Genomic DNA, 142,623 nt, shown 5'->3' with positions numbered 1-142,623 from the left:
TAGCGGTACCTGTTTATCTACTTGCACTTTGACGTGCTTTCAAACTGCTAGGTTGGCAGGAGCTGGACCAAGCAACGGGAGCTCACCCCATCGTGGGGATTCGAACCGCCGACCTTCTGATTGGCAAGCCCTAGGCTCTGTAGTTTAACTCACAGCGCCACTTGTGTCCCCTGCGCCACCCGCGTCCCCTTGACAATGTCAAGTGCCAGGGTTCATATCAGTGTCCAAATTCCCAGAAGGTAAAGCAAGCCTTCCCAGGGTATATCCCCACTGAACATAGAAGACACATTTATTTTAGATAGCAAGACAGGGGGCAGGGGGGTATGGATTCCAAAAGTGATAATCACACCCAGGGATGGTCTTTGGTAGTATGGCACCCTAAACAAGAACAACATTTAGCAAAACAACAAGAAGCCACCAAATATTTCTTATTTTCACAATAATTCATTTTGGCCTCTAGAGGTCTCTGTGAGATCTTGTGGAGCTCTCAAATGTGAATGAGGACGTGCATTGTTGACACTAACCATGTCTGCCGATGTTTAACATCTTCTCCTCGGTGAAAAGCATATGCATCGAGCATTCCTGCACTCCGCCTGCTCTTGGAAACCATGCAATGATCTAAAGGGCCCATCAACTTCTTCACATCTACCCTAGTCCATTGCCATGTGCCTGAAGAAGGCACTCCTGATTGCATATTCCCAGGCATCATTTCTGGATCATGTGGCCCACCCACTTCAGTTGAGTGCTGTAGTGATAGCTTGCTGATACCAGCAGTCCTTAAAGCTCTAGGCTTCCAGGGCCTGTGGTACCGGTTGGATGGGAGCTGTGTTATCAGGTGTGGCTCTGATATCTTTTTGCTGCTGTTGTGGGTGAACTGAGGTGTGTCTCTTTTATCAGCTTCATGGAGAGCAGCTTAATCAGCTGTCAATGGAGCGTGGAAAAACTATTATGGAGGTCTCTGGGCGGTTCACAGAATAAAATCAAAATATAAAACCACAAAATGCACAATCAATATAAAAACAACAAACCAATAACCCCCCCCCCCAAAGCCCACATTTTAAAAGGGAATAGGATGTCAATCAAATTAACCAAAGGCCTGGATAGAAAGGAACGTTTTTGCCTGGAGCCTAAAGGTATATAATGAAGGTGCCAGGCGCTTGCGAGAGCTTTCCACAGATGGGGAGCCACTGCAGAGAAGGAAGAAGCCATTCTTTCTTTTTTTCAAATAATTTTTATTCATTTTTCAATATTCACAGAAATAAAATCACAAAAGACATAAAACAAAAATAAAACATAAAAAAGAAAAACATAGCGGTTCTTACATATTTTTACTTAACATTGTTGACTTCCTCAATTCCCCCCCCCCCAAAAAAAACTGGGTCCATTTTAGAATCTCAATTAAGCAATTTTCATTTTATATCTTAAATCGTTCTAACACATTTTATCATTATCATCAACTATTCTGTTCTATAAAACATCCACTATCCTCCACCAATAATTAATCAATTACTCCAAATCGAAAATTATTTCCCCATCCTCTATCTTTTATTTCTCCCCTTAGCCTAAAATGTATTACCAAAAACTTTCCATGATTATAAAATTAATTTTTTTCTAACATAATAACATTTAATCACTTAAAACTAAGTCAGCCCCTCTTCCTCTGGATTAAGGGTCTCCCAGATTTTTCAGTGAGTTCCATAGGTCATTCCAGTTTTGGACCATCTATAAAGCAATCAAAAAGTAACATCCATTTTTACTCCTCACCCCACTCCCACTCCCACCCTGTCCCTTCCTATCCACCCTTCTTCCTTGGTGATGGATGACCAAGGAAGACCCTGCTGCCTCCCCAATTCTTTAAATGTTACAAAACACCACCCAACTGCTTTTCCACTTTTTAGCCCTTTCACAATTTTCCTTTCCCTTAAACTCTGGCCCCAGTATGGATTCCACCCTCCCTCTCTCACTGGGATGGCATTATTCAGAGAAGGCCCATTCTTGTGTTGCCACCCTCCGGATCTCTCGAGGAGAAGGCACAAGGAGAAGGGCCTCAGAAGATGATCTCAGTGTCCCGGTGGGTTCATATGGAAAGAGGTGGTCCTTCGGGGCCGTCTTAAGCTTATCTGGCACTCTGGTGCAGGGATCCCTCGGGTGCCCCCCACCCCCATGTTTCCCTCTCGGCAGCAGCAGCTGCAGGGCGTCTCCTCCGGAAGGATGGAGACTCCCTTTTCCAGAGTTGTTGAGAGGCAGCTCACCTTGTACTGCCAGTGGGCGGCCTGCAGGAGCTGCCGGGCTTGGTCAACGGCACAGTCGGTGGCCACCGCGAACTGGCTGATCAGCAGCTGCTGCTTCAGCTCCTCCGAGGCACCGCTCCCCCCCCATGACGTCATGCCATGCCTTCTGCTTCTAGCCCACCGTGGGCAGGACCAGCTACGGCGACACCAGACTCGCACTCCGCCGGGGAGGACCAAGAGCAGCGAGCCACCGGAGTGGGGCGGCCTGACAGGTGGGGATGCTGCCAGCTGTCCTCCACCTCCGCCTCCGCCTGCTTGGTCGAAGCGGCTGTGTGGTGCTGCCGTCCAGGGAGCCCTGGCTGCCATGCCGACAGGAGGCTCGTGGCCGGCTTCCCCGCAATGGCGCCCACAGCCCAAGAAGAGGCGGGTGAGGGCGGCTCCTCCAGCAGGGAGGAGGCTCCGGGCATGGCACGGCATGGCGGAAGCGCCCTCCAGAACTTTGCGCCGTGGCACCTTTCACCAGTAGCCTCTATGGCTAAGACGCCCCTGTGGTCCTTGAGGTATTGCAGTCCTGAGCTGTTTAAGGCTTTAAAGGTCAAAACCAGAATTTTGAAATGGGCCTGGAAACTGATTGGTAGCCAGGGCATTTGGACCAGGATCAGTGTAATATGCTCAAACCATCTTGCTCTGGTGAGCAACCTTGCTGCTGAATTCTGCACTAGTGAAGTTTCCGAACCATCTTCCGAGGCAGCCCTATGTATAACATAATGCAGTAATCTAACCTTGAAGTTATCAGAGCATACACAACAATAGTTAGGCTATCTCTGACCAGAGAGGGGCATAGCTGGGTCACCAGCCGAAGCTGATGGAAGGCACTCCGGGCCACTGAGGCCACCTGAGCCTCGAGCGGCAGCAAAGGATCCAGGAGTGCCCTCAAGCTATGAACCTGCTCCTTCAGGTGAAGTGTAACCCCATCAAGAGCAGGCGATCTCCCACCCATCTGGTCTAGGAACCACCCACTAACAGTGTCTCAGTCTTATCAGAATTCAGTTTCAGTTTGTTGGCTCTCATTCAGCCCACCCTGTTCACCCACCCAGGTTTCAGCCTCTTCATCCACAATCAGATCATGGATGAGGGAGATTATATTCTGGGCCGACCTGGCATTCAACAGCAGCTGCCACAAACCTAAGGGCTGGCTGATATGACAACCACAATTCCCCAGGTTGGAGGAGAGGCTGGCATATGGCACAGTCACTAACTGCCTGTGCTGTGTACCTCTCTTCCCACACCATACTTACCCCTACCCCTACCCTTTAAAGCTGCCTTTGAAGATGTCAACGCCTTGATGATATGTGGGGCTGGCGAAATTGGCAACTCAGATGAATGGTTGGTGGAGGGAATGATAACACCTACAAGGCTTGTTTCATCACAAGTTATAACAGAATTCTTCATGATTTGGCTTGTGAAAATCCCATGGGGGTTACTTTTCATGGGAAGAGATCCATGGATTCTGATGTTGCAAGAATAATTTTCACACCCATGGGAATCTGAATCCACTGTTCTGAGCTTCTTGGAAATATCATATTGCATCTAAGTTAAGCTCAGAGTAGACCTACGGAAATGAATGGATCTAAGTCAGGCATTTCCATTAACCTCAATGGATTTACTCTGAATATGACTAATTCTGGCTACGACCAATGTTCCCCTTGACACAGTTTAACTTAATCTGGCTAGCAAACGAGTCTGCGTCCCCGGTTCTCTCTCACACAAAAACTTCAAGAGGAATGGAATATGTAAGTTTCCAGTTTCATGGTTCAGAAATATAAAGATTTAGCACTGGTTTCAAAACTAATTACTGCATGGGAAGCAGGGAGATGTAGGAACAGGAATCTGTGGATTCAATGGGGAAGCCCCATGGACCAGATCCACTTTACAGTTTGGAGGTTGTGTGGCGATACCCAGATCCCTCCAGGAGTAAATAAAGACACAGGACACGTTGAATAAGGTTAATGGGCATAAAAGGCCACAACTTTATTGATCATGGATGTAGAGAGGTATTGGCTTAGGCATTGGATCTAACTGACTATATCCGACACCTGCCCGTTGTGCTGGCACTCTGTGAAGAGTTAACCACCGTTGGGTGAGCCCTGCGATGCAGATCAACTAGGAACTCACCCTGGGGCCACTGATAGGGGGCGTGCCTTGGGCCCTCACCTACCACGACTTCGGACATGGCCACACCCCCGGACTCCTTATGGGAGTACCCTTCAGCATTTTGGGGAAGGTGATGGCAGCAACCTCCCCCCTCCACCTGTAACCTTTCAAAGATAATCCAATGCCTAACTGCCAGAACCAAAGTTGTGACAAGTTGCTACGAGGTAGGCGAACACCACCAGGCCAGAGCCAATTTGCCAAGTGGGAAAATTCCTACCAGGCTCCTCAACGGCGACCAACCAAGGTCCATAGCAATGTCAAAAAGAGAGAAAAAGGGAGGGTGGGCGGAAAAACCAAAGCGGCTGGGGGCAGGATACCAAGAGACTGAGCCCCAGCCGCACACTCACTTAAGTTGGTGAGCCACGCCCACCCCCCCGGACATCCGGATTAGACACGCCGGGGAGCGCCGCGCCTAGGGCACAGCCAATGGCTGAAGGGGATGGCAGCCATACCCTCAGCATGTGAAGGGCTCGTGGGTGCCCGCAACCTCCCCTCCTGCTATGCCGGAAGGGACTTTCCCCAACCTTGCTTTAGGCCGACTGTGTAACCCAGATTCTTTCTGTGTTTACTTAAATCTTCCCTTTATGAGATGAAACTGGAGTCAATCATGAGCATCATGTTCCCTTCTAACGTTCCTGCATTATTAATATACAGTGAGGAAGGGATAGTTGCATCATCAAAACTCAGGCTTATTAATCACCATGAGACAGTAAATAGTAGATTGAAGAAGTTTACAGAGTTTATGCCCACCAACACTGCTGTCTCCAAGATTGTTAGGGGTCCCTGGAAAGGTGACTTTAGTGAGCTCCTCTTCCCCCCTTTGGCAATTCTTAACTGCCTTCCCTATTCCTTGCTACTGTTGCTGCTGTCCATTTGTTCACTCCTGCTAAGAAGGGACAGCTCTAGATGACTGGTTTATTGAGCATTCATCCCGATTTGCTTGCACAAATCTTAGATACAGGTTAGCCTGATTTGTTTTTGGAATTGTTCTATGACAATGATCACTGTCCTCCTTCATTCTTTCTCATTTGCTTGTGGGATGGTTCCTGTTAATCATTCATTCTTCCTACACTTTTCAATGTATTTCCGCATTACATTTTGCTAACCACAAAAAAATGTGTTTCTTGTGCTTTTGCAACAGAGTGCTTTAATCCACATTGTGCAAATCTAAATTCCTGCTATGCGCACTTTACTCCCTCCCACAAAACAGTGATGGTCTGGAGGCACCCTAAAATCCACACCATAGCCCAGGGACTGAGCAGAAGTCCTTCTCCTTGCTTCCCTGGCTGTTTGCTAACTCAAAGACTATAAGCAGGCAGCTACAGCAAGGAGCAGGTGCATTGGTGACAGGACTCAGGTGTGTGCAATTTGTAACTGCCTTCCCTATTCCTTGCCACTATTGCTGCTGCAATAAGTTACACGCATACCTTAAATTTGGTTTCCTTGGAAAGAAAGCAGAGGAGACCCAAACCCCATTTGATTCAACCAAAATCTCATTACAGCTTGCACAATGAAAGGTTTTAGGCCAATGGAGAACACATGTTTTGCATGCAAACAGTCCATAGCTGTCAAGTTCTCCCTTTTTTTTAAGGGAAATTCCCTTATGCTGAATAGGCTTCCTCGTGAGAAAATGGAAAATTTGACAGCTGTGAAACAGTCACAGGTTCAATCCTCCATAACTCCCAATAGGACTGGAGGTAAAATTCCCAACTAAAATTGTGTGTGTGTGTGTGTTAGCACAGAGCAGCAGAAAAATAGCCTCAAATTAAAAATAAATAAATACAAAAGTGATAAACCAACAAATCAACACAAAGGCCTGGTGAAATAAAGTGATCTTTACAGAGCATTGGAATGCCTGAGGTGCATTTCTTTTAAGGACAGGTGTAGGGAATATATGCCCCTCCAGATGTTGTTGGACTATAACTCCCATCAGCCCCAATCAGCATGGTCGATGGTCAAGGCTAATGCGACTTGTAGTCCAAAAATGTATGGAGGGCCAAAGCTTTCCCACTGGTGTAGGACATAGGAGTCTCAGGAAAGGGGGCATTCTACTCCCTAGGCCCCACTTCAAGAAGGCCCTATCCTTTGTCTCTGGGCAGTTCATGCAGCAGTAGAAGGTGGTTCTTAATTTGCTAGTAGGTGCAGCCTCTCATATATTTAAAAAGTGTTTACTAGTGCTGCAAACATGCTCTAATGAAGTGCTATCAACAATATAATCTAAAGTGAACAATAAAATTGCCTCCTTTTTGCACATTTGCATCTGGTCAATAAACAATGAAACTTTGGGTGAGAGAAACTAAATAGCACCAGAGCATGAAAAAGTACAACTTGCAGCGTTCTCCACTGAGGTTTCCGGTGCCCTTCCTGTGTCAATTGCAACACCCTCCCGACTTCAATTTGCTTTAAATTTGAAATGGCTCATTAGCCTTCCAGTTTTACCTCTTTCTCCTCCTTGCCCTGTGGCTGGATAGAGAGAGGCCTCATCACCCACATACCTGCCGGGCCCCATATTAAGCAGAAATTAATTTCCTTGCAGGCGTCTCATGGACGCCCTTCACTCCTGTGTCACTCGTAACTTGGCAGGTGCTAATGAAAATTATCTTGATGACATCCGTGTAACGCTAGAGTGTTAGGGAGGGTTATTATCTCTGAGACACACTAACAAGAGGCCAATTGCACAAACGCATTACTGAGGGCAGGGAAGGTTCCTGCAAGGTCACTCGGTCCATCTTTCATAGCTGTATCAGGGTTAGTGCAGGGTGAGACACTTTGTGATTACATCTTTGGGGGGCAGTTTTATTGGGTGAGGGCTAACTGTAATAAGTGGGGTGCAAATGACCCCCAGTTTATCAAGTGAAAACAAAATGTATAAATATAACAGGGGGTGCTATTGAGCTTCTCCTGGATAAGACTTGGAAAGGAATGGAAACTAAGAGCTACAAGACCCAAAATGTTTTTTCTCCTCTATGTCTTCAAGGCATTTTCTGGCCTTGGGCAAAGGCCTCCCTCTTCTGCACACAGAAGCTTGCTCAAGACAGGGCACCATATTCCACCACTGCACCTGAGACAGCAGGCCAGTTTAGGTAGAGGCCAGGATAGGACAAGCTATGTGACATCCATAGATCTGTCTGTTATAGATATTTTAGGGAGACTAGAGCAACTGACTTCCCCACAGTTAGCTCTCTCACCACCCTGGAGTAGCTAGCAGCTGAAGTGGCACTACAGAGGCTGGCATGAATGGTTAAAACAAAACATTTATTTAACAAACAGCAAAAGAACTGACTTCTTCATAGAAGTTATCAGAGGCACACACAGACTTCACTTCTGACAGGAATAACCGACAACAACTGACCCATAGTCACATGACCCCCCCCCTCTCTCTTAAGGTGGAATGGAACATTACAACACTGTCATACAACTGAAGGAATGGCCAGGGGGCTTAGAAGAAAAAGGCAAGGGGTTGTCACTGCTGCCTCCCAGAATCTACTGCCTTAGGTGGTTGCATCACTATGCCGAATGGTATGGCTGGACCTGCTGACAGGTAAAAATTAAGATGCTGCAAAGACACACGCAGAAAGGATATGTCTAAGACAGGCATCCCCAAACTGCGGCTCTCCAGATGTTTTGGCCTACAACTCCCATGATCCCTAGCTAAGAGGACCAGTGGTCAGGGATGATGGGAATTGTAGTCCAAAACATCTGGAGGCTGAAGTTTGGGGATGCCTGGTCTAAGAGGTGAAGGAAGTCAGTCCTCCATGGAATATTAGCTGTACCAACCATACCCTCAGTTTTTGCCCTGACAACATTTATCCCAACCAGCCAAAAATTTTCAAGGGTATTATTATTATTTATGAATCATCTCTCTCTCTGTGTGTGTGTGATGAGGTAGAGCTGATGAGTGTGGCCTGGAGGGAGGGGTGTAGCTGCAGAGGGGTTGTGGCTGGGGGAGAGCTCCAAGATGGAGGGTAAGGGCTCATACCAGTGAAAGGTGATGGTGTTGGAGTGTGAAGTCAGCCAGCAAACCTAATGGTCATGGGTGGTGGGAGCTGGAGCACATTATTACAGGTGATGCCTGTGTAGTAAAATTCAGAGTGGGAAAGGCAATGGCTATTTCCTTGAATTAATTGTTTCTAATAGCACAGTTCGTTCCTTGGGGTTCCAACTTCTGGAACTTTAGCTAAGCTTTGATTGCAATGTCCCATTGCAAAATCCCTTCCCTGTGGCATTTGCTGCCTCCTCTTTCTCTCCCTTTTGCGATGTATCTTTCCACCTTCCCCGCACAGCCCTCTACAATCAGTTTTAATTAATGATAATTAAACATGACATGACAGTGGGTGCCATTTAAGGATCAGGAGGTGCTCTGGCGACAATAAGCTTAGCTGTGTCGGTACATTTCAACACAGTGACATTCGGGAAAGGGTCACTGCTACTGCACTAAGACAGGGGAATTCTTCCTCATACTCTTTTCTGTTGTAACCCAGAGATTGCAGGATGGTAAAAAAGTTTCATCAGAAGGACTAATATGAGAAGAAAATGGAGGAGGATGGAGGCTCGATGATGGCTCCTCCAAATACTCTGATGTCAAATCCTATGGCCATAGAAGGCAATCAGTCACAATTCTCTTGGCCTTTAAGCATTCAGTTTGGGAGCCAGACAGTGGCTCAGTTTGTCCAGTGACCTCCAGTTCAGTTCCTGATTCCTGCTTTAAATTCCCCTTGTAGAAAACTGGCAAGGAGATGTAGCTCTGGAGCAGAGCACATCTTTTCCATGCAAAAGGTCCCAGGTTCAACCTCAAGCAAGCATCTCCAGGAAGTGTTGGGAGCAACCCAGATAGTGAGTCAGCCAGTATAGATAGAGCTGATCTAAATGGACCTACAGTATGGTGTGACAAGGTATGTGACAACTTCCCATTCCACTTGGAGTCCTGCCTCTTCTAATTAATTTACTAAGTCTACATGAAACTTCTTTTCTTATCTAAACATATGAAGTAGTGTCATACTGAATCAGACCATTGAGCAATCTAGCCTGCTTTTGACAATTCTGACTGCAGCCACTCTCTGGTGTGCTACACAGAAGTTTTCAACATCCCTTACTCCCTGATCTTTTAATGAGCGTGAAAGAGGAGAGTGCAAAATATGGTCTAAAGCTCAACATAAAAAAAACCCTAAGATTCTGGGCACCACAGTTCAAGAAGGATACTGACAAGCTGGAACGTGTCCAGAGGAGGGCAACCAAAATGGTCAAAGGCCTGGAAACAATGCCTTATGAGGAACGGCTTAGGGAGCTGGGTATGTTTAGCCTGGAGAAGAGAAGGTTAAGGGGTGATATGATAGCCATGTTCAAATATATAAAAGGATGTCATATAGAGGAGTGAGAAAGGTTGTTTTCTGCTGCTCCAGAGAAGTGGACACGGAGCAATGGATTCAAACTACAAGAAAGAAGATTCCACCTAAACATTAGGAAGAACTTCCTGACAGTAAGAGCTGTTCGACAGTGGAATTTGCTGCCAAGAAGTGTGGTGGAGTCTCGATCTTTGGGGGTCTTTAAGCAGAGGCTTGACAGCCATATGTCAAGAATGCTTTGATGGTGTTTCCTGCTTGGCAGGGGGTTGGACTGGATGACCCTTGTGGTATCTTCCAACTCTATGATTCTAAGATCATGGGCACTGGTGCCATCACCTCCTGGCAAATAGAAGGGGAAGAAATGGAGGCAATGAGAGATTTTACTTTCTTGGGTTCCATGATCACTGCAGATGGTGGCAGCAGTCACAAAATTAAAAGACGCCTGCTTCTGGGAAGAAAAGCTGGAGGAGACTCTTGAGAGTCCCATGGACTGCTAGAAGATCAAACCTATTCATCCTGAAGGAAATCAGCCCTGAGTGCTCACTGGAAGGACAGATTGTGAAGCTGAGGCTCCAATACTTTGGCCACCTCATGAGAAGAGAAGACTCCCTGGAAAAGACCCTGATGTTGAGAAAGATGGTGGGCACAAGGAGAAGGGGACAACAGAGGACGAGATGGTTCGATAGTGTTCTCGAAGCGACCAACATGAGTCTGACCAAACTGCGGGAGGCAATGGAAGACAGGAGTGCCTGGCATGTTCTGGTCCCATGGGGTCATGAAGAGTCGGATACGACTGAACGACTAAACGACTAAACAACAACAAAACAACAACAACTCCCTGATAATTCAAACTGCAGATATTGGGATTGAAACTAACTAAGACTGTTGGCGCTCGTGTTCCTTCACCTCCCAAGATGGGTATATATGAAGGAAGGCCATTGATGGGTTAATATATGTAGATATGAAGCTTAGATACTGTATGTCATCACTTTAATTATTTATCTGCATCCTGAATTATTATTGAGCTTCTTCTTCTTTGCATATATGCACCCTCCTAGATTTCACAGATGAAAAAGACAGACATCTTTGTTTAATTGTAACATCCTTATCTCAAACCAAGGATCAAACCAAAGATTGGCCAATTGGGGCGGAGAGATCTTCCTAAGAATGTCCCATGGGAACAACATGGCAGAGCATCATTCCCATAGGGTTTCCCATCTCAAATTTCAAAGAGACCGTTGTCAGACCTGCTAAGTGTAGCAATGTCACTTCTTGAAGCAGTGCCAAATCTCTCTCTCTCTCTCTCTCTCTCTCTCTCTCTCTCTCTCTCTCTCTCTCTCTCTCTCTCTCTCTCTCTCTCTCTCTCTCTCTCTCTCTCTCTCTCACACACACACACACACACACACACACGGTATACCCAATGATTAGTCATCTGATTTTCAAAGTAAGCCCACAATTCACAGGTGCTTTGAATTTGTCTATCCATCAGTAGAAGTCACAAATATCCCCCTACTTCCTCTTTCACAGGGGCGGGGAGTATTTGGCCACAGCTTCAGTTCATGATGTATTCATTTATTTCATTTATTTCCTGTCTCCAGTAATTCTGTAGTGATTCTGTAGATGCCTGGGACTTTTTGCATGAAAAACAAGTGCTCTGCTAATAAGGTACAGTGTTTCCCTTCTTTATGATATCTGTACCACAGTTTTTTGCAGGATTAAAATTGGACACAAAGGCTGCATTCACACTGTATTTTATTCCATTTGGCCGACATTCTCATACTAATTTCTACATTATATTTGACTTGGTTTTTCCTGGAAGCAAATAACACAGAAATGATCAGCAACCTTGCATTGTATCCCACTGTATTTCTGGAAGTGGGCTTGACTTCATGTCATTGCATGAAGAGCAGTGCACTCTAGAGGAGAGCCCCAAAATATCAGAAGCCCCATCCCACAATAACTCAGATCAAACTTTTCAGTGTAACTGTACCTGTTATATGGAAGAGTAGCCCAGCTGAGATACAATAGGTGCCTGATATTTGTACTTTCCTAAAACAATTGAAGACATTTTTGGTTAGACAAGTTTCTTCAACAGGATGAAAATGTCTCTGACTTAGGTTCAAAAACAATACAAAATAAACACCTATTTTAAATTGTTGTCCTTGTAGTGTTTTTAAAGCTATTTTTCCCCTCCTCCTCCTCCTCCTCCTCCTCCTCCTCCTCCTCCTCCTCCTCCTCCTTCTTCTGCTTCTTCCTCCTCTTTTCTTTTCTTTTCTTTTTCATTTTCTTTAAATGTTATTTTGCCCAGGACAACCCAAAGCAACTTTTTGTGTGTGCTGCTGGTGTTTATTTTATTTCATTTTATTATTATTTTCATATTATACCAATCACCAACAACCCAGACATACAACAGTGAAACCCCACAGGCTGCCGATACATCGGATGTACATTCACAGTAGGCTAAAACATATTTAAATCATTCATAAGTACAATTCTTTATATATTCACATTCTGCAAGGTTTATTTAGCTTTTAACATTTTAATTACCCCAGTTGTTCAAACTTACCCAAATAATTCAATAACTTCTCTAGCCAGGCCTCCTCTTTCTCACTGATCTTAAATCCTTTCATTCTGCGTATCTTCACCATTAAATATTCTAAAATTATTATATTATTCATTTTTTCCCTCCATTGGTTCACCTCTAACTTTTCTGCATTTTTCACTTACCGGTACTTGCTAAAACCTGTCTGGCTGCAATTACCATCAAATTTACCCATTTACATTCCTCTTTTGTTTTTAATCTGGTGTTACCCAGACTAATTAGACCTATTAATTGTGGGAATGTTCAGGAATGTGGATGAGGAGATATTGTTTAATATGTCCTATCCCCGCTTGCGCTAGCAAGCACAAAACTTTAGCAGAGTAAAACATTCCCCTTTTGCAAAATACACAGCAGAAGAACGTTTGCGCAGGCTTGATTTAAGCCACTAAAATAAAGTGTATTTTCCTGGTATTTCCCCTTTTTCCCTCTTAAAAGAAAAGACACAACACAATGCTCTTAAAAGTATAAAAGATGTTTACTTACAAGCATCTCGAGGTACAGCACACTCAAGAGGTAGACTTGCTTAGTTAAAAGGTAATATATACATTGTGAAGTTCACTTATAAGAAGTGAGACTCCATCTCATCTCTCTCTCTAGGCTGGAGGCCTTGAGGGAGAGACTCACTAAGATGTGTGTAGTCCAAGAGGTCTGGTCCAAGAGAGGGAAAATGGCTGTTTCCTTCAGGATTTATCTGCCACTTCCTCAACTCATTTGCATGTGAAGGAAGAGGAAACTACGCTTAGTCATATCCTCCTCCTCAGTCCTCCAAGTGGACTATCTAGGGATTGTTGTGACTTGACTGCACTTAACCCTTTGCATCCCACAAACCCCTTCTCAGGCAATTCACAACATACACAAAAACATACATAAATAACTTTAATCAACCACCCAAGAGTCCCAGCTTGCCACGAAGATCCTGGAACTTCTCTCTTGGCAGGGGCTTTGTTAGGACATCTGCAGTCATCTGGTCAGTGTTGCAGTAACACATTTCAACAAGTCCATCCTCGATCACCTGGCGTATGTAGTGGTACCTGACCCCAATGTGTTTGGTGCGTGCAAGGAACTTTTCACTTTGTGTCAGCTTCATACTGCTCTGATTGTCCTCCATCAAGCTGACAGGTCCCGTTCTTGGCACGCCAAAGTCCTTCAGGAGCTGATCCAGCCAGGGGATCTCTCTGCAAGCTTCCGAAGCCGCAATGTACTCAGATTCTGTGGACGATAAAGCTACACATTTCTGTTTATAGCTGCCCCATGCAATAGCTCCGTCCCCATACATAAAAACATAGCCACTTGTGGATTTATAATCCTTATTGTCCCCAGCCCAATCCGCATCAGTGTACCCAAGCAGTTTAGGGTCTCTGACAGCTGGCAGTTTTAATTTACAGTCCATGGTTCCCTTTAGATAACGAACAACCCTCTTAACTCCAGCCCAATCATGCTCAGTGGGACAACTTACTTTCCTACTTAGGATCCCCACTGCACTTGCCAGGTCAGGTCTGCATGTGGTAACCAAATACAAAAGTTTGCCGACCGCTGACCTGTATTGCGTGTTGTTTGGCAGCAACTTCGAACCTTGTTGATTCTTCAAGAAGTCTGTGGCCATCGGTGTCGCAACTGGGTGTGCGTCCTGCATCTGCATGCTTTCAATCAGTTCAGTTATCTTTTGCCTTTGGCTGAGTAAGAACGATCCATCCTCTTCTCTCTCAACTTGAATTCCCAAGTAGTATTTCACTTTTCCAAGTTCCTTGACCTCTACTTCCCTGTTGAGGTGTTTGACTATGTCTTTATAGTCTTTCTCATTTGACGTAGAAATTAAAAGGTCGTCAACAAAGGCTAAAATGTACGAAAACTGTCCATTCCTTTGTTTGGTGTACAAGCACTTATCAGCAGTCCCTTGCTTGTACCCAAGCTGCACCAGCATCTCATGGAGTTTCTGGTTCCAAGCCCTCGCTGCTTGCTTCAAACCATAAAGTCCTTTCTGCAGCTTGCACACTAGATGTGCCTCATTTGGTTTAATGAAACCTTTGGGCTGCTTCATATAAATCTGCTCAGAAATTTCGCCGTGAAGAAAGGCTGTCGCAATGTCAATATGGTAAACTGACATTTGCTTAGATGCTGCAATACTTAAAAGTAGTCTGACACTGCTGTATCGAACTGTCGGTGCAAACACTTGATCGTAATCCTCTCCATACTTCTGGGAAAAACCTTGTGCCACAAGCCTAGCTTTGTAGCGTTGCACCTCCCCTTCTGAACCCTTTTTAACCTTGAACACCCATTTACTTCCAATTGCTTCCTTACCAGGAGGTAGTTCTGTGAGTGTCCAGGTCCTGTTCCGATGAAGTGCATCTATCTCCTCCTGAGCAGCTTTCCTCCAGAGACTGGCTTCATCTGGTGGCATCCTCTCTATCTCTTCCCATTTGGAAGGTTCCTGTGGAGACGCCGACCTTGTAAGGTAGGACAGCCGTAATGGTGGAACACCTCTGTTGGTTCTGGATGAGCGTCTGACCTCTGGTCTTTCGACCGCATCAGCTTCCTCATCCTCCTCCAGCAGTGGCATATCCCCATACAGCTGCTCGTCATCATCTTCGTCTCTGGTGCTGCCAGGGGCCTGGACCTCCACGTCTTCTCGGGTGTCACCTATAGGGGGTGCTACGACACTAGAAGTTGGATTAGTACTTTGTATTGGTTCAAAAGGAAAAATCACAAATTCCTCATCCTGTGGCTCCTTGGAACAATCAATGGCAGTGTCCTTTGTATCAACTTTGCCTTGCTCATCGAAGTAAATTACATGCTGCGAACTTGTCTTGCCAGTTTGCGGATCCAAGACTCTATATCCTTTTCCTCCAGAAGCGTACCCAACTAGGATCCCTGCCTTCGCTCTGGAATCAAGTTTGTGTCTGTGCTCCTTGGGCACATGATAGTAGCACAAACTTCCAAATACACGTATATGTGACAAATTTGGGGCTTTTCCATGCCAAAGTTCAAATGGTGTGCGCTCTGCGCCTTTTGTGGGCAGTCTGTTCTGAAGATAGACTGAGCAACGAGCCGCTTCACCCCACAGCCTGTGTGACAAGTTAGCTTCCTTTAGCATGCACCTTGTCATTTCCAAAATGGATCTAAATTTCCTCTCTGCAATTGAGTTTTGTTGGGGTGTGTAGGCAACTGTGGTCACGTGTGATATGCCTTCTCTAGCCATGACGGCCTGCATCTCATGTGAACAAAATTCCCCACCATTATCGGACATTAAAATGGAAGGGGCTCGCTGGAACTTGTTCTTGACCATGTTAAGATAGTCCCTGAACAATTCCACTGTCTCACTCTTCTCCTTGATAAAGTAGGCTACGCAGAATCTCGAGAAATCGTCCAAAAATATCAAAATATATTTATTACCTCCTAGAGAAGACACATTCATTGGTCCACATAGATCTGTATGGACAATGTCCAATACTTTAGTGCTTCTCTTCTCTGCACAACGTGGGAAAGAAGGTTTAGTTGCTTTCTCACTAACACAAGTTATACATTTTGATGTTGGTGTATTTGTGTTGCTTTGCTTTACCTGCAGACCTCTCACAAGATCACCTTTCTGTAGTTCCAGAATAACGTTGGTGTCTCTGTGTCCAAGTCTCTTGTGCCAGAGTTCCAGACTTCCTTCGTCCTTTTGACTTGGTTGCGCCACCTTTGCAGACTGGTTCTGCTGGTTCTCTGAAACATTAAGCTCATATACACCATCCTTTAGTGTGCCTTGAACATAAACTTCATCATGCTTAGTCACAATACATTGTCCTTTTTCAAATGTAATTTTAAAACCTTTCCTGTCCAAACTGGACACGCTGAGTAAGTTGCAATTAAGCTTTGGACAATCTCAGAAAAATTCTTAAAATGCTCTGTAAACTCTTCTCTAGAATTCATCTTCAACTTGAGTAACTTATCCAACAAGTATCTATAGGAACTCTCTGTAGATTGTGCATAAATGCGTTCAATGTCCTCTAGGATCTTAGATGCATCATCTTCAAAATTTATCATTGATAGATGCTCATTCCTCAAACTGCTCAAAATTATGTGCTTGGCTTCATCATTTTTAATACTCCAAGCTTCTATCTTAGCTAAAGCTTCTGCATCGGTTCCTGTAGGCTTTTCTTCCTTAATGGCCTGCAGAACACGCCTAGCAGCAAGATAAACTAAAACGCGCTGCTTCCACTGCACAAAATTATTGTCATCCAGCAGCATAAAACTTGGTCTTGCCTCACTATCAAAACTGCAGCTTGCCATCTTAAAACTTCAAAAATTTCCAAAATTCAAAAATCTTTCAAAAATCAAATTCAAAATCTCAAAAATATCTTCACTACCTCTGAGCTTTCTCAGTGCTGTAAACTCTGAGGGAGGGGAGGGGTAGTTAATCCCCCAAGCACACTGCAGAACAAAGAGACCATGTGCTCAACCAGGAAATCCTAACTGGAAAAATCCTACAGAGTTCAAAATCACAATCCAAATCAATCCTTCAAAAATACACAAAATACGCAACTCTGGGCCCATAACCCTATGTGGGAATGTTCAGGAATGTGGATGAGGAGATATTGTTTAATATGTCCTATCCCCGCTTGCGCTAGCAAGCACAAAACTTTAGCAGAGTAAAACATTCCCCTTTTGCAAAATACACAGCAGAAGAACGTTTGCGCAGGCTTGATTTAAGCCACTAAAATAAAGTGTATTTTCCTGGTATTTCCCCTTTTTCCCTCTTAAAAGAAAAGACACAACACAATGCTCTTAAAAGTATAAAAGATGTTTACTTACAAGCATCTCGAGGTACAGCACACTCAAGAGGTAGACTTGCTTAGTTAAAAGGTAATATATACATTGTGAAGTTCACTTATAAGAAGTGAGACTCCATCTCATCTCTCTCTCTAGGCTGGAGGCCTTGAGGGAGAGACTCACTAAGATGTGTGTAGTCCAAGAGGTCTGGTCCAAGAGAGGGAAAATGGCTGTTTCCTTCAGGATTTATCTGCCACTTCCTCAACTCATTTGCATGTGAAGGAAGAGGAAACTACGCTTAGTCATATCCTCCTCCTCAGTCCTCCAAGTGGACTATCTAGGGATTGTTGTGACTTGACTGCACTTAACCCTTTGCATCCCACATTAATTTAGATATTTCCACTTTCCTTCCCACATTTTTCGATATTTCTATACCTATCTGTTTCCAAAAATTATTAACTAATGTGAGGGTGATCTGGCTGCGACATCTGTCACCCCATTGATAGCCAGTGTTGATTCGGCTGATCTGGTTGGCTAGGTGGGTTTTCCCTCCCTCCCTCACCGCTCCATGTGCATCCCTCCCGAAGCTGCACGCTCGGTGGAAGAGGACGACCATCCCAGATAGAAGGAGTGTACCATTCTTCGGACAAGGGTATACGATAGATGTGCTCCCCTGCTAGAACCTCCAAACAAGCCCAAAGCAACTTTTATGTAAATCTTCTTGAGACTCATGTGGAAGCTGATTCATACATTAATAAATTAATAAACACAAACACGTATTTTCTTGATCATATGGGCAGGGAACCTCATTGAGACTGGAACCCAGCTCAGTTATTTTTACCTCTCAAGGTTCACCTCCAAGTTTTTCAGATTGCTTTCTGGGAAATGATTATGCTTCTAGGATTCTTGCATGCCTGAACAAGAGAATCTCATGTCACCATGTGTATGTCCTTATTCCGTCCCTAGGATGATCTCATTGACACTGGCGCTCATTAATATATTGATATATTGGCAGACAGAATGGAGGATAATGTTTCATGAGGCCTCCTTTCTCATAATACAACAATGGCACACCCGCCCACATTTCTCCAATGAATATAGGGATGTATTATTATTATTATTATTATTATTATTATTATTATTATTATATCTATTATTATTATTATTATTATTATTATTATTATTATTATTATTATTATTTTATTACCCCACCCATCATACTGGGTTTCCCAAGTCACTCTGGGCAGATTCCAACGTATATAAAAGATATAATAAAGCATTAAACATTAAAAAGTCTCCCTATACAGGGCAGCCTTCAGATTTCTTCTAAAGCAGTGTTTCCCAACCTTGTGCCTCCAGATGTTTTGGGACTACAACTCCCATCATCCCTAGCTAGCAAGACCAGTGGTCAGGAATGATGGGAATTGTAGTCCGAAAACAGCTGGAGGCACAAGGTTGGGAAACACTGTTCTAAAGGTTATATAGTTTGGGGGTCAAATAACTCCATACCCTACAACATTTCACTGATGAAAATAGGGATGTCCTAAGGAAAAGCAACCAGGATGGCTTCTGTAAATCTGGGACTCTCCTTGGAAAATATGAACACTTGGAGGGTCTGCAATAGCTTAATTCAACATAGTAGCTTATTTTTTTTCAAAAAATCCACCTTACTAGTGGGACACAGTTGAGAATCAATGGATCACGACATTGGGCTCAGGTGTGAAGCTTGCAAGACCTCATATCCAAGCTGCCTCAAAGCTCAAGTTTTGAATTAATTCCTAATTAGTGCCTTTAACAACTGCTTTGTCAGCAGACAAAGTAGGGAGATGCCTAGATTAGAATTTACAAAGTGCTACACATGACTTCAGCCTGCTGCTCAGCCTTAAATTGCTTCACAATGCAGTGTTTTTATCTTATTTGATTTTAATTATTAGTATTTTGTTTTGCTTCTGGCATAGATTAGATTTAGAAATGCCATCCAAATGAGTCCAAATATTTTAGCATTTTAATGACTGCACTGCTTTTCTTGGCCAACAAGAGTGCTATGTGAATTGGCAGGCACTGCACGGTTTGTTTCCATGCCACAGCAAATGGAAACTAATGGTGCAGCGTTAGCCAATCCAACTGATGAGATGCAACAAATAAAGAACTCACTAGCAGGTATTTCACAGAAGGGGAACATTGTAAGCAAGGGGGCACAACATTCAGAAGGCTGAACTTTCAACTGGCTGTATTCAAGGCAGTGGCGGAGCTTCATGCTCTGGTACCGGGGGGTGGAGAGCAGGCGGGGGTGGGGCTGGAGTGCGTCCTGGCCGCGGGAGGGCAGCCGCAATGGCACACTGCTGCTGGAGTGGGTGGGCTCCCCGCACACTCCTCTTCCTCTGCCAGTGATTCAAGGTTAACTGAGAACACATAGTGTATTTCAGGCATCCCCAAACTGCGGCCCTCCAGATGTTTTGGCCTACAACTCCCATGATCCCTAGCTAACAGGACCAGTGGTCAGGGATGATGGGAATTGTAGTCCAAAACATCTGGAGGGCCGAAGTTTGGGGATGCCTGGTGTATTTGAATGAGGGGTGGGAGAGAAAATTGATTCAGTTTGCATTTAAAGGTAGAAACAATGCTAAGCTGGTTAGAGCATGGTGCTGAAAACACCAAGGTTGCAGGTCCAATCCCTGTTGGGCACAGCTGCTTGGACTAGATAATCCCCTGGGTCTCTACCCACTCTAGGATTCTATGATTCCATGATTGCTTACACAATTCACACTTCCCTGAATTTTGCATTGACGTTCTCTAGTATACAGTGGTACCTTGGTTTAAAAACACAATTGGTTCTGGAAGTCTGTACTTAATCTGAAGCGTACTTAACCTGAAGCGTGGAGTACTTAAACTGAAAATACTCAAACCGAGGCGTACTTAAACCGAGGTATGACTGTAGTAATAAAGTTTTGTACGGCATGTTATTTTCCTCAATGTGTGCATTTTTATGCCCACTTCACTTTAGTATATGAAGTACGAAATCAGGACGAATGGAAAAAATGTGCCAAGGGGGAAGGCACTTTTGGCAAATCCTCAGCACGATCAACTCCTGCCGGGAAACCTATGCCCCCACTGTGGAAGGACGCGTGCCCCAGCCTTGCCTCCACATGGACCACGCAGCTCCCCCACTCGCTGGGGTGCCCCTGAGAGACTTCCGGAACCAATTACACCCATGCTTCGGGTTAAGTACGCTTCAGGTTGAGTACTCCGCAGACCCGTCTGGAACGGATTAATCCACTTTCCATTACTTTCTATGGGAAAGTTCGCTTCAGGTTAAGTACGCTTCAGGTTAAGTACTCCGCAGCCGTCTGGAACGGATTAATCCACTTTCCATTACTTTCAATGGGAAAGTTCGCTTCAGGTTAAGTACGCTTCAGGTTAAGTACTCCGCAGCCGTCTGGAACAGATTAATCCACTTTCCATTACTTTCAATGGGAAAGTTCACTTCAGTTTATGAACACTTCAGTTTATGAACAGACTTCCAGAACCAATTGTGTTCATAAACCGAGGTACCACTGTATCTGACTTTTAGAATACATATGAAGGCAACCCTGTTTAGGGATATTTTATTGTTTTTTTATTCTGTTGGGAGCTGCCTAGAGTGGCTGGGGAAACCCAGCCAGATGGGTGGGGTATAAATATATTATTATTATTATTATTATTATTATTATTATTATTATTATTACTAACAGTCGTGCACATGCTAATGATGTGGGGGTGAATTAGGTCCTTGAATAATCCATTTTGTGCCCTTACATGGCAAATGGAGGTGGTTTACCTATTAGCTGCATTATTGTTTTGTGGTGATTAAAGAGTTGCACCTATGGATTTAAAATAAAGGGCTCCATTGTTCAGAACTGTGCACAAACAAGCCACTGAGCTTACAAGAATAACAAAAAAAGGAGGTAAGGAATGACACCAGGTATCGTGGGGGCTGGCAGTGGCAAGGAAGGAATGGAAGAGAAAGAATTCTTAGTGTGGATTCCTGTGGCCTTTACCTTGCACACTGGGAACTCAAGAGGAGACCAAACCCTTGGTGAATCATGGAGGTGGCAAGCAGGGCCAAATCGTGTCTTAGTATAATTGAAATGAAGTCACTGGTGTTGCCCAAGCATGTTTATTTAACCCTGAATGTCTCATCATCCCAAGCAAAGCAAGACCAAGCATTGTTTGTTCTCACATAAACAGGAAGTGGTTGCAAATGTACTATACCATATGACACGGATGGGGAAACCTATAGCCCTCTAGATGTTGTGGATTCCAGCTTTCTTCATCCCTAACAGGGGATGGTAAGTGCTGGAGTTCAACAACATCTGGAGGGCTACTGGAACATAGGAAGCTGTCTTGGACCAAGTCATACCATTCGTCCATCCAGCTCAGTATTGTCTACACTGACTGGCAGTGGGTTTTTCCAGGGTTTCAATTGCTTCCAATCCCTGTATTTGCTCTACGGCAAATGCAAATTTGAGAATCTGTTTTTACAGAGATAATGAATAGTTTCTCTTCACAGTTACACAACTAGAATTGTCTTTTTTAATGTTACAGTGGTACCTCGAGTTACAAACGCCTCAGGTTACAAACATTTCAGGTTGCAAACTCCGCTAACCTGGAAGAGTTACCTCGAGTTGAGAACTTTGCCCCAGGATGAGAATGGAAATCGTGTGCAGCAACAGCAAGAAGCCCCAATAGTGAAAGCACGCCTCTAGTTAAGAACAATTTCAGGTTAAGAACGGACATCCAGAATGAATTAAGTTGGTAACTAGAGGTACCACTGCATATAATCTGGCTTTATTTAGGCTGATAATTCTTTTTGGCCTACAGCGTCCAGGTCATGTGGCCAGCATGACAAAGCCGCTTCTGACGAACCAGAGCAGCACACAGAAATGCTGTTTACCTTCCCGCTGTAGCGGTACCTATTTCTCTACTTGCACTTTGATGTGCTTTCAAACTGCTAGGTTGACAGAAACTGGGACCGAGCAACGGGAGCTCACCCTGTCGCGGGGATTCGAACCACCGACCATCTGATCGGCAAGCCCTAGGCTCAGTGGTTTAACCCACAGCGCCACCCGCGCCCCTTACAGAACCACAATTCACAGTGTTCCCAAGGAAGAGGGAATGGCTTTAAACCAATTTGAGTACAGTATATAATGTGGATCTAGCTTAGCGGTGCCAGCTTCTTTGGTACAAATCAAGTCCAAACCATGGGCTAGTGACCTTCTAGTGCATATTACTGAACATTTGCTGTCCACCACTCCTATTCTTGCCTTGATGTGGCTTTCTCTCTATTCTCCCGAGTAGGCAGCAGGGGAGCAGTGCAAAAGCAGATCAGAATGCAGCCAATAAACTACAGTGGTACCTCAGGTTACAAACACCTCGGGTTACAAACACTTTGGGTTACAGACTCCGCTAACCCGGAAGTAGTACCTCGGTTTAAGAACTTTACCTCATGATGAGAACAGAAATCGCATGGCAGTGGCATGGCGGTAGTGGGGGGCCCCATTAGCTAAAGTGGTACCTCAGGTTAAGAACGGTTTCAGGTTAAGAATGGACCTCCGGCACAAATTAAGTGCGTAACCAGAGGTACCACTGTATACCATAACTAGTCCTGTGTTCCATTCTTCTGCCCAGAAGTACCACAAAATCTCGTTGCATATGCCATAGTTAACCTGTTATGGAACAAGGCAGCTGTAGACTATGTAGTACTACAGATGTCTTGGACTGCAACTCCCATCATCCCTGGCCATTGGTCTTGCTGGTCAGGGATGATGGGTGTTGTAGACCATCTGTAAGGCACCATGTTGACCATCCGTAGTATATGGTAGCAAATGGGACATACAGCCTAGTTAGATAACCTCTGCAGTTTCTTCAGCCTCTTTGCTACTGCGGTAATTTCAGTATGTACATGAAAAACAAGGAGTGATAGATACATTAGCATGTGTTAATATTATGCCTCAAGCACTAACCAGTTGTGAAGTAACACCTTCAGTGAGTCATTTCAAAGCAAAAAACAGTCAGCATATACTAGCACAAATAAATAGAACAATCTTAGGCCAGGGTTTCATAATACCCAATATCTGTATTTTTGTTTACTAGCAATGATGATCTGTTTCAGTAGCAAAAAGACTGTGTAGAAGGAATGATGTTCAAGACCAGACCTTGGCTATCATTAGGGCAATTTTCTTGCAGTTCTTTGTAGTTTCGTCTGTATACAGCAGGCGTGGGAAAACGTTGGCCCTCAAAGTTGGGGAGTGGGTGTTGTCAGACACCAACGCCCATCTGTCCAAGCAGAATGGCCAGTAGTCAGGGAGTGTGGGAGTTAGCAGGGGGCTGGGTCCCCTTGATGTTTATCTGGGCATCATGTGTGACGTCACAACAACATGCATGACGCCCAGACGCAACGCTGTTGAGCAAGCCAGCAACACAGTGGCTCCTCCTCCTGCTGCCACAGAGGGAAAGCAGCCCACAGCTCATGGTGGCGGCAGGAGGCAGAGGAGCTGCAGGTCATGGAAGATGAGTTGCTGCACAACTCCTGAAAGTTGTGCGTAACATCAGGCTCCCCCAGTCGCTTTCCTGAGTTGGCATACCTGATGGTACAGCAAATGGTTTTGTGTGAAAAAGATTCCAGGTTCAGTCCCTGACATCTCAAAGTAGGGCTGGGGATTGCAGCAGATTCCGAGGCTCCTTCCTCCTGGGGCCGTGTTCAGAAAGTGGTGGTGGGGGACGAGTGTTCAGACCCCGGGGCTCTCACTTGTGGGGTGCCTCAGGATTCTGTCCTCTCCCCCGTGCTTTTTAACATCTACATGCAACCACTGGGAGAGATCATCAGGGGATTTCGGCTGGGTGTTCATCAGTATGCGGATGATACCCAGCTCTACCTCTCTTTCAAATCAGAACCAGTGAAGGCGGTGAAAGTCCTGTGCCTGGAGGCGGTTGGAGGATGGATGGTGGCTAACAGATTGAGGTTGAATCCTGACAAGACAGAAGTACTGTTTGTGGGGGACAGGAGGCGGGCAGGTGTGGAGGACTACCTGGTCCTGAATGGGGTAACTGTGCCCCTGAAGGACCAGGTGCGCAGCCTGGGAGTCATTTTGGATTCACAGCTGTCCATGGAAGCACAGGTCAATTCTGTGTCCAGGGCAGCTGTCTATCAGCTCCATCTGGTATGCAGGCTGAGACCCTACCTGCCTGCAGACTGTCTCACCAGAGTGGTGCATGCTCTAGTTATCTCTTGCTTAGACTACTGCAATGCGCTCTACGTGAGGCTACCTTTGAAGGTGACTGGGAGTGGCTGTCGAGACCACATAACACCCGTCTTGAAAGACCTACATTGGATCCCAGTACGTTTCTGAGCACAATTCAAAGTGTTGGTGTTGACCTTTAAAGCCCTAAATGGCCTCAGCCCAGTATACCTGAAGGAGTGTCTCCAGCCCCATTGTTCGGCCCGACACTGAGGGCCAGCTCTGAGGGCCTTCTGGCGGTTCCCTTGTTGCGAGAAGCCAAGTTACAGGGAACCAGGCAGAGGGCCTTCTCAATAGTGGCGCCCGTCCTGTGGAACGCCCTCCCATCAGATGTCAAAGAGAAAAACAACTACCAGATTTTTAGAAGACATCTGAAGGCAGCCCTGTTTAGGAAGGCTTTTAATGTTTAATAGATTGTATTCTATTTTTCTGTTGGAAGCCACCCAGAGTGGCTGGGGAAACCCAGCCAGATGGGCAGGGTATAAATAATAATTTCCTACTCATACAGTGATACCTCGGGTTAAGAACTTAATTCATTCTGGAGGTCTGTTCTTAACCTGAGGTAGCACTTTAGCCAATGGGCCCTCCCGCTGCCGCCGACGTGCCGCTGCGGCATGATTTCTGTTCTCATCTTGAAGCAAAGTTCTTAACCCGAGGTACTATTTATGGGTTAGCTGAGTCTGTAACCTGAAGCGCCTGCAACCTGAAGCATCTGTAACCCGAGGAACCACTGTATTGAAATATTGCCCCTCAGTGAAGCCAAACTTAGATTCACAAAATGTTTAGGGGTATGCGTACCCCTGCGTCCCCCCAGAAAAAAAAGCACTGACACTACAACTCCCATCATCCATAGCTAGTAGGATTAGCGGTCAGAGATGACGGGAACTGTAGTGCAAAAATAGCTGGAGACCCAAGTTGGGGAAACCCTGGTCTACACTGAGACCTTCTGCATACAATCTACTACTACGGAGCTGCTGTCTTTCCTCATAAACAAAATAGGGACAAAATAGAAAATACCAGGAAACAGATTGCAAAGAGGGAAAGGTGGAGCACACAGGAAGGTAATGGGATGAGGAATATATCTTGCCCCATAGTTCAACACCTCTTCATGGGTGGTCCGAAACAGTAATAGATTATAGAATGTTTTTGTTTGGTCACAGCCAACACCTTCTCATACAAAGACTTTTTTTTAACTACTTGCTTTTTTCTTTTTAAGGGAAAGCCAGGGGCCTAATAAGATTCCTTAGTAAGACACATTTCCTTCACCTCTCCCACTCAAAGGTAGGAGACAAAGTAGGTAGGACAAAGCCATTAAAAATTGGATTTTTGAGAATTTGCATTTGGGATTCCAGCCCCACCTCCGAATTCAATATTTGCTGCAGTGCAGTGTGTGGTCCATGTCAATAAGTCAGAAATTCTGTGGCATGTGTCTGTGTTTGTATGTGTGCAGGATATATAAAGGTACATCAAGGGATCAGTGCAGAACACCCAGAACACAAGAATATTTATTCTTCCATTACTCAACCACTTTTTCAGCTAGGAAATATCTCTGATGTATTAGGGCTAGGGGAGTAAAGCAGAGACCATGTTGTGTATTTGGTCAGGTGAGCAATAACATCTATGCAGATGTTTAATAAAGGGGTTCCTAGAAAGTCCAACAAGCTTCCACTTGAGGAGTCTCTAATTAAATAGGGAGTGAGTGCCTCATTATTGGAAAGCAGGAGGAGTGATGCTAAGTGGGGCCAAACCAGTAACAGGAAAACTGTTGTTGTTTTTAATCTGTCCCCTTAAGACCTGCTCTCCCCCTACAGTTGGGTATTGAATTCTGGAGCTTTACGAAACTCCAGAAGGTAAATGGGAAGAATTTAATGGGAAGAAGCAGACGATTCAGAATATTCCCTTGGATGGGGAAAAAGTAATGTCTCCATGAAAGATCAGAAACATCAGTTTTAAGTAGTATACTTATGTACAGTATAACCTCTGCAGTGACAATGCATTTTGATGTCTATTCAGTGCCTTGGAGTCTTAGGCCTATTAGGCAGCCTGGAACACGCAATTTACCAAGGGACATTAATAAAATGCCAAATAAGGTACTCAAATCAGATTCCCCACACCCCATTTTAGTAATATGCCTTTTGGTCTGGTAGAAGAAGCTATCATATTTCAAAAGGTATTTATTAAGCGTTTTACGTGTACAGCCACTCCTTGATGTCATTTACAGCAATTAAATTGTTGTCCTTGTTGGAAGGAACATTTGGGGATATTGCAGTTATCTTTCTGAATACCTGAAAACTGCAGGAGGGGGAGAGTCTTGGCCACTATGAGAACAAGATATTGGATCTGACAGGCCATTGGCCTGATCCAGTAAGCCTGATCTTATATTTATCTCTTAGTGAATTCAGCTTCTAGGTTCTTTGCCTTTTGAGAAACTGTACATAAGTATACTACTTAAAACTCCAACCTCTTTTTATGTTAACATCACTTTTTGAGAGTGACATTGCTTTAAGGACATAGTAGTGATAAAAAAAGGGGATGTGGGTGGCACTGTGGGTTAAACACTGAGCCTAGGGCTTGCCAATCAGAAGGTCGGCAGTTTGAATCCCCACGACAGGGTGAGCTCTCGTTGCTCGGTCCCAGCTCCTGCCAATCTAGCAGTTCGAAAGCACCTCAAAGTGCAAGTAGATAAATAGGTACCACTCCAGCAGGAAGGTTAACGCCGTTTCCATGCGCTGCTCTAGTTCACCAGATGTGGCTTAGTCATGCTGGCCACATGACCTGGAAACTGTATGCCGGCTCCCTCGGCCAATAACGCGAGATGAGTGCCGCAACCCCAGAGTCGGTCATGACTGGACCTAATGGTCAGGGGTCCCTTTACCTTTACCTTTAGGGATAAAAAGAGGCGAGCGTTGATCGAGGAAGCAAGCCAGAAGTAAGGTCTCTGGCTCGTGCCTTGGTTTAAATACTCCCCCCACAACCGTCGGATTGGCTGGCTAGAACTTTGATGTGGCTGGGACCTCCAGTGCTGCTTACTGCTATGGTGCCCGCCATAGTGCCTCGCTGGAAGTCCCCAGGCATAAATCTGGGGACATTAATTAAAATCTGGGGACATTCCGGGGACAGATTTTGTCTGGGGACAGATTGGTGAATCTGGGGACTGTCCCCAGGAACTGAGGACATCTGGTAACCCTATCCTACAACCCCACCCTTTCTCACTTGCTGCTCCTTAGGCGTTGAGCTATTTTCCGGAAAACCTATATGATGCAAACTCCTGCACTTCCTTCATATCTCTCCTCAAAGATCTCCGACCTTGTATGTAAAACTTTTAGCATAACTTCTCAGTTCCCATAACCTCAAAATTTCCATAAATGGTGGGAAGAATATACTCTAAGTATGTGCAATTGAAATAACTGCATACTTTCCCACATTTTTACCCCATCTCCATTTCCATCCTCTTCCTCTATTCCTCCCCTGTAAGCTCCTCAGAGGCAGGGACATGTTCTCTTATATTTTGTAAAGCACCATCCACACCAATGGTGTCATCAATATTATCCTTCTGCAACCTTATCAGGAGCATCACAGTGCTGCCACATTTACTGAAATATTGCACTTCAGTGCTACTGTTCACAAGTTGTTGTTTCCTGGAGCTCAGATTTCAGGATAGGTTACCTGGGGTGTCACCACTCCCAAAGTGCTAAACAAATAATGGAAGCTGGTATGGAGCTGAGGGTGGATGAGCATGGAGAAAAGACGGCTGGGCATGGTAGGTTCAGGTGTGGTCTCTCAGTCGCATTTACTTCTTCCTGGCAACCTCAGCAATTGGCCTCAGCAGGATGGATGCTAGAAATGAAGGCAAAGACGTGTGCCAAGATCTGCTGAACTTGTTGGTCAACATTCTCGACCAGGACACAACCTACCTGCCACAGACAGCTATATAAGTGAGGTGATTCTCGTCGCTGATGACTGGATATCTTTCAGTGGCTTCCTATCACTTATGTGTCCACTTTCTGGAAAGCTACAGATTCTTCCTGATTGGCTCTTTGGTTATTGGCACTAGCAAAACCCACCATGTTGGAGTGGCAGGTGATCAAAAGACAAGGCCTTGTGGCGACCAGGGAAGCTCGTCTACTCATGCTTCTGTTAGCACTGATGGGTAAGAAAAACCACCATATTTTTACCTACCTCCAACAGCTAAACCAATTGGACTAAACAACAACCAAAAACAACAGTGGGTTTTAGAATCTTAGAAGGATGAGAAGAATCCTTGGTTTTGCTCCTAGCTCTAGGACAGAAGTGGTATTGCTTTGGTAGTGCAATGGGAAAGTGCTAGTGGCTATGGACACAGATCTAGAAGAATGAAGTCCAAGAAGGATGTCAGCAATACCCCACTTCCCAATATCTGAATTAAAGTTTGTCAGCATTGTTTTGTTCTGTTATTCTCTAATAACCTTATAACAGATTCATTTACTGCCTTGTATTAACAGCCTTTTAGATATGCATGCAGGACTATCCCAGGTGGCGCTGTGGTTAAACCACTGAGCCTAGGGCTTGCTGATCAGAAGGTCAGCGGTTCGAATCCCTGTGACGGAGTGAGCTCCCGTTGCTCGGTCCCAGCTCCTGCCAACCTAGCAGTTCGAAAGCACGTCAAAGTGCAAGTAGATAAATAGGAACCGCTACAGTGGGAAGGTAAACGGCATTTCCATGTGCTGCTCTGGTTTGCCAGAAGCGGCTTTGTCATGCTGGCCACATGACCTGGAAGCTATACGCCGGCTCCCTCAGCCAATAATGCGAGATGAGCGCGCAACCCCAGAGTCGGTCACGACTGGACCTAATGGTCAGGGGTCCCTTTACCTTTACCTTTAGATATGCATGCAGAGGTAGAAAGAGGTGCCCATAGCTCAGTGGTATGTTTGCCATATTAAAGGTACCCAGTTTCAATCCATGGCACATCCTGTTAAATGTTCTCAGGTAGCAGGGACAGGAACAAACCAACAGACACAGAAAGTTACCACATATCACATCAGACTACTTGTCCATCTAGCTCAATATTGTCTACTCTGACTAGCAGCAGCTCTCTAGGGTCATAAGCAGAGGTCTTTCCTATCACCCTCTACCTGATCTTTTTAAACTAGAGGTGACAGGTATTAAACTTGGGACCCTCTGCTTGCAAACCATGTCCTCTGTCATTGAGTTGTGGTCTGCCACTGAACTGTGATTGCAAAGACCACTGCCAATCAGAAAACCATGGGCTACATGGATCAATGGACTGACTCAGCTAAAGCTTTGTCCCCTCATATGTATTAGCCTATATCTGGACTACTTTCCCCTTTAGGCATTCATTCCTTATTGCAGCCGGCACAATTGTGAAGCTGCTCCAGCAGCAGTAAGTGCAATGGTGCTGTGGCAGCGGTGAGGGCAGAGTCCCAGTGGGGCAATGGCAGAGGCAAGGAGGGGATGGGGCAGATCTGTGCACCTGAGGAAAATTGTTCCACCTTACCTCAGTGATACCTGCACTGAAGAAGTGGCATGGGGAAGTCTGAGGCTTTCTTCAAAGGATTACAGAAAGCCATAGCTCAGTGGCAGAGCAAAGCTTTGCCTGCAGAAGCGCAAACCCCCCCCCCCCAGTTCCTTCCCTGGCATCTCCAGTTAAAAGAATCAGGTAGCAGAGGATGAGACAGACTTTTACTTAAGATGCTGATGCTGGAAAGTAATTCTAGAGTAGGGGAAGATGGACCTGCTTTCTGACTCAATATAAGGGTAGGTCTAAATGTTGTCTTGGGATGTGTAGAGTTCTCACATGTCTTTGCTCATTTGCAATGTGTAGCACCTGTAAGGAGCATGTTGAAGCTCCTGTTTCTTAACTACTGGACCACATTTCAGGCCCATCTAATCCAGCATGCTGTTCTCACAGTGGCTAACTGCAAGCTTGCAAGGAGGACTTGAGTACAACAGCATCTCCTGTGGTTTTCTAGCAACTGGCATCCAAAAGCATTACTGCCTCTGTCAGTTGAGACACAGCAAAGCCACCAGGAATCCCATTATAGTTTGGAGTGCTTTCCTACACATTTGGGAAGTGTACAACAGTTAAGTTCACATGGACCATGGTTTGGGAAGGAAGCTATTGGTCTGGTGCAGCAACAGCATCCTCTAGAGTCCATCTAGCCCTCTTTTTTGATAGTCTCCCCCCCTTCTTCTCTTCAACCACCACAGAGGAGGCAGAGTTCCCATTTTAGTTAAGGATGAACACTATGGGAAAAAAAAGAATTCAATGGCATTGCAGAGATGTGTGTAAACTGCTTCTCCTGCTGAATGCTTTTAGGGACCTTAGAAACATAGAATGCTGGCAACTTACTTGTAAATTCCTAGACACAGTACTCCAGATGTGGTCTGACCAAGGTAGAACAGAGCAGTACTATGACTTCCCTTGATTGGGATCCTATACTTCTCTTGATGCAGCCTAGAATAGCATTAACTATTTTAGGTTCTGCATCATACTGTTAACTCATGTTAAGCTTGTGGTTTACTTCGACCCCTAGATCTTTCTCCTATAAATGAGCACGTGCAAATCTGTGTTTACAGCAATGCCCCTGTTATAGGATCTACCATCTAACTCCTACCAACCTGTTATTCCCATGCTCCAGCCAGCTGTATTGCTGCACCTATTTTTTTAATCAAACACTCACAAACATATGCAAATACAAAGATGCCTTAAGCAGAACACTTTTTTTTTCTATAGAGCAATGTGAAAATTTTATGTAGGCTTAATCAATGAATTCATTCATTGACTATAGACCACACAATTAATCACCCAATGTTTCTGTAATGAGTTAGCAGCCTTCACCAATGCATCTGGGACACTTATGTAAAGCGAATCACTGATGATATTGAGAGAACGTGCCAGAGGTTTAGCTGCCAGCCCAGATTTACCGCAGAATTTCCATGAAATTCCTCTGCTCAGGACTTGGAAACAGAACTGGAATTCTTCCAGCAGGTCTTGCATACACTAGGTTTACTATATTAAAAACACATCCCTTTGAAGACAATACTATACAAATAGTGTCACCAGCACATGAGTACTGTGGCAAAGCACAAGCTTTTCAAGCAAAACGTACTAAATTCAATCCCTGCCTTTCTTCTTCTTCTTCTTCTTCTTCTTCTTCTTCTTCTTCTTCTTCTTCTTCTTCTTCTTCTTCTTCTTCTTCTTCTGTTTTTGGCATGCTGCCAAACAACATAGAATAATAGAATTGTAGAGTTGGAAGGGACCTGATGGAAATCTAGTCCAACCTCCTGCAATGAAGGAGGAATCCTGAGCACAGCCGTCCCTGGGTGGGCACTGACTCATTGCACCCATCATTATTCAACTAGTTTTCCAAAATAATGTACTCAAGGAAACACTTCTACCACCACCACCACCCCCAAAAAAATCTGACTTTTGTGAACAATCCAGAATGGATCCTGAATATTTTCATTAGTTGGGAATGTCTACAAGTATCATTCTGGTTTCTTTGTGGAGGGTAGGGGTTGATGGGCATGGTTTTGGAGATGCCACTTCCCTCCCTTTGGGTGTGAACTGTCAATCTGAGAGCTTAGTTCAGAGGACGGACATGCCAGACAAAGTACTGCCCATGACAGCAATCATTAGCTGCAGACAAAGTCTCACCACATTCACCAGGTTCACCATAGCCCAGGCAGACACATAGCTCCTCTTCTAATCTCCTATATCCCACGAGGTTACAATTATTGATTACTAGGCATAAAATTCAAAAAAAAAATAGAATAAAAACACAAAGGGTTATTTACACCTGTGCACATACTCATACAGGTAATCCCAATATTTACTGGCTGGAGGAACATGGAGATACCAAGAGGTATGACTACGACCACTGAATTTTTCTCAGTTTGGGCAGAACCTCCCAAGGATAACCCAGAACTCATAACAGTGACATGTGACCAAAAGGGCAGACAATCAGCTACAAGTTCATTATTTAAAATGTCTGATCAAACAGCAACTATACTCCTATAAATGTTAAGTGCAGAAACGCCCGAGAAAAGGCCGAGAAAAATCCCAGTCTGGAATCCTCGAAAGTTTCTGCCAGTCTGTGTAAAGAGTGATGAATGAGCTAGATCAGGCATCCCCAAACTTCGGTCCTCCAGATGTTTTGGACTACAGTTCCCATCTTCCCCGACCACTGGTCCTGTTAGCTAGGGATCATGGGAGTTGTAGGCCAAAACATCTGGAGGGCCGCAGTTTTGGGGTGCCTGAGCTAGATGGTTCAGTGGCCTGACTCAGTCAGTACAAGGCAATTTCCTTTGTGGGTATGTCTCGATTGTTTGTAACAGCCTTTACCCCAACTGTAATATATAATCCAGTGTGGGGGTTCTGAATGTTCCCCGTGAACATTGTATACAAATTTCAACCAGCTGTGTCTTGAAATCCACATTACCTCATCGTTAGAAATCTCAACCAGATGGCTCCAATTTTGAAATCACAGCAAAGAGAATTTGTCTTTCTGCCTGAGGGAAGAGTTATGCCAAGCATTTATTAGTTTGCTTTTACTCCAGTTCTCCACAAACCTCTCACAAATCCTACCAACATCTATTTTCAGCTGCAAATAAGTTTCCTTTGTGTCTCCATCAGGAGAATATATATATCTCCCAGTAAACCTCCCTACCTCCCTGGATTGTTCTAACATTTGCTTGATGGTCTATTAATTTTACAAGTTCTTGTGTCCCTCATTGGCATCAGATCAGCCAGTGTTCCCTCTAATCGGTTTCTTAACACTCCTCCAGGACATATTTTCAGAAACATTCCTTCTTCCCCTTGCAGACATTAAATCATTCTGCCTCCCTTTATATTTTATTAAGGCTTTGCTTGGCTTTTTTGCTGACTGCCTCCAAGTTCTCTTTTTCCCCCTCCTGCCTCACCCTTTGATCTCTGTTGATTATTCCTGTGTGGTTGTGGTTTTGTAGAGATTCTAATCAGCGCTCTTATAGTTGCCTTACCTGCTTTGTGCTGCCTTATAGCTTAACTGCATCTGGTTGTTATTATAAGTAAAGCACTTAGACATTCTCCTATCCTTTCAACTGTAGAGAAACTTAATTTTTATCCAGTTCCCACTCTTTTTCCATAGTTCTTCTTCAGCTCAACTTTTTTTTCTTTTTGGTCCTCCCACCAACCTTGCAAAATAGATTAAGTTCACAGATATGGAGAGCCCAAGGTTACACTGTGAGCTTCATGCCTGAGCAAAGATATGAGCCTGGATCTGCCTTACATTCTAACCACTATATACCACTGGTTCTCAAGCCTGCTCCCAGCTTTGGGGATAGGTGAAACAATGTTGTGAAACTGGGCCCAGTTGGGTCTAGATGTTTGGTCTGGCCTACACATGCAGCACAACAAGGTGGTAGAACAGATGACACTACTTCACACAGCAGGTGAGGGCTCCATTTTATTTAACACTCCTCCATGTCACAACCCCCCGTAAGTTGAAAATTAATGCACTGAGGGCAAAGATTCTACTGCAGGCATCCCCAAACTTCGGCCCTCCAGATGTTTTGGACTACAATTCCCATCTTCCCCGACCACTGGTCCTGTTAGCTAGGGATCATGGGAGTTGTAGGCCAAAACATCTGGAGGGCCACAGTTTGGGGATGCCTGTTCTACTGTATCTCTCTTCCTGCTGAGCTTGGCTTCATTTTTAACACAGGGAAATATTCAAAAATGTGATTCCCACCCACCTGTAGTCTGAAGTGCTACAGTCCATTCTACCACCTTAGCACTTGACCACTTGATTCCCATCTCATCTGCTGCTTGAGCAGGCCCAGCCATCTCATTCTGTGGCTCATTCTCCTTTACATCACTGCAAATCAGTTTCCATTACCCCTGGAGGTTTTCAAGTCAATGGCTGAATCTTGCAGCATGTGAGGCAATTGGAAAACATCTCTGAACATGCCTGATGTGCCTCTGAATAACTGCAGTATACCCTCCAGATCAAAATAAGGATAAACTTGTTAATAGTGGCTGAGAAAACCCAGCCAGATGAGTGGGGTATAACATTATTATTATTATTATTATTATTATTATTATTATTATTATTATTCCAATTTTCTCATACCAAGTTAGGGGGCATGGGAAATACCATTATATCACATGAAACCATCGCTCAATCTCAGTATTGTCTATGGCAGCAGCATTGCCCTTCTTTTTTTACTGGCAGCCTCATACCCAGCATTGCTTGGTACAGACCCACAACCTAAAGTTTAGTGAGGGTGGGGGAGAAATGAAATCATTATAAATCCATCCATGCTTGGAAGTTCTAAGAAACCCCCCAAAATCACTGCAGTTTTCAGATCAGTGGTTAAAATCAATGCCGTCTTGAAAGGTTCTGAACATTCTTTCATTCAAAATGGTGTCCAGTTGTATCCAAACATGTATGAAAATCTGCTTCTAGATCTCAGGAACCACTATACAAAATTTGCCGGCGACTTATAATGAGCAATCAACTTTCCAAAATATAAAGTAGATTTTAATTTATCCACCATACAGTGGTACCTCGGTTTAAGTACACAATTGGTTCTGTAAGTCTGTACTTAAACTGAAGCGTACTTAACCTGAAGTGAACTTTCCCATTGAAAGTAATGGAAAGTGGATTAATCCATTCCAGACAGGTCTGTGGGGTACTCAACCTGAACCGTACTTAACCCGAAGTATGAGTGTAATTGGTTCTGGAAGTCTGTACTTAACCTGAAGCGTACTTAACCTGAAGCGAACTTTCCCATTGAAAGTAATGGAAAGTGGATTAATCCGTTGCAGACGGGTCCGCAGAGTACTTAAACTGAAAGTACTCAAACCAAAGCGTACTTAAACCGAGGTATGACTGTAATTTCAATTGATTTCATTTCAAACCAGTGCATTTTTGGCCATACCCACATTTCCTCACCCACTTCCGCCTTTGACCCAGTCTCCTGCTGGAATGCTGACCGGAAAGCTGGCTACGTTTGAATCATTAAATGTTCCCCGCTTCAGGTCTACACTGACTTGCAGTAGCTCTCTTAAGTTTTCAGATGAAGTCTTTCCCTCCCTACTTGGAGATCCAACAATGTGAACAAGGCTCTTTTGCCTGCAAAGAAGGCACTCTAATCGACCAGTGACCTATGGTGCCAAGGATCAATGCCAATGCTCTCTCATCCATTATTACACTGTTGCTCAAGTCTCTCTTCTACCTGTTGTATGGTGCATTAATTTATTCTGCAGCTGCTTGAAATCCACTGATTGAAAACCAAGCCATGTTTGTTCCTTGGCTTAATAATACATGGTTATGCTCACCCAATTTTTCTGAGTAGAGAGAAGTTTTGGCCCAGTGCTCCGACTTGGCATAAGGCAGCTCCTAAGGGTGGCTTATCTACCTGAATACGGTACAATTGTGAGACTTAACACGCTCTCTCTGCCTCTGACTTCAGAGCAACTCAAGACCCGAGGGAAAATTTGTGGCTCGGTTTTTGTTGCTTCCCCTCCTTTTTAAAACCAGACTCTGGAGAGACCTGTCAGGAGTAAGCAAGGACCAATGGTATAAAATAGTATGGGAAACAGCTTTATCAGAAAAACTAACCAATAAAGTGAAGCTGACATGGAGACAAATAGAAGAAGAAGACTCCTTCACCCCACTATAGTTCCTCTATATCACATACACACCCCAACAAAACAACAAGAATCCGCCGACAGCATACGAATCAGTCTGACTAACTTGATTCAAAAATACACACACACCATGTTCACGCTCACACACAAAAAACAAATCTCACTACAGCCAACCAAAGACAACCAACCACACCCTAAGCTACTCTAACCTCTCTCACCACCAAGGAAATACAGTGGTACCTCGGGTTACAAACACGATCCGTTCTGGGACGCAGTTCGTAACCCGAAATGGTCATAACCCGAAGGGCCATTTTGTGCATGCGCAAAGCGCAATTTCAGCAATTTTCGTGCTTTGCGCATGCAGAAACTGTGCATGCCGCTTCTGCGCATGCACAGAATGTGTGCGCAGCGAAAATACTTCTGGGTTTGCGGAGTTCGTAACCCGAGGTGTTCATAACCCGAGGTGTTCGTAACCCGAGGTATGACTGTACAACAAGCGAATAGTAAGAGGACCCATACAAGTAATGCTGACACAAAACCCCACACATACACTAAGTAGAAGTAGAAGAACCACCTGACCCCACCCCACTTACCATTCCCCCGCTTTCCTAACCTAACACTGTATGTCACACTAATCTCGCACAAAAAATGAAACTGATCTGTAGAAAACACAACTTGAAAAAAGAGACAACGCCTGTATTTTTGTAAACTAAGAAACCTTTAATAATATATATATATTTTAAAAAAGAAATAAGAAAATACTAACAAGCAGATACCGTCTTAACGATCCTGCACCAGACATGTGTCTGCAAGGAAGGGCCATTAATGGAGATGAAAGAGACATCATAATAGTTTCTTTAGTTGATTTTGATGATGTTATAATTGGGTTTCAGGGTGTTGCCAGGTAGGTGGGGGAAAGTAAATTACGGCTTTGCTAAATTAGTTTTCAAGAGAGAGGTTACTTTGGGAGCACAGGTCCTTGACAGGAACGGAAATTGTGATGCCACAGTACAGAAGGAGAGGTTGGTATGATCAAGATGGACAAGGTAACGTAGATGTCCCAGACAGTGAGGAATTATGAAGCATACCAGTCTATTGTTTCCCAATTGCAACTGGAGACATGGATGTATGTGGGCTGTTGGGATGAAGATATGGGCTAGACTTGCAGTCGGCTTAGCTGCCCCACCTCAAGCCCAGCTAGAGCCAACAATCCACATACAACCACCCTGTTGACCTGCCCCATGATCCTGTATAATTGCTGCCCACCTCCCAGTTAAAGGCCAAACAGAATACATGTCTGTGTGCTGTAATTTCTGAGAAACAAAAGAGAAGGGAACTTCCAGTCCCACCCAGGAGACAGGAATATGTACACAACAGGAGAAACTTTTCATTCGGGATTTCAGCTGAATGAGCTCCTTGTTTTGGTTTGATTCTGGTAGAACCAGTTTTTGTTGATGTCTACCATTTTACTAAGATCATTTAAAAAAGAATTAATCCCATGCTCTAAAATGTTTGCACTCCCTCCCAATTCTGATTCATCTGCAAATTTGATACATTAATACAACCTTCTCATTTGTCAGGACTGATGTCAGGACATCGAGAGATCAAAAACCTACCTAGAGAGCTTTTATTTGGTATATTCACTGGGAAAGGGAATGATGATGTCTACTGATGGTCCATAGAGTTGTACACATTGTTGTGTTGGCGTTGGGATGTCCTGGAGGGAATGTATGTTGTCTTTTTCAAGGATGCTTCCTGTCTCAAGAGCATTGGCTTGGAATAAAGTAGAGCTGCTGTTTGGAGATACAGTGCAACTACGCCAATGAGTCTTAGATCCAGTGAATCTCCTCGATTTTCTTGGCACCTTCTCACTGCTGTCTTGTCATGTTGCAGGTCTGCAAGAAGTTCAGGCTACCAGTGGTGAGTGTACATTTTCGGCATTTCTTTTCCTTCTGTTTCAAATGTATTGATGCATGCCACCCTAATCTCTGAACTGTTTGTGATTCCAGGGGCTGAAGGCTTTTAAGCAGGGATTGTGTTTCCCCTCCAAATTCAGCTTTTTCATTTGAAAATATTTGGCTCAGCAATTACTGTCCCCACTAATTGCCCAGCTGTGCATTGGAGCATACCGGTATATGTGTGGCATGGAATAAGTAATTTAAATATTTTTTTGCATGCCGTGAGCCCAGATTGTTCATCCACAGAGAAGTCTTCTAAGGAGCTGTTTTGTTAGCACTGAGTAATTTTTTCTAGTTTCTGCCTTGGGGCAAGTGAAGCACTGAATACCTTTTGATGCAGAGACTCTGCACGGGTTCCAACTAGAATAAATATGGGAGGCAGGTAAGCCCAGCCCTGCACATGATGCGGTGCATGCACACCATTTGAATGGCAATGTCCATCAACTTTGCATGCGGTACATGCAGTCCATCAACATGATGCGGTGCATGCATACCATTTGAATGGCAATGTCCATCAAATTTGGAGGGCCCAGCCCCTCAAATATTTTATTGGGGTGCTGAAGGGAACTTGGCCCCTAGGAGTTGGCTCCTGTGAGAGACAGAATTCCCAGCCTTCATGAGATTCTGCCCATTGCAGATTGAGATTGAATCCTGACAAGACAGAAGTACTGTTTGTGGGGGACAGGAGGCGGGCAGGTGTGGAGGACTCCCTGGTCCTGAATGGGGTAACTGTGCCCCTGAAAGACCAGGTGCACAGCCTGGGAGTCATTTTGGACTCTCAGCTGTCCATGGAGGCGCAGGTCAATTCTGTGTCCAGGGCAGCTGTCCACCAGCTCTACCTGGTACGCAGGCTGAGACCCTACCTGTCTGCGGACTGCCTCGCCAGGGTGGTGCATGCTCTGGTTATCTCTCGCTTGGATTACTGCAATGCGCTCTATGTGGGGCTACCTTTGAAGGTGACCCTACAATTAATCCAGAATGCGGCAGCTAGACTGGTGACTGGGAGCGGCTGCCAAGACCACATAACACCAGTCTTGAAAGACCTACATTGGCTCCCAGTACGTTTCCAAGCACAATTCAAAGTGTTGGTGCTGACCTTTAAAGCCCTAAATGGCCTCGGTCCAGTATACCTGAAGGAGCATCTCCACCCCCATCGTTCTGCCTGGACACTGAGGTCCAGCGCCGAGGGCCTTCTGGTGGTTCCCTCACTGCAAGAAGCAAAGCTACAGGGAACCAGGAATCTCGGTAGTGGCACCCGCCCTGTGGAACACCCTCCCATCAGAGGTCAGGGAGATGAACTACCTGACATTTAGAAAATACCTAAAGGCAGCCCTGTTTAGGGAAGTTTATAATCTGTGATATTTGATGTATTTTAATGTTTGTTGGAAGCCGCCCAGAGTGGCAGGGGAAGCCCAACCAGATGGGCGGGGTACAAATAATAAATTGTTGTTTTTGTTGTTGTTGTTTTTGTTGTTGCACCTTTATAAGAGCACTGCTGTTGGCTTGCTTTTCTCTCACCAGGGATAATGATGAAGATGGCCATATGATTATGTGAATGTGCTGTTAAGGTTGAGTCAAACCTCTCTCCACTATATTATCAATTAGAATCCATATGATCTCAGTGTCTCCTCCCAGTGCCATCTTAAGCATATCTGGCGCCCTGGTGCCGTTGTGCGAAGATCCCTCCGGTGCCCCCCCGCCCGCTTCCCAGCGTGGCCCGGCGCCCTGGCGCCCTGCACCACCCAGCCTTGCCTCAGGGCCGGCCCTGTCTCCTCCACCCGAATCTCATGGCAGTTTGAATGAATCTTTGTCCTTTCTTGCAGCCTGTGGGCGGCCTCATGTCAGTCTCAACCGGATTGTGAAGGGACAGGACACAGTGCCAGGGGAGTTCCCCTGGCAGATCAGCTTGCAGCTGAACAAAAGGCATGTGTGTGGAGGGTCCCTCATCTCCGACGAGTGGGTGATAACCGCAGCACACTGTTTCTATCAGTGAGTATACAAGGTGGGATGGCAAACCTGGGTTACTGATGCCTTTGGATCCCCCATCCCAGAATACTAGGTCTTGTAGGGTTGCCATATTTCAGGCATCCCCAAACTTCGGCCCTCCAAATGTTTTGGACTACAATACCCATCATCCCTGATCACTGGTCCTGTTAGCTAGGGATCATGGGAGTTGTAGGCCAAAACATCTGGAAGGCCGCAGTTTGGGGATGCATGCCATATTTTAAAAAGTGAAAAATCTGGACACAAACATTTAGCCAATTTCCAACAGGATACTGCTTCTGATCATAGCTGTCAAGTTTTCCCTTTTCTCGTGAGGAAGCCTATTCAGCATAAGGGAATTTCCCTTAAAAAAAAAAGACTTGACAGCTATGCTTCTGACTGCAGTATTCTGGGTATATCTGGGAGATTCCGGATATGTAGCAACCCTAGCTCTGGCCCTTTGGGAAGGAAAGGACAGGCAAAGAAGTTACCACAGCTTGTTCTGGCTTGCTTTTCTCCCACCCCACCCCACCCCACCCCACCCCCACTCAACTATCAAACTCACACTTTCTGAAACAATATGCAAACTGACACAGAGCAATAATTGAAAATGCACACTTATCCAAATTTTGCAGTGCAGTTCTCCAAATAAAATTTGCTCCAAAATCCAGTCCCGAACACCATTCATTCACCTAGCCCCACTCTTTCTGTCATGTTTCCAGGTTCAGGGATCTCTCCCAGTACCAGGTCCTCCTAGGGGCCAACCAGCTATCCAATCCTGGCCCACAGTCATGCTGCTTGGGAGTGAAGAAGGTCATCAGAAATCCAACTTATGCAGGACAGACCAGCAGTGGGGACATCGCTCTTGTGCAGTTGACCAGGAAGGTCCACTATTCGGAATTTATCCTACCCATTTGCCTGCCTGATGCTTCTGTGAAGTTTCCTCCAGGCAAAGTTTGCTGGGTCACCGGCTGGGGAAACCTGCGTCATTCAGGTGTGTGTGTGTGTGTGTGTGTGTGTGTGTGTGTGAGAGAGAGAGAGAGAGAGAGAGAGAGAGAGAGAGAGAGAGAGAGAGAGAGAGAGAAAAGGAGGAGGAGGAGGAGGAGGAGGAGGAGGAGGAGGAGGAGACAGGGGCAGGCACTACTTGTGTGGAGAAAAAAGATATAGTGATAACTTCACAAAAGAAATCAGATCAGGGTACCCATTAAATTTGCTTTATATTAAACTAAATTCTAAAATTAAATATGAAAACCCTATACCCAAATGTGAATTTGTTCATTATGCATAGTTTATTTTCCTTGTCTTATTTGTGAAATAGGGAGAGGAATGTAAGCCCTGTCCCTGACAACTGGAAATCTTACCTACATTTGCTTTTGTGTCGCTTTTCTGGGCACAGGTCTTTCCAGGACCACATGCAAGTGTGTGTTTTGTTTATTTTGTCCCTGGGAAAATGTGTGTTTTACCACTGAATTGAAACAAATGGCAATTGGGTTTTCCATGGATTGCTGTTTGCTCCAATTAAGTGGTAAAACACAGGTTTTTCTTGAGGAAAGTGCTGGGACAATAAAATACCACTCAGACATGGATCTGGAAAGCCCAGACGTGTTCCTAGAAAGCACGGAACAAAGGTAGTTGTGCACGAGCTCTTAATTTAGCTGTACCCTCTCAGCTTTTGAAATTTCAGCTAGCATTGCCCACATGCTTTCAAGCATATATTAGCAAAACATTGGCAAACAGCTGAGATTCCCAGGAAATAGAATTGTGTGGCCAATTCTGCCTCAACCAGTAGTCTTTTTGCTCCCCTGCAGAATTGTGGCTTAGCATGAGGCCCCCTTGTGTCTAAAATGCATCTGCGATGAGTTTGTGAGAGCATGCTGGTTTGCCGTGCCTGCCCCTGATGAAGCTGCGCATATTGCAGCCATGTGGAGAGGGGAAATGCATGCACTGTGCTCCAATCTCAGGAATCCCATTCATGCGGAGGAACCCTATGCACATTGTGGTAATATGTGCACAGAGCCTCTTCACATGGCCAACAGATACATATGTAGCTGATAGGAAATGTTGCCATCATGCATGTCATCATCAGGCATAGGGACAATCCTCAAAAATTTATGCTTTCATTATGTGAAGGGAAGGAATTGTGGAAACACACCTTTGGATGAACGAGTGAGTGGTGGAATGAATTATGGAGCATGGAATTCTGATGAAATGAGCATAGCTGCCAAGTTTTCCCTTTTCTCACGAGGAAGCCTATTCAGCATAAGGGAAAATCCCTTAAAAAAAGGGATAACTTGGCAGCTATGGAAATGAGTGACCAACTAAAATGTTCACAGTAGGAGGGGGAAAGAAAAGAAGGAGTGGCTAAGAGAGCCTGTTTGGTGTAGTGATTTGAGTGTTGTACTAGGGCCTGGGAAATAGGAGTTCAAATCCCCACTCAGCCACGAAGCTTACTGGGTGACAGTGGGCCAATCACTCTCTCCCAGTCGAACCAACTCAGGTTGTTAGTGAGGATAAAATGTGTAAGGGGAGAACCATGTGCACAACACTAGGCTCTTTGGAGGGAGGGAGGATATTAACGTGATAAATAAATAAAGTGAATAGATTGGTAAATATGAGAGATGACGCGACAGAGACGCTCAATGCATCTCCCTCCCCCATAGTGCATTGGGGGGGGAGTGTTTCAGTGGTGTTTGTTGTTGTCATTGCAGTCGACCTTCCATCCCCACAAACCCTGCAGAAGTTGCAGGTGCCCATTATTGACTCCAAGACATGCAGTGCCCTCTACCGCACCAACATAGCTGATGGCCCAATCCCACGGGTGATCAAGGATGATATGATCTGTGCTGGCTTTGCGGAGGGCAGGAAAGATGCATGCAAGGTGAGTGTGTTTATCTGTTGATTGACTTCTAAAAATGTGTAAATACTCCTCCTGGTCCTCTATAATTGCTTGGCAACTTCTGCTGCTAGCACAGGTGGATATTTGGATGTATGTCTTAAGAGAGTTTGAAGGCCAAACTAGATATGACAGGAAGGCGGGATTGCATTTCATGTTTCTTTTCTTTCTTTCTTTTTAAAAAAATCAAATAAAAACTAGACGGGAGGGATCACAGAAGGCAGTGTGATTAGCTCTCCCTTCCCACTGTAGTTTCAATTAAAATTCAATGGTCCCCATAGCTGCTATTAGCTACAAGAATAACTGCAAGAATAGAGATGGTGTTTCAGTTTTGGTTCTGTTAATTTTTCATTTTCCCAACTCAATTCTCTACTCCTTCAGCTTCCAGCATCAGATAGATAGATAAACTTTATTTCGGCCATAGGCCCATATTTAAATACCAACACAGAATAATATACACCATACAGCAGAATAAAATAGGACAAAATAAAATAAATTGAATTAATTCCATTCATTTAAATCCTATCCATATAAATATTATAAATTTCGTTTACAAAGTAGGAACAGCATAACACTTAGTTCATCAGGTCACCACTATAAATCAAACACTTGGACGGAATATCAATAATCATAAAGTAACCCATTTTTCCTCTTATAGGATAAAACTGCAGTCAAATATCTGGCTATAAGGAGTGATCTGCTCGGATCGTCATCCTGTAGCAGATATGTTAACTGAGATTCCGGAGTCTCAACCAAAGTTTTTGATATTAAGGGGGATAAAAATCTGGTCTGAGGGACCATGTGCAAGGGGCAACAGAATAATATATGATGAAGAGATTCTATAGTTCTGTTGCGTGCCGAGGTACCAAGACTTCCCACCAAATAATTTCACACATCACACAGAAATTAAGTTTTGGTTTTTGGCATTAATTTTGGCCACAACTTTGTTTAAATACAATTGAATGTGAGTGGTTGCTTAGGCATTGGTTCCCATGCCATCTGTACCCTGCCTGGGACAGATCGGACTCCCCAGCGTCCTGGGGATTACAGGATAGGTAAGCACCCTCTGAGAGAGGCTGGGACAGGGCACCACGCCCTATGACCTCTCCCTCAGGTGCTCCCCAAGGCTCATGCGCGGTCCTAGCCCCTTGGGGGGGGTATGGACAAACATGTTGAGCCCCAGGATTCCTTTAACGGAATACCCCTAAAGGCAGCAGCAATTTGAGGGGCAGGCCCAGCCAAATCCTTACCCTCCCCCATCCAATTCGAACCAATGCCTAACCGCCAACCTTACAAGTTGTGACAGTTTGCTATGTAGTAGGCAAAAACCACCTGGCACCAGCCAATCAGCCAGATGGCAAGATTCCTACTAGGCCCCTGAATGCAGACGACCCCGTGAGAGGCACAGCAACGTCAAGCGCAGCAAAAAACCCTAAATATAGGGAGGGGGCGGGAGATCCGTTTGCAAGCACCCAAAAGCAAAAGCGCAACCTGCTTGCACCCTTTTAAAGGCTGCGGCTGTCAATCAAAATTAGCAACATAACATTCTCCCCAGCAACAATCCCTCAGTGGCCATCCAAACTGACCCGCCCCTGCTGACCAGGGAAGGTCTTGTTAACCCTTCCGCAACCCATGCTCTCCTTAAGGGGAGAACCTGCTTTGTCACATAGAACTGAACTCTGACCTTTAGAAAACCCATTTTTCATAACATTGGGAGGAAAGGCATTAAATCTTGCCTTAATAAAGGCAAATCTATGGGCTGCAACTGATATAGATGTCAAATAAGATGGGATCTGCGGAGAGGGCACTGTGCCGAGATTCGACGATGAACAGGTGCTGCTTCCCATTAATTTGTTTTGCTGGAGGTTCTGCATCAGACAAAATGCACACACAAAATGCACCCTGTCCTATTGTTCTCCTTCCTAGGATGAAGTGGTATCAAAGCAGGTCAGGGGTGGGATGTAGAAATGCTTAACACACCCCCACCCCCCACCCACCCCCCGGAAGCATATTTATTTCTTATTATGACATCTCTTCTTATCTTACTCTTTGAAATGCTGATGAAGCCAGCCCAAGGCAAAGCAACTGGTTTGAGCAGTTCACCAGGTTTTGTATTTCAGATTCTAACCTCACAGACAAAGGATCAGAGGCCTGGAAGGGACCCCACAGATATAATTCAGATTGACCCCTCCCTCTCCCCCTCAAAAAAATATAACAGCTGCCATGACACACTAAATTTCATTCACACCAGTGGGCATGGTGTGACACAACAGCAGATGTCAATGGACATGTTGCAATTTTTTGTTTGCCTGTGTGCCTCTGTTCCCCTAAGATTGCCACATGAAAATGGGGGGTGGGGTGGGGTCGGGTGGGGTGGGGTAAATAACTGTATGCTGGAACACTGCCTCAAGTTTCATCGCATGCTCTGAACCACAAAAAACACCAAAAACTCCTGCAGGGAGTAAACAGGGTTTACACAGTTGCAAGCATTTTTGTTCTGGAACCATTTAATATAGGAATAAGTACGGAACTCCCGCGAGCTTTTATGTAATGTGAAAAAGCACATAAAATGCAGCAATCATCGGGTAAGAAAACATTGGGGAGACAAAATAAATTGCTGTCTAAATGCAGCCTTAGTTCATTCTGCGGTGCTCTGGGGCAGCAAAAATTAGAATGGAAATAAACCATAACATTTGTAGTATAAAAAGTTATGGGATTTCAGCTGAAAGGCAAGGGATATGCACTCACTGGAAATGGTAGGTGACTGTTCCAAATCTTCTGCACGCACAAACAATACTGAAAGTAGGAATGTGTGTGACAGCCCCAACAGCATCCTGGGTGCAAATCATCATGAACGTGGATTAAAAAGAACATCTAGGGGGCCCTCAGTGTTCCAAACTGAACTCACCACTTTATATCTCCTAAAATACACCTGCTGTTAAAATTAATAGAGGACCTTGCTGGTGATAGTAACTGTGCCATTCATTGCCCCTATTATTCATTTCTGTTTCTTTGTTTCACAGGGTGATTCTGGGGGTCCCATGGTATGTCCAGTTGGCCAGTCATGGGTCTTGGCTGGCATTGTGAGCTGGGGTGAAGGATGTGCCATTGAGAACCGCCCTGGTGTGTATAGTCGTCTCACGTACTACCAAAAGTGGATCCACAGCCATATCCCAGGCATCCAATTTGTCAAAGACCCAAATAGCCATGGACTACGCGAATGGCGTGACATACATTACTGGAGGTCAGACACCAGTGGGCAAAAGCATCCCGATGTCCACTTACCTTCCCACGCCTCTTCTCTCAGTGCCAACCTTCTGATGTTCTTGCTGTGTCTACTGATTCTCATATAACCAAAAGACAGCGGGGAATACTTTTCCTAACAAGCAAGATTATATAACAGAAGGATGCCAACAGGCTTCTCACTGACCTTTCTGAGGTGTGGTCTTTATTCCCCAGTGAAGCATCGGCATTAGCTTTTACCAAACAAGCTGGCTTTCATTATCTCCTTTTTCAAAGGGGTAGGGTGTGGGGTGTGGGGGGGGGGGGAGATCATTCTTTTTATTTATTGTATGGAATTTTTTTTATTAGAATTACTGCTTTCTCCGATGTGAGAGACATTTCAAGAACTTCTAGGCAATACAAGCAAACCAGTTAAAACAAACGTCTTTCTTCAAATGCAAAGGATGATTGTTAAGATGGGTAGAAATTAGGGCTTTATTTTTTTTATATTTGTGCATGGTCAATGAGGATTTTTGCTGGCAGTTTCTTACTTACCAGTACAAAATGTAGTGGATATTCCCTTAACGTGTCAACTTTCTGTATGTAAGATATGTTTTCATATTCTGGAGTTATCAAAAAGTTTTTATCTGCTTTACACACACACACACACACACACACACACACACACACACACAAAAACTGCATTTCATCCTGGTTTAAAGTTTTCAAATGTGACTGAACAGTGGATTTAAATTCTGGAAATACTGAAGGTTTTCTCTCCATTTTGAACCTGTATTTCAACTGGGCTTATTTGACAAGTCTTAAGCCAGAGGTTGAAAGATTCAGGGTTCTGTGTTTGTTTGTTTGTTTTTTGTTTTTGTTTTTGTGTGTGATGGGTGGAGAATCCTATTTAATTAGTGGAACTTGAATTTTTTGCAATCTTCTTTTCCATGCCACTTTGTGATTTAAATTATTTCTTCAGTAGTATTGAGCTATGTATTTGTATGGGTGTGTGCTGTTTGTCTAGTTCAGTGTGCATAGAAATTTCAGGTGGGGGGGAGGCTAAAATAACCAGGCGCTGTCAGACCCCAGGATTAATCTTTATAAATGTCTCATTTTCTCCCCAATCACTCCACTCCACAATTATGTTATGCTGTGTTGCATGGGCCATATTAGTTGGCTCCTTAATTACATTGAAGGGAATCTCACAATGCATGCTGGAGTCACCGAATGTATAACAAAAAAACCTCTTGATTGGGCTGTGTGACTCTCTATGATACACAGTCAGGGGAAAAGAAAGTGCACCCTCTTTGAATTCTGTGGTTTTACATATGAAGACATAATAACAATCATCTGTTCCTTAGCCGGTCTTAAAATTAGGTAAATACAACTTCAGATGAACATCAACACATGACAAATTACATTGTGCCATGATTTATTTAACAGAGATAAAGCCAAAATGGAAAAGCCGTGTGTGAAAAGTGACATTATCTTAGACTGTTAGATATTGTGTTATTTTTAAGACAATAAACAAATGACCAACTCCAGCAATTTATTTCACTTCAGAAAGTATTAAATCAGTGTGTCCAAAACTTCTGACAACTACCAGTCCGAGCCCTTAACTTTGGAGGCAGTGGATTTTGTTATGTGTACAGATAGTGCTAAGCAGAAAGCCTCCACTTCACAGTTGTTCCCCTAAGCACAAATTCCATAGTGGAAAAAGCACATGGATTCCATTGCCAGAGATTTTGGGTTATTTCCTTGGGTAGCCCAACGGCTCTATTTAGCTGTAAAAAATATTATGCCTTTGAATTGTTACAGGGAGCAGTTAGCATGCATGCTTGTTCAAGAAATAGATGAATTATAAAGTTGGGAACTGGATTTAAATCAACCCTGTTTCTAGGTGAATTAAATTATAATTCAGATGGATGGCATAAGTTGCCTGGATTTAAATGGATCCATCCTAAAAAAGGACACAAAGCCAAGGATTTGTGTAGAAATTGGTCAGCCTGACTAGGGCTGGTGGGAATTGGAGTTTGAGCCCACCAAGATCAAGGAGGAATCTACACACACATAATTTTTTAAAAAAAACCTGTGAAAAATCTTTTTAAAAGTTTTTGAAAAATATATTGAATTTCCCATAGCTTACCATCATCATCTAGTGCCACATTTGTATATTGCACTTTACAACACACTTAAAATGTTTTATTTGCAGCTGTATAGCTGATTCCCTAGAAGACCACAAGCTCTCTGCCCTGCTGTGTGAGTAGCGATTGAATGCTTCAGTCACAACTGCTACAGAGGCAAGGTACACTTAGGGCAGGCATCCCCAAACTCAGCCCTCCAGATGTTTTGGGACTACAACTACCATCATCCCTGACCACTGGCCTGTTAACTAGGGATGATGGGAGTTGTAGTCCCAAAACATCTGGAGGGCCGGGTTTGCCTATGCCTGACTTAGGGGTTGTGTAAGTAAACTGCTAAGAGTTTCCTTTTTTATGGTTACTTGTACTGTGGAAGGAAAGCTAGTCCATCCTAACTATTTATAAGGCATTTGCAATATCCCCTTCCCCTCTAAAGGCAAATCTGGGTCAAAAAGAACCCACTGGTTTGCTAGGAACAGATACCAGAAATCAGGTACTTTTCCTCAGTACAGTGGTACCTCGGTTTACAAACACAATTGGTTCCGGAAGTCTGTTCATAAACTGAAGCGTTCATAAACTGAAGCGAACTTTTTCATTGAAAGTAATGGGAAGTGGATTAATCTGTTCCAGACGGGTCCACGGAGTACTTAACCCGAGGTATGAGTGTAATTGGTTCCAGAAGTCCATACTTAACCTGAAGCGTATTTAACCTGAAGCGAACTTTCCCATTGAAAGTAATGGAAAGTGGATTAATCCTTTCCAGACAGTCCGTGGAATACTTAAACTGAAAATACTCAAACCGAGGCGTACTTAAACCAAGGTATGACTGTAACAATGATGAGGGCTTTGTTACATATGTAATCATAAAACGCTGGGTGTGCCTCAGACTATCAACATCACAACATCTATGGGCTTGTTAATATCTGCTGATTGAATCTTGTTAACTTCAGTGGATTGATCCATGCATGATATGTCTATGTTTCAACATATGTCACTTCACCTTATCTTTTCAATCTCCCCCTTGCAGAAGAGTTTCTCGCCGCCACCGCCCCAATCCATGTGTATATCTTGCACCCAACCTATCTATCAGGCAAAGTTGTTTCTTGCCTATGAAGCCTCATGTCAGAATTACTGTGCTCAGCAGTGCCAAGGGTTTAAACTAGCACTATTACACTCCCACCAGTTGCAAAGGATTGACACTTATTACTTCCACCAAATGTGATACCACCATCAGATACTACCAAATGTGATGTATTACTGTGTGTGATGCTCACAAACATTGCTCCCCTGCTCACAAAGGGGGCTTTCACTGCCTTTCCCAGCATTCCTTCTAATCTGCAACATGACAATACCTTGCCTCATTTCCTATCCCAAAGATCACATTGTGTCCTTTTTCTTTCTCAGCTTCTGAACCCACCTAAGGATAGCAACATCCACCCCTGCCACCAGCCAAGCTTTCCCCCATCCACAACTTGTCCCCCAGAAAGGACAACGCTATATCTCTTCTCCCTCTTCCAAGTTTCTCTTTCTTTCTCACACACGTATGACAGAAAGCCTCCCACAGTGTCAAAGAGGGAGGAGAGCCCATCGGGCCCTGCTTCCCTTCCTATGCTCCTCCTCCATAAAAGGTGACCCATTTGAACTCTGTGGCGGATTCCTGTAAGTGCCAGCTGTCAGGTCCTAGCTCAAACCACATGATTCTTGTGCCTTCTAGTGGCTCAGAATGTCATCACAGCATGATGACAGGCCAGTGTGTGTATACACACACACACACACACACACACACACACACACCTATTACCCCACTCCTTCCATTCTTACATGATTTACTTATTTCTTCAATCTTCCCCGTCCCTTGCCATCATGTATTTAAATTGCCAATCAACAATAAACCTTGGTTCACCCATTAGAAGCAGTGGTATAAAACAGCACAGCCACTATTTTAAAGTGGGAAAAGAAAGTAAGTTGCATTTTATTATTGAATAACAATTAATAAGAACAGGTGGTCTTGCTGGCTTGCATGGTTATTATGCAATTAAACTTGGCTACTGTTACTTCAAATCAGAATGTTTACTAGGTTGTTACTTTACAAAGGCAGCTCTGAGAATTTCAGCTTGTCCCCCTATTTAAACCTATAGGAATGCAGCCTCAACTGTAAAAAATATATATCATTTACTGGTGTAACAATAGCATTTGCAGTAAGAGCAGCCAATTTGTGATAGTTCCATGGCTTTATATATTTACTCTAAGGTGGGATGACAACGATTTAAAGAAACGAATGCCATAAATGAATAGAAAACGTGGGGATCCAAAGGTGGAGACCCATTCATTGGGCCACCTTCCAATCTTTGGCTTCACTTTGAAAGGGGTGCCTTATGAATCCTAATGGAAAACAATGCTTTTGGGCAACAACAAAAAGATTACAGTGAATCTCCTACCAAGAGAAGGCATATGATTTTCCTGGAACATGCAGAGGCTGAGTGTTCACTCTTTTTGCTTCTCTCTCACACTCTTTGTTTTTCCAACTCTCCAGTTCTGTTTGAGAGCTAATTGGAAACAGAGAAAGGGTTTCAACTCCATATGGCCCTCAGCCAACACCCCAATATGGCCTCAGGTGAATTGTTGGTGGGAACAGAAAGGAGGTGGAGGGCAACCCAGGTCCATCTGGCTTTGACATGCATATGAAAAAGGATGCTGGGGACATGCTGGCTGGTTGGGATCCAGTCCTGGGTGAACCTGAAAGACCCAGCCAGCTGCTGCTGAAGACCTATTAAGCAAAAGCCGTATAATTAAAAGCAGAGGAGAAAGTTGCATTCTCTTTGGACAGTGCCAAAAAAAGCTCTGGCTCCAACTCCCAGCTTCCCACCCCATCCCTGTATGAGAGCTAGTATAGATAGGATAGTGTCCTTTTCGAGCTCAGCTTATTGCATGTCGAGGTCACAGGACATCCCCCCAATAATTCACACATCACACAGCAATTTAAATTTAAGGTTTTTGGCATTCTTTTGGGCACAACTTTATTTAAAATACAACCAAATGTGAATGGTTGCTTAGGCATTGGTTCATCCATCTATCCCCCGCCCTGGGACAGATCTGACATCCCTAGCCGTCTAGGGAAGTCAGTAGGTAAACACCCCCTGAGAGAGGATGGAGCCGTGTGTCAGACCGCTATCAATCATTAACTTGCAACATGACTTCCCCCCCAGCAACAAACTGTCCAATCACCATTTTACTAATCTGCCCAGCAACCCCAGGGGATGTCCTGTTAACCCCACCGCAACAAGTGCTCTCAATGAATAGAGAACCCGATTCCCCCCTCATTCATCCCATCACTGCATCCAGTCACCAGATTAGTTGCCCACACAGCATCTCCTGATTCTCATGTTCTGGAGAAATAGATCTCAGTGTCATCAGCATCCTGGTGGCTATTTGCCCCAAACTCCTAAGGACCACTCACAGCAGCTTCATACAGATATTAAATAGCATTGGGGATAAAATAGTGCCCTGCTTAGTGTTGGGTGGGCTTTGGAGTGAGACTTCTTTCACTTGCCTTCTGGACTTCATCTTGCTTTCTTCACAGCCTGGAGACCCCCAAAATAAGAAGAAGCCATTCGGGCTTCCACAATACTGAACTGGGGGCTCAGGAAGCCATTGTGTCAAACCCCCATTCTTGCATTAAGAAGCCTATATACGAAATGTATATAGGACTATATAGGACTATAAAATCTATAGCAACACCAGAAGAAGAATAAATGCAACATGGTTGTGGCCAAGCAGATGGTGTTGAGGAGTGCATCAGCAATAGTGTGCAAAAGGCTCCCTCCCTTAGTCAGGCATCAGTTCTGCTTGGCTCCCTGCCTCTCTCTTTTACCATTGAACATCAAGTTCTTTCAGAGGTCTTTGTTCCCAGGCTCTTTACTTTCTAGCCACTAAAGCTCCCTCACCAAACCCAGGAAAGTTGGCTCCTGTAATTCCGACACTCCATTGGATCCCACAGACCACTGGATCCCACAGGCTGTTGGAGAAGAGTCTTGATCGCCAATAATTCTACTCTCTCCATCCAAAGTTTGAAGTTAGCCCTCCCTTATTGCATGCACACACACACACACACAGCTTCTTGCACGTGCGTGTGAAGGGTGAATAATGAAAACTCGTATGTGCCAAGAGCCCTGGACAGCATCTAAGCTCTTGGCTTGTTTAGTCTCTCTCTCCCGCTCTCCCCCAACTTTCATTTCCTGTCTTTCAGTTATTTTATACACCCCCCTCCACACACACACTCCCAACCCTCCTGGCTTCTTATTCTTGCAGGACTATAAATCCAGGATTTCCATATTGTCTCTGATCCCTGGCCCAGGGGGGTGTTAGTGGGCAGGCATTGGGGGTGGGAGGGGGTAAATAGACAACCTGTTTGCAGCTGCATGCCAGACCTGGCAAGAGGAGAGGAAGGAACTTGGGTGGGAGAAACAGCTTCTAAAGGAGCAGGGAAGAGATCTGCACACCAGACTTATAAATACAGGAACAAGAATTGTAAAGGAAGAGGAACTGTAGGACAACATGAAGGTAATGTAGTAATCTGAGGGGAGAGTGTTTGTTTGTGTGTGGTGGTGGTTGGTGAGGGAATCTGGGTCTAATTTTCTTCACATGGCTTTGCAATATCCCCCCCCCCATTATCAGTGGTTTTTGGCAGTGATCTACACAAGTGTAAGATTTATTTAATTAGTGGGATTCACTGATCAAAGACTTTGCAATGGCTTGAGAGTAATTGTTTTTAAAAGAGGAGACGTCTAACAATGGTTGTTACCCATTGTAGTACCTAGTGGAGCCTCCAGCTTCAGTGATAGTATACCTCTGAAAACCAGATGCTGATGAGGGCTATTGAACTCATGTCTTTCCTGTGTTCACCACTGATTATTCAGGCTAGCTGCAGTGAGAAGCAGAATGCGGGGCTATAGAGACTTTGTGTTTGACCCAGGAGGGCTTTTCTTGCATTCCAAAATCTAGTCATTTGTTCTACAATTGACATCCCCACCCCCTACAAGCCACAGGCATGCTTATTCTACTAGTCATATGTCTAACAATATCTTGTGCCTGCTTTCTAAATTGAGAAATTTCACCGGACTACTAGAGCTTTGATCCGAAACAAGCAAGCAGTCTGTATCCAGAATGTATGGAGTTATGAAGGACTCATCAGTCAATGATGGTGCTGGTGATATGTGACACTAATCACATATCGTAACCGTAGTAGAACTTGGCAAATTAGCAGAAGCACAACTCTTTAATTTGGACTGGAAAAGTAGGGAGACAAGGAGAGCAGGAACAGGTAAGGTTAAATTAATTAAGGAGGGGGAAAAAAGAATGAAAGGTGCGCAAGTGAAAGCAATAGCACCATTAGGAAATTTTAAAATGCAGATTTAATGAGGTCATATCCAGGTAAGTCATACCAAGAGCAGACCGATTGAAATAAATAGACTCAAGTTGCTTAAGTCCCTTGGGTCTGCTCTGAGTATGAATAGCACTGGATATCACCCAAAGTACATCTGGTTGTTTGTACAAACTTTGCAACTTTTGCAGATTGCACAGAGAAAGCCTCCCTCTCCCCCCCCCCCAACTGTGTATGCAGAAGTTGTTATATAGGTAGCGATTGGGAGCAAGAATGGAAGGCAATGATCCCTATTCCTCCCTCCATAAATTCAATGAACGCCTGAAAAAGGAGGATAGTTTAATGCCACTGCGGGTATTCCATTATAATATTTGCCCTACCTTCCAATAAAAGGGGGGGTGGGACTCAAGGGGGTTTGTGAAAGCTTCAGAACAAGCCATAAAACAAAGATTAAGCCAAGCATTTGAAGATTTAAAATGTTATGTCCATTTTAGGTTTCAGTCTGAGGGAAGAGGGAGCTGTTTCAAGCAAGATTGGCATGAATGCTAAACTCAGATTTCTTTGTGGTGCGTTCTCGCTGGATGTCAGGCTGTTGGCCAAAACTTCAGTTCAATTCCAAGTAAAACAAAGTGGTGGCTTTCTCACTCAGATTTCATCGAGGGAAATCTCAGCGAAGAATCCTCAGCATAGGACCAGACTAGCCGACAATCTTTCCCTGAAATGTTGTTAGTAGTAGTTACAAGAGAAATCTGCAACAAAATGTTGCTGTGTGGGGTGTTCCCTGTTCAGGATTCCAGTGACTGTCCCATTCACCTTAAAAAAACTTTTCTGGTCACGCCCCTCACCAGAAGACAGCCGGCATCTTGTAGCCACTGAGAAAGCTCTGTCCTTGCTGGTCTGTTTCTGGATCTTCCTCCCCTGCTTATTTGTTGTGCAATTTGCTAATTTGTTCTGCAATTGTGTTGTGCTGTGTTCTGCAATTTTCAGTGTTCCTCCAAGATGTTTCCATTTTGTGAATGGGTGGTAGACTTTTGGATACTTAAGCAATAACACTCTCAGCTTGGAAATAGAGGATGATTGATCCCGTTTTTATCTTGCCTTTCCTTCAAGGAATACAAAGCAGTCTACACACACACACCCCACAACCACTGTATCCTTACAACATAGGACGTTGCCTTATGCCAAGTCAGATTATTGCTCCAACTACCCTGGAGAGCACCTCTCCACGTTTTCTGTTGTGTCCACAGTATGTACCATGTTTTAAAATACCATGCTCTTTCTTACTGGCTCTCCCAGGCCTCTCTGTTCCAGCCAGGCTTGCTGTTCCTACTCTTCCTTGTTCAGTTGCCCACCTCACAAGGACAGGCCATCAACCCTGAAGGTAAGACTTTGCTATGTGGAGCCTGCCCAAGCCCCTCATGTTTATTCTCTGCCATTCCTATCCCTTCCCATTAGGGCCATATACATAGCTGCCAAGTTTTCCCTTTTCTCGCGAGGAAGCCTATTCAGCATAATGGAAAATCCCTTAAAAAAGGGATAACTTGGCAGCTATGGCCATATAGCTCAGGGACCCTTTGCATGAAAAAGATCCCATCTTCAATCCCTAGCATCTCCTCTGATGGTTGGTTGGTGGAGACTAGCTACCTATCCATCACCTTCTTTGCCAGACCACACTCACATCATTGAGTAGGGGCTGAGCATAAACATTTTGGCATCTGAAATAGACAGCAGTGAAAAGAGAAGCTTATTTTGTGTTTGTGTTCTTTTTGATGTAGAGGGTTGGGTTTCTTTTGCAATGGGGGTCTCTTGGGCACACTGTTGCTTTGGGGGGCATGAATGGTACACCAAAGACTAGCAGAATTCGATAAGACACATAAGAAGCAGCTGCCTTATATTAAGTCAGGCCATTGGTCCATCTAGCTGAGTAGTCTACATGGATTGCATGCCCTCCCAACACAGCGCAGCCCCAATCCAGGACACCATCTTCTGGGTCCAAAATCCTGCACAAGTCATGTGACTGGTGCGAGATCGTAGACCTGGAGAAAATGTTTTTTTCAGGGTGAGGTCTTGGCCCCAAATCACAAGAGAGCAAGGTGCCAATTATGAATGCCATACTCTCACAGGGAAAAAACCCCAGGGTGTCCCAGTTTTTCCAGGGCATGTGGCTGGAAGTGGGTCTTTAGGGTTTCAGGTAAGACTTCCTAAAGATGTGGATTATTGAACTTGAAGCCTTCTGCATGCAAAGCTGATGCCGTTCCACTGAGCTAGAGTCTCCCCCCCCCCAAATGTTGGATGTTTGACTGCTTCCTGGAGCTAATGCAATGCATGACCCAGGTGGCGCTGTGGGTTAAACCACTGAGCCTAGGGCTTGCTGATCAGAAGGTCAGCAGTTCGAATCCCTGTGATGGGGTGAGCTCCCGTTGCTCGGTCCCATCTCCTGCCAACCTAGCAGTTTGAAAGCATGTCAAAATGCAAGTAGATAAATAGGAACCGCTACAGCAGGAAGGTAAACAGTGTTTCTGTGTGCTGCTCTGGTTCACCAGAAGTGGCTTTGTCATGCTGGCCACATGACCTGGAAGCTATACGCCGGCTCCCTCGGCCAATAATGCGAGATGAGCGCGCAACCCCAGAGTCGGTCACGACTGGACCTAATCGTCAGGGGTCCCTTTACTTTTACCTGTAAATAAACAAGCTTTGCAAATCATGGCCTTACAGTCCAGTGAAATCAATAGACTTAGGTGTGTGTTACTCTGAGTAGCTTACAAGTCTCCAGGATTCTTTTCTTTAAAAGAAAACAACACTGTCTCACAATCCCCACTTCAAGGATTGGTGTGAGGTCCCGGGAAGCACAGAAAGTGTTTATTTCCTTCCAAAAGTGTGCTTTAAGCTTATAAACCCTATTCAGCAATTCCACTGTATGTGAGGAGTTAGATGAATGCAGAGGAGCGATGACCCTTCCCAAACATCCCCACATTGAGCACATACATTTAACTTCTGGTTGTTGTTTTTTTTAAAAAAAATATTTTGCCTCCACTGCGGCAGCCCGGCAGCCACAACACTGCGAAGAAAGCCTCCCACTAGACTGTGAAGACGTTTATGACCAAGGCTCTGAGACAGATGGCGTGTACCTTATTTATCCCGCGGGCCCCAATATCCCTGTGCCTGTGTACTGCGACATGACCACCGACGATGGAAAATGGACGGTAACAAGAGCAAAGTGTGGGATGGGAGGGCCATCTCAACCTGGCAGTAGGGATCACAGGGTTGGGGCAGATTGATGGAGGTAGCTCAGCTTTCCCAGGTGTTTCACTGTGAAAAGGCACCACAATGAAACAAAGTTTGTGTGTGATTTTTGGTAAATTATTTCATATCTTTCCTCTTTTTGACCATTGTCCTCTCTCTCTCATTCTCTGTCTGTCTGTCTGTCTGTCTGTCTGTCTGTCTTTCTCATTTGTGAGCATATATTGATGCATAATTGCACTCAAACATTGAAGTGCATAGGTACAATGTTCCCTGTTTTTAGCCTTTGGATTTTTTAAATACCCTAGTTGATATTTTCTTATGTTTCATTTTTGATATTTTCTTGTGTCCCACTGTTTTCATTTTTCCAACAGGAAAGGCAGGCTTTAAGTAAAGTTTAGTTTTAAAAAGACAGGAGGGAGTGAATGTTTATGGGAAGAAGGAATCTTTGTTTTTGAAGGCACACCATCTCCTTCATGTAACCACCACTTTGGGATTCCTGTTTTCCATGGTGATGGGAGGGTGATGGGGGGGGTGAGTGGGTACCAGTTCATTAGAGATTAATGCTGTCATTTACCTGCCTCCACATTTTCCAGGTTTTCCAGAAACGATTCAATGGTTCAATCAGTTTCTTTCGGGGATGGAATGACTATCGCTTTGGCTTTGGCAGAGCAGACAGTGAATACTGGCTGGGTAAATAGAAATGCGTAATGGGAAATACCCTCTTTCTCTCCCCCCTCCTTTTAAACAACAACCACCACCACTACCACCACCACCACCAAACAACCATTGACAACCAAAACCTAATATGAATTCAGTACAAGGAGGTTTTGATGATAAAATCCAAAAGCCAACTGGTCAAAAATGATGAAATAATAATAATAATAATAATAATAATAATAATAATAATAATAATAATTTATTATTTATACCCCACCCATCTGGCTGGGCTTCCCCAGCCACTCTGGGCAGCTTCCAACCGAATATTAAAAACAGTACAGCATAAAACATTAAAAACTTCCCTAAACAGGGCTGCCTTCAGTTGTCTTCTGAAAGTAGGATAGTTACTTATTGCCTTGACATCTTCTGGGAGGGGGTTCCACAGGGTGGGGCCACTACCGAGAAGGCCCTCTGTCTGGTTCCCTGTAACCTCACTTCTCGCAATGAGGGAACCGCCAGAAGGCCCTCGGTGCTGGATCTCAGTGTCCGGGCTGAATGGTGGGGGTGGAGACACTCCTTCAGGTATACAGGACTGAGGCCGTTTGGAATGGATATTAGGCTCATCCACACTTACCATTTGCCCTGCACTTTTTAGGCACAGATCCATTCTTTAAAACGGAGTACTTTTCTTTCCCCATGAAAACCTGCTCTTTTAACACAATTCAAGTTTTCTGTGGGTTGCAGTTTGCTCTGATTTAGTGGTAAAGAGAATGGGGAAGGCATTGGGGCAAACAAAAAACCCCAACAAAACGCTCTTGGACCCTGTGCTTTGAAGTGTGGACCTGTGCTTAGAAACATGGCACAAAAGGGAGTCCGAATGAGCCCAGAGTTACGAAGTTGTCAGCGAGGTATAAAAACTCAGCTTACATTGCACAACAAAGCAAATAAGAGAAAGGGGTTCCTCCCCATTTACAGACAAGGGTCTGCCACCTGTGTGACTGTATTGTCACGTAGTTAATAAAGGGACCCCTGACCATTAGGTCCAGTCGTGACTGACTCTGGGGTTGCTGCGCTCATCTCGCATTATTGGCCAAGGGAGCCGGTGTACAGCTTCCAGGTCATTTGGCCACCATGACAAAGCCGCTTCTGGCAAACCAGAGCAGCACACGGAAATGCCATTTACCTTCCTGCCAGAGCGGTACCTATTTGTCTACTTGCACTTTGAGGTGCTTTTGAACTGCTAGGTTGGCAGGAGCAGGGACCGAGCAACGGGAGCTCACCCCGTCGCGGGGAATCGAACGGCCGACCTTCTGATCGGCAAGCCCTAGGCTCAGTGGTTTAACCCACAACGCCACCCACGTCCCCACATAGTTAATAAATAACCGCTAAAAAGAGGTAGAATCAGAAAGATCAACATCACCTTTAGTTGCATGAAATTACAATTTCTTTGAGATACTGATGAGCATAACTTTCTTCAACCATTTATCTAGGGTATAACGTGAGACCTTTTCCCAGCCCTCTTTTTCTCTTCTCAGCAGGCCATCGGTTTTGTTCCAAGGAGACCTCCTTGTCTTTTCTCTTCATATGCACTTCCCAGCCTACCTCCTTCTCCAGCAAACCCCCCCCCCCCCCAATGGCTCTTGACACAGACATTTTCCTTTGCCAGGACATTCTGGAACACCAAATGTTTGGGTTTCTTCCCTATGCAGCTGAAACATGTTTCTGAGCCCAGACGATTCCAGTGTAAAATGTGAGCATGTTTATAGTGACTCTGAGCCAGGAGATGCAGCCAAGTTCCCCTTCATTTTTCTGCCTGCCCACCACTTTTCTGTCCAAAGACACTGGCTCAGACAATGCTTAGCTCCCAACGAAAAGAGTGGGTGGTTGTGTGGCTGTTTTATGTTCTGTGTGTATACAATTTGAGTTCCTAAATAATACTTCTTATCTGCTCTATGGGCCCCAGGGCTGCAAAATATCCACCTCCTGACCCTGAAGCAGAAGTATGAACTACGTGTGGAGCTGGAGGACTTTGAGAACAGTACGGTCTTTGCCAGATATACAGACTTCTCACTGTCGCCACAAGCTATCAGTGCAGAAGAGGATGGCTACACACTGCATGTGTCTGGCTTTATTGATGGGGGAGCAGGTAAGGGGCTGTGGGTGCCTAGTTACCAGCCATCCCTTTCTACTATTACTCCACCCCCCCCACCCCATACCCAGGATTGGGTTGGGTGCTAGCTCCTAACACTTGGCTCTACCCCCTGAAATAGGTCCTTCAACTACAATAGCAAGGGTGGAGAGCTTCAGGCCCTCAAAAGGTTGTTCAAATTCCATCAGTCTTAGCCAGCATGGACAATAGTCAGGGATATGTGGAGTTGGAGTGCAGCACCGAGGAACATGTGAACCTCCATATGTCGGACTCCTAACTTCAATCTGCCCCAGCCAGTATAGCTGATGGGGGTCCAGGAACTCTTGAAGTCACAGACTCCCTGCTACTGTTGTAGAGAGTCCTGAAGTGACCTCCAATCCCACCCAACACCACATAATCCAGAATTCCTAGTTCTGAGTCACATAAGGACAATACATTGGATCAAACTCCCCTCCTAGGGATTGGTTCTTAACTTTGGGGAAATTTTCTATACATCAGTGTGGTTAAGTATAATTGCCCCGAAACTCAGATCACAAGAAAGTCCACTCATTGGAAAGCATGCCAACGGCCAGTTGTATCAAGCTAGGGCCCCTATCTGGAAGTGAATCTACTCTGAAGTAAGCACACTACTCCAGCTTTTTATTCCAGCAGGTTTCATGGCAGGTAGCTAACCTCAGGTGCTGCAGAGCTACAGCTCCCATCATCCTTGACCACTGGCCTTCACAATGAGCTTGTGGGAGTCTAGCAATATCTGAGGTGCCACAGATTACCCACCCTTGCTTTATGGAATCCACATTTTGGTCACACCATTTTCTTTGTGCTCCCACCAGGTGACTCATTGACCTACCACAATGGCCAGAAGTTCTCCACGTTCGACCGGGACCAAGACCTTTTTGTGCAGAACTGTGCAGCGCTGTCTTCGGGTGCCTGGTGGTTCAAGAGCTGTCATGTTTCCAACCTGAATGGCTTCTACCTTGGCGGGGCCCACCTCTCCTATGCAAGTGGCATTAACTGGGCCCAGTGGAAGGGCTTCTACTATTCCCTCAAGAGAAGCGAGATGAAAATACGTCGTGTCTGAGAGATGAGGTGGCCTCTCCCATTCTTCCTTTCCAGTGGCCTTCCAAAGATGAACCCTATATTGTGGATAAGGTTGTGGAACTGGGATTAAGCAGTTGGGGACTAGGGCTGTGATGGAACTAAAGCTATTGCCAACACAAACAAATTTAACCTTGTCTCAAACTCATGCTGTGCTAAAATCTGTCTTCTAATTGCTTGAAAATTTCTTCCCCAGAGAAATATGCTTGCATTTTTCTGCCTCTTTCTCAGTGCTCTTCAGAAAGTATTTGCAGTTACGGTGAGCTGGGGTTGAGCTTACTTACTTTATAATTCATTGCAAAGGTGACCAGTAGTGGGGTGGGCTTTTTTTGGTTTTAATCAATTTCTCCAGCACTCTGTGGCCCTCTTGCCTGCCTGAGCTTCCTGATCTGAAAAAGCCACATGGGATGAGTTATCTCATGACTTCTTTCCTTGGGCTTCAGTCGAAGTGGAGGAAGCTGAGGAGGTTGGCTACCAACTGCATGAAACTGGTCTGTCTTTTTACCTTGAAATCAAAACGCAATGCCACAACATCCACACATGGATCACTTTAAAAATAAAATAAGATGCTACTTTAAAAACAACAACCGCCAGGCAGCTATCGTAGGCGTGGTAGACAACCTCCACAATTTCTAGTGCTTTCAGGAAACGCCACCCAAGGAAGTCATGAGATGCTCAGGAAGTGCAGACTACAGATTGCAGACCACCAGAGGGATGTTTTGTAGAAAAGGAAGAAATAGGCCACATCAAAAGTCATGAGTTCAACCAAACTCCCACACCACACCAATAAAGATTTCACCCAAAGTCTGATCATTTTCAAATGCAATTTCTTTTTACAAAAAACAATCATTTTTAAAAGAGCACAGCATTGTTTCAAACCTGTTTAACTGCCATGACTACTGAAATATACTCGGAGTCGAGAGTGAATTTCATGCTCTTTATTCAGCTCATATTCATCAAGGAGAAGAAGAGAAGACGAATGGCTCTTTTCCCAAAACCATCTGCTTATATACATTATTTACACAATGGGCCTTGCGTGATTGGCTACTTCAGGGCTACACCTGTGGGCCAATTATATTGTGGATTGACTTCTGCCTGCAGCCTGATTGGCTGCTCCTACAGGCCAATCAGGTAGCAGATTCACTTCTGCCAGCCGCCTGATTGGCTGCTCCCGCAGGCCAATCAGGTTGCGGATTCACTTCCACCTGGAGTTGGATTGGGTAGCTCCCGCTGATTCTGAATCCTATTGTTCTAGGATTCAGCTCAGTACATAACACCCCTCCCCTCTAAGTTCCAGTCCTGCCCGGGAAGTTGCATTCGTAGTCCCCAAGGTCTGCTGGCCGCCTCCGTGTGCGTTGTGGCCTGGGGTGTTCCTTGGTCAGGGGTTCTGGTTCTGGCTCGTGTTCCGAGGCTGCTGGCTGTGCCGGGGCTGTCTGGTCTGGCGCCACTGAACCACTAGGTTGTGACTCTGGTTCCGGTGTCCTTCCAGCCTCGGGGCGCCCCTCTGTGCCTACTGCTTCTGCTTCCCCTGCCCACCCCTCTCGCTCTACAGGCCTCACTGCCCTGCTGTCCCCTTGGGACCCCTCTGTCCCGCTCTCCTCCCGGGTTCCTCCTGGGAATCGTCGCCGTAGCTGGTCGCAGTGGCGGCGCCAACATTGCCCCCCTTCCGTTAGTACCTCGTACGACACGGGACCGGTCACCTTGGTGACTGTGGCGGGTACCCATGCTGGGCCTGCCCCAAAATTCTTTGCATACACTGGGTCCTGGGCCACAAATGTCCGGGGGTTCCTGCCTTTCCCCACCACTACCTCATCCTGAGCTCTGTCGGGGTGAAGTCGGTCCAGTCTAGTTGCAAGGCGCCGGCCCATGAGTAGTTCAGCTGGGCTCCGGCCCGTCGTTGTGCTTGGGGTGCTGTGCTGTGCTAGAAGAAATGCGGCAAGGCGGTATTCCCAGTCCCCTTGTGTTATGCGGCGGAGGCTGTCCTTGGTGGTCCGCACCATGCGCTCCGCTTGGCCATTGGTGGCAGGGTGGAATGGTGCTGAGCGGATGTGGCGGATGGCGTTCTGCGCTGTGAAGGTCTGGAACTCCTCTGACGTGAATGCGGTTCCATTGTCCGAGACGAGGGTGTCAGGGAGCCCGTGGGTTGCAAACAGCTTACGTAGTACCCGGATGGCTGCCGCCGTAGAAGTGGACGGTACCAGTGCGACCTCCAGCCATTTGGTGTAGGAATCCACCACTATGAAGAATGTTTTTTCCCTGGAAGGGGCCAGCGAAGTCCACGTGCAAGCGTGACCATGGATGTCGGGCGGACTCCCAGGGCTGGACTGGGGCCCTTGGGGGATCCGGGCGGGATTCTTGGCAGGTCTGGCAGTGTTGGACCCAGGCCTCTATCTCTCTGTCAATCCCCGGCCACCACACATAACTCCTGGCAAGGGCCTTCATCCTCACTACCCCTGGGTGTGTCTCGTGTAGGGCTGTGAGGACCCTTTTGCGGAGGGGCTGGGGAACAACAACCCTGCTTCCCCATAACAGGCACCCCTTGTGGGCCGACAGTTCATGTTTGCGGTTTGTGTAGCCAGCGAATTCTGGCCCGGGGCTGCTGCTGGGCCATCCTCGCCACACCCAGTCCAGGACCCGGGAGATGACCCTATCTTTTGTGGAATGGTGCGCAACTTCTTGTGCCTGAATGGGTCGGTCGGGAAGCAGCTCCAGGGTCATAACCTCTTGCGCAGGCGCTGGGTCGGGGCCTGTTTCTGGTAGTGGTAGCCTGCTGAGTGCGTCTGCGTGGCCCATCGCCTTCCCAGGGCGGTGGATTAGTGCATACTGGTAGCCGGCAAGGAAAATTGACCACCTGAGGACACGTGGAGACAACACTTGGGGGGTCTGCTTCTCGGGGGCAAACAGGCCAAGCAACGGCTTGTGGTCAGTCACTATGGTAAAGGGCCGCCCGTACAAGAAATCATGGAATTTTTTTACGCCCTTCACGATTGCCAGACCCTCCTTGTCAATCTGTGAGTAGTTTCGTTCGGCTGCAGCAAGCGTCTGGGAGAAGTATGCCACCGGCACCTCTCTTCCATCCGGGAGTTGGTGTCCCAGGACAGCGCCGATGCCATAGGGAGAGGCGTCGCATGCCAGCACCACTGGCAGCCTCTCGTCGAAGTGTGCCAAGACCGAGTTCGAGACGAGCAAGTCCTTGACTGCCTGGAATGCGGCCCTTTGTCGCTGGCCCCACACCCAAGGGGCCCTTTTATCTAGGAGTCTGTGTAGGGGCTCCGCTACCGCTGCCTTATGGGGAAGGAAGGCATGGTAAAAGTTCAATAGTCCCAAGAATGACTGAAGTTCGGGCTTGCTCTTGGGCGCTGGGGCCTCACAAATGGCCCGTACCTTGTCACCGGTTGGATGGACCCCTTCTGCGTCCACCTTAAATCCCAGAAAGTCCACCTGCGGCACTCCCAGTAAACACTTTTCCCGCTTCACCTTGAGGCCCGCCGTCTGGAAACGGTGCAGGACGGAGCGGAGGCGGTCCTCAAATTCCTCTGGTGTGGGCCCGGCGATCAGTACATCATCGAAGAAGGGGGTGACGCCAGGAATCCCTTTAAGGAGAGAGTCCATTAGATTCTGGAATATGCCTGGTGCCACGCTAACGCCAAATTGCAGCCGCTTTACTCTGAATGCCCCTCTGTGCGTCACAATCGTCTGAGCCTCTGCTGTGGCTTCGTCCACAGGCAACTGTTGATACGCTTGGGCCAAGTCCAGTTTGCCAAAGATTTTTGACCCAGCCAGGGTGGCGAGGACATGGCTGACCACTGGCACTGGGTATGCATGGGCCGTGAGAGCCTTGTTTATGGTGCATTTGTAGTCTGCACAGATGCGGACCGAACCGTTAGGCTTGACGGGTGTGACAATTGGAGTTTCCCAGGGGGCGTTGGGCACCGGCTCCAGCACTCCTTGCTCCACGAGCCGGTCCAATTCCTCGTCTATGCGGGGTTTCAGGGCGAACGGGACCCGGCGGGCCTTGTGCCTGATGGGTCGTACAGCGGGGTCTAGCTGTAGGGCAATGGGGGGTCCTGTATATCGTCCCAATGCCCCATCGAAAACCCCTGGAAACTCTTTGCATATGGCGTCCACGTCCACTTGTAAGCTAGTGCGGTTCACCCCGGTAACGGCTAGCCCCAGAGGTCCAAACCATGCCAGTCCCAGTAAGCTAACGTAGGGGCCCTTAACTACCAGCAAGTCCAATTGTTGCTTTCGCCCTCGATATTGCACCCTGAAGGTCCCCACCCCCATTGTAGGGACCTTACGTTTCTGGAAGTCCCGGAGGGTGAATGGGGCCGGCCTTAGTTTGGGACCCCCATTAGGGCACAGTTCCCTTAATGTTCGGGCCGAGATTATGGATAGAGTTGAACCCGTGTCCAGCTCCATGCGGCATGGGGCTCCCTCTATCTGTACCTCTATATAAATTTTCTCTGTGCTGGGATGGGGCAACTGGAATACCTGGTAGTCCGTGATCTCCGTCGAGTTGCCTTGGTGCATGGTGCCGTGTGACCTGGGGCTCCTGGGTCGGTCATCTGATGCTTGTCGACGGGTGAGTCGAGCCCGACACACCCGGGCGATGTGTCCCAATTTTCTGCACTGCCTGCACTCTGCGTTGCGGAAACGACAGGTCCTCCTCTCGTGGTTCTCCCCGCAGCTTGCACAGTTCCCTCCTTCTCGTCGAGGCTGCTGTGGTGTGTGTGCTGCTTGAGTGCGCCGCTGTACTCGGTGTACTTCCTCCCTGTCAGATTCGGATTCGTCGGTGAGGTCTTCGTGGTAGACCCTCGGTTGGGATGGCGGGGCCGGTCGTGCCTCTTGCGTTGACCTCTCGGCGGCTTCGGTTGCCAGGGCTTCCTCCAGAGCAATCTGGAACGTGAGGTCTTTTTTGGCGTAGAGGCGTCGTTGCAACATCTCGTCCCTCAGGCCACCGACGAGGCGGTCACGAAGCATGTTCTCCAACTCTGAGAAGTTGCATAACCGGGCGGCTTGGCGGAGGGAGGTCACAAACCCAGTTATGGTTTCCCCCGGGGCTTGCCGCTTTGCGTAGAAGGCATTTCGGCAAGCTACCACCGAGGGCTGTGGTGAAAAGTGCTCCTTCAGCCGTTCCATTATTGTTTTGTAAGAGACGGTAGCGACATCTCTAGGTGCAAGGAGAGCCCGGGCGATTTCAAACGTCTCCTCTCCACAGACGCTGAAGAATGTCGCCCTCTTCATGGCATCGTTGGTGACTTCTTTCGCTTGCAGGAGGAAGTTGAAACGGGCGGCGTACCCTTCCCAGTCTCCTGATGCTGGTTTGAATGGCAAGAAGCTGCTGTCGGTTGCCATTCTGGGTTCCTTGGGTCCTGGAGCTGAAGCCTGGATGCACGGTGCGATGCAGCGGTGCAGCAGGTGGCGGTGCTGCGGTGCAGTGCGTGGTGGCGGTCAGCTCAGCAGGATCCCACCTTCGTCGCCAGTGAAATATACTCGGAGTCGAGAGTGAATTTCATGCTCTTTATTCAGCTCATATTCATCAAGGAGAAGAAGAGAAGACGAATGGCTCTTTTCCCAAAACCATCTGCTTATATACATTATTTACACAATGGGCCTTGCGTGATTGGCTACTTCAGGGCTACACCTGTGGGCCAATTATATTGTGGATTGACTTCTGCCTGCAGCCTGATTGGCTGCTCCTACAGGCCAATCAGGTTGCGGATTCACTTCCACCTGGAGTTGGATTGGGTAGCTCCCGCTGATTCTGAATCCTATTGTTCTAGGATTCAGCTCAGTACATAACAACTACAAAGCAGTGCTTTTTATCCAGTGCTCTGGATAATCCCTTAAGGAAGGTTTTCTAATACTCTCAGAAAATGATTCTCAGAGACATACCTAAATCTGCTAAGGGGAAGAGACGATCTTCATTTTGTTTTGAGGCCAGGATTGAGAGTCTGCAGCACAGATGACTGGATTAGCATTGAAACCGAGAGTGATAAAATGATGGGAAGAGGGGAAGAACACAGACAAAAGCAGCCAACCAGTTTCCAAAGTTTAAGAATAATTATAATCCTTTGTACCCCTTTGGTTTTTACTTTGAAATAAAGCCACATTCTCTGAAACTGAGACAGTGATACAATTGTAATGTGTGTGGGGGGGGGGCGGGGGGGTTAAGGCTAGGAGTGAAAAATCTGTAGCCTTCCAGATGTCACCCCTGATTGTTGGCCATACTGATGGGAGTTAGTACAGCAACATCTGGAGACTGACAGGTCCCCCTCCCTCAGTTTAGGTACCATAATTTGTTATTTCTTTACTGGTCAACCTCACTGCGCCGAGAAAAAGAGCATTAGTTCTTTAAAATGTGTGCTTCTTTTGACATCTGGCTGGCCTTAGTAACCATCCAAACTGCAAAGCAAACTTAGAAGATGGAAAGGAAGACTAAACACTGCTTTCCCCAGCCTTCTCGTGTCCTGCCAATAGGCTTGTTTTGACTCCAGGCTGTTCACATCTGGATTTTGTCCCCTGTAATTAAGGCAAAAGTCACCTGAGGCTACAGCAATGTGATGGCTGAGAAGCAGGATATATGGTGTCCTTTTTGTGTTCTCATAAAACTGGTTGTATTTTGAGTGTTTGCGGGGGGGGGGGAGATGGGAGGGGGAGAAAACAGTGGTGGAAAGACCTACCACACAGGTTTGGATCCTGAGCTGCAGCCTGAGCAAGAAGGGGGCGGAAAAACCACACACACAGACACAACCAATCCAGGTGAAATAAATAAATGTATTTCCTGAAACAAAAGCCAAGAGAGGCTGGGTGGGCAGGGGCAAGTCATAAGCAGCCCCTGAAGCCAAGGCACTTGGATATAATACAGAGGAATATAGAGTATTTCTGACAATGAATTAGCTTGGCCTCCTAAAATGTGTTGCGTCAGAACCTCAAGTTTCTGGGCACTTCCACTATGGAGAACCAGTGGGAAGGTTTCCCTGAGGATAATGAGAGAGGCTTTGTTCCCATGAGCCAGTGCAAATTTCACAGCAGCCTTTGCTGTTCAATAGAATCGGGAACTGCATCCCTCACTCACCTGACATTGCATACCTGAGAGACTGAATCAGCAGGGTGCTGAAACCAATTAAACCCCCATGAACATGGTAACAGCTGAAAGGTTTTGACCTCCTGAAATGAATTGCAGGGAGAGGAGGAGAGGGTGCAGCTGAACTACATGAAGAAGAAAATAACTTCTCTCCATCCCCTGATTTCACACTAGAGCAGGCATCCCCAAATTGCAGCCCTCCAGATGTTTTGGCCTACAACTCCCATCAGGCCCGGCTCTAGGGGTAGTCTCGGTGGCGTGGGGCGCCAGGGTGCCGGGCTGGTAGGAGGGCGCTGCGCCCACCCACCAGGGCAGGGGTGCCGGAGCGATCTCTGCACCAGGGTGCCAGGGCTCCCGGCCGGCTTGAGACGGCCCTGACTCCCATGATCCCTAGCTAACAGGACCAGTAGTTGGGGAAGATGGGGATTGTAGGCCAAAACATCTGGAGGGCCGAAGTTTGGGGATGCCTGCACTAGAGGCTAAAGTGAGGGGTCACTTTTCAACATGTACCTCTTTAAAGAGGTGACAATAATGTTTCTCCCAGGATGCTCTTCTAGGATCACTAGGCTGCTCCCTAGCTTGTGCTGCTGGTGCTACAGGTAGGCCAAGGAAAAAATAGGAAGGGCCCGATTTCCCTGCCCCCTCCGCTCTGTTTATTATCTCAGCATAGGTGTTGGGGGCAATAATAACCTGCAAAAGGGTCCATGATACTCCAGAGACCCCCTGTTCTACCACTAGAGAGAAGGCAATCACCCCAGCATCAGAAGGCCGCATTACTAGGCCTCAAGTCATCACTAGGGTGTCACCTCTCCATGTTGATGAACACTAGGGGCATGCTATTTTCTATCCCTTAACCAGCCACGAGAGGGAGAGGGAGAACAATTCTTAATTGTGGAATACAAGACAGTGCGCAAGATCCACCCCCCCCCCAATCCACACCCTTGGAGATATGCCTGAATGAGAAAAGGAGAGGTGTGCAGGCTACAGTGATCTGCCACTTGTTTTCAGCGGAAGCTGTAGATCATAGGACTGCCTCTTTGTCAACCCTAAGGTGAGTTCCGTTGACCAATGAGGCACCTTTCGTCTGAGAGGCTGGTCTCCTCTTCACCTTCAGGGTCGTCTTCAGTCACATTCCTGGCCTCCTGGGTCCTTCTCTCCCCGATGCTGCTCCCTACACCAGCCCCCACCCCACCCCCAATGACCGCGAAGGTGCCTGCGCCAGCCATGGTCCCAATGGCAAACGTAGCGGCAGTGCCAGTGCTCAGCACAATGGCTTCTGCGGCCACCACGGCAGCTGCCACCCCGGCCCCAATGGCTCCACCAGCTAACCCAACAGCACCCATGCCAATTGCCACCCCAGCTTTGAGGGCATGGGACTTGTAGCGGCGGTGGTAGCGCTCTGTAAAAATTTGAGCTTCGTGCTTTAGGTGGTTCTCCAGTGACAAGATGGACTCTGTCCGGCCCGGCTCATCACCCTGCAGAGACTCCTTACACTGACACATTAATTCAGACTGCTTGTCCAGAAGGCGCCGCGTCATGGACTTGGGAGTCACTTGCAGGCCAGCAATCATGGGACGGGAGAGCTCGTCCTGAGTGGAAGAAGGAAAAGTTGTGTCAGGGTTACAGAACTGGGTAGGAGGGAAGGGAAACAGAAAGGAGACGCCAGTTCATTACCCAAGACAATCCCACTTCATAGTAATACAATTGTATTTTTCCTGCCCTTTCTCCAAGAGGACCATATGGCACGCGTGGGGGCCAAATGCACCTCTCCAGGCCTTTCTATCTGGCCCTTGGGGACTCTCCCCAAGCATAGCTAGATCCCTTCTTTGCTAGTCACAGGCCTCACCACTCCTACTTCAAGCCCTTCTTGCGAGTTTGTTGTTGTTGTTTTGTCTCGCTGTAATGTGTCCATGAATTCTGGCAATGCCTGGTGTTTGCCTGGATATCAGATAGATAGAGATGCGTGAGTGTGTGCAGAAACTAGCCTACTAGTAAAGTCACTCCTGGAGTTTCACATCCTATCCAAATTGTCTAAAAATTCAAATGTTTCCAGACATTTCTCTCAAATGGATCCTGCAGACGACACCATCTGTTATCCCTAAAGTGCAACCAGCAGTGGTTCAGTATTATAAATGTGTTCTGCCACCAGCACCCTGCATGGCCCATTTATTTCCTTTTCCCAAATCCAACCCTCAGAAATTCCTCAAAATTTTCTTTGCCAACATTTTTCTTAACCCACAGCCACACCTGTTGATTGGGTTCTGCTCATACCTGGTTTCTGATGAACTTTTCAAACTCCTGCTTCAGGCGTTCCTGGATGTCCAGATTGTGTAAGGTGATAGCCATCTGGGGAGAAAAGAAATGAATGGAAGATGCTCATTTCTCAGTTGAGTCCCCTCAAACCCCATTGCCAGAAGAGGCGAAGGAGCCAAAGGAAGATAAGTGTTCATTCATGTATCAATCCTGCTTGTGCCAGCCATCTTCTTCAGTTTGCATATGACATCGTCCTTGTGGTGACAGGCTGGAATAGAGGAAGCTGCCTTACACCAAGCTAAACCATTGGTTCCTGTGGCTCAGTTGTTGTACACACTGACAGGGAGTGGCTTTCCAGGGTTCCAGGCAGTAATCTCTCCCAGCCTTACCTGGAGCTGTCAGGGATTGAACCCTGAACTTTCTGCATGCGTGATGAACTGAGTTACAGCCCTTCCCCACTGATAACACAGCTGGTTCCTAGCATCAACAGAAGCTGTCATCCCTCCCCCCATCTCTCAATCCCATCTCTAGAAGGTTTTTATTTCATTTATCATACTTACACCCCACCATCTTTCCAGGACTGTGATGGACATCAGTGGTCTGCTATCCAAGCACTAACCAAACCCAGAGCTGCTTAGCTTCAGCAAGGTTATAGTATTATTTGCCAGTGAGATATACCCTGGCTGATGGATGCGGTGTCCAAAAATGCAGCTTCTTCTTAAATAGATCAAACAGGTAAGCCAAATGACAAGCAATATGGGGGCCTGGTCAAGGAAACAGAAGCAGGGCTGATAATGAGCATCAGATGATGAGGGTGAAGTTTGATACCTGAGTGACTGAAGAGAAGCCAAACTTATACTTCTTCATCAGAGAGGAGAAATTCTGAAAAGGAGAGAGAAGAAAAGGAGTGGCATCTGAGGATGGGGTTCACAACTGCCTCCCCACACCAAAAGGCAGTCACATATTGTCAGAAGCCACAGTGTTGCAGTTAAATACATTCACATTCACAGTACATCACATTTGTTTTCCCACACTGGGAGCATGTGCATTCATTTGCTTTTTTACAAACGATGTTTTGACTTTTGGCCTTAATAAGGCAACCTTATTAATTAACAGTTAATTAATACAACTAGGATAATAAAAATTATCAAGATTTCAATGGGATTTAGAAAAAACAAACGTAAGAAGCAGAACTAATGACAGGCACAAGAGAAATGGAGTTCAAGCCAGGGCAACTGACAAATCCCAAAAAGGGGAAGAAAAGAGAAAAACAGAAGACAAATCTTGACTTTGGCAGCATAGCCTAAGTTCCACTGCTGAAGAGTTGCAGCTCAGCCTGTGTGCTAGGATAAACTGCACCCACACTAACATTTGGACATGCTGAAGGGAGTCAACGGCACCACTGAGTTGCAGCGGTGTGCCTGACGGAGAGGCCTCATATCTCAAACTTTCTCCTAGTTAGCAAGAGCAACACTGGCTACGCTAGACCTGAAGTAGGAATGGAAATGAGTTGGTCCCTTTCCAAAAATACATAGGAAGCTGTTTATACTGAGTCAGGCCATTGGGTCCATCTAGCTCAGTACTATGCTGGCCAGCAGTAGTTCTCCAGGCAGGAACCTTTCCTACTTAGAGATCAAACCTAGGACCTTCTGCGTGAAAAGGTGTTGCTCTAACACTGAGCTATGGATGCTCCTAATGAACGCAGGATGCAGCAAAGTCAGAGCCTTGGTCCATAGGGCTCAGTACTGTCTACCACTGACTGGCAGCACCTCTCCAGGGCTTCAGGCAGGAGGTCTCTCCCAGCCTTACCTGGAGATGCCAAGAACTGAATCTGGGACCTCCTGCATTCAAGGCAGATGTTCTACCACTGAGTTACATCCACCCATTGGATAGCAGGCAGGTCTAAATTATTTTTAGACTAGAACCAGTGGGTATCTCTTTTTCCAAGAGCACACCCATCTACACACATACTATACATACTAGCAGCCTTTCTTCACATAGCTAAAACACATAGCTAAAACCGAATCTTACTTCAATCCTGTGTTACTATGGTTACATTTCAAACAAAGACTAGACTTTCACTGGCCAGCTTTTAAGTCAGCTCCTACAGCTGTGCATTTAATAGCCACACTGTGTCCAGCTATTAACATGCAATGATGTTTAGCTCTGGGCTATGAAAAACTTCACCTGCTGAAAAGCAACACGGGGATGAAGAACATGTCTGCCCCCCACCCCGGCCACCAATGCTTATGGACTACAGCTCCCATCATCTCTGACCACTGGCCGCATTGGCTTGGGGCTGATGGATCTTGGAGTCTGACAACAAGAGAGCCAACGGATCAAACTTCTGTTATATGTACAGAAGCATGTTAGGGCAATATTTTTATTGGTCAATCTCTTTTAGCACGTGCCTGTACTTTAGTCCAATTACAGTGGTACCTCGGTTTAAGTACACAATTGGTTCTGGGAAGCTGGTTGCTCCCCAAAAAGTATTTAAACGGAGTGGCAATAGTGCACTTGCGCGAAGTGCCAATAGAGCGCTTCTGTGCATGCATGCACCGTGGAACCTGGAAGTAAACACTTCCGAGTCTGCGGGGGACTCAAACCGAAAGTACTCAAACCGCAGTGGACTTAAACCAGGCATCTCCAAACTGCGGCCCTCCAGATGTTTTGGCCTACAACTCCCATGATCCCTAGCTAACAAGGCCAGTGGTCGGGGAAGATGGGAATTGTAGTCCAAAACATCTGGAGGGCCGAAGTTTGGGGATGCCTGACTTAAACTGAGGTATGACTGTAAGCTCTAATTAACAGGAGAACCTCTGCTTCTTAATGGCGGCATAGGAGCATTTTTGGCAGGCGAAGTGCTTTTGTACTCAGCGTCTCCCTGCCCCCCGCATTCCATGCTGGAGGGAGAGGCAGGTACCGAGACGAACTACCCCCATCCCCCCCATCCCTGGGGGGGGGGGGGGTTGCAAGGATAATTACCCCCAGTCGTCCTTGTTTTTCATTCGCCAGCAATCTCCTACTGTCGTGGGGTCTTCCTCCATTAAGGCAGAGTGGAACCAAAAGCCTTGACTCTTTTATATAAGCCTACCTTAAGCCATCTCTTTGCACATAGCACATCTTCTGTGCCTATCAGGGCAGTGTGGTGGGCAGAAATCCAACAGGTGTAATTATCCATGTTCTGTCCATATTAGAGACTTGATTCTGCATCTCTCACCTTCACCTTGGCTGCAAGTTGTGCCCCTGTAAGGGCTCTTCCCTCCTGGTCACTCTTTACATGCATTGCAGCTGATCTGGCTATGTCGTTCCCATAAACCTTCAGGCAATCCCTAAAATCCTCATCCATGTCTGGAAGGGGAAACAAAAACAAAGCAGGCAATTCAGGCAAAGGGACTGTAACAAATGACGCTCTCAGAACAGCTGCTCCCCCTGGTGGCCACAAAGGATGATGCTGAAGGTTCAATAAAGGGTAAAGGTGGGACCCCTGACCATTAGGTCCAGTTGCAGACGACTCTGGGGTTGCGGCGCTCATCTCGCTTTACTAGCCGAGGGAGCTGGCATACAACTTCTGGGTCATGTGGCCAGCATGACTAAGATGCTTTTGGTGAACCAGAGCAGCACACGGACACGCTGTTTACCTTCCCGCCGGAGCAGTACATATTTATCTACTTGCACTTTTGATGTGCTAGATTGCTAGATTGGCAGGAGCAGGGACTGAGCAACGGGAGCTCACCCCGTCGTGGGGATTCGAACTGCCGACCTTCTGATCAGCAAGCCCTAGGCTCTGTGGTTTAGACCACAGCGCCACCCGCGTCCCTTGAAGGTTCAGTAGCCCTCCCCAGTTTTACATTTGACCATGCCACTGAATATGAGAAACCAAAAAACACATGAACAGAGCATTTGGAGCAGTAACTTAGAATCACAGAATTGTAGGGAGGGACCCTGAGGGTCATCTAACCCAACGCCCTGCACTGCCATCCCTGGATGAGCTCAAACCACCAACCGTCTGGTTAAAGGTTTGCGTTCAATACCAGGGATGGGGAACATGGGGTCTGCCAGATGTTTTTAAACTCCAGCTCCCATCAGTCTGAGTCAGGGTGGCCAGTGGTCAGGATTGATGACATGCCACATGTCCAGCCACCTTGGTCTGGGGCTAGGCAATGAGAAGCTGTAGCCTCCACCCTCCTGCTGCAGCCCCATTAGACATGGGTGGGAGAAAGTGGGAAGAAATGGTAGATCAAAGCGACAGATAACATTTGTTTGCATCACATTCAGGCTTGACATAAGTGATCCCAAAGCCGGAAAAACTGGAAGGACCAAAGGTAAAGGGACCCCTTTATTAGGTCCAGTCGGGACCAACTCTGGGGTTGCGGTGCTCATCTCGCTTTACTGGCCAAGGGAGCCGGCGTACAGCATGACTAAGCCACTTCTGGCGAACCAGAGCAGCACACAGAAACGCCGTTTACCTTCCTGCCGGAGCAGTACCTATTTATCTACTTGCACTTTGACGTGCTTTTGAACTGCTAGGTTGGCAAGAGCAGGGACTGAGCAACGGGAGTTCACCCCATCACAGGGATTCGAACTGCCGGCTTTCTGATCGGCAAGCCCTAGGCTCAGTGGTTTAACCCACAGCGCCACCCAGACTTTTTAGACCCAAACTTTTTGGACCCAAACTAAAGAACCTAACTTTTTGCAAGTTGTTTTAAACTGTTTTTAACATTTTGTGTTAGTTGTTGCTACCCACCCTGGGACCTTGAGGTGAAGGGTGGGTAAATAATGAAAGAAAAATCACTTTTTTTCCTTACATGATAGAAGTGAGAAAATGCTCTTCTATTGCTTTAGGGTTAAGTAGTACATACTGCTGTCCAGCACCAGCTCTGAAAAAGTCCTGTAATTCTGCACTGCTTTGTATGGGCAGACCAAAGAAACAAAGAGGGCATCAAAGGGAACCAGGAATTCCAGCCACCAGATAGCAGAATAAAACAGTTTTCTCCTCTTTAAAGTCTTTGGCTAGCAAGGAGAAAACACCACTATGGATTAACAAAGGAGTTTATTATGGAACCAAAGCTCCACTTAGTGGATGAATGAGTGAACAGCTCACATGCTGCACAGAGCTAATGCAGATTAGAGGAGCAAGCATTGGATTTGGAGCTACTTGTGGGAATGATGGAAAGAGAAGAGGTTCTTACCTGCAAGGGTGCCCTCAGTTCCCACCACCAGCCTCCTGCCAGGGAAGGGCATCAGGTAGCAGCGGGTGCTGGTGCTCCTGAGGGCCTCCAGGGCCCGTGGGTGCCTTTTTGGATCCAGTCTCTGAGGAGACAGAATGAGAGAGAATTAGATGTAGCCATCCAAAAACGACCACCCAGAGCCAGGCTTGTTGCGAATGGTACTTCTCAAGCACTCTTCCAAAGCAGCTAGTTAGGCTTGGATTTATTTATTCATTATTATTATTTTTATCATTACCCCACACATCCGGTCTGGGCAGCTCCCAAAAGATTAAAAACAGAATAAAACATCAAACATTAAAAACTTCCCTAAGCACGGCTGCCTTCAGATGTCTTCTAAAAGTCAGATAGTTATTTATTTCCATGACATCTGATTGGGGGGGGGGGCATTCCACAGGGTGGGTGCCACCACCGAGAAGGCCCTCTGCCTGGTTCCCTGTAACCTCACTTACATCTCTGCATGGTTTTCTAACCCATTCAACAAGCCATAACTTCAATAGTAAAAATAATAGAGCCAATAAAGCAAACGATAAGTAATACAAACAGCAGTTGGAATAAAAATCCAGAATCCTACATAAGCCCAGAAGCTAAAAGCAATTTAGAACATAAAATCAGGAAGGGGGAAAGTACTTGACACAAGAATTTAAATATTCCTATTGCAATTAAAGCAGTGGCCCAGTTACACCCACCAGGCCATTTCAGCCGCCATGCCCACTTACCCTACACCTGTCATCATATTTGATGCCAGGTGTGGGGTAGGTAAAGATGTGGCTGGGCCCAAAGGCATTTTGCAGGCATCTCCTATCAACAGCACCTGAAAAGTACAAAGATGTGCCCTTCAAGGTATGTGGACCAAAATGAGTTATCTGGCATCACTGTGATGACAGATGAGTGACCCTGCCCACCAGTTCAAGCTGCCCATGAAGGCAGATGAGATAAGGACCCACCCCACCAGTTGGATCTCATTCCCTATCCATGAATCAATGGGTTTGGATAAACAAGTTTACCTTCTATTCAACCCTAAAAGGCCATAGATTCTTCGGAAGGCATTCTATAAAATGGGGTGCCACCAACAAAAAGGCCCTCTCCCTGGTAACCACCTTACTCACATGGTTGGAGTGGAGAAAGGCTCACCATCCAATGTTTCCATTGTCACATTTACCTGTATGGTACTTTGGAGGTAATTCTGTCCCTCCTGGAATCCAAAGACAGGTGGGAAGAACCAGTCACGCACCAGGACATCAAGATGCTGCAACAGAGAGACCAAGCATGTGTACTGCTTTTCCTACAGCTACAATATGCTTCTATTCATCTTACACAAATCGTTTCAATGACTGCACTTTGAATACTGGGCACTGAGTCTGAAAAGGGATAATGTAAGGCTGAAAACTGTGCAAAAAGGTGCAACCCAAATGATGCAAACAATACTGTACAGTGGTACCTCTACTTATGAATTTAATGCGTTCCGAACACACATTTGTAAGTTGAAAAAAATTGTAAGTCGAATCCCATAGGAATGCATTGGGAGAAAAAAATTGTAAGTCGAAGCAACCCTATCTAAAAATTCGTAAGTAGAAAAAATCCTATCTAAACCACATCCAAGATGGCGGACAGAGCTCCATTTGTAAGTAGAAAAATTCATAAGTAGAGTTATTTGTAAGTAGAGGTACCACTGTATATCATTTAAATAGGAACCAGTGAAAGCAATGAATGTCCTGTGTGAGTGTCTGGAGGTGGTTGGAAGGTGGATGGTGGTTAACAGATTTGAGGCTGAATCCCAACAAGACAGACGTTTCTGGGGGACAGGGCAGGTGTGGGGTCTCCCTGGACCTGCATTGGGTAACTGCCACTAAAGGACCAGTTTGCATTTCTTAGTGCAGAAAGTATTGATCCGATGTGTAGAGATCTTTCCTATTCTGATTAATACAAGAGAATTCTAGAAGCTACCAGAAGCTTCTCTGTGTGAGAGAAGCAAGCAGAAGGGTCATGATTGTTTTGGTCATACCTTCTGGAAGCTGAGTGCAGCTGGTTTGAACTGGTTCTCTTGTCCCTTCCAATTAAGGTCATGCTGACTATAAATATAGGCCAGAAGGAGCCTGGCTTTTACTTTCTCTTTCTATCTCTCTTCCTTCTGGTGTGGTGTTCTGTATATAGTATACTTAGTGTTAAGGTTTAGTCTTGGTATAAGTTTTTGTAAGTGCTGCAACTGGATTTTTATCGACTGTGTCAATCCTGAATGTACTGGATTTGTAACTGTTTATGTTCATTTACCTTGAGTAGCAGTAAAGCTCTGCTGAATGAAGTACAATTGCCTCTGGTCTATTTTTGAAAACTCTGCATTGTGTTTAAGTTTTTCCTCCACATGTATGACAATGCATAGCCGCTGGTTCTTTTGGACTCACCGCTGTCCATGGAAGCGCAGGTTAACCCAGTCAGATGGGCGGCTAATAATAATATTGTTGTTATTATTATTATTAACAGTTGCATTTGTGGAATTAACAGTTCCTTAGGAAAAAATGTGAATAACAGGGGACATGACAGAGGCATAGAAAACAATGCCTGGTGTCGAGTAACACAGAGAGAGGGACGTACTCTTTTTCCTGTCTCATAATAACATGGGCATCCATGAATGGTGTGAAATTCAGAACAAACAATGGAGAATCTTTCCTCACATGGAGCATGGTTTTAACTATGGAAGATGCAGCGACAATCATCAACCTGGTCAGGATAAAGTTACCAATGGCTACCACTGCTACTGCTCAAGTATCAGAAGCAATACCAATTGCTCAATTGCTGGAGAAAAACAAGTGGGAGAATGCCATTGTGCTCAGGTTCTGTTTGCAAGCCGAATAAAGCTGAACATGGGAAGATTCAGTGCAAAGAAAAGGAGGCACGCCTTCACACAGCACATACTTAAATGATGGGATTCTCCCCAAGCCATACTCCCTACTTTGAGCCCTCCTTGCATTCTGATAACGTCTCTTGCTTGCCTGGATGAAGGACAGAGAGGGGAATGCAAGTGTTTGCAGAAACTTGCCTACAGTACAAAGGTAAAAAGCACTTTCCTTTGTCTTCTCATGTGTGCTTCTGGCCCTACTCACCATTGACATGTGACACCTGGAAAGTGACCCAGAAAGAAGCATGGCCCTTTGGATGAATAAAATTCCCAACCTTGGGATAGGCAGAATAGCCCAGAGCTGATTTACATATGAATTGGGTGGACAAATCAATGTCTGCCCAATTATATATCGTTTTTGCCTTTTTCATTCCACACAGAGTTGTTATTTTGGGTTTGTGACACTCTCCTTATGATTGAAAAGAAAATGCAAAGGGGTGTTTTAAAAAGCAGCAACAAAAGCAGTGGGAAGAGTAAATTATTGGCCGCTTGCAAATGAGAGAGAAAGAGATGTGGGTGCCAGGCAGAGGAACACGAGGCTGGGAGAGGTGGCTGAGGCGATGGGAGCCCAGGAACAAAGGAGCTCATTGACAGATCGGCGAGGCGGAGAACATGAACATCATGGCAATCGTAGGAGAAGGAAAAGAGAATGGAACAAAGAGAAGGAAGTGGAACAGCTGGTGCGAATTACCTGAAAGGCCTTTAATCTGCAGGAGCGTCCTACGGTCTCAGCTACATACATGAACATCTGTGGGCAGAGGAAGTGGGAGATCCACCCAGGATATGAAGAAATTTTCTTTAGCCCATTCCCCTCTCAAGTGGCCATGGGTTTCAGAAGCAAGGAGCCAAAACCCCACTGGATAAATTTATGGCTATGGTATTTATTACACAGCATTATGGTATTAGTTATGTACATCACCATTTACAGTGGTACCTTGACTTATGAAGGCGATCCGTTCCACGGCGCTCTTCGGAAGTCGAAACCTTTGGAAGTCAAAGCATCCATTTTGCGCATGCACAAAGTGCGATTTTGCGCTTTGCGCATGCGCAGTGAAAATACTTCCGGGTTAGCAGACTTCAGAAGTCGAAACCTTCAGAAGTCGAGGCACTCATAAGTTGAGGTACCACTGTATATCCTTACCTCTTCCCACCCCCACAACATAGTTGGAGTCATCTCATTTTATGATCATGATATCCCTTGGAAGTAGGCAAAGCTGAGGAAGTCTTGACTGGTTCATGATTAGTTGCATGGGCGAACAAGATTCAAACTCAGTCCACCACAGCCTTGGTCCAAAAACTCAATCCACAACATCTGGAGGGCTACAGGTAACGGAAAGGTGCCCTAAGGGCTTTATTGCCTTTCACTGCGGTGTGCAGCATGGTTTCCTTGAGCCATCTCTTGGCATCTGCTTTTCCAGCATTTTCTGGCAATGCACGGATTCTCTGCTTGCAGTGAGAGTCAGTTTTGGCTGCATGGATTGTTCTGCTGGGCAGGAACCTGCCTTTTGTCTAACAGGGACTGTTAGACAAAAAGAAACTTTGTCCCTTCCAGTTCTATATATCCAGCCTTCCGCTTCCCTGAAACTTGGGGAAACTCAGGAATTCTGGATTTTGCCCACCCACCTTTCTAGCCCACATGGAGCTTTATTCCAGTCACTATTTTCCTCATCCTAATCCCCCTTTCCCCTTTTACAATCCCACTCACATCCAGGTATTCCAAATCTGGGTCCTTCATCATGGTGGCCAAATTGAGTATCTAGGAAGAAACAACAGGGGTGTCAGAAGATGCGCTGAACTTACTTTTGCAGCAGGAAGGAAGAAGAGAATGCACACCTGGAAAGGAGGGATCTGGTAGGGACCCACCTGATAGGAGCTGAGCAGCATGGAGAAAGCTGAAAGCTTGACACCATCCTCAACCTTTCTTTCCACATCCATCGACCCCTCTGTGTCCACCAAGAACATGGCAATCTAAAGGGACAGTAAGATATTAATGGACTCATAGGAGAAATTTCCTGAGAGAAAAGGAATTAGTTTGGCCAACAGGCTCCAAAGTACCAACTTATAGCTTATAGGTGGCATTTGTCTGTTGTGGATGCTAAGCCATATTGGCTCCCTGTCCACTGCTAAGCCCAAGTGAAGGGGGTGGTATGTGCCTTGAACATCTTAAATGTCTTGGGATCCAAATTCCCCATGAAGTTCTTCTTCTTGTACCAGCCTGCCAATGTCATGAGATCTTCCAAGGAGGCCCTGCTCTAAATACCCACCACAGAACTTAGAGGATGTGCAGTGTAGTGTAATGGTTAGAATATCAAACTAGAATCTGGAAGGCCAGAGTTCACTCAGCCACAAAGCTCACCAGATAACCATAAAAAGTCACTGTCTCTCAGCCTAACAGACTACACAGGGTGGTTGTAATTCTGCAAGGAGAGAGCCTTTTCTGTGGTGACACTCCAACTTCAACCCCCGAGGCTGCAGTTCCAGTACTAACATTATAAGCTTTACAGTGCAAGGAGAAGGTCTTCCCATTTGCTTGGGCATTTTAGTACTTTGGACTGCAACTCCAATCCTGTCTGAGGCTTATGGGAACTGTAGTCCACAACATCTAAAGAACACCAGGTTGGGGAAGGCTGAGTTAGGATGCGAGGAGTGTGGGGCAGAGATTATGTGGAATGGAAGTATTTCATGTGGACATCTCCAGGGGGCTGGGATGACCAGAAGGTCCCATTTCCATTGAGGGAGAGAAGCTTTCTTCCTCTTGTTCTTTCCCTAGTTACCTTCACAGCCTGTGCTGTGATCTTCTTACCTTTCCATGTTCACTCTGGACCCAAAATGGCCGACTCCATATCCACACACCCTTGGTGGTGGTGTTAGGTCCTGGTCGCCATTCAAAACCCGTCAGCGCTTCATCTTGTTGACCCATCCATGATTCGTCCTCAGCTTCCTGCCAACAAGGATGGTGATGCTGGTAAAACCCACAGAATGTTCATGAAGACAGGGGATGGAAAGGCAAGCTATGTGGTATTGAGCTAGATAGGACAATACCAGTGTCTGATCCAGAGCTCATAGGGGTGGAAGAGAGCAAGAGTGTATCTGGCTGCCCTCCCCAACCACCTGGAGCATCTACCCTGCATACAATGTATATCTCTGAATACCAATTGTTGGGAACTGCAAGCGGGGAGAGGACTGTTGTACTCAGGTTCTGTTCGAAGGCTTCCCATAAGTATCTAGGTGGCCACTGTGAAAACAGGATGCTGGACTACATGAAACTTTGCCCTGATCCAGCAGGGCTCATCTCTGATACCCTTAGATGTCCACACAGCTGCTTAACTTCTGCTTTGACCCCAAATGTGTCCCAGGGTATAATTTGATGGTGCATGTGCTAAAGCTAAGCAGGACTGGGTCTGGATGGCTGACCACATGCACACTGCCCTCATTTAAAATGTCAGGATATAAACAAAATAAAATAAATAACATTTCAACTCTGACTTGCACTTGCCAAAAATCCATTGCACAGAAGCCCGTTTTGTACAGCTGATTACCTAGATGAGATGGGGCAACATGATCTGTGAAGGACATTCATCCACGCCAGACCCTTTTCAAATGGAAATTCTGCAAGCATCACCTACTGGCCCACCCTAATAAAATACACAAAGAAAAGTTCCCATGCATTTGTGCTCACCAGGTTCTGAAGCCGCCGTAGGAGAAAGTTCAGCAGGAAGGATTTTCCTCGCCGTTGCTCCCCAAGAATGGAGACCAGGCAGACAGGGGCGTCCTTCACCTGCCTCTGCTCCAAGCAATGGCTCAAGGCTTCCTCATCCAGGCAGAGTTCTCCATCATCATCCAAACCCACCAGCTGCACTGGCCCTCCTGGCTCCAGTATCTCCTGAAAGAGATGGATAGGTCACCTGGCTCTGAAAATGCTCCACAGTCTGGCAACCCCATGGATCTTAGAGACGTCAACACAGAAGAAAGCACAGCAGATCAATTTATACTTGTGATCAGTTTTACATCAGGTTGGCAACTGAGCGTCTGCGCACCAAAATCTTGCGGGTGGATGACGACTGTTGGCCACCCACTATACAGCTCTTCCTTTTTTGTATTCTTCTCGTGTTCTGTTATTTGATTGCTGTACGAGTTGAAGCTGGTCTGTGACTGTTTTAATAAATTTGATTTGATTTGATCTTCCTTTCTTGACCAATAAATCTCACCACAGCAGGCTAGAATTTTAAGGTGTTTTAGGGCATATTGCTATTTGGAAGAGAGCAGGATGGATGGGCAATAAATGTAGGCGGGTAGGCGAACTAAGGCCTGGGGGCCAGATCCGGCCCAAACAGCTTCTAAATCCGGCCCATGGATGCTCCAGGAATCAGCGTGTTTTTACATGAGTAGAATGTGTCCTTTTATTTAAAATGCATCTCTGGGTTATTTGTGGGGCAAAGGAATTCATTCATTTCTTTCCAAAATATAGTCTGGCCCCCCACAAGGTCTGAGGGACAGTGGACCGGCCCCATACTGAAAAGGTTTGCTGACCCCTGGCTAGCACATTTAAAACAACATCTAAGCTACCAGCCATTAGCATATGTCTCATCGCTCAGTGATAGAGCATGTGTTTTACATGCAGGTTCAGGTAAAGGTGGGAGAGAATTGCCTCATAGCATTCATTTTCTATTGGGAAAACTCATTGTCAGAGGAGGAGCTAGGAAAATGCAAAATATGATTCCCCAGCCAGCACTTGCATTGGTGCTGTGATTCCTTCATGTTGCATCAAGCTTCCTAGTGGAAACTGTCTAGAATGGTTACTTATATAAACCACTTTAAGCCTCCCCAGATTGGGTCTCACCAGTTCCTCCTCAACCACCTCCTCAACCACCTCCTTTACAGGCAATTGTCCAATTTTTTCCACCAGGCTCCGCAGCCGAGTGTCTGGGATCATCCTCTCCCGGCTGCAGGGATGGCGGCATTCGGGGCAGCGGTACCCATGGCGCGAGAATCCACTCCAGTGGGCAGAGAGGCAGACCCTGCAGAAATTGTGCCCACAGTCAATGGATACGGGGTCTTCAAAGGGATCGAGGCAGATGGAGCACGTTATGTCCTCTTTCAGGTCCTGGATCATGCCTCCTGCAGACGTCTTTGTGGGGCTTGCCAGTGAGCTCAGCCTGGAAAAAAGCAGAGAAAATATAGAGCTGAACAGTGAAACTCTGGTTTCTGGCAGCACCTCATTCTGCTGTGTTCGCAAATCAGGTCTTGGTTAAAACCCAACTATAATCATGCTTATGCAGAAGTACATTTCACTCAGTTAATCGCCTGGGATGTGACCTTCCCGTGCTGAATGCACTTTCTTGGAAGAGCAAAGGTGAAGAAGCCATTTGAAATGCTCTCCCAATGAATATCGGGCTTGTACTTACGATCCTGAAGGACTCTGAATGCTGTTTTTGCCAGCTGCTGTGGAAAAGAGAGATGGGGTACACGAGCAACTCCACCTGCTCATTTCCACCTAGCAATCCTGCTGACCTTGAGGCCCATGAGTTTCCTCAGGACTGGGAAGGGGGAAGAAACACCAGCTGTGGCTGACTGCCTGGTTTTCAGCCTAGAGATACCTTCTCTCTCAAGACATTGGAGGATCCTGAATTCTGTTTGTGGAGGCTGATATGGGGAAGAGTGATGGGGTAGGTGAGTAAATCTGCCAGCAGTTCTCTATCTAGTAAAAGGTAAAGGTAAAGGGACCCCTGACCATTAGGTCCAGTCGCAGAGGACTCTGGGGTTGCGGCGCTCATCTCACTCTATAGGCCGAGGGAGCCGGTGTTTGTCCGCAAACAGCTTCCGGGTCATGTGGCCACCATGACTAAGCCGCATCTGGCAAACCAGAGCAGCGCACGGAAACACCGTTTACCTTCCCGCTGTAGCGATACCTATTTATCTACTTGCACTTTGACGTGCTTTCGAACTGCTAGGTGGGCAGGAGCTGGGACCGAGCAACGGGAGCTCACCCTGTCGCGGGGATTGGAACCACCAACCTTCTGACCAGCAAGCCCTAGTGGTTTAGACCACAGCGCCACCTGCCACTATAGTAGCCCTATAGATTTTGAAGCCTATGAGTTTCATTGTGACAGAGAGTGAAAGAGAAACCCCAGTTAAGGCTTATAGCTCAGACAAGGAGCTATAAAGCTAGACCTGTTCTTAGATTGCCTCTGGGCAGGACAGGCAGTTTGAGGAGGATGACTCATAGCAGAAGCTTCCTGGAGTTAACTCCTTATGCACACACCAAGGTGGACATCAGGTATAAAAATGAACTGCAGGAGACTTGAGTCCTACAGTGATACATGGGGATGTTCCCTTTGGCCGCTCTACAGCTGGGGGGGGGGAGGCAGTGGGCCATCTTGTCAACCCCCCCCCCCGAGTGGCACCCAGGATAGATCGCCCCCCTTCATACTCCCCTGTCCCCAATCCCAGTCTGACACTCTAATTCCTATCCTACAGTGGCAGTAATAATCATGAAGGAAAAAAAAGTTTGAATCGAATCTAGATACTGTGCTGACATCATTTCCTAAGACACGCATTTCTTTTTCTTTCCTGGTGGGGTGGGTGGATGGGTGGGAGAGGAGAATAGCTAAACAAAGAGCCAACTCACGGTTTAGTATTTGTGTTTCCCATCCTGCGGGATAGGATGATGCTGGCAGCCTCCCACAGTATAATCCTCCCTGCTCCTAGAACAAAAAGATTATGTTACTGTGAGCCAGGGCCTCCTTTCCTCAGTATCCTCTGGTGTAATGTAAGGAAAGAGAAACAAACGAGCAGCAGCCAGGGGCGTAGCCAGGATCAAAACTGGGGGGGGGGAGCCATGGTCGTTCAGGGGCGGGGCCAAGACATGGGAGGGGAGGGACCACGAAGTGGGAATGTGGGCGGGGCTACAGGGCCAGCGGGCCGGCGACATCGTGGCAGCGGTGGCGGCGGCCACCTTGTGCTTCTGGGGCTGGCAGCGTCGGCGGCTACCCTGCTTGGCTGGAGAGGACGAGAGGGTCGAGCAGGCGAGAGGGGGTGGCAGGGCAGCCGAGGGCGAGGCAAGGCACGGCCACAGACACGATGGCTCTGAGGTGTTGCTGCATATCAGCATAATATTTCAACCATGTCGTGGGTGCAAGCCCCACCTTAGGAAAAAATTCCTGCATTGCAGGGGGTTGGACTAGATGACCCTTGTGGTCCCTCCCGACTACAATTCTATGATTCTACTGATATATTACCATAGCATATGCATCATTCTGCTTTCTTGAATTCTCCTATTCCTAGGCATAGCAGCCAACTCCTAGGAGGCTAGGTGCCTCCCCCCCCCCCAATTACTGGTAAATGCCGTATTTGAAAGAGTCACACCCCCCCATGTTGATGGGCTTTCTATGTGGGGCTTATCTGCCCCCCTCCCCCAGTATTTTTTAAGGATGGAAGAGGGAGGGAAGGAAGGAAGAAATAGAGAGAGGGATAACCCATATTTGTGGGTGCCTCTGGGTGACGCTGTGATGCTGGAACTCTGCAGCAAGAGGAAGATACCGGTACGCCTGTACAGGAGCCTTGTAAGCAGCTTTCTCTCTGCTTGATTTACAGCAGGCACGTCCAACAGGTAGATTGTGATCTACCAGTAGATCACTGGATGCCTGTGCTAGATCACTGCTAGATCACTGGCACCCCTAAAAAAAGCTCACCCAAAATTTTCCTCCTCCCTAAAAAAAGCTGAACTATGACCTGAAGCCCTAAACAAAAATGGGTCTCCCACCCTCCTAAAAGAAGCTCAACAAGTTTGACCTACACCCCCCAAAACAGGGCTTCCCTTCCTTAAAAAAACTCAACAGCTTTGACCTGAACCCCCCCAAAAGGGATCACACCCAGTTTTTAACTATGTGAGTAGATCAGAGTCTCTTGGGAGGTGGCCACCCCTGATTTACAGTATACAGATGCAGGAGGGGCAGACTGGAACACCACTGCTTTTTATAAACATCACTGTGTCTATCAAAGCTACAGCCCCCCCTTTCTTATTCACTTCCTTTTAGCCTTGCAGAGCCACCTCAGTCAAATTAAATCCTCCGCACCCTCATTTAATTGCCAATAGAACTCTTAATGTGATCCCTGAATGCTCATTAACAACTCCCACTGAAGAACAATAGGGTGAAGTGGTGAGCCATCACATCTTGCCTGGGGATATCTGCTCCATTGTCTTAACTGCTTAACTACCAGTAGCCACTTTGCTTTATTTATTTGATGTGTTTTTATTACAGCTGTGTCCCCCCCCCCAGCAAGCAGAGACTGAGCTGCTCTTGCTAAAGCAAAGCCCTTTCCACTTCAGTTTTTGGAGGAGAAAAGTGCTGGTTATGGTCTGTAAAATACATTAATTTTTTGCTTCTAGAGGGGGGCAGCTGCCCCCTCCTGCCCCCCTGCCTACGCCCATGGCAGCAGCAGGAGGAGGTGGTAAGGGTGCGTAGGAGATCAATAAAACACATGGAGATTCCCCTCTTCCACCTTATTTGGGATGGAATAAATATTTATTTCATTATTCATTTATTACATTTCTATTCCACTTTTCCTCTAAGGAACTGCAAAGTGATGTACTTCCCCTCCCAGTGCTTTTGTTTTTTTAAGAAAAAAAGGTGCAGATACTCACCACGAAGTTGTTACAGTAAATGTCACGCTTTTAACATTTGGGCGGGGGGGGGGGTTGTCTCCCACATGTAAAAGAAAGGGAATAAGAGACTTTTGGAAACCCAAAGGTTTGCTGATGTAGAAGAAATAGGGGGGAAACTTAAAGGGAAGGATGAACCCCCACAAACAGCCCAATGTTGAGTAGCCATGGCATGCAGACTAACTATTTAGAGCAGTGATAGCAAACCTATGACACGCGTGTAAGATGTGACACGCAGAACCCTCACTGCTGGCACGCTCGAGGATGGGCTGTTGTTGTTTTTGTCCCCCGCCCCCATTTGTTCTCCCGCTCCTCCTCAGATCCTTTTGTTGTTGTTCCTGGTAGCCAAAGATTGTGTTCAGCGATTGGTCTGTTTTTCAATTTGCTGAGTCAGTGGATGTTTCTGATTGGGTGCAACAGGTTCATTTTTTAACCCTTTCTGTGCTGTTTTATTTGGCGCTTTTTAACTCTTTCTGTGCCGGGTTTTTTGTAGGTTTTTTTTTTTTTGCGCTTTGGCAGACTATGTCAGTGCTGAATGTTAGTTCCAGCGAAGGTATTACCCTGTTTCTCATATTTTAAGACATACCCATAAAATAAGCCATAGCAGGATTTTTAAGCATTCAAGGAATATAAGACATACCCCGAAAATAAGACATAGTGATAGGTACAGCAGCAATGCCGGCCGCGGCAGGAGGAGAAGGAAAAAAATAAGACATCCCTTGAAAATAAGCCATAGTGTGTTTTTTTGAGGAAAAAATAAATATAAGACATGTCTTATAATATGAGAAACACGGTATTTGTCATTTATTTTCTGTTCTCTTCCCCCCCCCCCAAAAAAAGTGCAGCAGCTTTGGGGCACCCCCCAAAAAAGCAAAGCAACTTTTGCGCCCCCCCCCAAAAGCTCCAAAACTGTGGTCAGCAGCTCCCCCAAAAAAGCTCAACAAATCTGGGCACTTTGTGATAAATAAGGGGTTTTTTTTGTTTAGTTTGGTTAAATAATTAGTTTTGGGTTTATTAAATACAGTTATATATTACAATTATACATTTTTGTTATTTAAACTATAAATATTGCGAAATTATGTTTTTTTTTCCTCGAAGTGACACACCACCCGAGTTATGCTCGGTTTTTGGGTGAATTTTGACACACCAAGCTCAAAAGGTTGCCCATCACTGATTTAGAGGAAGAGAAAATGGACTGGAGTCACTAGAATTCTGAATTCTGAACGAAAGCACTACATGTTGCAATATTTTGCTGCAGGTCCCACATATTTTTTTCCCATTTACTTTCCATGTCTGACCCGCCATCATTTTCATCAACTTACACCTGTAAGTCATCATGTGGCGAATATGAAAGTGTGAGCCATCAGCCAAAAACGATGGACTTACTTCAGGATCCAATGGAGTCACTTCTGTGTTTGGGGATACAGGAGGCATTTCTATGGGTGCAACTTAAAGAATGGGGCCAGGGAGAGCGGAGTACAAATTGCAACTCAGCTGTGAAGTGCCAATCACATCCACGGCACAACCTACCTTACAAAGATGCTGTGAGGGTAAAATGGGCAGGAGGGAGAACTACAGCTGTTGCCTTGAACTCCTCGAAGGAAGAATTTTCTTTTTTCTTTTTAAATGTCATGAAAGAAAGAAACTGAATAAAATGAAACCGAGGATGGCGGAGGCTCCAGCTGATGATAATGTTTGTGTGTATGCTGCTCTCACAGATTAAATTATCTACCAGTGGGCCAAAAACGTTTCAGGAAGTTCCTCTGCTGTACAGAAATTATAAGGGCGTTGCTCACAACAGGCTGGCGGTTAGAGATATCAACTCCCCAAACTGTCAACTTTAATCTTTTCAGTGGTAATGAAGCTCCAACGGAGGCACCTTTCCTGTGGTTATCAGGCTAGTCCAGATAAGCATGCATACACTGAGAAGCAGAAGTGAGAAAAATCTACTCAGAAGCTATTCTATGATTGTTTTTTATACTGTCATTTTATGTTGTAAACTGACCTGAGATCTACAGAAAAAAATACATACAGTGGTACCTTGGTTCTCGAACTTAATCCATTCCGGAAGTCCAAAACCATCCGAAAACCAAGGTGCGGCTTCCGATTGGCTGCAGGAGCTTCCTGCACTCAATCGGAGGCCGCATCGGACATTCAGCTTCTGAAAAACATTCGCTAACTGGAACACTTCTGGGTTTGTGGCATTTGGGAGCCAAAATGTACGAGTACCAAGGCATTTGAGAACCAAGGTATGACTGTACTATTGTAACAACAACAACAACAACAACAACAACAACAACAACAACAACAGCAGCAACAGCAACAACACAGTTTTAAAGGCCATAGATTGTTTAATTATCCAAAGGCCTAGGAGAAGAGGAAAGCTTTTGCCTGGAACCTAAAGATATAAAACAAATGAGCCAGGTGAGCCGCCCTGGGGAGAGCAATCCACAAGCAGGGAGGCACCACAGAAAAGGCACATTCTCATGTTGCCACCCTCCAGCCCACTTTTGAAGGAGGCACACTTACCCAGCTTTGGGAAGGCAGTGCAAGGGCTGGGGAGGCGCACTCAAATGCTGAGGGTCTTAAGCAGGCATAAGCAACCTTGGCTCTACAGATGTTTTGGAACTACAACTCCCATGATCCCTAGCTAACAGGGCCAGTGGTCAGGGATCATGGGAGTTGTAGTTCCAAAACATCTGGAGAGCCAAGGTTGCCTATGCCTGATCTTGAGGGTTGCATGTGGCCCTCGTGCCTTGTATTTGACCAATCCTGCCTGTTTGGCCAAATAGTGGCACAGAGATAAGCACTTAACAATAGCAAATATTTTGTTTTGCACTACAGCTCCCATTAGCACCAGCATTGGGGTGGATTGTCTGGAGGGCAGCAGGATGGCAGAGGCCCACCTAGATATAGGGAAAGACCTGAAAATGCCCTTGAACTAATGGAGCAGTCATGCAAGCCTCTGCATTAAAAAGAAATGAGGGGAAACTGTGTCATAGGCAAGGAAACAGATGGCAAAGATAAACTAGGCACTTCTTTGTTTTGTTCTCTTGGTTTAAATGCTGCCTGGTGCAAAATTGGGCTTGCATGAATGTCTGAGAGAACCAGGTATGAGTGGGCAAGAGATGGGGGCAGAGGAAATCTTCCCTGGTGGTGGTGGTGCTTTAAATTCACAATATTTCTTCTGCTCAGTTTGCCAACTTCTGAAATCCTGGACATATCTCCAAAGGATGCAGAAAACTCTTTGCCCCTGAAAGTAAAGATCTGCATGTGCTCAGAGGCACTAATGCATCAGGTTATGTGACCTTTTCTTCCAGTGGAGAGAACAGTTTCCCTGTACAAAAACCTGCACATGGAGGACTGTCCTAGAATTGTAGAGTTGGAAGGGACCCTGAGGCTCATCTAGTCTAACCCACAGCTGCCAAGTTTTCACTTTTCTCGCGAGGAAGCCTATTCAGCATAAGGGAAAATCCCTGTAAAAAAGGGATAACTTAGCAGCTATGCTAACCCCCTGCAATGCAGGAACATGCAGCTGTCAAACCAGCAACCTTGGTATTATCAGCACCACACACTAATCAACTGAGCCAGGAAGCCATTTCAAATGTGAGAGCTCCACACATGCATGGGAGCCCCTGCAATCAGTTTCACCATCAAATGAGAGGGAATGAGTGGCAATTCCAACCCCGTGCAAAAATGACCAAAGGCACATTTATCGAATGTTAGAAAATTAACTGCGCATACATTAACTCAGTGATCTTGCCCTTTAATTTCCTTAAAATTAATGTGCTTTCCTTCATAAGGTGGAAGAACATTGGCAGGTTTCCTAATTGCTCTCTCTCTCATGTGGATATTGACTAACCGTTCATCATAGAGGCCTTCAAGACTTGTGCAACCTTCTCCTTGAGGTGCCCGTTCCTTCAGATGTCTGATTTGGCCACAGTGGCATACGCCTTAGTTACATCCTGTTTGTATTACTGTAACCCACTCTGGGTGGGGCTGCCTTTCAAAAATGCTCAGAAACCTCAACTGCCTCAAAGAGTTGCAGCCAGTTTATTGACAGGGGCTCCTTATAGGGAGCATATGACTCCCTTGCTAAGGCGGTCTGCTTCTAAGCACAATTCAAAGTGCTGGTTATGACCTATAAAGCCCTACACGGCTTAGATCCAAGCTATCCAAAAGACCATATTCACTTATATGAACCTGCCCGGGTTCTGAGATTTTCGAGGAAGGTCCTTTTCTTAGTCCTGCCACCCTCTCTGGAACACTTGATGGGGATGTGGGAAAAGGTCTTCTTGGTGGCTTCTCCCAGACTCTGGATCTCCCTCCCTGGACAAGCTAGGCTGGCTCCCTCCTTGTTGACCTGCTCCTGACATGTGAATACCTTTTTGTTCCCACAGGCTTTGGGGAATTGGCAGCTTTTAATGAAAGGGCTGGTGCTGTGGTTTTTTATTGTATTCATTTGAATGTTTTAAATAGATTTTATATATGTACATACTATTAATTCTATTATTGTTTTGTATGGCTTCTCCTGAGTTTAAAGTGATTCTAGTTTTTATCTGTAAGCCACATAGGTGCCAGCTCCCTGGGGCTCTGGGTGCCCGAGCACCCACAAAATCCCCCATTAAAGGGCCGGGCACCCACAAATTTCAGTGCCAGGGCCATGCACACTACATGGCACCCATGGCTCCAGGCACCCATGGCCACAGGGCCAAGTTGGCACTGCTGGTAAGCCGCCTTGAGTCCTGTAAGGTGAAAAGGCAGGATATAAATAAATAGATCATTATTATAATGATAATTTGTCCTTTCAGGCCAGTCATCATATGATTTTACCCATTCACTGCACATATGCAGAGGTTCTTTCCCTCTTTCTGCTTAGAGGTGCAAAATCTACACAGAAGGTCCTCAGTACTCTCCATACTCCCAAAAGCTCCAAACAATTGCCCTGTTATATTGTAGGAGAACCAGGGGTCGAGGATGAAAGAGAGTGACATGCCTAAAGCCAACTAGTGAGTTTGTGACTGAGGGATTTTGGCTCCCTGCAATACAGCTCGGGATCTTACAATCTGATCCAACACATGAATTGTACCATCATGTTATCCTCAGGTGACTGGGTTTGAAATTACAGTCAGACACCACTACAGTGGCTCTGGTCATTAACCCGCAGTAGCAACAATAAAGGGTGTTAGCAGCCTTTAAGTTATTGGGCATTGTTGCTGAATTAATCTCTCTGTTGGCATGGGAGGTATAGATAGCAGACTTTATCTGGGAAAGGAGGGAGGGAGGGATGGACCTCTACTCAGGGAGAAGGATGTTGCCTTCATGGAGGGGAGGAAGGGAGGGTCCAACTTCTACTTGGGGGTGGGGATGTTCTCTTTAGTGACGAAAAGAGAAAAACTGAGCAAGTGCAGGATTTTCACCACTTAAGGATATAAACACACAAGGAAGTTTCATTATACCAAGTTACAGGTAGGTAGCCATGTTGGTCTGCTGTAGTCGAAACAAAATAAAAAAAATCCTTCCAGTAGCACCTTAGAGACCAATTAAGTTTGTCATTGGTATGAGCTTTCATTATACCAATCATTATACCAAGGAATCATTATACCAAGCATCTAGCTCCTATTGATATCAACCAGCATCAGCTCTCCAAGGTCTCAGGCAGGGAATTTTTTTCAGCCCTGCTGGAGACTGAACTAGCCAAGCATCTTTAGCATACGTAACAATGCGCTAGCACAAAGCTATATGTGTCTGAGGAGCTCTAATTTTGGAGTTAGGATCTGCACCTACTTCCTCCCAGTCTTCAGCTTAATTTGAACCAAGGACACCTAAAGTGTTGAGCCCATAACTGTTACCTTCACTGCTAGCACCTAACCTCACAGCATCCAAACCAAGAACATCAGGCTGGATCCAGAGGTTAAGTTAGCTACACTTTTGTGCCAATGGAATATAAAGTCAAGCCATGGCCATTGATTTCAACAGGACTACAGAGTAGCTTTAACTTTCTTTGTATCCAACCCACAGAGTCTGAGCATACACAAAGTGGCTCAATGAGTCAGTGTGCCTGGCTCTTAACCAGAAGGTTGGCGGTTCAAGCCCACCCAGGGATAGATGTGAACAGGATTCCTGCATTGCAGGGGGTTGGACTAGATAATCCTTGAGGTACCTCTTCCAACCCTACAGACACTGCTATGATCACTGACACACAGAAGACATGCATAGGACACCATATACTGGCCTTCATATGCAAAAAGGCTGACAGAATACGTTTTGTACCGGACTAGAGCTAGAAATGGATCATTGGATTTCCATACTAACTTTGATACAAATATTACTGAGGCAGTTTACAGTAAAAACATAAAACAACTAGAATTTTTAAGAGAGGAGGGAAGGTTGCCATTTATAATTTCTGCTAGCCCCTTCATTGATAGGAACAAAGTACAGTGGTACCTCGGGTTACAAACGGTTGAGGTTGCAAATGCTTCAGGTTACAAACTCCACTAACCCAGAAATAGTACCTCAGGTTAAGAACTTTGCTTCAGGATGAGAACAGAAATCGTGCTCTGGCAGTGCGGCGGCAGCAGGAGGGCCCATTAGCTAAAGTGGTGCTTCAGGTTTCAGGTGAAGAAAGGACCTCCGGAACGAATTACGTTCTTAACCAGAGGTACCACTGTACAGTATAGGAGCCAACCCCTAGGTGTAGAATATTTGAGGGGGCCAGACCCTCACAAAGTTGGGCATTCCCATTCAAATAGTGTGTGGGTGGGTGTGCACTGTGTCATGTGATCAGTTATGTGGAGCGGGGCTTACCTGGGCCCCCAGAATATTTTATTCAAGTTGGCACCCCTGGTGTAAAGGTATTTCTAATTAGAATGGCTATAAAGGTACATTTGGTGAGAAATTGGCTCTCTTCCTCTTTTTACCCCTTAACTTGGCAACTTTTAGAAGTGATGACACATTTCAGGCTAAAAGAAGCCTGTGAATGTCTACACAAATTGAACCAAGGAGCTGGAGACTCAGGCACCAATGCTATAACCACACTTAACAGGGCAGGGATAGCCAATGTCTGACATGCCCTCCAGATATTTTAAACTAAAACCCCCATCTGCCCCAGCCAGGATAAATTACTGGTCAGGAATTATTGGAATTGTAGGCACCAAGTTGTCTAACCCTGGACTAGGAGGTAAGGCAAAGAGAACAGTGCAGCAGGAAGCTTTCTTAACATTGCAATAACACCGAAATGATCCTTAAACATTCACTTCGATGTTTTTATGCCCAATCCTGTCCCCAAGCCATCCTCTCTCCTGTTTGGTATCAAAATGCACTTGTAAAGCATCCAAGGGGAAGAAATGCATTGACACCACCACCACCACCCCCGCACACTTTGTGCACCTTTCTCTTTAAACAAAACAAAACCTGCAGGGTGCAGCTGTCAAAGGTGGAGCTGAAATCCCACCCGATCACCGGAACGCGAAGTTCCCCAAGCAACGAAGGCAGAAAGACGAGGAGGCTAAATCTATCTTTAAAACACAAGCAAAGAAGGAAGGAGCCCTGAGAGCCCCACGAGGAACGAGGCTCTCTCTCCGTCAGCTGAGCATGACAATGCATGGCACAAGGATTAGCCTCCTGCATGGCAGAGGAGGCAGGAAAGGGGGTGGGGGCAAGAAAAGCCCCTCACACAGGAGATTCTTCTGCGCGTGCACGCTCCTACCTGCTCCCGATCAGGCTCCGCAGACACCTCAACAATGCCTGCGGGCGAAGGCGTAAGAAGTGAAAGTAAAAACATCGTTGTTGCGCGAAGAACGCACAGCTACTTCCCCATTCTGGCGATGCTTCTGAGAAGGCAGGAGCGATTGGCCAATAGAAGGTGACTCCGGACTGTGCCTTTTGTGTGTGTGGGGGGGGGGGGGTGCGTGGAGGAAAGAGACAGAGGGGTGGGGCGGCGGGGATAAAGGATAAAGGAAATGGACAAGAAAAGGGGAGGGAGTCAAGTTGTTTTAACATTCTAAGTGGGAGGCAGAGCTTCAGGAGTTTGGCGGGGTGGGGACGGATGCATGAATCATGTAGCAGTCAGGCACATCCAACAGGTAGATCGAAATCTACCTGTAGATCACTGACAGTTTTTAACTCTGTGAGTAGATCTCAGTCTCTCCAGAGTTGGCTACCCAGATGTAGCTGATTCCATCCCTCTCTCCTCTCATGCATGCACACACAACTACTGCTGACAACAGTCAACTTTCCCAGTGCGCTCTCACTCCACCGTCCTTCCTAGTTTGTTTTAAAACTTCTGTTTTGTAATCTCTGCCTTCTCCACAAAGGTGAAGATCGTTGTTAAACTGAGCCACCCTATGATAAAAATTGAGTGTGGCAGGTGCATGGCCTGGGGCGCTATCGTCCCTCTCTGACTGCCCCTTTCCCTCCCATGAAATGGATTTTGGAATTCTGATACAAGTTCTTATCCCCATAGGAGCCATCTTACCTGCCAGCAGAAATTTAGTGAACAATTTTTCCTTTCTTGTACATGCATGACAGATTATTATCTCTAGAACTTAGCTTTCTTTGAATAGTGAGATTTGGTTTTTTTAAAAAACAATCACCTCTATGTCTCAGTAAGAATATTGGGCTATATCCAAGCAAAAGTTTACTTAACACTCATATTATTAATTGTTGAAATAGTTATAGTTTCATTTATGGGAATGTGAGAACACCAAACAAAGCAGGATATTGCTCCATAAGCTATAAACATTATTTTAAATACATATGGTTACACAAGCAATGTTAGATATAATGAACTGCAAACAGTACCGGATTTACGTATAAGCTAAACAAGCTATAGTTTAGGCCCCACTTTCTTGGGGGCCCCAAAAAAATTAAAGGAAAAAAAACTGGATGTACATTTCCAAAATATAAGATAAAAAATAAAACCTACATACAGCAACAGTGTTTTGTGTTTTGTAGCCTCCTATGATGTAAGTAATGGGCCCCGCCTGCTAGCCTGCTCCCTAAAATATCACTGGTTTGCTCATTTTTATATACAGCGGCCCCTCTGAATACGAATTTAATTAGTTCCGGGGGTCCATGTGCACCCCGAAAAAACTGTGGTGTAATAGAGCGCTTCTGCACATGCACAAGCGCTGAAACCCGGAAAAATACTTCCAGGTTTGCCACTTTCACAACCCGAAGTTTATGTTACTTGAGAGAAACGTAACCCGAGGGTCTACTGTATAAAGTGCCTACATTCTGGATGGACTGGTTGCATGGCAGAATGGCTTTAGATACCTATTAGGTCCATATATTACCATATAGCATATATTCAACACAAAAAACAGTGACAATTTGTTGTTGACAAAGGACAGCTGGACATATAAAGGGCCCCATTACCTTCAGTAGCTTAGGGCCTCAGCAAACCTAAATCCGGCCCTGACTGCATGTCACCCTTGGCTCAGCTATTAACTAAACCTGGCAGCAGATCCAGCGACGGTTCACCCAAAGGGGTCTCATTCACATAGCTCTTGCAGTTTGCCTCTGATGTTCAGGTGCCAAAGGCAAGAGACAAGCTCTTGGGCAGCAGCGCTTGCAAGCACCAGGTGTTGGGCTGTCACCAGATATCCTGCCAGCCACCAGAGAGTGGTTCCCCAGTGAAAAAATGTTGGACTCAAGCTTTTCCAATGTTCAGTTACAAGCACCAAAACAGCATTAAAACATACTAACAAGATAAGTTGTAAGAAGTATTCTTCATGCTAGTTAAGGGTGGCAAGCAATAATTCTTTGGGGTTAACTTATAAAGCCAGTGATCCACTTGCACAGGCTTTCTGACCCTGGATCAGGACCCACAGATTGGGAGACACTGTTATCTTCTAATAGGAAACTCATTATCTTGAGAGCTTCTGAACCTATGGCAGCCAAAAAGATAACAGCCACACACAATATCAGCAGTCTGGGTAGATAGATAGATGATAGACAGATAGATAGATAGATAGATAGATAGATAGATAGATAGATAGATAGATATAGATATAGATATAGATATAGATATAGATATAGATATAGATATAGATATAGATATAGATATAGATATAGATATATAATTATGTGGGGGGAGGATTGTGGATGCTTCCTGGTGAGATCAGGAAGCTCCAGGGGCAAGGAGTATGTAATTTTGCTCCACAGTTTGGTCTGAGCTTCAGTTTGGGAAATAGTGGTTGTGGCTGGGGTGTTTGAGAGAGTTATTGGAATTCCTTTATTGCCAATAATTTGATTTTTACTAGCTTCTCAAATTTCTACCAAGTAGGGCTTCAGAATAGAATACAATTGTAGAGTTGGAAGGCACCACAAGATCTAGTCCAGCCTCCCCTTGTTGTTGTTGTTGTTTAGTCGTTCAGTCGTGTCCGACTCTTTGTGACCCCATGGACCAGAGCACGTCAGGCACTCCTGTCTTCCACTGCCTCCCGCAGTTTGGTCAAACTCATGTTCGTAGCTTCGAGAACACTGTCCAACCATCTCGTCCTCTGTCATCCCCTTCTCCTTGTGCCCTCAATCTTTCCCAACATCTCCCCTTACCTCTGCAATTATACTCTGTCATCAGTATATGCTCCCTGCTCAAGTTTTCCTACCATTCAAGGAACAGTGTGAAACTCCTGCAATTTTACTTTAAGGTCTAGTGATCCACAAAGGAATTGTGGAGGCTTGGGGAATATGGCATAGACAGAAAACTACAGTTAGATTACCCCAAAAAATCACATATTAATTTAAATTAACCAAGGAAAATGAAACTACCGGCAGTTGTGAAAGTGAGTTAACTTCGACATCTAGTGGCTGACATAATAATTGCATATGTTGCAACGTGGAAAAAGGATTTTCAAAATAAACAAAAATTAAACAAGGGTGAAGAATAGGCAACAAAAGAGATAAAAAGTGCAATGAAAGAAGTAATTATAATTATTACCAAATCGGGCATCATTTTGGCAATTTTATAGCTATTTCCAAAGAACACTTTTGCTCAGAGCCTTGTAGCAGCTAATGAAGAGAGTCAACCTATAAATATACGAAGGAAAAAGAAATCTAGTATCTGACAATTAATAACACATTTTTTTCTTTCATTGTACAGTTTTTTGATGCCTGCTAACCAAACATATAATTTAACATGCAATATTATTATGTACATTTGTTTTAAAATATATTGGTTTTCAGTGCTTTTTCTTTGGGAAAAATTGTGCCAGTACTCACAGTGAAGTTGTTACAGAGACATAGTTTTAACATTTGGGGGGAAAGCACTGCTCGTTTTATATTTTGATAATTTTATTATGTTTACTTTTTAAAGTCTGTTTCAGTGCACAATTTATACCACTATATGTACATTGTTTTGGGATATATTTTTAATTAAGCAGTATATAATTTTTGTTATATAAGAATAAACATATTTTCTGGGACAGAGCACTTTGTGTGTCATCCCAGTACAACTTGTGTCTAGAACAGGGTCCCAAGTACAAAGTGTGCAGTGTGGAATCTCTCTTATTGCACTAGTTCCACAAATTCATCTATGATGAGCAAAAGGCATCTAATGATACTAGCTATAAGTCACGGATAATGGCATAATCTGAAAACAGAGAGCCATAAAACAGAGGTGGGGGACCTCAGGCCTAAGTGCCAAATGCAACCCTCCTTACGACATCACTTCTCCCCCAGGCAATGCCTCAACACCAGCCCTGCTTTGCTCCTTCTTAGATTGTTTTTGCATGGTTGAAATGAGTCCTTGAACTTTCATAATGTGTCTTGCCTGCCTCAGTGGAGAACAGAGAAGGGTGTGTGTGTGTGTGTGTGTGTGTGTGTGTGTGTGTGTGTAGAAACTAGCCTACTACACAAAGGTAAAAATTACTTCCACTCTTGCCCTCCCTTTCACTCGTATGGGGCCCATGGCAGGGCGCCCAGAAGGAAATGCCACCCTCAGGCGGAGAAATGTGTTCCACCCCTGCCTTAAAGGTTTGCTTGAGCTTGGGGGGAAGAAGATTAACAAAATACAGTCATACCTCAGTTTAAGTATGTCTCGGTTTGAGTATTTTCAGTTTAAGTACTCCGCGGACCCGTCTGGAATGGATCACTTCAGGTTAAGTACGCTTCAGGTTAAGTACAGACTTCCGGAACCAATTGTGTTTGTAAACCGAGGTACCACTGTAGGAACCTCCACATGGTTACCCTCAAACATTTCTCCAATCAAAATAGGGAAGTCCTAATTAATTAATTAATTAATTGATAATGCTATTTAAGCCTCACCCATCTGACTGGGTTGCCCCAGCCACTCTGGGTGGCTTCCAACATATATAAAAGCACAATAAAAAAGTTAAACATTTAAAAACTTCCCTATACAGGGCTCCCTTCAGATGTGTTCTAAAGGTTATATAGTTACTTATACCCTTGGCTCGGGAGGTTGCTTAACTCCATACCCTCCAATGTTTCTCTGATGAAAATAGGGACGTCCTAAGGAAAAGCGGGACATTCCAGGATCAAATCAGAAACTGGGGTGGCTTCTGTAAATCCAGGACTGTCCCTGGAAATTGGGGACACTTGGAGGGTTTGCCCTCTAGCTTAGCCATCCAAGGACTGGGGCAAGTGTACCCAGCTGTGTTCCCCTGGCCCTGGCCCCGCTCTGCACGGACCTGCTGCAGGCTAGCAGGCCATGCGGAAGAAATAATAATAGTATATCGCATTCACAGTTGGTTTCAAAGTCTGAGAGAGAGGTTAGGCCTGCTAAGCTGCCAGAGGGAAAGAAGGCTTGGCCAATTCAGGCCGAGATAATAAGAATCAGCATACGATTCGGTTAATTTGTTTATTGCTCCTCTTAACAGTCAAAGATTGTTGTTCTCTGTCTGTGGGCAGTAATAAATAACTGCTGAATTCGGATAAATCTGCTGTGTCATGTTGTTTCCCACAGAGAACATTGTGAAATTGTTTGATGCTGGGAAACCATCTGAGGCAAAACTAGACTTTCATATCCCCGTCACACCCTTCTCCATTTTGCTGCTTTGGGAAAACAACAACAACCCCGGGTGCATTGGGCCATATTGCAGAATTTTATGTGTGTATCTTGTGCTTCTAGGTTCAAAACAGACGCATGCAATCCTACTGACTGTCTATGGGTGAAGAAAGGAGAGGCTATTGTCCACTCCTTCACAGCACCTGCTTCGCCAAGCCTACATGGAACTTTGGCGAAGGCACATTTCAGTCTGTGGTCCTCCATGCTTTACAGAGGCTTCTCTTCTATAAGCGTGTTCACAAGCTGATGGCTGTTTTCTCTTGGTATTCAACACTACTCCTACTCAGCATCATAGGTGCCAAGTTCCGGATTGAAAGATCCGGGATCAGCAGCGCCACAGCACCAAAAGTCGCTTCTATGCACTTCCGGACATGCATGGAAGTGACATCCGATGCCGCTCTGCCCATTTCCAAAATGTCCGCAGCACCAGAAGTCGCTTCTATGCATGTCCCGAAGTGTGTAGAAGTGACTTCTGGCTTTGCAGACATTTTGGAAATGGGCACAGCGGCATCGGAAGTCGCTTCTATGAATGTCCGGAAGTGCGTAGAAGTGACTTCCGGTGCTGGCGCAGCACCAGAAGAACATGGCCGCCGGCAGGAGCTCCGTAATCTGGGGGGGAATATGGGGTATTTTGCCATTCGGGACACCTGCGGGAAACGGTAGGAAAATACGGGGGTTTCCTGGAGAAAATGGGGTACTTGGTAGCTATGCTCAGCATAGAGCCACAGAAGTTGATGCGCATGACTAATTTAGGTTCATTAATTTCAATGAGTTTACTTTTAGCAGGACTTAGTTGAATACAGCCCATATATTCCTCTGCAAGCCTGAAATATGGAGGGCCAGAGGTTCCCCCAGCCCTGATCTACAGCAAGGGAGGTTAGAAGCCAGGGGCACCTTAGTGTGACATGGGCTGCCTCCCTCTGCCTAAAGGTAGGGCCAGACCTGTTGCTTCCATTCATGTCTGGGTATTGGGCACGCTGGCTGGGGCTAATGGGAGTTGCAGTCCAACAAATTCTGGAGGGCCATAGGTACTGGGGAAGCCAGGATAGGTAAGCACCCTCTGAGAGAGGCCGGGGCAGAGCCACCAAGCCCTTGACCTCCCCCCCCCCAGATAATCCCAGAGGCTCATGCGCAGTCCTAGCCCCTACCGGGGGTACGGACAAACATGTGGAGCCCCAGGATTCCTTTAACGGAATACCCCTAAAGGCAGCAGCAATTTTGAGGGGCAGGCCCAGCCAAATCCGTACCCCTCCACCCTCCAATTTGAACCAATGCCTAACTACAACCTTACAAGTTGTGACATTTTGCTATGTAGTGGGCAAAAACCACAGGGCACCAGCCAATCAGCCAAGTGGCAAAATTTCTACTAGGCCGCCGCCGCAAAACGGACGACCCCATGACAGGCACAGCAACATCATACACAAACCAAAACCCCTAAATAGAGGGAGGGAGGGAGATCCGTTGCAAGCACCAAAAGTGAAATTGCAAGCTGCTTGCTAAGTATATATAGGTTGTGGCTGTCAATCAGATAATTGCAACATAACATTCTCCCCAGCAACAATACCCCAGTGGTCATCCAAACTGACCCGCCCAACAAATCAGGGAATGTCTTGTTAACCCTTCCGCAACCCATGCTCTCCTTAAGGGAAGAACCTGCTTTGTTGGTGGTGGTGGTGTTACAAAAGAATGGTAATTTTTTTCCAGTGGCGCAAAATAATCGTTGGATGATTCTTTGTGGAAGTTCTTCTGGAAAAGCTGTGCCATCCTTGTGCACTTCCTGGAAGCATCCGGGTGGCTGCCGTGGGGAGGAGGGTGATTGATTGGCTACTAGACTCTTTGGTCTGACCTGGCATATTTCTTCCCTTTTATGAGGCAGAGTGAGGAAGCTGCCTCAGACAGCAAATTCCGAGGGGTGGGAAATGACTAGTAATTTACGTCATGTGGTCTGCTCTGCAGACCCCAAACCATCTTGCTGCCCTATGGTGTGGTGGAGGACTCTGTTCCATCATCAGTGGCAAAGTAAGATTCAGCTGCTAGTCCAGTTGGATTTTGTGCGCAGAATGGGGAATGCACCATTTTGTCCTTTCCCTCAGGCAGCAAAATGGCTTGGGTCACTTACATACTTACCGGTATGCCCAAACACCCATACTTTCTCCCCCCAGGGAATGTAGACTGCCCTAAATCAGACAGCTAATCCCTGCTCTCTCTCCTGCCCTGTGCTGAGGGAAGAATTCAGAAGTCCTACCTGTTGGCGAGGTTTATGTCAAAGAAATAATCCCCAGTCAATAGCAACAGACAACTTCCTAGGGGCTGTTGTGGTGAGTCAACTTTACAGGGAGGACAAAGTCCACCAAGGAGGGTAGGCTACAGTTCTAGATATATTCTTCTATATTTCCTCTACCTGCTGAGCAGTGCCTCTGTTGAGAGTCACTCAGTCAAGTCAGGAGGTCCTTAAACGGAAGATGCTGTATTGTCTTAGGATACAGGAGCTCATCACCCTCTCCATTCTGATTGGTAAGAGAATATTTCTGTCTCAGCACACCTGTTCTCAGAATGTGAAGCTGGGGGATGTGCAGGGATCCACAGAGCCATCTCTTCTTCTCTGCTTTCACTTTCTAGGCTCTCCCAAGGCAGTTCTGAATTTTGAAGAGAGAGAAAAAAGTAGGTTGAAGGTTTGGGTTGTGAAATTCCACTACATTTGGTGATCTTGCTGAATTATGTTGAAAGACCAGTGGGGTTAATAATAATAATTTCCCCAGCCACTCTGGGCAGCTTTCAAATAACTTCCCCAAACAGGGCTGCCTTCAGATGCCTTCTAAAAGTTGGATAGTTGTTTATTTCCTTGACATCTGATGGGAGGGCATTCTACAGGCCAGGCACCACCACCGAGAAGGCCTTCTGCCTGGTTCTCTGTGCTTCACGTCTTGCAGTGAGGGAACTGCCAGAAGGCCCTCGGAGCTGGACCTCAGTGTCCGGGCTGAACGATGGGGGTAGACATGCTCCTTCAGGTATACGGGGCTGAGAACAAATCATAAAGAACTAGCATTTTATAGGCTGGCAGCTGGAAATACTCTTTGCAAGGAAAGGGAGGCTGTCAATTATATATCATCAATTAAAGAATGACTTGATTTGCCTTAGTGGCCATATTTAACACATTTTCTTTAGGATAACTTTAGGATAAAATGGGTTACCAAATTCAGCAGTAAAAATGGGTTACTATCAAACACATACTATGTTTGTACAATATTTTAGGAGTAATAAGGAAAGAAGCTGGGCTAACTGTCCTAAGTTTTATTACACAGAGAGATAAGTTATCATAATTGTGTTATCAAACAGGTTAAATAATATTGAATTACCTTCATATTTTCATCCACATGCTTTGACTGAACATTTTGTTAAATCATACATAAATTGTATTTCATATGTACAATTCTGTTATCTTAATAAAGAAAGTAAATGAGAAGTTTTCTGGATTGGCAGAGAATATGTAAAGGAGGACCTGAGACCAGCAGGATGTGGTAACTCAGACTAGACAATACTGAGCTAAATGTTCCATTCAATATAAAACAGCCCCTTTGTATACAGCCACTCTCTCATTGCAACCATTTATGACCAAAAATGATGGAAAGTTGCAGCTTCTAAGAATATTTTCCTCCCTTGTCTTTGCAGGTATTAGAGAAACTGAGCCATCACCAGGTGAGTAACAATTTCTGTGATGGGTTTTGTCTTGGTGTGTGTGTGGGGGGGGGATATGCTTTCCAATATGCTCACCAGCCCACCTTGCTCTCTCCACAGCCTGTGGCCAACTGGTCCCCTCTGCCCGCATAGTAGGTGGTGAAGAGGCTGAGGTGGGTGCATGGCCATGGCAGGCCAGCTTGCAGATATTTGACTCACACCAATGTGGGGGAACCCTCATTGCCTCATGCTGGGTACTCACAGCTGCACATTGCTTTAGCAGGTGAGAAGAGAGCCCCCAGACTCCTCTATCTTCTTAGGGAAACCTGGAGACCTTGTTCCCATCTTTTCTTTTCTTTTACCTGTAAAATGATACTCCCCTTTCAGACAATAAAGGCATTCTGGTAGCCATCTTCTCTCATTTCTCTCCCAGGCCATGCCCCCTCCCCTTCATTATGCCCCCCTTGCTAATCCTGCTTTGACTCATCCTCATTCTGGCTGGAATGTGCCCTTGAAGGTGTCTTCCCCTTTTCCTTTCTCACAGGCCTCTTGTAGTATTTTTACTCATCTGTTCTCATTTCTTTTTTTTATATTTTTTTAAAACATACTTTTTATTAATTTTACAGAATACAAAAAAAACAAGAAAAAAAAACGGTACATACATAAACACCTTTTCCACCTCCTTCCTACCCACCCACATGGGTCCTCCCCTGCCACAGAAGTATCCCATGTATGTGAACAGTCAGAGATGTTCCATTTTATGCTTGGATTTCTGTCCTCCTCCCCCTCCCCTGACCCCAAAGCCCCCCCCCTGCCACCAGGGAGCTCCAGCAAACCAGGGCAGTACGCAGGAGGCCATCCATCCAACCATCTATTGTCATACCAAAAAAAAAAAAGAGAAAAATAGAAATAGGAAAAAAGAAAAAAAAAAGAAAGGGCAAAAAAAGAGAAAAAAAACAATACAAAACAATTTTTTTTTTCTTACATTCATAATTTTAAAACCATATTTTGTGGGCTTCCCCTCCCCCCCCTTCCCCGGTTTTCATCCCTTTTTTATCATCTGCAACAGTTTCTTACTTTATAGAAATACACCTTTGTATCTTATACAACTTCAAATCACTGAAAAATCAAACTCCCATTTTATCTTCCCGTGCCTAATTTTTTCTCCCTCTATAAGCCTCCATATTTTCACATTTTCCAAAATCCATTCACTTTTAAAACTATAACTATTCTCAATTTAACCTTACATCCCCGATTACCGGCTCCACCCCCCCAATCCAGCAAATTCCATAATCAGCAGACCAGTTATAAACCTGTTAATCCATCCATGTAATCACAACATCCCTTTCCCTTCACCCCACCCCCTGTTTACAGTCTTTTGCCATCCAGGCCACCATACAGGGCCCCTGAATTTCTTCTCTTCTCTGCATATTTTTTCCTTCTTCCCTGTGGGCGTTCTGGAGTTCCAATAATACCAATCGTGCCCCCCTCAAAAGCGGGGCACTCCATCCAACTTTTTGTAGAGTAAAGTCATCATTTTTTCCGTGGTGTGCTTCATTTTGTGTTGAATCATCACAGTTCTCATCTTCATCTTTTCCTTCCAAATCACAGTCATCATCATTGTCATTCTCACATTCATCTTTTTCAGTGTCAAAAGCTTCATCTCCTAAAAAATCATATTCTGCCATCACCATCTGAAATTTTTCCTGTAACTCTTGCCTTCGTGTCTCCTCTTGACATAGCTCTATTCTTGTTTCCCACATTAAGGTCAAAACAGACCGCTGGAACTCAGGGGAACACTTTTTTGTTGACATAATTCAGTCCTGCCAAGGTCAAAACTTGTCACGTGGGGTGGAATATGATCACAGTTTATTTTCTCGACTCCATTTTAACAAGCTGGCTGCATTCTTCAAGTCTTATTAACAATAAAGTTCGAACTCACATTTCACAAACATTTAAACCAGAAAAGAAATTCCACAAAGTCCAGAAATACAAAATGAAATAAAAATTGACTCATAAATCCTGATCAACTCACTGGGTTGCCTGGGCTGCCGGCTCCCGAGGAAAAGAAAGATTTTTCTCAGTCTTTACCTCTTGCTGCAGGGAAACCACAGTCTCTCTCCCCTTCTCACCCTGCATCAAAGGGGAGATTCTCTTTGATGCCTTTGAGGGATCCTTTGAATTGCATATCTTCTGTTTATGGCTTCGGGTTTCTATTTACTGTCTCTTTTGTTGCCGTGGGGGGGGGGTGGCTTCCTCTTTTCTCCCCTCTCTCCCAGATCCAAATTGTTTTATAATCCAAATCGTGAGGTTACTTACAATCCTTTCCAATCGTTTTATTTTCGGAAGAATCCAGCGCTCTCCGCCTTCGGCTTGAAGCTTCTCCCTGCTAGAATAACGTTGCCGCTCAAAATGGCCCCCGCGACTTCTACCCTCCTCGCTCCGGAGCTCTTATTAGAGCTAACCGAAGAGTTGGGGAGTCCGGATTTGGGCTGTGCCGAGCAAATTGCCCCCGGGACGCCCTTCCCGAGGTTCTAAGGGGCGCAGCGTCGCTCTCGCTGCCCTCCCCACTCCTAGCAGGGACGGGCCGTCTCGGAGACGAGACGAGACCCCGCCGATCGGCACTGGCGCTGAACCCGGAAGCCCATCTGTTCTCATTTCTTCTCCCCTTCTTCTTTCACACTTTTGTACCCTATTGCCACCCCAAATTGACAGTTGAAACCAGAGCTCGGAATGCACTACTGCACTCACCTCTTGTGTTTTATTAGCCAGCATCTCTGTCTATAGTATTACAGATCCTTCCTTGTTTGTCGTCGTGTTGGGAGCCCACAATCTCTCATACCCTGGACCTGAAGCTGTGTCAGTTCTTGTGAAGCGAATCATCATCCACTCCGACTTCTTGGGATACAGGGATGGCAATGATGTTGCACTTATGGAACTGGAAGGCCCTGTCAACTTCACCCACCGCATCCAGCCTGCCTGCATCCCAGGACCTTCCATCTCCTTCCTTCCCAGGTTGGGGTGTTGGGTCGCAGGCTGGGGAAACATCCAATCGGGAGGTGAGGAAGTCAGGGCTGGTTACACATTTGATGGGGCCCTGGGAGGGCTCCTCTGCTGCGCCTCTCTCTCCTGTGTTGCTGGAAAATCTTTGCCTGGAAATGACTGGTGAGCAGCAAGAGTACCGCCACCACTTTTATTTTCCACAATGCTCTGAAATTTTGGGACATTAAAATGGCAGCTAGACCCAGTCACCTGTTGCTGCTCAAGGCACTGGACCAGGAAAAACATTTCCAAAGGAAACCCAGGACACAAGTCAGTAATGGGCTCTCCAAGGGTGCCATGCTCCAAGCTACTCAAGGCTGCCACCTGCAGGCAAGAGATTTGTTAGGAGTACCTCAGAGTCCCTATTTACCTGGGATAGTTCCTGCTTTCTGTTACCTGTCCCTGGCAAATCACTGTGTTTAATAATAATAAAAAATTCTTACAGTAGCACCTTAGAGACCAACTAAGTTTGTCATTGGTATGAGCTTTCGTGTGCATGCACACTTCTTTAGGCACACTGAAACAGAAGTCTCCAGACCCTTATATATAGTGTGAGGCTGGGAAGGGGTATTCTCAGGAGGGTGGTGCGAATGGGTGTTTGACTGATAGGTGTGGAAACTCATTGATGACTGTTAATGACTGCAATTTGTCTTACAGGGAAAAGCAAGGGGTGAGATGGCTAAAGATAGCTTTATCATGTATAATGAGATAAGAATCCAATGTCTTTATTCAGACCTGGTCACTCCATGATTTTAAGCTTGGTAATGAGTTGCAATTCAGCAATTTCTCTTTCCAATCTGTTTCTGAAATTCTTTTGTAATAAGACAGCTACTTTGAGATCTTGTATAGAATGTCTTGGGAGATTGAAATGCTCTCCTACTGGTTTCTCTGTCTTGTGATTCCTGATGTCAGATTTATGTCCATTTATCCTTTGGTGTAGGGTTTGGCCTGTTTGTCTGATATAGAGAGCTAAAGGGCTGCCTTTGGGGGGCAGGCTATTTGTGTGGGTGGATGCTTTTAATCAAGAAAGAAATATTAGGGAGAACGTGTATTCCATCCTCTGTGTTGGTAAAATGGCGGTTAAAATGGAAACACTCATGGTCAGTTTGTCAACTCATTAGAGTTTAGAAGCCAGAAATGCTCGTTTCAAAAAGTGCAATGCAGGTTTCAGGAACGAGGCTTTGGTTCAAAGTACGCCTTGGACAAATTTGCATTATCTCCCACCTCTCTCTTTCTCTCTCTCCTTCTCTCTCTCTCCCAGTCCCACTACCTGAGCCAGAGCTCCTACAGGAAGTGCTGCTTCCGCTGATGGATACAGCTACCTGTGAGGCCCTTTACAGTGACTATAAGGATGGAAAAACTCCAAATACTACTGTAATCAAGGATGACATGATGTGTGCAGGATACTTGGAAGGGAAAAGGGATGCCTGCCAGGTACATTGTATTAATTTATGATATTTTTAACCTACCTTTCCTCCAAGTAGCTCAACCTTCTTGCCCCCCCCCCCGAAACACATTTTATCCTTCCAACAGCTTAGACTGAGAGAGACACTGCCCACCTTTCATGGCTGAAGAAAATTTGAATTGGATGCTTACTCCTTCCTGGGTGGGTGCCTGTTGCGGCCCCTCATGCTCAGTCACCATCCCTCGGCAGTGAGAACAGTGTGCACATGGCCAGGCAGCCATTGGGAGCATTTAACACTGAGTTCCCATTTGCTGCTGCATCTCAAATTGGCCAACCAATGGCCTCTTTAGGGGGAGGTGCCTCACAGGCTGAGAGAGCATTGGCTGCACACATGCTCTCACAACCGGTGAGGCATAAAAGCCAGCAGTGCAGTGTAGCCCTGTCTCAGCACTTCCTGAAGCTAATGTGACACCAGTGCAGTGACTATCAGTGACACAGTTAGGTAATTTTGAAACTGGACTTAATTGTCTTGTGCCTCTCTTCTTTAGATGGCAATGATATTGCTTCACTTCCTCTGATATTACTTCCTCTGAATACCAGTTACTGGGAAACATAGATGGAGCATATGGTTGGTCTCTGGGAAAACAGAGTGCTGGACTAGATTGGTGTTTGGCCTGATCCAGCCACGTTCTTAGGAAGATACTGTTGGATCATGCCAAAGACCCACCTAGTCTAGCAATCTTGGTCTCACCATGGCTAACCCACAGGCAGGACCTGAATACAACAGCACTCTCACCACTTTCGATGAGCAGCAAGTGGTATTCAGGGGCAGGTAGGATATAGTCATCTTGCCTAGCAGCTATTGATAGTTATTCTCTGAAAACTTGTCTAAGATCCACGTCTGTGCCCATCAGAATGGGTGCTATATATTTCAACAGATAATTGCAAATGGGTGATTGGCAACAGGTTTTAATTTAAATGGTAATCGTCAATCCACATTAAATGGGAATGAAAATAGAGGCTGGAATTTTCATAACAACAACATCGTGTGGATGCTCAGAAAAACTTGCATGCATGAGGCACACCAATACAGTACCCTCATTGAAGCACCCTACATCTTGTATTGAACTCCGTAATTGTAACTGTCAGGGTTGGTGTGCAGCTTCCCATGACCAAAGACCACCAAGGCTCAGTGATGGCTTTTTAGATTTTAATACTATATATATATATATATATATTCAGAGTTCAGAAAGACATGACCCCCTATTCCGAGTCAGAATCCGGAACTGGCGCACGTCTCAACCTACGCCAGCAAAACAACCTCGGCCTGACTCATTTCCTTCTTTGCTCCTGATGCTTTCCCCGTCTATGGACCTCAGGGGAGGGAGCGGGGCCAGACCCCTTCCCCGAACTGCTAAACAGCCTCCTCGATTCCCCCACTTCTGATACCTCCCCTGCTGCTGTACCTTCAGACACCTTCTCTCCCCTGTGCACATCGTTAGCATCCCTAGACCCCTCCGCCTTGCCCATAATGGTATGCCAATAATGGTTGACCTCACTAATGGCTGACCTCACCACTGATGAGTTGACACATCTACAGTTTGCAGCTTTCAATCCTGGGAGCCAGTGTAGTGTAGTGGTTAAGAGCGGTAGTCTCGTAATCCTGTGATCCGGGTTCGGGTCTCCACTCCTCCACATGCAGCTGCTGGGTGACCTTGGGCTAGTCACACTTCTTTGAAGTCTCTCAGCCCCACTCACCTCACAGAGTGTTTGTTGTGGGGGAGGAAGGGAAAGGAGAATGTTAGCCGCTTTGAGACACCTTCAGGTAGTGATAAAGCGGGATATCAAATCCAAACTCCTCTTCTTCTTCTTCCTATTTTGTACAGTAATCAAGCTACTGAAAGAAGAACAGGGCTAGTAGTGCTCTTAAAGTAAAAGGGAAATAAATTACATCAGAAACAGCCAGCATGGTTCCCTCTGTATATTATTGAACCACCACCATAGTCCGACAACATCTGGAGGGCATTACAGTGTTTATCGCCCATGTATTACACTATAAACTTTGTAGCTGGGCACAACTGGCCATGTCTAACAGCACTTTCACAAAATCAAATCTTTTTTGATCACCAGCAACATAGAAACAAAATAGGAATCACATAAAAAATCCAAATGCATATAATAGAGTAGAATGAGGGTGGGGGTGGGGAATAAAGTAGGAAAAAAATAGCATAGAGTAAAATAAGCAACTTAAAAACTAGAATCCTGTCACAAACTCCAAAGAGGAAAATTACAAAATGTCTAGAATCAGTTCCTGGTAGGTTTTGCTTGCTGCAGCACAGTGCTTGGCCACCCACAGAAAGTGAGAGATGCATGTTGATCCAGAAGGAGCTAAAGCAGGCACCCCCAAACTGCAGCCCTCCATATGTTTTGGCCTACAACTCCCATGATCCCTAGCTAGCAGGACCAGTGGTCAGGGATGATGGGAATTGTACTCAAAAACATCTGGAGGGCCGAAGTTTGGGGATGCCTGAGCTAAAGGATGTAAAATGCATCTGATCATCCTGGCAATTTGATAAGAAAGGTTCAATAAACACTATGCACCATTCACAATAAGAGGAGCCATACAGGAGGATGTGGGTCACCAATCTGATCTCTCCGGAGTCATGGGAGCATTTCTGCTTGTGGGAGGGGGTGCTTGTGTTTTCTTCATCTCCAGGGCTTCTGAAGAGAGGACATTTAGCACTTTCTGCATAAGATGCAGGTGGAGGCAGTGGTGGGGTTGGGGATATGTATTCCTGGTGGATAACCATTTATTCCTTTATTTTTCTTTACAGGGGGACTCAGGAGGACCACTCATTTGCCCGTGGCATGGGGCTTGGCTTGTGGCTGGTGTGGTGAGCTGGGGGGATATTTGTGGTGCCCCTAAGCGTCCTGGTGTCTACACCCGGGTCAGCGCCCACAGCAGTTGGATCTTGAGACATGCCCCAGAAGTGACTGTCAATTTCATCAATGGTGTCTCAAGCAGGGGTTGTACCCAGTTCCTGGTCCTAATAGTGCTACACTGCCTTCATTAACCAACAACAGTATGCAGGGTGCATGTCAGGATTGCTATGGCTTCTTTGCTATGACCAGTATCTGGCAAAGGTGACTGGGAAAGCATTTTTGGATTTATGAAATACCTGGAGTTCTGGGAAACATCATAAAACAATGGTACCTCATCTATGTTACAGGAGAGAGCTATCCTATAGACATTTCATCAGCTTTACGTTGTATTAAACCTAACCTTAATTTATTTTAATGACTTTCCACCAAGGGAGTGGCAGATGTCTCTCACTTTGGTCCAAGTTACTCCGCAAAGTAGCAAACCTTCAATCCATTAAATTAAATGTTTGCTAGTTTCAACTTCTCAACAACAGCTAGGAACTGTGTCATGTGACTGTTACAGTTCTTCCTGTATTCAATTTGAATAGTTCCCACATCCAGGCTTGATGAGAAGTCTTGCTTGTAAATGCAAAGGCTCTCTGTAAACTGTCAATCCTCTGAGTGGCTGTGTCACAATTGTTGGTGTGAACTAGCTGGGAGTGTGAAAGACTGTATCATTTGGCCGTCCCCATGGGCTTATCGATGCTACATCATCTGTAGGCATCTCGTGTTTGATTCAAGAAATGACCCCTCTTATTCTCAGAGTGACTTCCAGTCTTCTCATCCATTGGGCAAAGTTACTCGCTGTGAGTCTAGGACTATGAGCAGCAGTGGGATTTTGGATATATATATTGTAAACACACACACACATACCAAAAATAATTGAAATAATGGCAGACAAAAATGCCAAATAATGAAAGATTGTTCTCAAAACTGGAAAGAAATAAAGGACTAAAAAAATAAAAAAGTGGCTCAACTAAAAGCTTAGTTTGTGTTGTTTGACTGCACATACATTGCCAGAACCAACATGGTACAAAACATAGATTCAAGACACAGATTTTCATGGAATTTTTACCTGGGACACCTTCAGATGAGAGAACACTTCTATGCACAAATAGATGATTAGTGATTTCAGCTGCAATTCTAACCCCATTTAGCAGGGTGTGAATCAGATTAAATTAAATGAGACTCAATGGTCATTTGGGACAGATGTTCAGGCATGTTTAGCACCTGTGATTATTGTCTCTAAGGCAAAAATCTCATCTCAGTTAAGTGGAAGGGGAAATGTCTGTTCAGATGTAAGGAGGGATTTTATTCAGCATTTCCACAGGTAATCCCTGACTTTCAACTGGCTATTACCTTCCCCTTTAATTATCACGAGGACTGCAATTAATGCTGCTGTTTTAAAGAAACACCATGTGAAATTGCAGTTGGCAAAAGAAGGGGGGAAAGGAGTGATATAAATATATCACTTAGCATTTGGTGCTGGGGCAAGAAACGGACACTTCCAATTTGATGCTTTGCCTTTTATTTTAAATTCAAACCTTCAAAGATGGCAATAGTTGAATGAAAATGGTACTGAAAATGGTGAATGTTGTTCTCTTGATTCTGTTACTACTTCCTCATATGGCATGCGAAGCACATATTGTCAGATGCATGGTTCAAGATCCACACCCTCCGCTTCATGAATATCACCAGTCAGGCGACCTCTTTATTGGTGGAATTGCTTCTCACAGCTTCATTGTCTCCAATTTCATACCCTTCAAAAAAGTACCCCCACAGGCATCTTATGAAGAGCTTATGTAAGGAGATTTGTTTCTCTCTCTCTCTCTCTCTCTCTCTCTCTCTCTCTCTCTCTCTCTCTCTCTCTCTCTCTCTCTCTCTCTCTCATTTTGTGTCCCGGAAAATGTCATTGGTGCATTTGATTGGGTCTTCTTTTTTCTAAAAGCAAAGCTGTTAAAAGAGTGTCAAAATAAAATGACTTCATAACTGGAATTTAAGCTCCCCTCACATCACCTTCTGCTTCTCCCCAGTTTTCTTCATGATTCCTTTGTCCCAAATCATGTCTTTGTCTATGCCTCATATCCTGCTATCCTTGCTGTCTTCTTCTTCTGTTGTTTAGAAGGTGCAGGGAAGGTGTGTTTGCTATTGTATTATAAGTGAACATGTGAAATAACTCCGGATATTTCCAATAATACAGAATGTGGTTCTCATTCTAGTGTGTTGCCTAAGAATTATCAGCATATATTGGCTCTGGCATTTGCAGTCAAGGAGATCAATGAAAACCCTCAGATGTTACTCAATGCCACCTTGGGCTTCTACATATATGACAGAGATGCATGCTGAGATGGACATTATTTTTGAGTGAGCATCATATCTTCCCTAAGAAATACACCCACTTGGGTTATTCATAAATCAGAAACAATACAATGTAAACCCTCCCTCAGAAGTACTTGTTCCCTCACTGTTCTTGTAATAATAATAATAAAAATACCAACACATTGTTTGAACAAACTAATACCTGGTGACAATGCATATGAAAATGTGACAAGAATAAACCATTATGAGGGAGAGCAGCTACAGACAGCCTCCTCCCATCTTAAGCACAAGCTCATCTCCCAGCGCCAGTGGGAGCGGGGAGGGGGATGTCTCCAGCAGGGAATCAGGAAGTAGAGGGCATGGCTCAGGTAGGTTAGCAGAGCCACGGCTCCGCTCAGGAGAGGAAGTGGGAAGCAGGGAAGGCGCAACCAGAAGACCGCTCCCGCCAACGCCGGAATTGCGCAAAAAGCGGCGGGGGCGGAGATTCAATGTTTCCAGGCTACTTTGTTGGAGGAAAACGCGGGAACCCCCATTCGGAGGTTCTGACCCAGACTGACAACATGTACATAGTACTGACTCTGCACTGTAAATAGTTTGCACTGAATAAAAGAATGAAAAGGCAACGTCGTGAGGAGTCTTTACTCTAGAGTAGCCGCCACCGCGCCTGTGACAACCATGTTCTAATGATTGCTGATATGATATTTGTGAATTGCTTTCAACACTTGGAAGCATGAAATGAATGCTATTATCTTCTCTTCCCCTCCACATCCATCTTTAGCTTATTTATGGCCCTCCTCCAGTGATGAATGATAAAACACCAGGGCTTTCCTTCTACCAGATGGCCCCCAAGGAAGACTGTCAGTATGCAGGGATTCTCTCTTTGCTCCTGCATTTCAGGTGGACATGGATTGGGGTCCTTACCTCTAACGATGAATATGGAGATAGATTTCTACAAACTGTGGTTCCAGAGTTTTCTCAAGGTGGTATCTGTTTTGCCTTCATAGAAAGAAGTCACACACACATGATTTTCACTGAAATTAATGACATGTTCAATCAGGGAGCAAAGCTACATGATAACATTATTGGCAGCAAAGCCAATGTAGTAGTGGCTTATGGAGAATCTCATAGTATTATGTTTTTGAGATGGTTTCCATATCTATCAGGGCAAGAGCACATGACAAATAAACAGAAAGGCATAGTGTGGATTGTAACAGCCCAGATGGAGCTGACTTCCATTGCTTATCAAAGGACCTGGGATATAGACATCCTTCATGGTGTTCTGTCTTTCACAATTCATTCCAATAACCCGCCAGGATTTCACCAATTTATTGACAGTAGAAAACCTCTCGAAACCAAAGGAGATGGTTTTATCGGACACTTCTGGCAACATGCTTTCAGCTGTGTGTTTCCAAATCCAGCGATGAGCAATGTGGATGGGGATATTTGTACAGGGGAAGAGAAGCTGAGTGATCTTCCTGGGCCGTTTTTTGAAATGAGCATGACTGGCCATAGCTACAGCATCTACAATGGCGTGCATGCCGTGGCCCATGCTTTAAATGCAATGTCCTCATCTAGACACAAATATCGAACAATGGCTATTGATGGAGGACTGAAGTTTCCAAAGCTAAAGTTGTGGCAGGTAATGGATTTGTGGGGAGAGAACCAAAAGGTTACATTGCTTGTTCCATTTTTTATATTTCTTTCCACATGAGCTAGAAACACACAAGACTCTCTTAAAAAGACCAAAGCTCAGAATATTTACTTTTAGTAATAAATTGATAAATAATAATTATTTTAACAGTTCCAGTTTCCCATGTCCATAAACTAATTCCAGTTCACCTTAGACCCTTTACAAAATGAACTAGTTCTGTTTACATTCAGTTCACCATTCAATTCAGATTCATCCAAATGATTCTTGAATTCTGAATGATACAAGCTGCTGTGATTAAGTATATAATATTTTTTAACACACTAAGAAAACTTCAAAACACGCACAGTGGAATGTGAGCAGTTAAATTTATTTCCCCACGTGATTATTATCTTTAAACTTAAAGACTCAAATTGCCTGAAGAGTGAAAAATATATGCAAGAAAATGAACTTGAAGATGAAATAGAAATACTTCAGAATTCTACCCAGAATGAACTTAATTCAAATGTAATTTTATGAACTGGTTCATTCCAAGCACTGAAAAAGAAAAACATACCATTCCTTTTATTCCCATTTCTCTTTCATTTTTTTCTGGATTCCTACACTGAATAGGCAATGCAATACTGAGAGGACCTATTCTTTATAAGGTACTATTTAACTGAAACTTAAATGAATTTATTATAAAGTTTCAAATATGTTAAAAGTATTGTCTTATTATCCATGGCACGGGGAAGGAACTGGATCTCGCTATTGGCAAATCAGTAGTTCACCCAATGCAGCAGACTTGACCTCACCATCTGTCAAGTGATAGGTGGTTACTTTAAGTCCTGCTTATGGCTGGGGTTAGCTCTGCTAGTGAATTCAGTGTGGGGAGCTCAGTAGCACAGCAGATCCTTCCAAAGTTGCTCTCACCTACCATCAACTGCTTGGTAATGACAGCAAACCTCCCTTGCCAATGACCAAACAGGAGTGCCACATTAGGACCCCACACCTGACATCACATATGACCTCAGGTGTGATGCAGGTGGATGTGACTTCTGGAAATGGCCTTATGGGCCTAACTGGGACCCATGCAGGATGTAATAGGCGCATGGGCTGGAAGTTCCCCAACTATGGTCTATGACATTGTTGGTCTGAAAAAAAAATGAAAACAGTTTTGACAAATAGACAACTGTCTTATACTCTGAAAGATCCAGAATACTGTTGTCTAATCACAGCCTTATCTAAACTTTTGTGTTTGCTTTTTCAATGTAGCTCCATCACTATCTAAGAGGTGTTTCCTTTAACAACAGCGCTGGTGATAAGGTTTCTTTAGACCAGAATGGGGAGTTAATTGCTGGATATGATATTATAAACTGGATTTTTTCTCCAAACCAATCCTTTCATAGAGTGAAAGTTGGGAAGATTGATCCACATGTTTTGCCAGACCAAGCATTCACCATCAATGAGAATGTCATAGCATGGCACCATTGGTTTAACCAGGTAGGCTCTTCAGATTACGTGACATTGTGATGTTCTGGGCAACATCAGACACACACACACACACCATCTCCAAGTCAGCATGCCTGATACCTATTCATTTGTACTCCAAATTTACTAGGCTTCAGACAAGCATTCTGTTTTTATACTAGGTTGAAGTCTTAATATGTGGGATAATACTGTTGAGCATCTACAGCTGGGATGGGCAACCTTTTTGAATATATGTTTCCACGTTTTCACATCGCATCACTGTGGTAATATTTGAAAGACTGAAACCACATTATAGTGGATAATTGGGTGGAAATAGACAATACCAACACACTCCTACAATTTCCAGCATTAGCATAGTGGCATAAATTAAGTACCTGTACATGTAACATAATTTCCATGTCTTCATTCCATAGCACCTTGATAGCATTTGAATGTCCATGGTAGCATACAAAATATTGCAAATAGGTGGAGGATCTTTCAGACCTAATTATAGGACTCCTTTCCCAGTCTGGTGGCAATTGAATGGATGTACATAGGTCATAGAATGCACCATCATGCTCCTATGATGTTCAACATTAACATGGTGGTGTTTGATTAAGGTATTCAACAATGGTTCAAGTTTCAGTTTCAGTTTCAGGATATATGTACATATAGATGTCCATAGGTGGATATATATACATATAGATAGATTTACATCTATCTACAGTCATACCTCGGTTTAAGTACGCTTTGGTTTGAGTACTTTCAGTTTAAGTACTCCGCGGACCCGTCTGGAATGGATTAATCCACTTTCCATTACTTTCAATGGGAAAGTTCACTTCAGGTTAAGTACACTTCAGGTTAAGTACGGACTTCCAGAACCAATTACACTCATACTTCAGGTTAAGTATGCTTCAGGTTGAGTACTCCGCGGACCTGTCTGGAACGGATTAATCCACTTTCCATTACTTTCAATGGGAAAGTTCACTTCAGGTAAAGTACGCTTCAGGTTAAGTACAGACTTCCGGAACCAATTGTGTACTTAAACCGAGGTACCACTGTATATCTATATCCATGTACATCTGAACTCATTTTTCTCAATATTAACGTTCTGCTCTTTCATTTCTGGATTAGGTTAAGCCTCTTTCTGTATGTAGTGAGAGTTGCCATCCAGGTTCTAGCAAGAAAATGAAAGAGGGGGAGCCATTTTGCTGCTATGATTGCACCCCATGTCCAGAAGGGAAGTTTTCAGAGCAGGAGGGTAAGAAAAATGCTGTGCAAAGTTATTGTGCAATTTGGCCAGAATGAAGAGGACACATCAAAGTGCAGCATCACAAAGCGAAAACAAATGAGAATGAGGAGGATGCAGCAGACTAAGTTATTCCTCCAAATTGCATAAACATAAATCCCAACATATTTCAAACACCAGACGTTCATTAGGGTAGCGTAAAAAAAATGTATATTTAAATATACATTTGCAATGAATGTTGTGAAAATGGTTTTCTAGCAAATCTTGTTTGGCATGTATTGGACTTGATTTGTGGTGCTATCAGTTATTCTCTCACACCTGTTATGTGCTCACGTGTTTCTTTAAGTCAAAATAAATTGCATATAAAATAACTGTCAATAACAGTATCTAAATGGAATATTCATTCACCAGCCAGTCAACAATCTTTAGGTAAAAAAAGGATTACATATGTGTTCAGGGATGGGGAATCTTGTGCAGATATGAGTGAATTGGGTCATCCTGCAAGCAAGTCACTGATTCTGCATCCAGTCCCCACTGAATAATACATAGAATACATAGGAAAGCGAACACAAATAAATGCAGAGAAACAAGCCGGTTGCTTGAGACGTGAGATTTTGGCATTAGATAAATAGAGCTGGTCAAATGAAATGGGCAAACTTTAGAGATCTAGCCATTCACAATGGCTTTCACCAGTAGTTCCCTCTGACAACCAATAAAGGTAGGCACGAGGTGTTCAATACTACAAAATAAGGGATTGTGTTAAGCCGTGTTCGGGCATTAACCTGAAACTGGGCTGAAACTATGGGTGAAGGTATGGGAATGGGTTTCTAACTACATTCAGTTGAATCCCCTTAGAAGCATTCATGCAAACAGTTGAGCATAGTTTTGTTGTGCTGCCTATCTTGTTACTTAACAGCTCATGAAAGTTATTCTTAGCATGTTGTAGGATAGCCACTGACTTCTGTGCTGGGATAGTCGCTTGTGGAAGATTATTCCTTATGTGACTTCTTTCTTTCCATCAATGTTACATAATGTGAGTGGAAGTGCCGTATCAATTGCATACCACTTATTCCACTTCAAAACAAAAGGAGAAAAGCCTCAGGAATGAACAAAGGAAATGATAAAAATGTAAATAAATATGTTGTTCGAAAGAACAATACCTTCATGAAGATGTAAGGTAATGAATTGTAACCTATTCCACCATCTCCTAACTGGACACATTTCAAAGGATTGACCTGCAAAGGATTCCCTAATATGTTTTTTTGTGTGTGTGAAAAAAACATTGTAAGATTAAAAAGTTACAATATGTTTGGTTTGTATGTAAAATTGTGGTTACCTAATTTGTTTTTCAGACATGAACGACTGTTCTACATGTACGGACAAAACCTATCCAAGCAACAGACAGGATTTCTGTATTCCTAAGGTCATTACATTTTTGTCTTACACAGAACCTTTGGGGATCAGTTTTACCTTTTTGGTCCTTTCTTTTTCTTTGATCACAGTTGTGGTGCTAGGAATGTTTACGAAGCACAATGACACTCCCATTGTCAAGGCCAACAACCGCAATCTCACCTACACTCTCCTTTGCTCCCTCCTGCTCTGCTTCCTCTGTGCATTACTTTTCATTGGCCAGCCTGGGGAGGTGACATGTCTCCTTCGACAAACTGCTTTTGGCATCATCTTTTCAGGGGCTGTTTCTTGTGTGCTGGCCAAAACCATCACAGTGCTTCTGGCTTTTATGGCCACTAAACCTGGATCTAGAATGAGGAAGTGGGTGGGGAAAAGACTTGCCTACTTCTTTGTTCTTTTCTGCACCCTTCTTCAAGCAGGCATTTGTGCTGTGTGGATAGTAACCTCTCCCCCATTTCCAGATGTTGACATGTGGTCAGTAACAGAGGAGATTGTCCTGGAATGTAACGAGGGTTCAATGACTATGTTTTATTGTGTTTTGGGCTATATGGGCTTCCTGGCAATTATCAGTTTCATTGTGGCTTTCCTTGCCAGGAAGTTACCTAACAGTTTCAATGAAGCCAAATTCATCACTTTCAGCATGTTGGTCTTTTGCAGTGTTTGGTTATCCTTTCTTCCAGCCTACCTGAGCTCCAAAGGTAAATACCTAGTTGCTGTGGAGATCTTTTCTATCTTGGCCTCCAGTGCTGGACTGCTGAGTTGCATCTTTGCCCCAAAATGTTATATTATTGTGTTGAGGCCTGAGCTGAACAGCAGGGAACAGCTAATAAGAAGGAAAGCATGAAGATATCTTTAACCCTATTCAGGCAATAAGGTTCATTGTTAAGTAAAAACATGGAAACAAGTGCCGTAGCTCCTCCCCTTCTGTACCTATTTACATTGCCCTCAATTCATGAAGGGTAAGTGTATGAATTAGAGAGTCTCCTATATCCATTGAGGTTTCCTGTGTATTTTACACTCCTGCTTTTCCAAGGTTCCTAATATGTTTATGATGATATGTTGTTGCTTGTCGGTTTCACTGCCTCCAGAGTTCCCTACAGAGCTATAGTTTAACTGCACAGGGAGTCCAAATGGAGAGGTCGAGAGCACAGTCTGTTCCATCTGTACAGTATCAGTTTCATTTATTGAAACTTGAGTACAAGATGTTTGCAGTTGTACATACATAAAACATTCAGAATAATTCCTAAATATCATTAATAGTTCTCCTCACCACAACCATGCAAAGAGTACACCACTAAAGTAGCCCCTGTGCCACGTGATTGTCTGTACAGTCGTACCTTGGATCCCAAACACCTTGGTACTTGGACGTTTTGGCTCCCGAACACCGCAAACCTGGTCTGCGAACGTTCTTTGGAACCCGAACGCCCGACGGGCCTTCCGCGGCTTCCTGCAGTCAATCAGAAGCCGCACTTTGGTTTCCGAACATTTTGGAAGTCGAACAGACTTCCGGAATGGATTCCATTCGACTTCCAAGATACGACTGTATAGTTCTTTGCCCTAGGGTTTCTCAAAGTTCTCAGTTCCAGTAGATTAACTGGCCAAAATTGCGGTTTCCTTCTTCCTGGAGCTGTTAAATTTTCTTTGGCTTTCCCTCACATTCTTGCCCCAAAGAAATCTCCATAGCTGCCTGCAGAGCATCATGAAGAAGGAATGTTGGGGAAATTGTGATCATATCTTCTTTCTTACTAACACCGTGGGGTACCTCTCCAATTCTCTCCCCTTTTCTACTGCAGGGCAATTCTACTTCATCTCCTGCCCCACACCACAAATCAAAATCCTGCCACCAGGCTTTGTCTGGAGGCACGTAATTTAGAAACCCCTGGCACAGCCCGCTCAAGTTGGTGGCTAGAAATCCCTCCATGCTTACTTCAAGCATCTCTGAAGAGCTTCATGGGGCTAAACAAAGTCATATGACTATCCCAGGTGACATGGGCTGCTTTCCCAAGCATTGGAAAGCACCCCACAAAGCCATCTGGAAGTACCCAAAGGGCAACATCACTGGCACTTTTTACATCACCCAAATCAGCAGGAGCCTCCTGCTCTCCTAGGGCCTGCAGGAACATCTCTTGGAGGTTTGCCTATGTGTTTCCCCCCAAAGAGGGAAAACTGTAGCATCAACTTGAACTGCTCAAGACGTGTTGCTGGCACTGTCATCCAATAAAACTGAATGTTGGAAAATCCATGCGAGTTAAAAGGAAGTATATTTTGGGGGGCCCGAAGTTTGAACTGCTATGGAGATCCCTTTCTATAAAACTACATGGGGGGGGGGCACCCTCAGTTCAGATGCCGCAAACAACTTCTTTTTTTTGCAACTCCATTCATGGAAAACAATATTAAGTTGATGATTACCTACTCCTGTAATTGAGTGATTGCCAAAGAAGAAGAATTGTGAAAAGGACTATAATTAATTCAACTTACTGGCAATGCTCCTCCCCGAGGAGTTTCAGTGGACAGAAGCAAAAGTAATAACACAGTGTTTGAAGGATAATATAAATATTCACTTTAATAGGAGCAGGGACTTCAAGGGGGGGGGACAAGGAACCACCTGTTTGAGTCTAAACACAATCTCTGTTTAGAGAGGAAATGTTTACTGAGGATGGTGACATTAGTAGTCTTGATACTGGTACTAATTCCTCACGTGGAATGCAAGCCTCACATTAACTGCATGGTAAGAGCTCCACACAATCCACTTCATGAGTATCATCAGTTGGGAGGTAACATAATTGGTGGCATCACTTCACAGACCTTCATAATCTCCAACAAGCTAACCTTCATTGAAGCACCTCCACCTGTGTCCTCTGAAGAGCTTGCGTAAGACCTTGTTGTTGTTGTTGTTATTGTTGATTGTTACAATTTCTGTTTCCATTAAGGATGTAAATTACTGTCTTTCCCCAAGTTTATCAAACAATTTTCATGTGGTGAACTTGAAAAACTAATTTAATTATATTCAGAATGGAGACAGATCAAGTTCATCTGGTTTTGACAATACTAGTGATGGCTTCCTCCACTTAAACATTTTAGAAACTACCATCAATGAGGCCAAAAATATTAATGGTCAGTGATAAGCTATCTTAATTTGTATTTCTTACCACTTGTTCTGTTTGATTTCATTTTCTTATACAATTTCAAAATGTCTTTGTAAGAGAGCTGGGGGTGTTTATATATTTGTATATAATAAGGAAGGAGATGCCAACAGTTTTACAAAACATGGAAGTTTCTCCTAATACAGAATACAATTCTAATTCTAGTGCAGTTATCACCACACTCTGAACATGTTGTTAAAATATAGATTTCATCTTAAACTGGTGCAGGTTACTTCACCAAGAACTTATAAAGTGTTCTGTACTCTGAGGCATTCTTAAGCAAAGATTCAGTAATGTCATAGAATTAGATATATATCAAGAATGGGAGTAGGTGTTCACATGCATCGAATACAGTCTTCTGAAAATGTCAAATTGTATGGTTCATGATAACACATGGAACTTTATTTTGGTAACTTATCAATAAAGTATATTGAGTGCATTGTTGTAAAGGAGAATACAGTTGTCTAATATTTGTGCAGCCTATGTAAGGCTAAGAATTGCCTAAAGAAAGTTTGTATATAAATATAATGTAAGGAAGGAACATAGTCCACATTTTACAATGTGTGGGATATCCTAATAAGCTGTACTTTTTTTTAGGGTAGTGCCTAAGAATTACCAGCACATCCTGGCTTTGGCATTTGCTGTAAAGGAGATAAATGAAAACTCTCAGATTTTACCCAATATTTCCTTGGGCTTCCACATTTATGACAGTTACTTCAATGCAAAGAATACCTATCATGCCACAATACAGCTTATGTCTTCAATGGAAAAAATAGTTCCCAACTACATATGTGACACCCACAATAAATTAATAGCAGTTGTTGGGGGTCTGGACCCTCTAATTTCTCATCATATTGCAACTGTATTGGATATCTATAAGGTTCCACAGGTAGGTTGTGTACATGTCACTATCTTTATGTGGAATATGGGAGTTCATCCATTTAAATGCTTATTATCACCACATAGGCAAAATGATGGGTTGGGAAACTGAAGTGGGTGAAAGCATGTAGGAAATATTTCTTTGTGTAGGAATGTCAAATGGAAGCTGAGATACAGATAATTATAAATGTGAGTGTTGGAAATATAACAGCACCTACAGAAGAAAGTAAATTGTCTAGTTATGACGGGTAGGTAGGTAGAAGGCAGGGACATCAGGAATAACTGCAGCCAGGGCCAATGACAGGCAGACCAATCCCCTAACTTGTTGTAAGAAAGATGGCAGGCAGGTATAGACTTTCTTAGAAAAGACAGGTTGGAAAGGCATTGCCCCATTTGCCCAACTGAAACAGCCTCCATTGAAACTATTAGAATCATAGAATCATAGAGTTGGAAGAGACCACAAGGGCCATCCAGTTCAACCCCCTGCCAAGCAGGAAACACCATAAAAGCATTCTTGACATATGCCTGTCAAGCCTCTGCTTAAAGACCTCCAAAGAAGGAGACTCCACAACACTCCCTGGTAGCAAATTCAACTGTGCTTGTAATTAAAAACTTATACTCCAACAGTTTGAAGAAAGACATTCTTTGTTCCAAAGTTGGGCTCCTATTCATTCATTCTTATTTCCTTTTTTAAGCTGATCTATGGCCCTGCTCCAGTGATGAATGATAAAACCACAGGCCTTTCCTTCTACCAAATGTCTCCTAAAGACGCTCTTCAGCATGCAGGCATTCTGACTTTGCTTCTCTATTTCAAATGGACATGGATTGGGGTCCTTACATCCAATGATGAATATGGAGAAAGATTTATGCAGACAGTGTTTCCAGTATTCTCCAGAAAGGGTATTTGTTTTGCCTTCATAGAAAGAAGCGACAAATTTACCGTTGTCACAGAAATGTATGAGAAGCTAAGTGAGGGAGCCAAAATAAATGATAAAATCATTGACAGCACAGCCAATGTAGTAGTTGCTAATGGAGAATCCTATCTCATTGTGTATTTGAGGTGGCTACCATATGCCTCAGAAAGAGAATGTACAATAAATAAAGTGTGGATATTAACAGTTCAGATAGAGCTCACTTCAATGGTGTTTCAAAGAACTTGGGATACAGACATAGTCCATGGTGTTCTGTCCTTCTCTGTTCACTCCAGTGATCTGCCAGGATTCAAGACATTTATTGAAAGCAAAAGCCCATCAAGCACAACAGGAGATGGCTTTATCAGGGATTTCTGGCAGCAGGCCTTTGGCTGTGTATTCCTAAGTGTAGATGGGGACAAGGTGAATGGAGATATTTGCACAGGAAAAGAGAAGTTGGAAAGCCTTCCTGGGACATTTTTTGAAATGAGCTTGACTAGCCACAGCTACAGCATCTACAATGCTGTTTATGCTGTGGCACATGCTTTACACTCCATGTCTTCATCTCGACTGAATCATCACTCATTGGTTGATGGAAGGGGGATGAACCTTCAGAATCAGCAGGTGTTGCAGGTAAAGGGATGAGGATCCTCCTGTTGGAAGGCTAAATACCTCTCAGAATATATAACAATATGCTCCAATGAGATCCTTCTTGTGGGCTTCCTGTTGACATCTGGTTGGGCATTGCAAGAACCATACGCTGCACTAAATAGGCTATGGAGTGATCTAGTAGGTTTCTGTTGATTATTTTTGGTAAAAGGTCTCCTTCGGTAAAAGGGACGCGGGGGGTGCTGTGGGTTAAACCACAGAGCCTAGGGCTTGTCAATCAGAAGGTTGGCGGTTCGAATCCCCTCTACGGGGTGAGCTCCCGTTGCTTGGACCCTGCTCCTGCCAACCTAGCACTTCGTAAAGCACGTCAAAGTGCAAGTAGATAAATAGGTAGTGCTCCAGCGGGAAGGTAAACGGCGTTTCCATGTGCTGCTCTGGTTTGCCAGAAGCGACTTTGTCATGCTGGCCACATGACCTGGAAGCTGTACGCCGGCTCCCTTGGCCAGTCAAGCGAGATGAGTGCCGCAACCCCAGAGTCGGTCACAACTGGACCTAATGGTCAGGGGTCCCTTTACCTTTACCTTTAAAAGGTCTCCAGAAACTCTTCCCTTCCTCTAAGTTACATGTTCTTTTTCATGTTACTGTGAGCAGGCTCTGAGACGATAGAATTGTAGAGTTGGAAGGGACTACTAGGGTAATCTATTCCAAGCCTATAATCTACTTTAAGAACTGTATGCTGGACCAGGGAGGGTTTTTGACTGATCTAGCAGGTCTCTTTTTATTCTGTCTAATAAAGGTCTCCCGAAACTAGGGTTGCCATATTTCTAAAGTTGAAAATCTGGACACAAAAATTGTTCAGATTCCCCCCCCCCCCCGCAAAATTATTGAGCACTAGTGTCATTCAGCCCGTTAAGTAAACGGGCGCTAGCCGGGCGGGAACGGAGGGGAAGCCCTGGCCGGCGGCAAATGGCGAAAAGCCCCCGCCGCGCCGCACTTCGGCTCGGGGACTGGCTTGGTGGCGGCAGGAAGAAGGGGAGGAATTCCTCCCCTTCTTCCCGCCACTGCCAAGCCAAAGCCGGCTTCCCTCGGTGCCTGCTGCTGCTTCGGCTTCCTTGGTGAAGGCGAGCAGGCGGGCTGTCTGCCTGCTTGCCTTCACTGAGGAAGTGCTGCTGCCGCTGAGTCAAAGCGGCAGCGGGCACTTCCTCAGCAAAGGCAAGTGGGCAGACAGCCCACCTGCTTGCCTTCGCCAAGAAAGCGCCCGCTGCCGCTTCGGCTTCGTCGGCGAAGGAGCGCTTCTCTCCCCCGCCGCCTCACTGCGCACCTCCAGCATGAGACGGGGCTTCGGAGACCGAAGGGGGGATTGCGTGTGTGTGACGCCCGCCTGCTGCTCGTCGCTGGGGGGGGGGTGCAGCCGGGAGCGGCGGTTGGCAGCTGCAGGTAAATGGTAGGCAGAGGGGGGGAGCGCACAGTCTCTGCATCCAATCCCTGTGTCTGTGGGGCACATGTGCAGTAGCACGGACACAGGGACTGGATGCAGAGACACTTACACTTTATTATATACGATTGGCAAAGTTGTTGATCATTTTAGCCACTTTCAGAATATTCCACCCGTAAACAATTCCGAACCTAAGGTAGACCTACCCCAAACTAATTCTCTCCTTTCCATCTTCTTTTTCTATATTAGTGTTAGCATGTTCTGAGATAATAGAATGGTAGATTTGGTAGGAGTCACTAGGGTAATCTATTTGCCCAACATGGGGCTAGAACTCCCAGCCCTGTGACTAGGAGTCTCATGCTCAACTGACTGAGCTGCTTCCCTCTTTTTCCACTGATGAACTTAAAATATACACATTATACTTCTGCTGCTATACATTTACTAATTCATGCTACCTCTGATTCATGGTGCCTCTTGGCTCTCAGAAACTGTCACAACTACATTGTGAGTCCGGTAAGAAGAGTGTGTATTTGCTGGTAAGAGGGTTTCAGATTCAGTAATGTTGTGTAGAAGAGACAGGTGTCATTTAGAAGAAGGTGTTGTCCAGTAGAAGATAGAACCTTTGGAACTCCACAACTACAGCCAGAATCCAGTTTACTAAGGGCAGCTCTACTATGGTTTTTGACCATACTGAATAAGTTTTAAAGGTAAAGGGACCACTGACCATTAGGTCCAGTTGTGACCGACTCTGCGGTTGTGGTGCTCATCTCACATTATTAGCCGAGGGAGCCGGTGTACAGCTTCCAGGTCATGTGGCTGGCATGACAAAGCCGCTTCTGGCGAACCAGAGCAGCGCACGGAAATACTGTTTACCTTCCCGCCATAGTGGTACCTATTTATCTACTTGCACTTTGACGTGCTTTCGAACTGCTAGGTTGGCAGGAGCAGGGACCAAGCAATGGGAGTTCACCCCGTCACGGGTATTCGTACTGCTTTCCTTCTCATCGGCAAGCCCTAGGCTCAGTGGTTTAACCCTCAGCGATGAATAAGTGCTAAATTAATTATATATGGTGAAAAAGGCGATTGATACATCAAATATATTTGATACCTAATTTAAAGTGCACTCTTTAACCTTTAAAACACTAAATGGCTTTAAATTAAGAGTGACTGGCCAAAAGTGCAAAGTGAGGCCTTATGTGGCAGGATCCATCAGGGCAGCAGATCCTGATGTTTGTATTTCTTTCCCCTTTCCTCCTAATGTATATCTTCTCTCACCTGGTGCCATTTTGGGGTCCTGCAATTCAGAATAGGAGGTAAATGGGTTGCTTCCACCCACAGGAGATGTTTGCATGACTTACTGTGAATGATTCCACAGAAATACAGCCTCTCCTAAGCTCCTTTTCTTTTTCAACTCAGCTCCATCACTTTCTGAAAATTGTCTCCTTTAACAACAGTGCTGGAGACAAGATCTCCTTTGACCAGAATGGGGAGCTAGTGACTGGATTTGATATTATTAACTGGATTATTTCCTCAAACCAATCCTTTCATAGAGTGAAAGTTGGGAGAATGGATTCCCATGGTTCTCCAGACCAAGTGTTCACCATCAACAAGGATGCCATCACATGGCACAAATGGTTTAATCAGGTAGGATTCAGTTGTGAACTGCTTGGGAAAACCATTCAGTTTCATCGAATGGACAATTTGCAGCCCATGACAAATACCGAGTTTTGATTAGAAATGATACAACTTATGTAGAAAGTAAGACTCAAAAAACTTCTGCACTGTTTCCTTTGCTGTTGAATATATTAAATGTAGTGCAAAGAGTAAACATATGTTTGTGCTAGTTTGATTACACACGCAATGCCACAACAGGCAACTAGATGTCTATGAGAAGACTGAAAGCAGGACCTGAGTGCAGTAGTGTTCTCTCCATTTGCAATTTCTAGTGATAGGAATAATAATAATAATAATAATAATAATAATAATAATAATAATAATAACAATAATTTATACCCCACTCATCTGGCTGGGTTTCCCCAGCCATTCTGGGTGGCTCCCAACAGAATACTGAAAACATGATAAAAGATCAAGCATTAAAAACTTCCCTAAACAGAGCTGCTTTCAGATGTCTTCTAAAAGTTATGTAGTTTATTTCCTTGTCATCTGATGGGAGGGCATTCCACAAGGCAGGCACCACTACTGAGAAGGCCCTCTGCCTGGTTCAGACGATTGTTGCTTCCAACAGTTGTGGTAGAAATTTGCTAGTAGCCCTTGATAGGCTTATCCTGCATTAATTTGTCTAATCCTCTTTTAAAGGCATCCAGGCTTGTAGCCAGTGCTAATTTTGGCTGGCGAATTTTAGAGTTTAATTATGTGTTGTATGAAGAAATACAACCTTTTGTCATGAATATTCCAACATTTCGCATCAGTGTATGATATTTTGGCTTTGATGACTTTGGTTGTTCTTCTCTGAACTCTCTTCAGTTCATCAATATACTTTTTGAGGTGCAGCAACCAGAACTCTTCTGAACATTCCAACTGTGGTTGGAATGAACATTCACTCACTGTGGTGTAGTGGTCAAGAGCAGTAGACTTGTAATCTGGGGAACCGGGTTCGTGTCTCCGCTCCTCCCCATGCAGCTGCTGGGTGACCTTGGGCTAATCACACTTCTTTGAAGTCTCTCAGCCCCACCCACCTCCCAGAGTGTTTCTTGTGGGGGAGGAAGGGAAAGGAGAATGTTAGCCGCTTTGAGATTCCTTCGGGTAGTGATAAAGTGGGATATCAAATCCAAACTCTTCTTCTCACATTATATTTGTGACTGAACACGAATGAGACGTTTGGGTCACAGTGTGTACTTCACTTAAGATATTGATCAAGTGTGCAGCAGCTGTGAAAAAGGCAAATTCTAAATTAGGAATCATTAGAAAAGGGGTTGGAAAAAAAACAACCCAGCAATATCTTGTTGACAGTATTGAAACCTATGGCGTGACCACACTTGGAATACCTGGCACAGCCCTGGTTATTTCACATCTCAGAAGGATGCCAGATGAAGTTATGGAAGAGTGGTCCCAGTTTGGTTTCAGTTATACATGAAGATCATCTTAAGAATTTGAGGCTCCTTCTCAAGATAATCATTCTAGTCTTTCACTTCCGAATTAGGCCCAGCCTCTTTCTGTATGTTCTGAGAGTTGCTATCCAGGTTCCAGCAAGAAAGTGAAGGAGGGAAAACCGTTTTGCTGCTATGATTGCATCCCATGTCCAGAAGGAAAGATTTCAGACCAGAAGGGTAAGAAATAGAGTGAACAAAGTTGGGAAAAGTTTGGTCATGATCAAGGAAACACATTAAAATTTCAGCACCACAAAGCAGAAGAAAAAGTGAATGTAATAGATGCAGAAGACTTGGTCCAAATAGTATACATGCTAACCCCAATATATTTAAAACACGGCCTGTTCATCAGGGCATTATATTAAAAGGTGTAGAAATTCCTATGAGTTTCATCCTGTTGGGGTTCATCTGCACACATACATTCAATTCTTGTGGTGTCCAAAAACAAGTAAAGATGATGTTATATTATGAGATGGGATAAAAACCCTTTCCTGGTATACTCCTCTGTGATATATATATATATATATATATATATATATATATATATATATAATCACTTTGGAAATGAAAATGAGCAAAGAAATCGCCTAGACAGGCACATTATGTGACCCATGAGAGCAGCTAAATAATCAGACTGAACAATGGTGATGGGATAAAATAAGGCCAATTCTTTATTTTCAGCAGCAGGCATGGCAAGGGTTGGCATAGCATTTTGTCCCAGGGTCGGTTCATCATTCCACAAGCCCCATGTTGATGGAACGGATCCACTGGGTTTGGATTGCTCCAAATCTGTATGGCAGAAGTCGGCTAGTGTTGAACCTTGTCATGGGACACAGAAGCAAGCAAGGTCTCACTGGGGGACCAGAGTGCAGATTCCAACCAGGCAGATACCAAACACACGCTTGGGTTTGCCATGGTCAATCCTCTCTTCAGGCCCCTTATGAGGGCCCCCTATACTATGTTGATCCTACCCAATGCCATTTCCGCCCTCATACAAACAATATAACTCTGCCTAACCATGGAAAGCCATAATTCCATTGAGGGAAAGGTGAAGAAAAAACCCAACCAAGTGCCAATCAGGCTGAGGGAAAAGAAATCCTTTCCAGCCCTCTCAAGCAAAATGGCTGTGATCTCCAATTGAAGAAGCCTTATACAGGATTTCCACTCCTCTCTGCAGCAAGGGCTCATGGGACAGCTTTTCCCCATGAGCCCACCAAACACAGAAGATACTGGGCAGAACCTTGCCCAGTATTTTGGTGTAATCTTTGGGCCACTGACCAGTCAGACAAAGGTGTCCCATGCTTATTGGCCACAGAACAGGGCTCCTAAATGTGAATAGTCTTTAATCTTAGCTCACTGCCTTGCAGATTCATAGAGCTCTGAAATACATGAGATCATAAGATTTCCAGAAAGGTAGATGGCAATCCACATAACCAACTCCTGCCCTTCCATATTTTGAGAAGTCTGACACAAAAGGAATATCCTAATATGAATGGATTATTTAGGTGTAGAAGAGAAAACCTTGCAGTATGCTTGTGAGATGCCTGGAATCAATTTGAAATGAAGCCCATGCCTTTTGTTTTTCAGACATGAATGCCTGTTCTACATGCACAGCAAAAACCTATCCAAGCAAAACCAGGGATTTCTGTCTTCCCAAGTTCATTTCCTTTCTATCGTATAAAGAACCACTGGGCATCAGTTTAGCCTTCTTTGCTCTTTTCTTTTGTCAGATCACAATCTTGGTGCTGGGAATATTTCTGAAGCACCACAACACTCCCATTGTCAAGGCCAACAACCGGAACCTTGCCTATACTCTCCTTATCTCAATCCTGCTCTGCTTCCTTTCTGCATTGCTATTCATTGGACATCCTAAGCAGGTGTTGTGTCTCCTCCGACAAACCACTTTTGGCATGATCTTCTCTGTGGCTGTTTCTTGTGTGTTGGCAAAAACCACTACTGTGGTTCTTGCTTTCATGGCTACCAAACCAGGCTCCAGGATGAGGAAGTGGGTGGGGAGAAGACTTGCCAATGCTGTTGTTCTTTCCTGCTCCCTTATTCAAGCAGGCATTTGTACTGTATGGCTGATCACCTCACCCCCATTTTCCGATGTTGACATGCACTCAGTTACTGAAGAAATTATATTAGAATGCAATGAGGGTTCTATGACTATGTTTTACTGTGTTTTGGGTTATATCAGTTTCCTGGCCATAATCAGCTTTGTTGTGGCGTTCTTTGCCAGGAAATTGCCCAATAGTTTCAATGAAGCCAAATTCATTACTTTCAGCATGTTGGTATTTTGTAGTGTTTGGCTCTCCTTTATTCCATCCTACCTGAGTTCAAAGGGGAAATATATGGTAGCTGTGGAAATCTTTTCTATCTTAGCCTCTGGTGCTGGACTCCTAGGTTGTATCTTTCTCCCCAAATGTTATATCATTGTGCTGAGGCCTGAGCTGAACAACAGGGAACAGCTAATAAAAAGGAAGGTCTGAATAATCACAATGTCTTTGTGTTCTGGTATTTTCTGCCACTCAGGAAATTTTGTGTATGAATTATCACTCAGAGCGTTATTGTATTGCTAGAGAAAGCCTCATCTGAGTTAACATATGCCTTTATTTTCCTTACATCACTGGTGTGCAGGATGGGTTCAATAGTGGGATTTAAAACACAACCCCCCCAAAAAATACCCCACCCTATATTCTACCCTCTTCATAGATGTAAAGTAAAGCACATTTTGGCAGTGAGGGTCATATTGATGTTCAGCAGGGATGCATTGCTTAATCATCTATCTTGTTGGCGAGTGCTCCTTCAGCTCTTAAATGTAGAATATCAAGCTAGACCTGGGTTTTCCAATCTTCCAACTGTTTTTGGACTACAATTCCCATCATCCCTGATCACTGCTCCTGCTAGCTAGGAATGATGGGAGTTGTAGTCCAAAAACAGTTGGAGACCCAAGCTTGGGAAACTTTGAGGCAGACCAACCTTTGTCCCAGCATGATTCCTGAGCTGTGTGTCTGCTGCTGATCCATTCTATATCGTTATCTGCATGAATAAAGGTATATTTCTTATTTACAAGCAAGAGCCTCTTGCTGCTTTTGGTAAAGTTGGGAGCCAGGGCAGAGAACTTGATGTGATCAGTTTCTCTCAGAAGTTTCAAATTCATCGTACAGTTGCATGCATCATAACAAATAGCAATTTGCATCAGGTTCAGTCAAAACCCAAACTAAATCTAGTCAATTTGAAGGAGATACGGGCTTCAACTTATTCCAGTGGGAGGCAGTCTGTGATCACCCCAGGTCAGACATCCCAGCGTGAGCCAGGCCTCTCTGGGGGTGGAGTGTCAGGTGGGAAGAAGGAGCTTTAGCTGCATGCACCTGCTTTCCAGTAAGGGAACACACACACAGAGTCTAACTGAGCAGGATTTAACCCTCTGCTCTGTGGAGAATTAAATCCTTCACCCTCCAGGGATCTGCTTCATCATCATGTTCCCCACAGAGAACAGTTTTCTTTCCATGCACTGCATCATTCCCAACTCATGTGTTTGAGTTCCAAACTCAAACTGGATCCCTTCCTACCCAACTATGTGGAAGAGAAAACTCTCCCCCCCCCCCGATATAACAAACATTGTTTCTTCAGCAATTCCCATTCGGAGCACCAACTTTAAATTATTGATCACCCTCTCTGATAATTATGAAAAGGACTGTAATTAACTCCTTGCTCCCTGAGAATTTGCTATGGTCAGAATCAAAACAATTCCCACAGTCTAGAAAGATTGATATACAAGAAGATTTAGATATGCTACTAGAGAATATGAAAAGACGGTGATTCACCTGAGTCTCCTGAAATGGAATAGGAGATTGTTTAGAGAGAAGATTAGTATTCAGAATGGTGGCATTAACAGTCTTGATTCTTGTACTACTTCCTCACATGGCATGTAAGGGCCAAACCATTAAATGCATATTAAGAGATCCACACCCACCACTTCACAAGTATCACCAGCTGGGAGACTTCATCATTGGTGGCATGGCTTCTCAGACCTTCATCATCTCCAGCTCAATAACCTTTGATCAAGAACCTCCACCAGTATTATTTGAAGAGCTTGCGTAAGTAACTTTTGAAAAAGGTTTTGGTTTCAATTAGGAATCTGAACCAGAGGGAACGATTTTATAAAAGTTAAAAAAAAAAGATTATTTGAGTGGGGTTGGGGGGCTACAGCAATAGTGGTCTTCATCTATTTATCTCTATTAGAATGAGGGTATACCAGCTTCTGAAGTTTTTGAATCATATAGTTCATTTTAGTACATGTTAGTATTGAAAGTGTTGCATTCCGAAGAAGAATAGCTGATATTCTTTAATTATTTCATTTTTGCTTAGACCATCTAAGGCTAAGAAGAAATGTGTACATTAGTATTGCAATAATAACAAAGGATATTGAGGGGGGGGGAAAGAGGGCAACATGGGGTTCAAAATGTAACTTTAACAATCTATTTAAAATACCTTCTTATATTCACTTAAATGTTCCATTTAGAGTAGTGCCTAAGAATTACCAGCACATCTTGGCCTTGTCATTTGCAGTCAAGGAGATCAATGAAGACCCTCAGATCTTACCCAATCACACCTTGGGTTTCCACATATATGACAGCTATTTCAATGCAAAAAGGACCTTTCATGCCACAATACAGCTAATGTCCACAGTGAAGAAATTTGCCCCCAATTACATATGCAACATCCAGAATAAACTAATGGCAGTTGTCGGAGGATTAGACCCTTTAACCTCTCTTCATGTGGCAACTGTACTGGATCCCTACAAGATTCCCCAGTTAAGTTACATTCTGTATGGGTGTCTCTGTATAAGTGGGATGTGGGGTTTTTACACTTGTTTTATTACTTCGTTGTCAACACAGATAAAAGTGTATGGTTTGGAGGCAGAAACGTGTGTATTTGTGCTAAAAGACAAGTGTAAGCTAAGAAACATGTTTATGGATGAGGATCTTGAAAACATAGTGGAACCTTCATAGAAAATGAAAAAATTACAAGCCTGCGGTTTGATGAAGGCTATCCAGTGTTATATTGAGGAAATTCCTCTAAATGATTAGAGCCACATCACTAAATAGCAAAACACCTAGAATGGAATTCAGGGTTCAGCCTCAATTGATCTTGATGAAGAATTATTTTATTTCACATGTCAACCACTGTTGGAAGCAGTATGCCTCTGAATATCTGTTGCTAGAAATTATAAGCATAGAGAGTGCTGTTTCCTTCAAATCCTGCTTGCAGATTTTCCATAAGCATTTGGTTAGTGAAAACAGGATGTTAGACCTGATCCAGCAGGGCTCTGATGTCCTTATGTTTTTATTTGCTTGTGCTTGAGCATACAAATATAAACCCACCCAGTTCGTTTAGATATTTCCCCTTCATTAGCTGGTATTGTGTAATAGTCAAAGCAGTGGAGCCTGGTTCATAGCGGTGAATGAGACTCTTCCTCACCAACTTCAGTTTGCCTTCAATCATCTGCCTATGTTCTTACTTACAACCAGTCCATGAAGCACTGCCTGTGAGCTTCCTACTCCTAAGACTCAATGTCACCCCTGTAGAACTCAACAAAGAGCAGGTCGGAGGCAAAGCTAAAAATAGATGGTTCTGCCTGTCATTGGTTCTGGCTTCAAGTGTTGTTGGACTCCCTACATTTCACTCTACCAGTCCCTTGTGGAATGTGGCATGGCTGGGTTAAAAAAAAAAAGGAAAAGGGAGTTGTGAGGGAAGTAACAAGGTGAACCGTTATGCACTTTATCCTGGCTACAATATCAACTAACTCTATTACTAATTTCTTATCCATAGCGTGTGAGCTTCTATATTTTAAAAATAATAAAGTTTACTAACGAAATAGTTGTGAAAACTGCTGGTGTGATGCATGTGAAGAACTCTGAAGCTCCTGAAAGTGACATGTAATTGCATAAATGCAGATGATGATAATGATGGTGAAAATGCTGATATGAATACTAACATCTATCCAATTTAAAATCTATGTTTAGCTCATCTATGGCCCTGCTCCGGTGATAAATCATAAACCCCCAGGCCTTTCCTTCTACCAGATGGCCCCTAAAGGATCTCTTCAGTATACAGGCATTCTCTCTTTACTTCTACATTTTGGGTGGACATGGATTGGGATCCTTACTTCCAATGATGAATATGGAGAAAGATTTGTACAAACTGTGTTTCCGGTCTTCTCCAGGAATGGTATCTGTATTGCTTTCATAGAAAGAAGTAGCAAATTTACAACTATCACTGACATTCATGAGAGACTAGAGAAAGGATCTCAAATACATGAAAAAGTCATCAATAGCAAAGCCAACGTTGTGGTTGCCTATGGAGAATCTTATCTCATTGTGTTTTTGAGATGGTTTCCCTATCTCTCAGAACATACGACAAATAAACAAAAAGGCAAAGTGTGGATAGTCACAGCCCAGATGGAGCTCACTTCAATGGTCTATCAACAGTCTTGGGAGACCGACATAATCCATGGTGTATTATCCTTCACTATTCACTCGAATGATCTGCCAGGTTTCAAGTCATTTGTTAAGAGCAGAAACCCTTCCAACACAAAGGGAGATGATTTTATCAGGGATTTCTGGCAACAGGCTTTTGGCTGTGTGTTCCCAGACCCAGCTCTGAACAAGATGGATGGTGATGTTTGCTCAGGAAAAGAGAAGTTGGAAAATCTACCTGGGACTTGTTTTGAAATGAGTTTGACTGGCCATAGCTATAGCATCTACAATGCTGTATATGCTATGGCTTATGCTTTACATTCCATGTGCTCATCTAGATTCATTCATAAATTGCTGGTGGACAAAAGGGAGCTTAATTTTCAGGATAAACACGCATGGCAGGTAATGGTATAAACATCCTTATGTTTTAAGATACAGTATACAGTATGTGGTTGTAATAGCAGGCTGCCACGTGTAAAATGTCTCCCCAAACTCCTCCTGTTCTCTCATTTTCATCTTTTATTTTTAAGTCCCCCTGCAACATGTCTCCTGACTGATGAATACAACAATTTTCTAAATTATATTCAAACAGCATTGTTGATAGATTGACCTTCAATATTTGGAAGCCAAAAGACCTGCCTCCGAACCAGTGTTTAAATAAGTCCATTCTGGAGGGTTTTATTTGATTTACCTTAACAGAGGCTCTAAGCTTCAGTTCTGTTTTCCATAGAATAAACACTTTCCTTTACAAGAACCTGGTATCTGGTGAAATGTGGATAGCCTTTCTAAAACTGTATGGGAAATATACAGTGATAGCCATATTTAGAGTATGACTAATATGAGACACTGCTATGTAATTACAGACAATAGAAGTTCACTTCAATGCAGCTTCGAGTTACAATACCTAGTTTGACCAACAATGTAGAAGAAGTTTTGAGAAAATGTTAAGCCATAAATGGTCATGAAGGCCATAGGTTGAAAAATCTGTTCAGCACATAAGCACTCAGAATCTTTTAATTATTTGAAAATCCTATTAATTGAGAAGAAATTGTTGCATTTGCCTCTATTCTTAGGACTTGGACATGACACTGAAGATCTGTAATTAGCTAACCTGTATCTTTTTAAAATTTATTTTAAAACAGCTGTGGGAAAGGCGTGGCTGTGAAAATGCCTCGCTTCAGAAAAAGTGAATGTTGCTTCCAGCCGTTGAACATGTTTATATATCTTAATCAATTAATCTGGTGTTTATTATGATCAACTGACCAAAAGGAAAAACATATGAAGTGTTTGTGTGTGTGTGTGTGTGTGCGTATAAAATTCAGAACCACATTTTTTAAAAATATGAAAAGCTACTAATAATGAATTCACAATATATTTATTAGATCCCCTAAGGAAGACACGGGTCTCTAAGAATCAAAGAAACCATTTCATAGATGGATATATTATGCATTCTCTTACTCCCTTTAATTAAAAAACTACAGTAAATTATGATGTAAAATTTCAAACTCTGAATGGTTATATAGACATATTTTCAAAGGCATCTCTAGCAAACTAGCAAATCTGCCATCTAAATTCTTATTTTAGGAATTAATTTCCAACTATTAACTACCGTATATGAAATCATATATTATATATACAGTTGTACTTATTTTCATAAGGAAGAATGAGCATGTCAATTCTTAAAAATATTTCAGGAATATTTCAAGTAACTGAAAATTGAAGAATGAATCAGCAAAGATGGAAGCATTTTTTTCATTTTATTTTGCAATATTACATTCAATTGCATCTTTAATCATTATTTGCAATACAGACACACACACACACACACACACACACACACACACACACGTATATATTCCATATTTGTACCATTGTGACTTTCCTCCACCCATGCTCAGCTTCCATTGTTTTTCATTCCTTTAATATTGTGTTAAAGAAAATTATTTACGTATTCCCCATTAATTCCTTTTAATCTTTTAATCTTAACTTTACAAACTTCAGGCAATGCATATCAATAAATTTGTTTTGGAACAATGTTTTGTCATGTATTCTTCCACACATTCCCATTCTTTTCTTAATTTCTGATTTGATTGGAAACTAATAGCTGTTGTCATTTTGGCCAGTTCAATGAATTCACAAAGCTTGTATTGCCACTCTGCTACCGATGGAATCTTGTGCCCTTTCCAATTTTCAGCTATTAGTAATCTGGCAGCAGCTATAGTATATAAAACCCTTTTTTTCTTGTCACCAGGGATGTCCCTTGAAACTAAGCCTAATAGAAACACTTCTGGATTTTTCTCAAATGACATTTTAAGCATATTTTTTAATAATTCATGCATATTGCTCCATACACTAAAAAGTGTTGATGCTCCTGCTGCAAACATTTGCTCATTAAGCAGTTGGCAGAGATATCAGTCTCAAAAGACCAATTTAGGTATTCTTGCCTCTAGGTTTGTCAACATGGAAGCAAGTGTTTGCAGAGTAGCACAGTACTTAGCCTTTGTGTGAAGAATGTTACTGCCTGTAGCTAAGGAACCTTCACATGCACAGCTATATGTCTGGAAACGTCCACGTAATCAAGAACCAACTGGAACAAATGTGCTTCCCTTTCTGAAGAAAAATCCAAGTACTGTAATTAAGGCTAAAGATTCCATGAAGCTGTCAATTATTCTAAGCTTTTTCTCTTTTCTGTTTGAATCAAGCTGCATCATTTTCTGAAAGGTATCCAATTTAACAACAGTGCTGGGGATAAGATCTCCTTCGACCACAATGGGGAGTTGGTGGCTGGATTTGATATAATCAACTGGATTATCTCCCCAAACCAAACCTTTCATAGAGTGAAGGTTGGGAAGATAGATCCCCAGGGTCCTCCAGAACAAGCATTCAGCATCAGTGAGGATGTAATAACATGGAACAAGTGGTTTAATCAGGTAGGATCCAATTTTGTCTTTGGAATATATTTCAGTTTTGAGTGACCACTGACGTCCAGTCATTTTCAAAGCCATCTAAGTGGGTAGGCATCACTGCCTCCTGTGGAAGTGAGTGTCCTGAATCTTCCAACATTCACCATCGCTGGAGGTTCATGAGTAGAAAGCGCTGGTGCATTCGGGTCCTGTTTCTGGGCTTTCCATAGGCATTTGGATCAGTCCAATGGCACATGTAGTTCACCATCCTATTACCAAAGCGATCAACTGGATGCCTATAGAAAGCCCTCCCTCACTTGGGATTCCCAGTAACTGGCATTCAGAGGCAGTAGAGATAGAAAGCAGTCATGATGGCCACTGTGAGAAGGCAATGCTGGCCTAGAGGGCCCTTTTGTCTGATGTAGCAGAACTACTTTATTCCTATGTTCTTCTGATGAGCACCCATCCTACAATAAGCACCCATCTTGAAGTACAAAGCAGATGGGTCTGGAACATGCCTATTTTTCTCCCCATCAACCTCCCAGCATTTCCAAGTTTAATACAGCAGCATAAGATGAAGCCTTAGAAGAGTAGTTCCCATGCTACTTCAATATCATATAAAAGCCCTCATATCATTAAGATTTCAATGTTATTGTTCTCAAGATTAATATACTAATATTGTTCTCAAGATTAATATCCTGTCATTTCCTGTATGAAATAGGTCCAGCCTCTTTCTTTATGTACTGAGCATTGCAACCCTGGCTTTAGAAAGAAAATGAAGGAGGGAGAGCCATTTTGTTGCTATGATTGCATCCCATGTCCAGAAGGAAAAATTTCAGAACTAAGGGGTAAGTAATATTTTGTATACTTGAACTATTCCATTTTCCCCAAAAAATTGTCTGACTGCTACGTTTCACATTGTATTTGAGCTTTAACGTGATGTTAAAACCACTTCTGGATATATGTCAAGGAGCTGTCAGGCAAGCACAGATCATCCATAGGGCAGGAAAGAACGTGAGGCATGAAGTGAGCAATTAGTTTTTATTCACAGAAAGTAACAACACCGCAGAGTTCCTCTGCCTCATCCCATTCAGCTTGAGCAATCACTGAAACTGACCACTGGCCCCATCTTCCTCCACTAGCCTGCCCCTGTGGACCAATCCCAAACAGACAGAGACTGGGGTGAGGGGGTGGGCTTCTACTCTGGGCCTGTCTGGCCTATTGCTTATTTTGCCAATTTATTTCTATTAATTTTCCGAATTTTTAATAGATTAGCAACAAAATTATTCAAATTCAACACACATTATAAAAGTGACTTTCCACCCCTCCTTTCAAGATGCTACTTTCCCCTCCCTCGTTTACTGCTCACAATAAAATACTTTTTTTAAAAAAAATCTAATACTTTCCTATCTATTTTATTTCCATCAACTGTGCATATTCAATTCCTGCTTAGACTTCTATTTAGGAACATTTATTTAGGAATACGTATTTATTCAAGTTCACTTTCACATACTTTGGATGCTTACACAATTTCCCTTAAAAAACAACAACAACACCCAATTGGCTTGGCATGACAAGCTGCCATAAAATTGGGATGATATCTGATGTTCTTGCAAATTAGGTATTCTGTCGGTACAGCACCTTAAAAGAGTCAACGGAAGCATGTTATCCATATGAAATTTCCTGAATTTTTATTAAAAATAAACATCAATAAGTCCTTGCTTCATATCTCGAACCTTTTCGTGTGTGAAACCATGAACTTGCCACAGTGCTATTTGTGATATAGCCACAGATCTCTGGGATACTATAATATAATATATTATTTTTATTTTGTTTTATATGCCCAGAACTCTGATACTTATAATACTATGAAAAGGGTATGTGAATTATTTTAAATATATTGAGTTCATTTCTTCATGGAATCGCAAACTTCTCCAAAGACAACCAAAATAAGCAAAAAATATGGAACTATTCTGAGTCCTCATAGCCACTGTAAAGTTGCTACTATAAACCATAAAATTCTAAAACAATTGATAACAGACACTTCAGAGCATCAATGTGTTGGTGCAGTTCATGACTTTTTAAGCTTAAAACCCCTTTTTTCAGACCAGAATGACTGCTATGAATGTAGCAATGAAGACTATCCAAACAAAAACCAAGATGCATGCATTCCCAAGGCTATAACCTTCTTGTCTTTCGAAGAACCTTTGGGGATCAGTCTATCCGGTTTGGCTTCTGCCCTATCTTTGATCACCATTATGGTGCTAGGAATGTTTGTGAGGCACCACAACACTCCCATCGTCAAAGCCAACAACCGGGACCTTACCTACACTCTCCTCATCTCCCTTCTGCTCTGTTTCCTGTGTGCTTTGCTATTTATTGGCCAACCTGGGAAGGTGACATGTCTCTTCCGACAAACTGCTTTTGGTATCATCTTCTCTGTGGCTGTTTCTTGTGTGTTGGCAAAAACTATCACAGTGATTCTGGCTTTCATGGCCACCAAGCCAGGATCTAAGATGAGGAAGTGGGTGGGGAAAAGACTGACCAATTCCATTATGTTATCTTGCTTCCTTCCCCAAAACGGAATTTGTACTGTTTGGTTGGTAACCTTTCCCCCATACCCAGACACAAACATTCACTCATTTGCTGAGGAAATTGTACTGGAGTGTAACGAGGGGTCTGTAATTATGTTTTATTGTGTGTTGGGCTACCTCGGCTTTCTGGCCATCGTCAGCTTCACTGTGGCTTTCTTTGCCAGGAAACTACCTGACAGTTTCAATGAAGCCAAGTTCATCACTTTCAGCCTGTTGGTTTTTTGCAGTGTTTGGTTGTCTTTTATTCCATCCTACCTGAGCTCCAAGGGAAAGTACATGGTTGCAGTGGAGATTTTCTCTATCTTGGCCTCTAGTGCTGGCTTGCTGGGTTGCATTTTTGCACCGAAATGTTACATCATTGTGCTCAGGCCTGAACTGAATGACAGGGAACTGCTAATAAGAAGGAAAACTTGAATAACTAAAATGTCTTGCATTTAGCTATAGTCTGCAGCATGGAGCTTACTGTGCGTGAATGAAACCTCTGACTATGTGAAATCTTTGGGATTAGGTAGAATAAAACATGACAAACAATGAACACATTTTCTTTACTCGGAACCATAAATACTAAAAACAGCACATGCCCACAAAGAGGTAAACATGAAAGATATTCAATCTAGTAACGTTCTTTTTATCTGCCACAGCATCACACTATATAATAATGTTGAATTGAGTTGAAATCTCCTGATGAATATTATGGATTTTCCTTCACCTGATGTTCCTGCTGTTTTGTTTTTACTCTTTCATATCACCTCGCATAAGGATTTTCACTGACGATCTATATATACATCTTCAAAATACAAACATATGTTCCTAAACAGAGCAGTTCTAGTGTTAAACATATTTACTTCTTCTCTGACTCTAATGCAACACCTTGGACTTCTGAAAACAAGCTATAGCAAGCTGGTATTTATACCAATATGTCAGTGTAAGTTATCCTTATTCAAAACTCTGTTCAGGAGCTTACTGTCAGGTAAGACATCAGATGAGTGTGGGCCTGGATTTTGAGAATTGGGCCCTAGATGACATGACTGAGATGAATGGAGTTGGAAATAGATGCAAGCCTCTCCTTGTCCTACACACCACCACTACCCCAAACACACCCTTTTTGGATTTATGCCAGTTTAAGTTACAGCAGCTGATCCCTAGTTCAGCCAGGTTGAAAGAATTATACTAGCACAGCCCTTCTGGGTGAGGAAACTCCAAGATCCACTAAGTCCAAACTTCATAACATACTGCACTTTTTCAACGTAAGCCCCTGTCCCTTCTGATCCAAGTAAATTGGAGGGGGAAATTCTTTTCAGAGGTGACAAATATATTTTCTTTTCACAGGGAATAACAAATTTTGAGTGGGTGTTTAACTTCACTTCTTATTACCAAAAAGGCTTGTCAAATTCATCAGTATGTTAGCAACCACCACTAGAAAATTTAGCATGCTGCGATGGATTACAGTGGTACCTCGGTTTAAGTACAAAATTGGTTCCGGAAGTCTGTACTTAACCTGAAGCGTACTT

General features: G+C 44.6%; 7 protein-coding genes across 11 annotated transcripts; 6 read left to right on the top strand and 1 right to left on the bottom strand.

The window, feature by feature from the left end:
- Positions 1-28,480: 28,480 nt before the first annotated feature.
- On the top strand, positions 28,481-46,237 carry LOC118094904 (serine protease 27-like). The gene is made up of 6 exons (XM_035135674.2): positions 28,481-28,565; positions 37,944-37,970; positions 39,832-39,997; positions 40,714-40,985; positions 42,700-42,869; positions 45,908-46,237. Exons 1-6 carry the CDS (start codon positions 28,481-28,483, stop codon positions 46,235-46,237), a joined length of 1,050 nt encoding a protein of 349 aa, XP_034991565.2.
- Positions 46,238-52,602: 6,365 nt separating this feature from the next.
- Positions 52,603-61,668, top strand: MFAP4 (microfibril associated protein 4). The gene is made up of 6 exons (XM_035135695.2): positions 52,603-52,810; positions 54,927-55,011; positions 56,673-56,833; positions 57,467-57,563; positions 59,494-59,676; positions 60,510-61,668. Exons 1-6 carry the CDS (start codon positions 52,805-52,807, stop codon positions 60,755-60,757), a joined length of 780 nt encoding a protein of 259 aa, XP_034991586.1. The 5' UTR covers positions 52,603-52,804; the 3' UTR covers positions 60,758-61,668.
- Positions 61,669-67,534: 5,866 nt separating this feature from the next.
- On the bottom strand, positions 67,535-99,103 carry RNF112 (ring finger protein 112). 5 transcript variants are annotated; one of them, XM_035135652.2, is made up of 15 exons: positions 98,927-99,103; positions 97,846-97,934; positions 84,870-84,945; positions 83,082-83,397; positions 81,921-82,124; positions 81,045-81,203; positions 80,105-80,209; positions 79,947-79,997; positions 78,933-78,989; positions 76,508-76,594; positions 75,310-75,430; positions 73,338-73,468; positions 70,946-70,999; positions 70,136-70,210; positions 67,535-69,453 (listed from the first exon to the last, which is right to left on the bottom strand). In XM_035135652.2, exons 3-15 carry the CDS (start codon positions 84,890-84,892, stop codon positions 68,911-68,913), a joined length of 1,926 nt encoding a protein of 641 aa, XP_034991543.2. In that variant the 5' UTR covers positions 84,893-84,945; positions 97,846-97,934; positions 98,927-99,103; the 3' UTR covers positions 67,535-68,910. The 5 variants fall into 5 exon arrangements, with proteins under 5 accessions (XP_034991543.2, XP_060137545.1, XP_034991539.2 ...); XM_060281562.1 differs by lacking the exon at positions 97,846-97,934; XM_035135648.2 differs by lacking the exons at positions 97,846-97,934; positions 98,927-99,103 and adding an exon at positions 94,612-95,185.
- A 3,193-nt stretch (positions 99,104-102,296) lies between these two features.
- LOC118094921 (serine protease 27-like) lies at positions 102,297-112,813 on the top strand. Its single transcript, XM_035135701.2, has 7 exons — positions 102,297-102,444; positions 102,550-102,591; positions 103,600-103,626; positions 103,726-103,888; positions 106,393-106,664; positions 107,909-108,081; positions 110,887-112,813. The coding sequence occupies exons 1-7, from the start codon at positions 102,393-102,395 to the stop codon at positions 111,124-111,126; spliced, it is 969 nt and encodes a 322-aa protein (XP_034991592.2). The 5' UTR covers positions 102,297-102,392; the 3' UTR covers positions 111,127-112,813.
- A 2,071-nt stretch (positions 112,814-114,884) lies between these two features.
- Positions 114,885-119,893, top strand: LOC118095449 (vomeronasal type-2 receptor 26-like). The gene is made up of 3 exons (XM_060281226.1): positions 114,885-114,932; positions 117,525-117,651; positions 118,992-119,893. The coding sequence occupies exons 1-3, from the start codon at positions 114,885-114,887 to the stop codon at positions 119,891-119,893; spliced, it is 1,077 nt and encodes a 358-aa protein (XP_060137209.1).
- A 4,131-nt stretch (positions 119,894-124,024) lies between these two features.
- LOC118095448 (vomeronasal type-2 receptor 26-like) lies at positions 124,025-131,622 on the top strand. The gene is made up of 4 exons (XM_035136698.2): positions 124,025-124,570; positions 127,410-127,670; positions 129,187-129,313; positions 130,721-131,622. The coding sequence occupies exons 1-4, from the start codon at positions 124,025-124,027 to the stop codon at positions 131,620-131,622; spliced, it is 1,836 nt and encodes a 611-aa protein (XP_034992589.2).
- Positions 131,623-133,153: 1,531 nt separating this feature from the next.
- On the top strand, positions 133,154-141,526 carry LOC118095447 (vomeronasal type-2 receptor 26-like). The gene is made up of 6 exons (XM_035136697.2): positions 133,154-133,233; positions 133,659-133,923; positions 135,163-136,017; positions 138,318-138,545; positions 139,240-139,366; positions 140,625-141,526. The coding sequence occupies exons 1-6, from the start codon at positions 133,154-133,156 to the stop codon at positions 141,524-141,526; spliced, it is 2,457 nt and encodes an 818-aa protein (XP_034992588.2).
- Positions 141,527-142,623: the final 1,097 nt, after the last annotated feature.

Source organism: Zootoca vivipara, chromosome 13 (genome assembly GCF_963506605.1).
Source record: "Zootoca vivipara chromosome 13, rZooViv1.1, whole genome shotgun sequence".
Classification (NCBI taxonomy): Eukaryota; Metazoa; Chordata; class Lepidosauria; order Squamata; family Lacertidae; genus Zootoca; species Zootoca vivipara.
Note: the sequence above shows the minus strand (reverse complement) of the source record. Positions and strands in the feature narration are given on the sequence as shown.

What these genes read in the sequence shown, in the direction of transcription:
- LOC118094904 (XM_035135674.2), top strand. Translation starts at nt 28,481, where the DNA reads ATGTTGGAGTGGCAGGTGATCAAAAGACAAGGCCTTGTGGCGACCAGG. An exon ending in AGAAGTTCAGGCTACCAGTG is followed by an intron (nt 37,971 to 39,831) that starts GTGAGTGTACAT and finishes CCTTTCTTGCAG; the next exon opens with CCTGTGGGCGGCCTCATGTC. An exon ending in GCAGCACACTGTTTCTATCA is followed by an intron (nt 39,998 to 40,713) that starts GTGAGTATACAA and finishes TCATGTTTCCAG; the next exon opens with GTTCAGGGATCTCTCCCAGT.
- MFAP4 (XM_035135695.2), top strand. An exon ending in CCGACGATGGAAAATGGACG is followed by an intron (nt 56,834 to 57,466) that starts GTAACAAGAGCA and finishes CACATTTTCCAG; the next exon opens with GTTTTCCAGAAACGATTCAA. An exon ending in CTTTATTGATGGGGGAGCAG is followed by an intron (nt 59,677 to 60,509) that starts GTAAGGGGCTGT and finishes TGCTCCCACCAG; the next exon opens with GTGACTCATTGACCTACCAC.
- RNF112 (XM_035135652.2), bottom strand. Translation starts at nt 84,892, where the DNA reads ATGGGAAACACAAATACTAAACC. An exon ending in AACTGAGGGCACCCTTGCAG is followed by an intron (nt 73,469 to 75,309) that starts GTAAGAACCTCT and finishes TTCCCCTTCCAG; the next exon opens with ACATGGATGAGGATTTTAGG. An exon ending in AAAAGTTCATCAGAAACCAG is followed by an intron (nt 69,454 to 70,135) that starts GTATGAGCAGAA and finishes TCTTCCACTCAG; the next exon opens with GACGAGCTCTCCCGTCCCAT.
- LOC118094921 (XM_035135701.2), top strand. Translation starts at nt 102,393, where the DNA reads ATGCTGTATTGTCTTAGGATACAGGAGCTCATCACCCTCTCCATTCTG. An exon ending in AGAAACTGAGCCATCACCAG is followed by an intron (nt 103,627 to 103,725) that starts GTGAGTAACAAT and finishes CTCTCTCCACAG; the next exon opens with CCTGTGGCCAACTGGTCCCC. An exon ending in GGGAAACATCCAATCGGGAG is followed by an intron (nt 106,665 to 107,908) that starts GTGAGGAAGTCA and finishes TCTCTCTCCCAG; the next exon opens with TCCCACTACCTGAGCCAGAG.
- LOC118095449 (XM_060281226.1), top strand. Translation starts at nt 114,885, where the DNA reads ATGGCTATTGATGGAGGACTGAAGTTTCCAAAGCTAAAGTTGTGGCAG. An exon ending in CAAAGCTAAAGTTGTGGCAG is followed by an intron (nt 114,933 to 117,524) that starts GTAATGGATTTG and finishes TTTCTGGATTAG; the next exon opens with GTTAAGCCTCTTTCTGTATG. An exon ending in GAAGTTTTCAGAGCAGGAGG is followed by an intron (nt 117,652 to 118,991) that starts GTAAGAAAAATG and finishes TTTGTTTTTCAG; the next exon opens with ACATGAACGACTGTTCTACA.
- LOC118095448 (XM_035136698.2), top strand. Translation starts at nt 124,025, where the DNA reads ATGTATGAGAAGCTAAGTGAGGGAGCCAAAATAAATGATAAAATCATT. An exon ending in GACTGAATCATCACTCATTG is followed by an intron (nt 124,571 to 127,409) that starts GTTGATGGAAGG and finishes ACAGAAATACAG; the next exon opens with CCTCTCCTAAGCTCCTTTTC. An exon ending in GGCACAAATGGTTTAATCAG is followed by an intron (nt 127,671 to 129,186) that starts GTAGGATTCAGT and finishes CTTCCGAATTAG; the next exon opens with GCCCAGCCTCTTTCTGTATG.
- LOC118095447 (XM_035136697.2), top strand. Translation starts at nt 133,154, where the DNA reads ATGGCTTCTCAGACCTTCATCATCTCCAGCTCAATAACCTTTGATCAA. An exon ending in GTATTATTTGAAGAGCTTGC is followed by an intron (nt 133,234 to 133,658) that starts GTAAGTAACTTT and finishes TGTTCCATTTAG; the next exon opens with AGTAGTGCCTAAGAATTACC. An exon ending in AGGATAAACACGCATGGCAG is followed by an intron (nt 136,018 to 138,317) that starts GTAATGGTATAA and finishes GTTTGAATCAAG; the next exon opens with CTGCATCATTTTCTGAAAGG.